Below are 144,179 nucleotides of genomic sequence, written 5' to 3' on the forward strand. Positions count from 1 at the left end.
CATGTGACTGAAACCCTAAGAGAGCAATAGAAATGGACCAAATATACTTGGGCCAAAATGTTTGAATTCATGAACATAAAGTCCTGCGCAAATGTCAAAGACTTCTTTTTATTTGTTTGATTTCTCTCATTTTTTCAGAGATATTTTAGAGGAGACAAGATATACGATGATCTACTTGCATAAGGGGTGAAATGGGAATTTCCAAAACTGGAGCCCAAAACAAGATTGAGAGATAATGAGAGGATGGCACTCCTAAGAACCACCTGTTAAACCACCAAAACAGTCACCATCAGATAAACAGTGCTCTACCTTTCAACATCAATCTCTTGCTCTGCAAAAAAAACCCACCAGTGTTTCTGTTTGAGAAGACACCAGTCTGAAAGGACGTGTATCTCTCGAGAAACTGTTACTGAGAAAAGGAAATAGACAAAATAAACAAAAAAACATTTGCAAATCAAATAAAGAAGGTGCTGGTGTTCTTGGATCATCAGGCAATGCAACCGACTTCTAAGATTGACCTTTTTAACTTCTTTGAAAAACTGAAATCAGGTTTCTTGAAGAGGACAGAAGCTGTCATAGAAACATGATATTATATTATCACAGAAATCTATGATGCTATGGCCTCCAGGTTTGACTGGCCTGGACTAGTCAAAAATCACATTTATATACTTGCTTGAATTATTTAGACCTCAGGGCATCCAGGTGGCATCAGACACTCTGATAAGACCAGAGTTGTTGAGTGAATCTGACACCTCCTTTCATTTCACACTTGGTCGCCTTAGACTTTCTCTGATACTGTAATCTTTGTCATCCACACAGAGGCTCCCGAATGACAATCCCCGGCCTGGCTGTTAGTTCAGAACAGCGCAGCTGCGCTTTGGACTGCCATTAGAGAAATGGCCTCACTCTCCACTTGTCTCCGTTCAGAAACACTTTCCTGACCCTGAATCTGGGGCCTTCCTCCCACCACTGTCAGAGACAGTGACCCCGGGCAGTGTGTCCAAACACGCCACACCCTGACCTGGTCTGGCCGCACTCGGGAGAGCGGCGCACTGACCCACTGGACGTGCCTGCCTGCAGGAAATCCACTGATTGTGACCCTCGTCATTCAGCCCCTCTTCCTCTTCCTCTTTATATGGTCATTTTCCTGAAGCTTTTTCCAAAGTGATTCAATGGAAGCTACGGGCAGCTGTCGCCAACGCAATAACTCGGAATAGCCCATTTAGGCAGCTTCCTTTACAAGCTTATTATCGCAAACACATGAGCTAATATAGTTCCATTCATTCTCTCACTCAGCTTTTACAGGTAATGTTGAATCACACATGCCTGTGGACAGTCAGTCTACAGTCCAGCCCAATACCTCAGAACAAAGAAGTGCCTTGGGGGTTAATATCACTTTAATAAACATGTTCAAACGTAGACTGAAGACTCATCTCTTTACACAGCACTTAAATGAGCACTGAATTAGAAGCTGCACTTATTTTATTGTACTGCACTCTGTATTGTAGTTTATTGTATTGTATCTTATTGTTATTGTATTGCATTGAATGGCACAGAGTTCTGCGTTCAACTCTGTTTCTTTTTCTCTTGGTGTCTGCAGTGACATTTTGTTTCTAGCAGTATCTGAGCTCAGGACTGTCTTTTTCTCTAAGCTATTGGTAACTAGCAAAGATACTTTCTCTAGATTGACAAAGCACTTCTTGTAAGTCGCTCTGGATAAGAGCGTCTGCTAAATGCTGTAAATGTAAATGTTTATTTGTTTGCTTAATTGTTTGTTTGGCTGCTTGTTTGTTCATTCATACTATGGATTCACTCCTTCATTTACTCATTCATTTGTCCATCCATCCATCCATCTGTTCATCCATCCATCCATCCATCCATCCATGCATCCGTCTGTCCATCCATCCATCCATCCATCCATCCATCCATCCATCCATCCATCCATCCATCCATTTGTTAATTCATGTATACATTCATTGTTTTGTTCATTCATCCACCTACTAATATATCTAAATATTTGTTTACAGCCCTCTATCTATCTATCTATCTATCTATCTATCTATCTATCTATCTATCTATCTATCTATCTATCTATCTATCTATCTATCTATCTATCTATTAATCCATCATTCCACCCATCCATATACAGGTATGTGTATATATATATATATATATATATATCCAGTGAGCGGCAGTTGTGTGGATGAAAATTAATCCGTCTATATTTAGTTGGCATTCATTTACCCATCCAGCTGTGTATTTATTTATTTATTTATTTATTTATTGTTTGCTTTTCCTCCGTCTGAATATGTATTTATCTACCCTTTCATGTATGTAATTATTTATTAGCAACCACTTATTACTAATTTGTTCATCTCTCCAATGATTTCTTCATCTATTCATCCGTTCATCCATCCATCCTTTCATTCATGCTTCAATCCGTTGATCTAATAACACTTTTACTATCTATGCTTTTATTTATTCACCCATTTACTCACCCATCCGCCAATCGATGGATCGATCCACCCTGTGAATATAGTTTTTTATTTCATTTGTTTATTCATTCTTCCATTTTTTTTCATTCATCGCTTTATTAATTCACTCGTCTTACTCATTTGTTTGTTTGTTTGTTTGTGTTTGTCTACTCGTCTGTTCGTGGATTCCAACGGCGACTATACAAAGGCAAAGTTTGGAGAACTGTTTTCAGGTCAGGTGCGAACATAAACCTGCCCCATCAGCCCAGTGGCCGTGACGTTTCCCTGCAGAGGGAGGACGCAGCTGGGAGAAGTAACGGCGCCTAAACGGGCTCGTATGTTTGTTGGTAGTGGACTCCGGTAAGTGTTGAGGGAGGGACCTGCTGCTCCTGCTTTATCCTCCATCCCGGACACGCGCAGCTCCCGCGAGCCTCAGGTACAGAGAGCTCCTGCACTCCCGGTAAGCTCCGCAACTTTCCCTCCTGTTAGAAACCCGCAGGAGACGCGCGATTAACGGAGACAGAGGAGCCAATAGCGCTGCGTTTGAAGTTGGGGAGCTGGACAGGGATGAATCGCGGAGTTTGTGCAGGATTTGGATGAGATTCCTTATTTCTGATGACTTTGCCTGCAATCAAACGCTTTTATGCTGCGGATTTCTGGCCGCAACATGTGAATGAGAGCAAGAGCTGAGAGCTTTGATCTTTCAGAGATTATTCTCTTTATTTTAAGTCAATTAAAGCTGAGTGGTTAAATTAAGGCTCCATGTGCCACCCTGCCTTTTATATACACTCTTGATACATATATGAGATGATTCTTTAAGGGTTCTTGAGTCAAGATAATGGTTCTGTGTAGAACCATGTGCACTCAAAGTACCGTTTGCAGGCTTAAATGGTTCTTTGCATGGTGAAATGATTCTTCAGATCGATGGAGAATGTGATGTTTGTGTTTATATACAGCACCAAACAGGGTTCTGCTGGTGCTATGATGTCATGCTGCTGGTATTGCACAGAATAAAGTTTTTTTTTTTTTTTAAAGGTTCTATATAGAACAACACAGCACATTCTCCCTATCAATCTGAAGAACCTTTTCTCCATGCGTAGAATCATTTAAGCCTGTGAAAGGTCATTTGAGCATCCATGGTTCTGTATAAAGAACCCTTGAAGTACCAGCTTTTTAATGGGTGTAGCAGCATTTTGTGCTTAAATGGTTCTTTGCGTGGTGAAAGTGTTCTTCAGACTGATGGAGAACATGTTGTATATGGTTCTATATAGCACCAAAAGGGCTCTGTTGTTGCTATGATGTCATGGTGGTATCAGTAGAAGGATACTTTTTGGTACTATATAGAACCACATGAAATGGTCTTTAAACAGATGGTTCTTCAAGGGCTCTTTAGTAAAGGTAATGGTTCTATGTAGAACCATGAGCACTCAAAGTACCGTTTGCAGGCTTAAATGGTTCTTTGCATGGTGAAATGGTTCTTCAGATCAATGGAGAATGTGATGTTTATGGTTATATACAGCACGAAACAGGGTTCTGCTGGTGCTATGATGTCATGCTTGTGTCAACATATATTTTGGTATTATGTAGAACCTTTTGGTGTGGAACCATTTCATGCTTAAATGGTTCTTTGCATGGTGGAATGGTTCTTTAGGTTGATGGAGGATGTGGTGTTTATGGTTATATACAGCACCAGAAAGGGTTCTGCTGTTGCTATGATGTCATGCTTGTATCAACACAGATATGTGTTGGTGTTTAAAAAAAGAGGTTCTATATAGAACAACACAGCACATTCTCTGTCAATCTGAAGAACCATTTCACCATGCAAAGAATCATTTAAGCCTGCAAATGGTACTTTATTCACAGTTCTATATAGAACCATGGTCTTTACTAAACAACTCTTGTAGTACCATCTTTTAAAAGAGCATGGAACCATTTATGCTTAAGTGTTTTTTTGCATGGTGACATGGTTCTTCACACTGATAGAGAACATGTTGTATATCGTTCCCAATAGCACCAAAAATGGTTCTGCCATTGTTGAAATGTCAAGCTTGTATCAATAAAAGTGTTCAACAGAAGGTACTACATAGAACCATTTTCAAAAAGGTTCCAAATAGAGTCATATAGGATACCCTATATCAATCTGAATAACAATTCCACCATGCAAAGAATCATTTAAGTGTTTCGGTTTTCATGGGTCTACATAGAACCATGGTCTTTACTTGTAGAACCATCCTTTTAAAGAGGGTAGAACCGTTTCATGCTTGAATGGTTCTTTGCATTGTGAAATAATCTTCAGATTGTTAGAGAATGTGCTGTATGGTTCTATGTAGGCCTTTTGTTAAATTTTGTTAAATTCTATATAGCAAAGGGTTCTGAGATTGTTACAATCTCAAGTTTGTAACAATAGAACCTATTTTGGCTCTATATTGAACCATGGAGAACATATTCTCCATCAACCTGAAGAACAATTCCACCATGCAAAGAATCATTTAAGCAAGCAGTTGGTACTTTGAGTGTTCATGGCTCTAAACAGATCCATGGTCTTTTCCAAAGAACCCTTGAAGAAACACCTTATTTAGCTAATATGAACCACCGCTCTTAAGAATCTTTTAATAGATGGTTCTTTATAAAATCTTCATTCTTTACACTCAGTTGAAAGGTTCTTTAGGGTACCTAAAGTGGTTCTTCAGTGGAATCAAGAAAAATAACCTCTTTTAGCACCTTTATTTCTAAGAGTGTAGGTCTGTTTTGACTAATGACAGCGTTTCATCCAGTGCTGGATGACTGAACGCTGAGATGATCCCTAGAAGACCTGGCCGTAATAGTCACCTCAAACCTTGTCAGGGAGAAACACAGCCTCACTGCTTAAGCACTTCAAGATGTGCTCTTATTCTCTCTGTCTCACACACACACACACACACACACACACACACACACACACACACAGTTTGAGGTGATTCCTCAGCCGCCGATCTGCCTGTCAGTGTGTGTGTGTGCATCCCAAACTTCCTCTGCAAACAGAATCCCTCACAGCTGGGTCCCAGCCCCCTCTGCTAATGCCTGCATTAGTAAACAGTGATAAAGAGATGGCAGTAGCAAAGGGATGGAGGGAGGGAGAAAGGGAAGGGATATAGTGCACTGCTGGCTTAGCCGTTAAACTTTTCAGGCTTTCCTGGGACATCTCCTGCTTTGCGGTTCATAGCTGCAGAGTAATAACACTTTATGAAGTAAAAATGTGAGACTGGCTGTAAAGTGAGGGGTGCAAGCAATTGCTCAAGAAGGCAGGAGCTATGAAGCTGATGTAGCTAATAAGTAGCTTATTTCTCTTCAATCTGCATATCTCTAAAGGCTTTTTAATAGCCATTTCTTTCCATGCCCTTGGATCCTGTTAAACCCCACTGAAAGTTACACCCCTAGAAGAACCACATTTGATTCCCCAAAGCAGGGGTCCTCAAAGCAGTCCTCAAGGACCACCAAGACAGTTCACATTTTTACTCCGTCCTGAGTCGTCCCTGAACGAACGACTACTAAAGAACTTGTCAGTGAACGTTTACTCCTCATGAATTGGCATTGTGTAGACTGCATACCTAAACACTCCTAAATCATCACATATCATTCTGGATGGGGGGGGGGGGGGGGGGGGGTTAAGGGGGCTTTCAACATGAAAAATTTCAACATTTTTCAACTTTTAAAGACCTGAACATAGCATAGCAAATGCCCTGCTGCTTGTTTGTGCTTTTATTTCAGATTTTATTATTGCATTTTAAAGAAAACTTCAATTGCTGTGCTGTTTAACCCCTTAAGGCTGACGCCAAAAGGTAGTCATATCTTCTCTTCTTTATTAACCACATGCTGCTGAAGGAGGGAAGGCTAGTGCATCTTTTACACAGTGATAGAAAACACAGTAGCTGTAAGAAAGGTCCAGTTCTACATGCTGAACTTGATGAAAAATGATGTCACTGTTGCTAATGGGTGTGTATACTTTGTGTAAGTCACCTGTTTGCAGCTTTCTTTTTTTGGGACTGATACCAGGCTCATCAAGTTCAAGGGATTAACACTGTACTTATGTTGCAGAGAGCCAAGTTGGTTCCCTCGCTAACTGTTGGCCACTTCTGGGCCATATCGTTAAAACACGAACAAGTTTAGAGTAAAAGTCTTTGCAAAGTTAGTCAATTCTGGGCGGCCTTGCATTGTTTTTAACCTTAAAAATGTAACAGTACAATAATGTCCCAAGTTTTGAATGCATAGGAATGTGACACAGTCGCTACACAACCTGGGCTCAGTTTCCCAACAGGACCTTAATGTTATTATTACTATGTGCTGTGCTGTGCTGTGAAGTCATTTCCCACTCCTGGTGACCAAATGGAGTGTGTTTCTCCAGAATGTTTTGTGTTTGGGTCTTCAGGTTTATCAGTGGCTGGCTCATGATTCCTCTGATTGTATCCATCCATCTTATATCTGGTCGTCCTCTTCCTCTTTTACAGTCAACTCTTCCGACCATAGCGGTCTTTTCCAATGAATTGGTTCTTCTCAGAATATGTCCAAAGTAAGAAAGCTTCAGTCCAGAGCTCAAAGTTCAGAGGCATCTATATTTTTTCCTGTCACGCTTGTTTATTGTCCGGCTTTCACATCCATAAAGAACCACAGAGAAACTCATAGTTTAGGTGGTTCTGATCTTTGTATGCAGACACAAATTGTTTGCATTTAAACATCTTTTCAAGCTGCTTCATCCTTGTTCTTCGGAGGGCCAATTTGGGTTGTATTTCTTGACTGCTGGATCCTCAGTTGTTAATAACTGAACAAAATCTGTCCACTGTTTCCACATTTTCTCCATCAATGGTAAAGTTAACGCTCTTTCCTTTTATCCTAACCTTAGTCTTCTTCATACTGAGATGAAGTCCAATCTTTTCATCTTAGTGTTAAGAGAAGTCTTAACTTGTAGAGAGAGTGTTCTGTGTGATACTCGCTCCACCATTGGAGCGTTTGATTTGACATGATACAGTGGGTTGCAAAAGTATTCAGCCCCCTTGAACTTTTCAACCTTTTGCCACATTTCAGGCTTCAAACATAAAGATATGAAATTGTAATTTTTTGTGAAGAATCAACAACAAGTGGGACACAATTGTGAAGTGGAACGAAATTTATTGGATATTTTAAACTTTTTTTAGAAATAAAAAACTGAAAAGTGGGGCGTGCAATATTATTCGGCCCCTTTACTTTCAGTGCAGCAAACTCACTCCAGAAGTTCAGTGAGGATCTCTGAATGATCCAATGTTGACCTAAATGACTGATGATGATAAATAGAATCCACCTGTGTGTAATCAAGTCTCCGTATAAATGCACCTGCTCTGTGATAGTCTCAGAGTTCTGTTTAAAGCGCAGAGAGCATCATGAAGACCAAGGAACACACCAGGCAGGTCCGAGATACTGTTGTGGAGAGGTTTAAAGCCGGATTTGGATAGAAAAAGATTTCCCAAGCTTTAAACATCTCAAGGAGCACTGTGCAAGCGATCATATTGAAATGGAAGGAGCATCAGACCACTGCAAATCTACCAAGACCCGGCCGTCCCTCTAAACTTTCAGCTCAAACAAGGAGAAGACTGATCATAGATGCAGCCAAGAGGCCCATGATCACTCTGGATGAACTGCAGAGATCTACAGCTGAGGTGGGAGACTTTGTCCATAGGACAACGATCAGTGGTACACTGCACAAATCTGGGCTTTATGGAAGAGTGGCAAGAAAAAGCCATTTCTCAAAGATATCCATAAAAAGTCTCATTTAATGTTTGCCACAAGCCACCTGGGAGACACACCAAACATGTGGAAGAAGGTGCTCTGGTCAGATGAAACCAAAATCGAACTTATGTTTGGCGTAAAAGCAATACAGCTCATCACCCTGAACACACCATCCCCACTGTCAAACATGGTGGTGGCAGCATCATGGTTTGGGCCTGCTTTTCTTCAGCAGGGACAGGGAAGATGGTTAATATTGATGGGAAGATGGATGGAGCCAAATACAGGACCATTCTGGAAGAAAACCTGTTGGAGTCTGCAAAAGACCTGAGACTGGGACGGAGATTTATCTTCCGACAAGACAATGATCCAAAACATAAAGCAACATCTACAATGGAATGGTTCACAAATAAACGTATCCAGGTGTTAGAATGGCCAAGTCAAAGTCCAGACCTGAATCCAATCGAGAATCTGTGGAAAGAGCTGAAAACTGCTGTTCACAAACGCTCTCCATCCAACTTCACTGAGCTCGAGCTGTTTTGCAAGGAAGAATGGGCAAAAATTTCAGTCTCTCGATGTGCAAGACTGACAGAGACGTACCCCAAGCCACTTGCAGCTGTAATCACAGCAAAAGGTGGCGCTACAAAGTATTAAAGCAAGGGGGCTGAATAATATTGCACGCCCCACTTTTCAGTTTTTTATTTCTAAAAAAAGTTTAAAATATCCAACAAATTTCGTTCCACTTCACGATTGTGTCCCACTTGTTGTTGACTCTTCACAAAAAATGTCAATTTCATATCTTTATGTTTGAAGCCTGAAATGTGGCAAAAGGTTGAAAAGTTCAAGGGGGCTGAATACTTTTGCAACCCACTGTATGTCGGTAACATGTGTGTATTGTCATCTCTTGCCACATTATAGTGTGTTATGACACATTCTGTTTGTTGTGAATCATATATTTACCCGACCAGGGCCTACCAGCAGGCTTGTAGTTTTAATATACACTTCTATAACCTAAGAATAGCTCAACCAGTTTGCATTGAAGTATGTGTAGCTACTGAACAAGAATCCTTGGCATGTAATAAGACTGAGATTTTAAGGGTTAAAATTTCAACACTGCCTAAAATGCCTTCCGGTATACTGGAGTGCATTGGACATTAGCTTCATAGCGGCAGTGCAAATGCATAAAGGGAAATGTGTGACTTAGTCTCGATCACACAGGTTTAATTCCTCTCTAAATTGTGCATTTGAGAAGTATGGTGATGCAATATTGCCCAATGTGCTTATCTGATACACTGTGCCGCCCTGCCCTGGTGAGTTATGCAAGCATTCATTGCAACAGATTCCTCGTGTTACTGCTTTATCAGCAAGCCATCAAGCCCTGCCCAGCTCCTCCTCCCAGTTTTGGGTCATCTTGTAGCTGCCCTGCGTTTGACTGGCAGGCGATTACTATTGCAAGTTAACTGCATGTCTTGGATAAATAGCAGCTGATTGATGGGGATGGGGCACCTCCAACAAGCTGCCGTGTCCACTTCAAAGAACATTGTTGTTACGGCGGGTCGCACAGCATTTTCCCATTATGTTCTTAGAATCCAAAAAAGGCTTCTTTGGAACGGCGCCATAGAAGAACCACTTGGGATCACTAAAAAACCTTCAGCTGTTGGTTCCATTATATGAATGGGTGTAAAGGACCATTTTAAAGCATTTAAAAATGTAAAGAGCCACAGTATAACGTAATGGTTCTATACTATTTAAAAGTAAGAGATGTAGTTAGAATTAAGTTCAATTTCTGTTTATTTCAATAGACATTTTTACTTCCAGGCTTGTAGTTACAAAACCATGTAGCTGGTCTCTACTGTCTAGGGTCAGTATGAGTCAATACAGTTCCTACAGTCACATGCAAGTTGTAACAGCCTTAGTCAAATTATATTTTGCTGATTTTGTAAGTGAAAGTACGTTAACACATCCTTCACATAGAATACATAAGTACTTAGAATTGAAATCTGTTAATAATTTAGTGTAGAAGTTCCAGAAGTTCTTATATCTAAATTTATCTATCCAAAGAAAATCAAATATATCCAAAATAGCAACTTTGCAGGAGAGGGCAATACATACATACATACATACACTCACTGGCCACTTTATTAGGTACATATACCATAACATAACATATAACATAACCTGTTCAGTTGCTTGTTAAAACAAATAGCTAATCAGCCAATCACATGGCTGCAACTCAATGCATTTAGGCATGTAGAGGTGATCAAGAAAACTTGCTGAAGTGCAGACCGAGCATCAGAACGGGGAAGAAAGGGGATTTAAGGGACTTTGAACGTGGCGTGGTTGTTGGTGCCAGACGGGCTGGTCTGAGTATTTCAGAAACTGCTGATCTACTGGGATTTTCACACACAACCATCTCTAGGGTTTACAGAGAACGGTCCGAAAAAGAGGAAATATCCAGTGAGCAGCAGTTGTGTGGACAAAAATGCCTTGTTGATGTGAGAGGTCAGAGGAGAATGGACAGACTGGTTCCAGATGATAGAAAGGCAACATTAACTCAAATAACCAACCAGAATCTCTGAGGAATGAAGAATTAAGGCAGTTCTGAAGGCAAAAGGGTCCTTTTACTAGCAAGTACCTAATAAAGTGGCCGATGAGTGTGTATATATGTGTGTGTGTATATATATATATATATATATATATATATATATATATCCACACTTGTCAGTGTTAGAAATTATAAGGAGTGTTTCAGCTTGGAGTGCTTTTTGAATGAAACACAATACATATTGTGCCTCAATATAATTTACATATATCAGTTTTAAGGGCATAATAAAACAGGCAGAAAGAGGCTGGAAAATGGTTATGTAGAATGAATGTTTTTGGTACACGAACTAACGCAATTGTCATAACTGGATCACAGAGAAAGAGAAAAAAAGGTAAAATGCAAGTAACATGTAAAATATAGGCCTTTTAACAAATGTCTTGAACCAAGGAAATAATCTGTTATCCTCTGTGTGGTGCTAAAGACCTTTTTCTCGTATGATGATTCAGATTCTACTATTCAATCTTTCCTAGACAAACTGCCTTTAGAATCATGCTTGTGCCAAGCATTTCAATTTTACAGATATTCAGTTCTTTTTTTCTCATTGTTTGCTCTTCCATTTCCAGGTCTCCAGTGCTGTTCCGCAGCCTGCCATGAGCTACTACATGCATCAGGTTTCGTCTTACCAGCCCCATCACCCGACTGACCGTCTGGGCACGATGGTAAGACAACACCACAAACAAGCTCCCAGACACACCATAAATTACTTTTAGGCCCGAGCTGCCCATAGCAGGAGGCACACATCTGGCAGTTTGTTAACACCCATTTTTTGAGTTCATTTTATCATCCGAGATGGATAGACACTTGTGGTCAGCAGTGGTGGACGAAGTACACAAATCCTGTGCTTGGGTTAAAGTAGAGATACCCAAGGTAAAATATTACTTACAGTAAAAGTAGAAGTTCCTCCCTTTAGACCTCCACTTGAGTAAAAGTACTAAAGTATTTGCCTTCAAATGTACTTAAGTATTAAAAGTAAAAGTGCTAAAAGATTAATTATGACTCTAATATCCTGTTATCATTACTGTAACAACACTCTTGCTTCAGTAACTCATTTAAGGTGAAAATACTCCAGTGTCGCTCTTGTTAAACCAGTCTTTTAATAGAACGTCATTAATTAGTGACGCTGACGTCTATTAAAATGATCATGAGCACAAAACACTGAAGGTACACAGTTTCCATCAGGGAGAACCGAGTGGCTCTGAAATCACTTTTTACAAACAAGCAAAGTTTCAGTTTAAGATTTATTTGCAACTTAGTTACAAGTTTAAGTTTAATAAAAACCTGCTTTAAACTCAGGATCACAGATGAGCTCCTTTACTATGTTGATCTGTAGGCGTCTGTTCATAAACATAAACTAGCCAAAACAAATTTACTATTAAATGAAATGGTGTTTGTATACAGTCAGAAATAGACACATCAGGCATGACTGCATATGTGTACATATTTCTATATTGTGGTCTATTTAGCCACAAAGTCAAGAGCAATATGTTCGATCTTTTCACTAATTCTTTGATGTGTGATAGCCAGAGTTTGCATTAACCTGTCCAGCATTACCTGCTAAATTGACCTAAGTATATACTTGCACTGGGTCAGTATGTCCAACAGGTCAAAACAAGCTCAAAACTAAGTGCGCGCCTTTGCCTTGATTGGTATGTTTACTTTGGATTTCTTTCATTTTGACGTGTTACATTTTTATGTGCACAAAAGCCAAAAGGAACGACAGATTTCACAACATGGTGTGAAGTAAAAAGTAAAAAGTCGCCCAAAATGGAAATACTTTGATAAAGTACAGATACAGGAAAAAACTACTTAAGTAAGTGATTTTTTTTTACTTTTTAAATCCCATAACTGGGGAAATTCCCCCTCCGCCTTTAACCTATCTGTGAAGTGTGTCGGTGCTGGGGATTGAACCGGCGACCTTACGGTCACAGGGCCAGCTCCCTAACCTCCAGCACACGACTGCCCCCTAGGACAGTAATGAATTACATTTACTTTGTTATTGTTCACCACTGGTGGTCAGATTACAGTTCTACTGAAAGGCTATATAAATTCTACTGGTCTGTACACTGGAATGGTTGGTGGCATATACACTCACCAAAGGAATGGTGTCCAAACATTGCTTTTTTAATTCTAAACTGGAGCTAAAAGGCTAACATTGCTAACAAACAATACAAGCCAATAGTCACCCAAATGTTTTCCATAAATACATCCTCAAAAGTTCTCTCAACTCACTCCAGTTGCACCCAGGTGTTCATTAAGGCCGTTTAAAACCATAATAAATGAAAATAACATCACCATATAGCTGAATCTGCAGAATTCCCTTTATGTTCACATATATCACCTGGAGATATGAACTCTAGATTACAAACTCTGTTGTTTCTGTGTACAAGACTATCAAACACTGCAGTGCTGCTGGAGATTTTAAACACTGTGTCCACTCACTGTCCACTCTATTAGACACTCCTACCTTGTCAGTCCACCTTGTAGATGTAAAGTCAGAGACGACAGCTCATCTGCTGCTGCACAGTTTGTGTTGGTCATCCTCTAGTCCATCATCAGTGGTCACAGGACGCTGCCCACAGGACTCTTTTGGCTGGATATTTTCGGTTGGTGGACTGTTCTTAGTCCTGCAGCGACACTGAGGTGTTTAAAAACTCCAGCAGCACTGCTGTGTCTGATCCACTCAGACCAGAGCAACACACATTAACACACCCCCACCACATCAGTGTTACTGCAGTCCTGAGAATGATCCACCACCCAAATAGTACCTGCTCTGTGAGGGTCCTGACCACTGAAGAACAGGTTAAAAGGGGGCTAGCAAGGTATGCAGATGGACTACAGAAATAAACAGATGGACTACAGTCTGTTACTGTAGAACTACAAAGTGCACCTGTATGGTAAGTGGAGTGTATCTTCAAATCAGTTCAAGATTGACAATCACTTAGAAAAAGAAACAACAGTATGATCATGAACATGATCTTCAGTGTCCATGTCTGCATGAGGTGTATGTCAAAAACCAGAATTCAGCGAAGAACGTATCTAAAATGGCTGCCTGCAGCATTCAGCTACATGACGTTTTAGTCATTTTAAAAGTGCGCAGTCAGTCATTCGGTGCCCTGAACCACATCCGCAAGTCTGCGCAACCTTAATAAACACCTTGATGTGGTTTGAGAGACGTTTTGGAGATGTGTTTACAGAAGATTTGGTTGACTGTTGACTTCTAGTTTTTCTTAGCAACATTTGGATTATAGCCTGAAACATGTTTGCTGTGAAATTTGGACCGCAAACATGTCTTAGTTGATCAACTACATCTGGAGAACGTGGAAACGAGAAAATGAGATGTTTCTGAGGTGGGGGGGGGTCTGGCTTTTCAAACTGTTTTTAATACTTGTGGGCCTTTTTTGCAAGGTGCATTTAAAGCAAGCAAGTTTATTTTGAGCAGTGGTGGACAGTAACTAAGTAAATGTAATTCGTTACTGTACTTAAGTAGTTTTTTTGTGCATTTGTACTTTACTGAAGTTTTTCCATTTTGAGCAACTTTTTACTTTCACTGCTCTACATTTTAAAGTCAGATATCTTACTTTTTTACTGTACGACAATTTGCTAAACCTGACATTCCTTTTGGTTTTTGTGTGTAGAAAAACATGTCAAAATGAAAGAAGCACAAAGCAAGAGCACCAATGAGGGCACAGGGTGTACTTTTTTACTTTGGTATACTTTTAATACTTTTACTCAAGTGGAGCTCCAAAGGGAGGAACATCTACTTTTACTGGAGTAATATTTTACCTCGGGTATCTCTACTTTAACTCAACTACATGGTTTATGTACTTTTTCCACCACTGATTTTGAGGAAAACATTATCCCACGCATATGCAAATATTAATGACAATGCCTTGGGAATGTTGCAGATGCTCACACATTTTGGGTTGTTAGCACTCAAACCTTTCAGGTTTTCAGCCACTTTTGGGCCAACAGTCATTCAAGGATATATGAAAGCTATCAAATCATTGGGTAGGCAGAGGCTTTTCTTCACACCAAGGAAAATGAAGATGAACATTAAGAAATGAAAATCAGTAATAGCAAATACATTTCAATGTTAGTAACATTACTAACAGGCAGGTCCAAAGTTTTAATACACACTTCTATAACCTATGAAGAGTTGATTCAGTTTGTATAGTCCCTGAAGTTCCTAAATAACATGCCTTTTTATGTAATAAGTGTGAGATTTTAAGGAGTTGGTGGAAAAGTAAGAGCAAAAAACGAACAAAGCATCAAAGGAAGGCAAGTTTTCCCAGAACTTTTAACAATCAATCTATTTGATTATGAATATTTATATGCATAACAGAGACAAGTCTTCTGCATGCACTGTTGTAACAATTACCCACATTCATCTTTAGTTTCTAACAATTTCTGACCATCTTATTCATGACCACGAAGGTCCGTTTCAGTCATGTAAGCCCACGCTCGCTCTTTCTTCAGCCACTCCCGAATCCAAACATAAACACAGTGTATGAATGCAAACGATTCATCTGCTTCGAGGTCCCCCGTCACTTACACAACGGAATATTTATCCAGGCCGCCGTTGCGCATGTGGTATTGTGTGATACAGCTTTATCTTCAGCAGAGTTTGCAAGTGAGAGAGAGAGAAAGACGGAGGTCGCCGCAGTGTCAGGGGCCCTAAATGAATGCGAAATCGCTGGCGACACGCAATCGGCCCTGCAAATAAAACAACTGCTGGAAAAAAGAGAGCAGTCTTCAAGTCTCATCAAAAGATCCGAAGCAGAAAAGGAAAAGGAGCACAAAAAAAAGATGTGCTCACCTCTGTGAGGTTAGCGGGGTTAAAGCAGTTTGTGAGCGCGCAAACACTGCCTGAAAAGCTTGGTGAAAAGCGACTATTCAGGAGGGTCTTGAAGTGAAGGTACATTGGAAGCTTGGGTGCAGGTGAGAGCTGAATGGAAGGTGTCTGATCAAGGCACGGGTCGGACATTCGGCCATCAGTATGCGCAGGCTCGACTCCAGAAGGCGCTCGGCTCGGAACCTGTCCGGGTCACATTCTAATCCTACAATGCTAATGCAAATGTGGGGGACAGGGCGCTCTGTTTGGTGCGCCCAGACCGCGCCCTCCCCTGGCTTTTGAAATTGAGATGAGTGCTCCTGGGTCTCCAGGCACAGACGGAGGTTGCGGCGAGGGTGCCTTCATGAATTTACATGGATCAGAGAAGAAAAAGGGGGTGGTGTCTGATCTCTCGTCTCTGTCTCCCTGCGCTCATGTTAAAAGAGACACTCTGAGGGGGACGGGAGAGCAGAGATCGAGTGAGGCAGCGGGTTTGGCTGTGTTGTCCAACAGAGACATTAGCACTACAGACCAAACATCAAGACTGCCTAGAAGTTGTTCCCCTTCAAGTGTATTTATTGACTAGGGTTTTAAAACAGGGATGTCTGATCTCAACATGGCTGTAGAAAATCTACATGGGCAAACTTTTCAGGCCTCCACTGCACTTCTGTCAGAGATTTCCTGGAGGCCTAGGCCCATTTACATACAGGTAGATCAGAATAACAGCCTAAATTAATAGTGGCAATATAAAAATGTATAAAAATGAATTACCCTGAATTACACTTTATAGCTATGATTATTATACATTATGAATTGTTAATTCGAAACATTATGAGCAGTGTTAAGTAAGTGTCAGGCTAACGGTGGTGTATATTAACAGTGGTGTATATTGACTTTCCCTGGTTACGTGAAACACTGATGGCAGCCCTAGTTTAAACTCTGATGTTTGAAGCCTGTAATGAGCTTTCTTGTGTGTGTTTTAGTGTTTCAGTAAATTCTTCAGTAAATACGTCAATTCGAAGCCTCACTCTTAACACTGGAGGAGGCTTATGTACAGTATGCTTTACTTTACTTAGAGCGGAAAAATACAACTTATGAGCTTTTATAGTTTGCTATGAACAGTACTTATAATGCATTATGTTAATAATTCATAATGCATAATAAATATGGCTATAATGTGTAATGCCTTTTTAGAAATTTTTATAGCCTTGTTTATGATGCTTTATGAATACATTCTAAAATGTTATAAATGTGTAGGTAGATGCTTACAGACATGACATTCATAGACAGTGTTACTCACAACTGTTATATTGTAACAACAAAGCTATGAAAACAACAGCAAGGCCAAGGAAAAGATGGCATCACTTTATTTGAGCACTGCTACACTAATGCTAACATTAACGTAACCATGCTATATAATTGGGATGCCATATGCTGTTATGAGACATGCTAGTGACATATTACATAATGACATATTAGTGACATATTTTGCTGAAATGGTGAATGCATGTTGCGATTGTTGATGTAATTTCCATGCAAACAAAGTAATCCAAAGGCAAACTTGCTTGCAACACATTGAATTAAATAGCCAAATTAACTCATATTTTTTTATATTGTATACTCTTTATATAAAGTCAACACAAGGTATAATTTAAATATTTATGCTTTATTTTTAAATTTTATGGTATCTTTTCCAGCTATGATTGCTATAAATTGCACTAACTGTATCAGCCTTTTCAGTATATATATATAGTTTTAGCTCAGGAGACTGACAGAATGAAAAACTACTAACCATGAATTAGTCCGGGGGAGTCTCCTTTTTAACTACCCCGTAAACCATCCTCTCTTTTATTTTCTTCTTCATTGATCTTGTAAAATTAGCTGTTATAAATATATGTTGTTTGAAGTGATCACATGACATGCTATTACCATTTTGATCGGAAGCTTGTTTCATAAATTTGGGACACTGGCAACTGTCGCAGCTGAGTTTCAAGAAAGTTGCAGAATGCTTTACTTTATGCAACTCAAGGGCAATTTAGTTTCAAACGCAGCACTCCAGTTCCTGAAGCTTCACTGTGTAAAGCCAGCCTAACAACGTCATATTGCTATTGGCTAAATAGAGAATATATATGGCATTTACTGTCATGACATCAAACATTATGACATCTGTCATAACAGTTACCAGTAATGGCATCGTAACACTGTCGTATTACTGAAATAAATCTGTCATGACAACACAATTTTGCCCCATTGTACACTGTTTACATCCCTGGCTTAGAAGGTAGAAAATGGGCATTAGCCACAACATGGCTTACAGCTGCTGGGGCTTACTTCCATGTCTACTACCATCAGTGATGACCTCGAGAAGATCTAGAGCAGAGGTCTTTTATAAAATTCAAAAAGGTCCAGTTAGAGAAACTTTCCACAAACAAAGGTCTGGAACATCATAATGTCTAACTTGCATCATGATTCAGAGCCATATACTGTAAACTGAAGTAGCTTAGTGGGTATATTAACATCTTGTGTAGTCAACGACTGAATGTCAGATCAAATAAAGTGAAATTCAGTGATATTTCAACAATATTTGTCAGTTTTCTCTTTTTAGAGCACATCATGTGAATAACTGTGTGACTGGCCAATATTCCACTATATGCTTGAAGAATTCTACCCTTTTGTTTCCATGCAAAACTGATCAATAAAACAAAGTGGCATTGTAGTACTTGTAGTGTATGAATACAAGCATGATTCAATGAATAAGTGTGAATTAAAAAGGAACTGAAATTTATAGACATGTATTTTCTTTTTAGCTCATAGAAATCATTAGGCCTTCTCTCAAGGCTCATAAGACCTTGAGGGTTCCCCTCTGACTGGGATTTTCTGGTTTCTAAAAGCAGCTTGCGTCTCTTGAAGAAAGCTTTATGCCATGTGGTCTTTTCTTAGAAATGTGTAAGTTCTATCATTTGCACTGAGGAAATAAAGAGCGAAGCCAGTGGATTGAAAAGAATGTTGGACTGCTGACTTTGTTGAGAACATTGCCTCCTTTTCAATTATCACTTGATCAGTGCTACTAATTTTACTGCTCACTTCTCAGCATCCTGTCTCCATGCTTTATCAAATCAGACGGAGAGCATGATGCCCTTTCTGGCACGAGGAAATGTGCCTGTACCCCATAAATCCTCCAGTCGACTTCACCTCCCTTTGGGTGTCTCAGTGCCCCCACCAAGCCCTCGCCATCCATTCGTCTCCTCTCCGCATGGGTTCAGTCTCAGACGGTTTCCTCCAGCCCCCCTGCCAGTGCCGTCGATACGGCCACTAGCACGGCTTCATAAAGCTACTGACAGGGCTTAGGCTGATAACGAAGGCTCTGCTTCAGCAGCAGGTCTTATCAGATGGGCGCTCGTTCAGGCAGCCTGCGCCTCCCTCGTCTCTCCGTGTAGACCTGGAGTCAGACGCTGGCTCAGATACCAGGCTTTCTGTCCCCACGATGACTTTTACATGGCTTGGGAAGGTATGATTGACACAAAATGGAATAAAAAGGGCCCTGGAAGTTTCTCTTTCTCTCTTCTCCACCTTAGTTGGTTTCAGCAGAGCCCCCTGTGCTCCTTAGAAGGCTTTCCCTTTGGACAGGAACATGCTGTACACAGAGGTCATGCAGAGTATTCAGATTTAGATCGACAGAGATTTTATGGAGACACACGGGCAGGGGTGCTCTAATGTACAGCAGCTGCGGCTACTGCTATTAGACAACTCTCAGAAAGCAAAAGGCATAAAGTATTTTAAACATGTTTACAGTGAGTGGCCACAGACAGGCCTTGTACAGCTGGAACGGACACTATGCATACTTCCATATTGAAATATTTCGAAATGTTCTCAATATGTAGTAACAGGCCACTTTGTTAGAAACCTGGTAGGTCCACCTTGCTGGTGTACCATGAGAGACTAAAGCTCATACAGTCTTTGTCATCTTCTAAACCTTGTTAATGGTCAGTTTATAGGCACAGAATCACTTTTGGCTGTATATTTTTGAATGGTTAGCCTCTACACTGATAATGGCCCTCCTTACAGAAACTGACCATTGATGAATGGACTAGAAGGTGGTTGACAAATCGAGCGATTGCAGGCTGTAATTGTCCACCTATTTTGTAGGTGGACTTCAGAAAATGGCCAATGATTGGAATTACAAAATAGGTGCTTCTAGAACACATTGTCATGTACATTCAATAAATTGTGAGCTTACACATATAAGATTCTGACATTATTTTTTTAAATTGTGTCATGTACATGGAGACATTACTCTTGAAAATAGCAAATAAGGGGCTGCTGTCTATGTCAGCCAATGATTATAGCTGAAAAATGTTGGAAACCCAACCAAAAGTCATGTTTTACCCTGTCTCCAAGCTCTGTAATAAGCTGTTCAAGGGCTTAGCTTGGCTATAAAGACAGATTTATTTAGATTTCTTGGTCCATTCCAGCTATTTTCCAAATATCCCAGGATCTTAATATTTGGTAGACAAAAGCATCTCAAGACAGCGGCTTTGCCAAGATATCAAAGCTAACTGTGATACATCAGAGTTTTGCTATTTCGAAAGTAAAATCTTTGATCCTCAATATATCTAAACTGCACTGAACACAAATAGAACTTTATAATCCTAAGCCACCAACATTAATGCTCAGTAAGAGCTAATACTGTCGTATTCATGTGTCAACATGTTTTAAGTTCTCAAATCAAATCTGTTCGATACAAAATTATTCACAGGAAGCCAAATCCACTCAAAACAGAAAATGACTATAGTCAAAGCATGCCAGGTTTCTGAATAAGGAACAGTGAACATATTTCATAAAAGTTGCCAAACTGCCGTTCACCTTACAAAGCAGCGGCAGTTTCGCATTGTGTCTGTGTTTTATAGCATTCTTCTACAAAAATTAACCAAGAATGTCAACAGAGCAAAAACAATACTTGTTTGCATTGTGCACACAATTCCTACTATGGCATGTGCTCGGGGCAAAGGAAGCTGGATTGGCTGTTTGAATGGACTTTTTATCCAGCAGATACACTGCTTGATACAGTTTTAGATGGTGGGACTTTCCCAGAGAACAGTGCTCTGAGCTGCTATTTTCTGGCTTCCACTAATCTTTGTAGCGATATATCTGTAGCGAATTTATACATATATATATATATATATATATATATATATATATATATATATATATATATATATATATATATATATATATATATATATATATATATGTAACCAGTGGAGTCAGCAGAGACCTGCACCTCTTTTCCCTCTCTCTCGCTCTGTCTCTCTCTGTGACTTCCCCTTCTTCTGGCCCTGACGTCAGTACCCCATTGAGATCAAAGGGATAAAAATGCTGCTCAAACGCAGAAGTTCAACAGAAATTCAAGCTCCTTCAGGCCACACAGGGGAATTCATAAGCAAAAAAAAAAAAAAAACCTAAAAGAGCTTTTACTGTTTGCTGGCACTACATGGTTGTGAATGAAAGTCCCATACCAACAGAATGCCTCGTACACAATGACTCATTCAGACCTTTACTTTCTTAATGGTTCACCGGCTAAGAAGCTTCATTAAAATGGATTTGAATGTTGACAACTATTCAGCAGTCAAATGCAGAAGGCCTGGCTCGGTAAATGCTTGGTAGATGCTCGGCCGTGTCATTGTCGATGACGGCGGGCACGTGATATTTACTGTATGTTTGTCTTTCTGTGCTCTTGCGGAGACAGGCTGGTGGGGTGGCAGTTTCCATGGTAACACCGACTCATCTCCCAGGGATGGGCCACCTCCAGCACACACCCCCTGCCAGACCCACATACGCCCATGACATCACACTGCAGGAGGTGCCCAATGGCCCAGAGCTCGGCCCCAATGGTAAGATCCTGAGGAGTGATGGAATGGATGGATGGATGGATGGATGGATGGATGGATGGATGGATGGATGGATGGACTGATGACTTAGGGAAAAGAAAGTGTTCAAAGTGATAGTTGGTGAAAAATCAAATGAACTTAATTTCACAGCTTAACACAAGTTCAGTCTATCTATCTATCTATCTATCTATCTATCTATCTATCTATCTATCTATCTATCTATCTATCTATCTATCTATCTATCTATCTATCTATCTATTTATCTATCTATCTATCTATCTATCTATCTATCTATCTATCTATCTATCTATCTGTTGACTATTTTCAATAGCCATATGGTGTCAAAAACTTATAAACATGTCTTTTTGAGATTACATAACAACTTCACCCATTTCAAGATGGTGCAATGACATAGAAATTAAGTTTGCATGATGTGAATTAGAGGGTATAAGCTTCCATTACTTCTGTTCTAAACATGCTTACTTGCATCCTACAGCAGTCTACAATCTCTAGAGCGAGATTTTGTGGTATAACATCGACGAAAACCCCCTTCTGATGATGTGTCTTGAAGGATTTGAAAACTACAACTGCTTTGTGGTGGATTTTTAGGGGGGAGGTGGATGCCGAAGGATGCCAGATAGCAACATAACTGTTAGGAGGTCAATTATCTAATTGCAGCCGTTTAACTGTAGTAACTGGCCAGAGTGGAGAGGCTGAATTACTCAGATGACAGAAATGACTCATCAGATGAGGAGGACAACAAGATGAAGTTAACATTAGACGCAAGATAGCAAGGCTTTCTAGATATCTTACCTTGGTTTGGCTTCTACAATTGAATTATATCTTTGATAAAGAAAAAAACGTATGTTGTTAAATGGCCACGGTGAGATGTACACTAATGAGCGCTTTGTTGTATCTATTCACCCATAGATCAGTGACTAGGCTACCTGTCAGAATTTATGTATTGCCATCGAGGGATATATAATGTTTGTATGATGTGCGTGATGCATGATGGTTATTGGACTGAGACAACGTCATGAATTCTGTCAAACCAATGAGGCCAAAATATGCACGGCTGTGCTTCAGAATACTACATAACATGGCAAGTGACATCCAGTCCAGTTTTGGGGCAGAACACTCCATTAAATCCAGTGTAAAACTAAAGAAGTAGACCACAGACACTAAACATGCACTAATCATTGGACATCTTGGTTCAAAATGGGACACATTTTCACAAACCGTGGTTTCGTCATTAATAACTGAATGATTCAGTGTCACTGACTGGTCATGTTACCCTTATCTTATTATTCTTTCCTTACTTTTGGCCTTCTTATTACCCCCTTTGGGCCATATAACATGTTTTAAGTGGTTAATGTGCAATAAACTAGCCCTTCAGCGTCCTTTGAACTGCTACATAGCTGAAGTCCATGTTCGCTATGAGGTCATTCTTGTCGTTATAAAACATAGAGTAGTAGATTGTTCATAGCTAACAGAGGCCTTTGTGTGGGCGTATGAAATGGGTGCACATACACACACACACACACACACACACACACACACATGACTCTTGAGTAGGAGACAAGAAGGCATCTGGAAAAGGCATCGCTTTGGGGTCAATGTCCGTGCCGGCCCCCCAGAGAACAACGCTCTATCTGCCACATTGAGTGTATGTGTGTATGGGGGTTGGGGGGGTGGGGGTGGCCACATGCCCAGCATTTTTTAGGCCATGACTTTTTTTTCTGCTGTCGTTTATTTAAAACTGGAACATTCCTCCCAGTGCGTTTGCCTCCGTTTGACATCAGCCTCCCTTGCTTTTCACATTGATGTATGGTAGGGACTGTGACACATGCCATGTTTGCGTGTGTGTGTGTGAGGGTGTGCGTGCATTGGGGGGGAGTTGCGTTTCGGGCACAGGCTCTCCTTCGTCACCTCCCGGACGGGACGCGGGGGCACAGGGGTGCAGCAGCGGCCGTCCTGTTCCCAAGCCTCGAGCCCCTGGGGCCCCTGCTTGGGGATGATGGGATTTGCTGTTTGTTGCTGGGGAAGCACACATACACACACACTCACACAGCCTCTAGCACTCCCAGCGAATGGACGCAAACAGTATCAAGTGGAAAGAAAGAAATGACCGCTTGAACTCTTCTCTCCAAAGGGGTGCGTGAGAGCACCCTGTTTTCCCTGAAGAGTTTCATTAGATTAGATTTCTGAAAGCCTGTGTTTTCCAACAAACACCAACAAATCCCAATTCTACCCACTTGTCTTTTGAACACTGAAACCAGTTTATTGGGCTTGCCAGTCTTATTTCTTGGCATTTGAAAGTTCCCAATGTTTAAACTCTCAGTATAAATACTGTAGCATGTTGTAATACACCATTTAATCTTTTTCAAAGTAGCCATAAATTGCAATTTCCACCTGTTTTGTTTGTTCATCTTTGCATTTAGCATACGGGGGCAGTCGTGGGCTTGAGGTTAGGGAACGAGCCCTGTGACAGGAAGGTTGCTGGTTTGAGCCTCTTAGCTGACAGTACATGACTAAAGTGCTCTTGAACAAGGCACCTAACCCCCAACTGCTCCCTGGGTGCTGTGGATAGGGCTGCCCACTGCCCCCTAGTGTGTGTGTTTACTAGTGTGTTTGTGGTGTTTCACTACATGGATGAGTTAAATGCAGAGGTGAAATTTCCTTGTTGAGGGACTAATAAGAGTCACTCAATTCAATTTCTGTGCCGAAAAAACTACATTTATTGTGTCTGTTGTACATATACATATATTCATATATATTTTAATATCAAATATGCTGCCTGTTTTATCTCAATGAAGTTGTTTTTGTGGTGCAGTTTCAGTTGTTTTCACAGCAGGGGGTTCTCAACCATCATTGCTCTCTAGCAGCTCAACACAGAGTCAGTTCACACACAGAGAGCCAACACTGTCTTGGATAATCTGATAAGAGTTGAGGGGTAAAATCTTTCATGGATTTATAATAATCAGATAATTAATAATTAAGGGAATAAGACTACTTGGTAGATAGCTTTGGGTCTGAATTCTCAGAGTCTGGCTTCTAGTTTTAGAGTATTTGCACAGTTTTCAAAAGTTTTTTTAGAAAAGTTTTTTGTTTGTTTTTATTAGTGCACAGCACACTTTGTCTGTAGTCAGTGTTAGAATTTTGTTTTTCCCATTTAGAGAATTAGCTTATGTTACAATAACTATATTTACATGCAAATCAATGTTATTAGTCTAACTAGCTAATCGATATTAGGCTAACTACACAATCGTGAAAACAGCTTTTCAGAGCTTGTAAAACATGAAGAGCAGGCAGATATTATTAGGATTAGTCACGATTTAGAAATATAAACACTTTGACAACTGAACTGAATTTCACATGGAGCTTTGATGACTTTTCTGTAGCTTTCTCTGCAGTTCCTCCCATGGGATCACACTTTTAGAAAGAGGACGAGACGTCCCTCATGTTAAACATCTTGTCTGAAAAAAATATCATTAGAAATTTAAACTGAATACAAAAAAAGAAATCTGGGTATTTTTAAACAGTGGGAAACTCATACATGGATAAATTAGGTGCATAATGAAGGGGGTGGTTTACCTTATAAAGCCTATGCTGGCGTGCTTGTAAACAGAACTATGAATGGACTAATCTTTTATACAGCTCCTGTAAATGTTTCTGTTTGATCCAATATCTTAGACTTACTAAGAACTACCAGAATAGGAGCACTGGGACTGTTGCATCTGTTGAGTCAGAGTGTATTGTGCCATCAACTTCTGGAGAATTTGGTTATAAAGTCATTTTGTTCTGTTTTCCTGTTTATTTTAGTCAGTCCATGGCAAACTTTGCCTGTACTCAGTCTCAGCAAGTCCTAAGGCCCATTTTTTCCTTGTTTTTTTTTCTTGACAAGTACAATGAGATGTTGACTGACTGCTGAGAAAATCAGAAAACAGAACAAAACAGCTGTGCAACTCAAGCCTCTAAAGCAAACCTAAGCCATACATGATGTGAGTATCTTTTGGATGCTCTCTAGAATCACACTTGCCCATCAGGCTTCATTGCCTTATTTCTGAATGATCAGAGGCAAAGTACCTGCATTATAACATCCATATTTATTACACAGCTCATATACAGTTAGTAGAAGCACAATTTATCTGCAGTCAGTCCTGCCCCCTCCCCTAACTCACAAAACCTCAAAAGGCATAGAACAGAAGAAAAGAAAAGCAACAAATGGGCCTGGGCCCCACATCTTGTGTGCTTCTGGTTCAGTTGAGTCTTCAAGTAGCTGACGAGGCGCGGCTTAGTAAAGCCAAAACCATTAAATGAATGGATGTAAGAAGCTATGTAAGACGGTAACCTCAAAACAGGTTCACGTACTCTCGGCCAGACCACCAAAACCAGAGACCGTTGGGCTGCTGCTGGAGCTGTTAGTCAAACTGAAACGGGACGACCTCGGCTGTCACAGTGCAACCACCAGCACTACCGAGGGCAGCCGCTCTCTGTTACTCACAGCGTCCTCAGCAGCCAGACTCTGAGTTAAAATGTAACTTCTGAGCTGACGGTTCAAACTTAACAGGCTGTGAGGAATCTGAAGCTGATTTGCTGTTTTGGAGGCTTAGAATGGCAGATTTAGACTGCAGGGATAAGAAATGAGCCTACAGTTCAACCCCTTACTTTCATAGCTACATACCTTACATATAAGTTTCAAAGTTGCCAAATACTTAATGGGAATTGCTGAATAAGCCTGTAGTTAAACCCTTTGAAGTCATTATTGATATTTTAATGCATATTAATATGTAATTCATAGGGCTGTCAAATTATTTAAACACTGGACCAACAGGTTTGAGCCTGCACTGACTTTCAGTTGTTTCACTGTTGAAAATGACAAAAATATGGCAAAAAAGGACATTTTGCACATAACAATGAACTAAAATCATCTCTTCCATTTATATACGTGCGGAAATGATTGAAAGTTCAGAATCCACACTTTTGATAGAACTTGAATGAGCCACAAATGAGAAATGATTTAATAATAGTTAAATATTCAGCACATACTCTTACGATTTGACTAAAGAATAAGCATTGTAATCCATGTAGTTACTGAATAATAAGGATATTATAAGCCTGGGATTTTAAAGGCTTGGAGATAAATCAGCCCAGCTGCTGCTGCTGTATAGTGAGTTTTCACACTGCATGTTTACACCAGGATGAAATAAGTCATCTGTCTTTTTTTTCTTTTGTAACATGCTTTTCATCGAAAAATCCAACTAAATGTTGTTTCTGCTTTACTGTACTTTCCTACAAGGAGACGCGGGTTCTCCATGCGTTCTCCTGCCGCTTTCGATATGGCCTTTGACGGAATTGTGCTTAGATCATTTCTTCCTTTCCCGCTTTTCCTTTGAACGTGCCGGCGTGAGGGAGCAGCTTTCATATTTCTGCAGGTAGGCTGACATGCTGCGTATAATTAATCAGTGCCACGTTTTCTGAGAAGGAAAGGCAAAAATATTTTTCCGTGTCTAATTAGAGAAGGCAAAGTGGCCCATGGCAGCTATAACGGTGCGGCCTGCTGGAAAACGGCTGCCCTTTTGCTTTCCAGGTGTGTCGTGAAACACATGCTCACTTTATGTGTGTATGTGTGTGCATGAGCACGGTGTGAGGCTGATGGTTGCCCGCTGTTGCTGCAGGTGCAGGCAGTTAAACCAGATCATGGACTATAAACTGCTCTGCTGTTACATATGAGAGCTACAGGGGACACATGAAACGCTCCAGTTTGGTCTGCAGACTGTCACACTTTTTCACCACGTTTCACTTCATCAAGAGCAGGTAGCTCCATTGCGCTTGGCGTGGGGGGTGTTGGAGAGTGAAAGTGTAAGTAGACTTTCTTTAGATTGCAGTATGTAGTAATGTGCTCCAGCATGTTGTGGAGAAAACTAATGCACAAGCCACGAACCTGCAGCTGTAGGACCACGCACATTTCTTTCCGTCATGCGCATGTGTTTTAGGGAGGATCTCGCCAAACATGAGAGGATCAGGCATAACATTATGACCACCTCCTTGTTTCTATGCTCATTGTCCATTTTGTCAGCTCCACAGGACACTGTTGGCTGGATATTTTTGGTTGGTGGACTATTCTCAGTCCAGCAGTGACACTGAGGTGTTTAAAACTCCAGCAGCACTGCTGTGTCTGATCCACTCAGACCAGCTCAGCACACACTAACACACCACCACCACCACATCAGTGTTACTGCAATGCTGAGAATGATCCACCACCCAAACAGTACCTGCTCTGTGAGGGTCCATGGGGGTCCTGACTACTGAAGAACAGGATAAAAGGGGGCTAACAAAGTATGCAGAGATGGTTCTAAGCCCAGTTTGTGGTCCTGTGCAGTCACATGCTGAGTTTGTGGTCCCATGCACAGCCTTAATGTAGATGCATTGTGGTTTATTGGGACTGCAAGGTGCACTGGATATTCTCCATTGTGCGTTCAGACACCATGAAAAATAGCCCTCACACTATATAGTGAATAGAGCTTCGGCCTGTGTGTGTATGAGTCTTCTCTGTCCAGGCCAGATGTAAATGCTATGTATTAGTGGGCATGCTTGGCTGAAAGCCCACTGTCACACACTTTACTTCCTGACATGCTCCATGCCTCTTTCATGTTTACACCAAGCTTCTTGTCCATTCCACACACACACACACACACACACACTTACAGATGCATCATTCACATTCAGAACTGTGTATTATCTCACATCAGGCTCATGTGTCACACATAGATTAACACACACTTTTATATGATGTTCACACAGTATAAATCAATGCTTGCATGTCCTACATATGTGCAGATGTACACAAGGCAGTGGTGGACGGTGACTGTTAGAGCAAGACCTTCAGTTTAGGCCATAAATGTCAAAGAATGAGAATAAACCCACCTGTGCTATAAAGCTCACTTTGCTAGCACACCTAAAGGTGTTTAATGGTATGTTAGCAGTAACGTAACACTAGTACACATGAACAGTCTTTATTTGCTTTAGATTTAACAGAAAAGACTATCTAAATGTTTTATTTTTAAGCATTTCAAAGCCACTGACCTCTCATTTTTCTTGTACATTGCAGTTTTATAGTGAGACCTGGCGTAGAGCTGCTGCCACTGCCTGTCATTTCTAACAAGTGCCTGGAGTCTGGTTAGATTACTGCGGTCAGTGACATACCTAGTACTTCCAGAACACTTACAGTGACATTCATCCTCATAAAATCGATCCCACTAATTGTCCACTAAAGCATGACTGGTTGATTCCTCTGATTCTGATCATAGTGATGGTTAATGTAACATTTAAGGCCCTCAGTTCAGCTCCTGAAGGCCTAACCAATGGGAGAGCCCACTGTATCTAATAGGATATGACAGAGAAAAACATAACCTGATTGGCTAATTTGGGTTAAGATTTTAACCTTTTTATTTCCATCTAAACTCTATGATAAAATAAAAGTATCACTACAATTTTAGCAGAGCTTATACACCAGTTTGATGATACTATTAAATGGAATATATAGAGACGTAATTGAAGCTGTGAGGATTCTGCACTGATATGTGCATGTGTGTGTGCGTGTGTGTGTGTGTGTGTGTGTGTGTGTGTGTGTGTGTGTGAATGTGTGTGTGGGTGTTTAGCGCATGCACAGTTATTGATGAGTGTGAAACCATCATCTATTAAAATAACACATATAGAGCAGACCCTCGTGTCAGGAGTGTGAGTGTGAAAGCACCGTCTCTCCTCAGTGTGTGTATACGTTTGGAAGCGGGGGCTAACAGCTGTGTTTTGGTGCTCGGGGTCCACTGGTCAGGGTTTACGAGATGTGATTTGACAGCTGGACAGAAAGAGAGAAGACAAGTTACAAGTCACAGGACTGATACGGAGGAGTGTGTTTGTGTGTGTCCATGTGTGCACGTGGGCTTGTGTATGTGTGTATATATGAGTTTGTGTGCATGTGATTTTATATATTATGTCTGTGTGCATGGTGTTATATTTACACACATATATCATTGCTGTTATAATAAAACCTCAAAACCCTTTTTACACTATTTAAAAACATCAGCTGACCAATAGAAATAACTCTGAATTATGTTTTTTATTACAGTTAGCAGCACTTGAAGTTTGCATTTTTAAGAGAGAGAGAAAATCAAGCTCTACTCTTGCTTTACAATATGTGATACAACTCAACGCTATCAGTCTGAAAAGATGTGTTTCTGTCAAGATGGTGTGATACTAAGAAAAGGAAATTAAAGGAGCTGATCAATAAACAATAAAGCTGATGATTTTCTCAGAACAGTGGACTGACCACCCCAGAGCCCAGATCTCAAAGTCACTGAATGTGTGTTGGAAAATGGGATCATGAGAAGCATAAAATACAACCAACTTATAAAACTGAACTTTTACAGTACTACAGCTAGGCCTAGCTCATTTTTGCTAGCACCCCTATTGTGTTTCTAATGATCTGTTAGTGATAAAGTACTACTAGTGCACATAAAAAGTTTTGGTCTGCTCCAGATCCGTATGTTTCATTTTAAACCACATAAAGATACTAATGTTTACTTACCCTTGTGACTCTTTCAGTAGTTTGCTCTTTCTAATAATCACTGAAGTCTAAAATGCAATTAACTTCTAAGACTGAACTTGGGATGCGTGGAAAAATATACTTTCAGATTTCTCTTGAAAAGTGTCTTAAAAATGGAAGCCAAAATAAAGGCAAAGTATGTTTGTGTGAATTTATACAGTAAACATGTGTGTGTGTGTGTGTGTGTGTGTGTGTGTTTAGGCGAGTGGGGCGTAGGTTGTGCTGATGAAGGGCACGTCCTCCTGAATGAAGGCCCATTTTTTAGGCTTAAAGTAAACAGACGGCCGGCGGGGGTCTGGGGGGTTATGGGAAAGAAGGAAACAGCGATGCTAATCAGCCTCGCACACACTTCCCCCAACTGTACACCAACAGAGAGAGAGAGAGAGAGAGAGAGAGAGAGAGACAGAGAGACAGAGAGAGAGAGACACAGAGAGAGAGAGGTAAAAGAGTGAGGTATAGAGAGAGAGAGAAAGAAGGGAAGAGAGAGAGAGAAGGAGAGACAGAAAGAGAGAGGTAAGACAAAGTGAGAGAGACAGAGAGAGAGAGAGAGGAGGGGAGAGAGAGACAGAGAGAGAGAGGTAAGACAAAGTGAGAGAGACAGAGAGAGAGAGAGGAGTGGAGAGAGACAGAGAGAGAGAGAGAGAAAAAGAGAGAGAGAAAGGAGAGAGAGAGAAAGCAAGGTAATGAAATAAAAAGAAAAAGTGAGAGAAAAATACAGAAAGTGAGAGAAAGGAAAAGGCAGAAAGAGAGATAAAAAAACAAAAGAGTGAGCAAGGGACCGAGAGAAAGAAAGAGAAAGGGTGAGGGAGAAATGTTAGGGGGAGTGAGATTAATAGAGAGAGAGAGGGAGGGAAGAGAAGGAGAGAGAGAGAGAGAAAGAAAGGGAAGTGAGAGAGGGAGAGACACATTGAGAGAGGTAAGACAAAGTGAGAAAGTCAGAGAGAGACAGAGAGAGAGAGACAGAGAAAGGGGAGAGAGAGCGAGAGAGAGAGACAGAGAGAGAGAGGTAAAAGAGAGAGGTAGAGAGAGAGAAAGAAAGGGAAGAGAGAGAGAAGGAGAGACAGAGAGAGAGAGAGGTAAGACAAAGTGAGAGAGACAGAGAGAGAGAGAGGAGGGGAGAGAGAGACAGAGAGAGAGAAAGGAGAGAGAGCGAGAAAGGAGAGAGAGAGAAAGAGAGCAAGGTAATGAAATAAAGAGAAAAAGCGAGAGAAAGATACAAAAAGTGAGAGAAAGGAAAAGGCGGAAAGAGAGATAAAAAAGAAAGAGTGAGCAAGGGACCGAGAGAAAGAAAGAGAAAAGGCAAGGGAGAGAAAGTATGAGAGGGATTGAGATTAAGAGAGAGAGAATGAGAGAAAAGATGAGGAAAGACAGAAAGAGAGAGAAAGTAAGAGGCAAAAGAAAGTGATAAAAAAGAAAGAGTGAGCAAGGGAGTGAGTGAAAGAGAGAGGCAGAAAATGAGAGAAAGGAAGAGATGGAAAGAGAGGGATAAAAAGAGTGAGCGGAGAGACTAGGAAAGAATGAGGGAGAGAGAGATTGAAAGAGGGACAAAAAGTAAGAGAAACAGAAAGAGATCAAAAAGGATAGAGAGGAAAAAGTGAGAGAGGGATAAAAAGTGAGAGAGGGAGGGAGAGGAAAGGGAAGAGAAAAGAACAGAAAGAACAGGAATAGAGAAAGAATAAAAGGAAAAAAAGCAGAAAAGGGGGAAAGAGAATGACACGTGAGAACAGAACGAGTGAGAGAGTGATGTAAAAGGCAGGTAGATGGAGTTTAATGGCTCAGGCTCTGTAACCGTATTAGAACCGTATTAGAGCTTATTTAGCTTTATTAACTGTATGAGTGCAAATGGCACCACAGCCAAACCTCAGATGACGAAATAACACTCCACTTCCTCTTCCAGCTAATTTATGACTTCATTCCTGATCTTGCTATTTATTCATTTATGGAGAAATGGTGATATTTCATAATACTGTTGCATATACAGGCGTTACAGAAGTGCAGGGACACTTTAAAACATTTTAAATAACAGCATATTTTTATCTATTTGCAATAATCTAATGAACTGCAAGAGTGAAGCTCATTAAAGCTCTACCTTGTGAATAGTTTGTGTATTTTATCCCCATGTTATGATGTCAGCACTCATTAGTACTCTAGTCCCATACTTGGGCCCGATCCTATTTCTTCTTTTTACCCCTACCCCATGTTTTCAAGTGTCACCCTAGCCCCTTGGAGCTGAGTTACAAGGGGCAGTGGTTGAATTCTTCTCCTACAAAATAGGACCCGCTGCTCTGCAGGCGACCCTGCCCATCTTCAGTGATAGCAGAGGACAGTAAAGTTCAGCTCCTCACGGCTTGGCTTTAGTTACATTTAGGGCATCATATGTTTTCAAAGAGGGGACAATTATTTATTATCGCCCACCGCTTCTTTGGTGATACGAAGCTGAAGTCAGATATTCACCAGCTTCTTGTTTGAATTTTCCCGTTCCACCTTAAATGGCGCAGCAGTTACATTCAGGTGCTTCAGGCGTCAGAACTGCTGGACTATTTAAGGTGGAATGGGAAAGTTAGTTAGCTAGTTACAGAGACATTAGCATGGTATTAGTGATTTTTATGCTTGTTATGAAGAAAATGAGCATAATACACAAACAACATTAAACTAAGATAATATGATGGTTGTCATATTTAAAAAAAAAAAATTCATATGTGTGGATTTCTTTGGTCTCAAGTGCTCCATCTTGCCTTTTTTACCTTTTTTCTCATAACACTCTGTTTGGAGTCTCTGAAAAATCTCCGTTTGGAGGGCCATGCAGCCCTAACACTTCACCCTACCCCTCTATCTCAACAAACACTGGGACACCCTGCCCCGGGATGTGAACGTGGAAAACAGAGGCCTACGGGCTAAGCGGTAGGGTGATGGGTGAAACGAGATCGGGCCTTGGTATCAGTATTGGGCTGATCATTAGATATCAGATTGTTCCAGGCCTTAAAATGGAAAAGAATTGCTTGTAGAGCCATAAAAAATAAATCAAAGTAATGTTATGTTACTACTTCAGTAAGCCCATATTAACATCCCCCGATAACACTATCAGTATAACATCAAAAAAATGATATCAACTTTCACATGGTTGACCATTTAAGATTAACATAACAAAACATTTATTTCTATGGTTCAATATACACTTCTCTGTTAATAACAGGATTTCTCAGGGCTGTGCACTGGACCTGCCTTGAAACTCACTCACTCATGTTTAACAGGCTGAAGATTGTCCATAAGGGGGTGCTGTTAGCACTGAAATAGCTTGAGGTGCTTAATATCATTGACAATGTATGTACCTTTGATCTAGGAAAGCTGAAAAGTATCAGATTTTTATTTGTTTTCGGTCACAAATATTCTTTGCATTCAATAAGTCATGTGAATAGGAATATATTTGATAGGTAAAAAGTTAACTATTTTTTTTTTAGTTATGTCAGAATTTTGATGAACAAATCAGTGGAAATTATTATTTGTGAATATATATATATATATATATATATATATATATATATATATATATATATATTCACAAATATAAATATGTATATATAACTTTGTGTCAGGTTATTTATATTGATATTTTCATCAGAAATGCTGATATACTATAAACAGCTGCATGTTAAAACAGTAAAATGTCAAAGAATGAACTTCTTGTGCTGACAGGAACAAAATAAAGAACCCTGCAAAAAAGGCCTGAGAAAATTAGATTTAAAAGGTATTTGTAATGTTTGTAATTTTTGTATCTTTGCCTGTTTATTTAACTATTTTCAAACTTTGCCCACTGTTACTTTTGACTACTTCTGGCTAATAAATGCTTCGTTATGTTAAACCTAGTTTGCTGGTGATAGAACTGAACAATTGGCTGTCCAGGAAATATCTGGAACTAAACTTTGTTCTTCAAACTAGCTAATGAAATATCATTGATCAAAATGTAAAATTCGTGTTACTTTTTATTGTATTTGTATTTATTTGCATTGATCCTAAAAAATATAAGGTGCTTTTTACAAGTAGAACTGTACTCACTGCAAAGATAAATGGTTTTAAACAATGTGCCTAGGTGTAGAGCACTGTATACCTGTATATACTGTGCCTAACATGACACATGACACAGTAAAATAAAAGTTAAAGTAGACAGAGTTGGTCAAAAGTACAACCCCATTTCCAAAAAAGTTGGGATGCTGTGTAAAACATAAATAAAAACAAAATGTAATGATGTGTAAATCATTGAAACCCTATATTTAATTCAAAATGATACAAAGACAACAAGTCAAATGACATTTTATAGTTTTTTGAAAAAACATAGAATTTAATCCAATTAGTCATTTAAAATATGGTCTACATGATTTGCATATCATTGCATTCTATTTTGTATATATATTCTGCACAGCATCCCAACATTTTTGGAAATTGGAAAGAGTTGCAGTTAAAAGTTACAGTATAGCCTGTAAGACATTTTATAATAATTAAACTGTTTTATTTTAATTGAAGAGTAAAGTAGCCAGAAAGTAGCCAGAGCATTCCCATACTTTTGATGGGTGGTATATACTGTAGTGGGAACAATACCACTCTCATGTTGAAATGCCAGTAATCCCAGGCATGAGTCATCTGTAGCTGATACAGAACAGGGAGATGCATGAGAAATAAGATATTCTCAGCTCTGGTGAGGTTTCATCTGTTGTGTCAGTGAGTGGAGGGGCTTGTGTGAGTATGTGTGTGTGTGTGTGTGTGTGTGTGTGTGTGTGTGTGTGTGTGCGAATGCATTCCTACATTATATGAAATATTCATAATGTTCTTAGCCCTGTGACTTCTCGGTCAGATCAATGGCCTGGATAGTTGCAAGTACAGTGTGAGCTAATGAAGTACACCAGGGGTGTGTGTGTGGTGGTGGTGGTTTTAAAAACACTGGCTTCAAGAAATTATTTTTTTAAAGAATTATATATATGTATAGATAGATAGATAGATAGATAGATAGATAGATAGATAGATAGATAGATAGATAGATAGATATAGATATATAGATATATAGCTGCTGTAAGAAGGAAACATATCTCCATTTATGGCATTTTTTACAGAATTTAAAAATGACAGTGGACTTTTACAATGTGCCAAAATTTCATGATGAACGGACCACCAGAAATGCTCCAAAAGTGCTTGGAAAAACTATTCCATAACTCCCATACACACACACACACACACACACACACACACACACACACATATATAGTGAAACATCTATAGAGATAAAGAGAGGGCATGTGTAACACATGAGTAAGTAAGAGAGAGAGGAAGTGAGATTGAGAGAGAGAGACAGATTAAGAAACAGAAACATAGCAGATGCCCAGAGGGTGGAGGAGAGAAGAGGAGAGGAGAGGAGGAGAGGGAGGGGGGCAGGAGCAATGTAATTTAATTAGTTCCACAATAGGGTGAATGGACAGACACGTGGTTGAGCTAATGGACAAGTGAGATGTGCTTTTTGGTGGCAATAATTGTTCTGAAAGAGCCCGGCATTTGTTCAGGCAGCCTGCTCCTCTGAGATGGTGGACAGCAGGGGGGCGGCCCCAGTAGAATCCCAGCCCTACCCACACCTCCATCACCAACCCCCTCCTGAAATGCCCCCCAGCCCCCATGGTCCTCATGACTCTAAGCAGGACGAGACTGACTGCTGCCGCACACCAGTGCAAAACACTCTCCGATGGACCAGACTAGTGTTTACAGATATATTACACTTAAAAAAAACATGTTAAAGTTACAATGTATTTACATTTTAAAAAATGCAATGTTATTTTAATAATTACACCTTCTTTAGTCTCAATTTAGCAATATTGTTTTTTAAATCAATCATATAGAATTCCAAGCACCCCACAGTCATGTGTAAAGGCTGAAGCCATCATTTGAAAAAAATAAAACATATTTTGTAATTTTAACTACAATAATCTATCCATGACTATGGAATATATGAATTACCTGACATAAAGAGAACAAATGCCAAATAAATATAAAACGAAAGTTCCCAGGAGTCGTGTCACTGGTGTTATCGCGTAACAAAAATGTCTTATTTTGAAATAAAGATCACACTGATGACATTACTTGACTTGCTTTAACCTGTTTTCTGAAGATCTATCATGATTTAATATGATGGTTTTAGTTGAAGTCACTGGTGTGATCTACTTTATTCTTAGGTAATTGTGAAAAAATAGAATACAAATGGGTTAAATTACATATTTTAGTGGATATTCCATGACTGACAACATAGCAGCCACTTTTCCTTAAAACCGTCTCTGGTGTTACCTTTATTACGTGTAACTCCAACGAGGATCAGTAACACCAGTGACTCCAATGGATAGACAGGAAAGTATATATATATATATGCAAATGGTCCGTATTTTGTCCCCACGTTTTTTAATCCCTTCTTGACTGAACAAGCTGTGATGATATGATGAATGTGATTGCGTTTGGCCCCTGACTCTCAGTGCTGACATTTTTATGTGCTTGTGCAGATTGGCCAGCTCGCTTGCTACTGTTGCTGCACCTCCACCTTTCGCTCCTGATTTCATATCTCGTAACTGCTGAAACCATGACAACAGCACTCCTTAGGATGAGAAAGGTAGACATCAAAGCCATGCAGTTACGCGCGTCCGGCCTCAGCTTTGCTAGCTCAGAAAGCGGCCTGAACTAACCTCTCCATGTTGAGCCTAAATGAGTTCTTTTACAGCTGTTGCACTTACTGGGATGTTGAAAATCGTGCTAACACTATAACGAGCGTCAGAACACAGGCTAAGGCTGAATTCACGTGACGTGTTGTATCGGCTGACCACAGCAGCCTATTTTAAAGATGGAAGAAATCAAATACATTGAAAGCAAAATTATTTGGTGTTGTCGTTTCAAATGATCCCATTTGTGGTTGATGTCATTTAAACAGCGGGTAGATCATTTGGAAAACTAGAGCCAATCGCTCTCCAACATTTTAGCACACACTAAAACTTTTGCTTCTTAGAAATATATGAAGCTATAACTTATTATTATGTTCACTGGGATTTTTGCAAACATGATAAAGCTCATTATTACAACTAGTAGCGGACGGTATACTGGTTCATCTAAAGGAATGGCTGATCTTTTAGCTTTAGCCTTAACCTAACATGAACCCCAGAGCAATTGTCACGCTACCTCTCCTAGCCCCGAGAAGCTGCCTGACTTGGTCAGCTACATCAGTCTGAAGTGTCCAGTTTTTTTTTTTTGTTCCACCTTAAATTATGTAGAAATTGAAGGTGGACCATGAAATTCAAAAAGCTGCAGAACAAGAGACCTTGTAGAAATTCAGACGTGATGCAACATTTTTGCAGGGTAAGCAATACTGACAAAGGGTTATGTACATGTTGTTTGCTTTTACTGTTTCACACACACACATAAAAAACTTGAGATTTACTGTGGTTGTTAAAAATGGTTGAAATATGATGGTACATCCCAGAATGATAATCTTCTGTTAACCTACAAAAAATGATTAATTATATATGATGTAATTAAAAAATTAAGTAATATGTGATATATCGCTGACGTGGGAAGAAAACCTTGTATCTCCAAAATGGTAACTTTGCAGGAGATAGAAAAATCCTACTTTACTTTTATGTAAGTCAATGGAACCAGAGTTTATTCCAAGTCATTTCTGGACATTTCTTTTGGTCTACTTATCATGAAATTCACACCAGTGTAAAGGATAAAAGGTACTTTTAAATTATGACAAAAACTGAAAAATGTCAAAGGTGGAGATGCAAGGTTTTCTTCTAGCAACAGTGAAATACTGAAATCATCAGAACCTTTAACTACTAGATACAGTCTACCTACAAAATAGCCATATTAGATGTCAATTCATAGGAGTTACAGGACTCTAGCATGGGGATTTATGTGATTAGTGACTGCCAAACAGGCTGCTGTGCGATGCTTGCTGTCTTTAGGGCTCATTTCCCACAGCGTTAAGGGCTGCTCAGAAGCAAAGCGCATGCTTCCCATAATGCAGATGGGCCAACAAGAAAGAGAGAGAATGCTTTTTCCACAGCTGTATCCCAGCGACAGCTTTGTTTTGGGGAGTCAACAACTTCAGGAGTTGGAGTCACAGTCCGGCTTGGAGACTGAATGAATTTCGGATTCGTGAATCAAGCCCAGCATTCCCTCGTGTTTGCAGGCGAGCGCATCACGAGGTTCGGAAGCTCTCTCACGTCAGAGCAGAGGGTTTTCCCAGATCCTTCCAGAGTCAGACTTCTCAAAAAACAAATTAGGAGTCAAAAAGCATGTGCGGTTGTGTGTAAAAGATGATGATGATGATGATGATGATGAGGATGATGATGATGATGATGATGATGATGATATGATCATTATGATGATGGAGAGCTTGCCTTTTTTCCATTGTGGAGGTGTTTCTGGAATCATGGAGTTTTATTTTTCCATCCCATCAGAGACAACCCACTTCAAAAAATACCAGCCCTTTCTTTTTTTTTGACAAGCCTCTGCTGTGAACGCCCCGAATATTTATCAGTGTTTAGGTGACGCCAGATTAGACATAACACATAAATGACCAGCAGCCCCTTCCCAATTAAAACTAACTCGGTTAACCCCATGGACTCCATCTATAGAATCCCACTAACAGGCATTTACAGCATTGATGTCCAATCGCTCAATAAGCGCTTCCATTGCTGCATCAAAGCAGCATGAAGAAATGACAGGCTTCAAGTACCCCGCTGACTCCCCCACCTCCTCCACCTCCGTCTCCTCCTATAAAGAGAAAAATGCCACTCAGCAAGCCCTGTCTATGATATTAGTCAGCAACCCCATTAGTCTTAATGGCTGCCTCTGGGCACTGAGGAGCCTAGCTTGTCCTTTTAAAGACTATACAAGGAGCTCATTAAGGCTAAAACAAAGAGGGCTAGTGAGAGAAGGAGGGAGAGAACCAGTGAATGAACAAGTGACTAAAAGGGGTGGTGGGGGAGTGGGAGATCGCCTCCCACTTTTATTGCCCTCCTCCAGCCCTCTGGCTTGAAGGGCCTTCGAGACCGAGGCTCTGACCGCAGGAGCCCCCTTAAGATCTGAGCATTTTGCGCCATCGCTCATATCTGTCGGCTGAAACGTTATCCAGACGGGCTAATGGCTAGCATGCGAGGGATCCCTGTTTAAAAAATCCATAGCTGATCAATAACACTGGCTCCCTGCTCTCTCGGATCCATTTGAAGATGGGTGGCATCATGGCCAGACTTGCTGCTGAGCAAGACCAGCCAGTATTGACCAGGCTAACAGGGTTATTTAGCCTGGTGGGGTTGAAATGCAACATGCGGTTTTTGCTGCTAAGAAAGGATCTTTGATTAAGACTAGCAAAAAGGCTGGTTTTCATTTTCGGAAACGCCATAGCTTGCCGTTTGCTCCCGACGTGGATGAATGGTTTTTGACAGCCTCTTCTCACAGTTGTCAAAAGCGTTGAGTTCCACTTGGGAAATGAGCCGATCAGCACAATGACAATCGTGATGGCGATCCGTTACCATGGCAGCTAATTAACTTAATGCGGGCACAGACGTACCCCCCCAAACAACACCAATCCTCTCTTCTCCATCTCCCTCTACTTCAGTCATGGACTATAATGGACCATAATGTCTCACCCAAAACCATTAAGGACAGGTTTAATTTAGCTCACCCCGATTAGTTATCTCTTTCTAACCGAGGCTGCCTCTGTGAAGATAATCTTAATATAGACCATGGACAAAGAGAGCTTGCAATTACAGGCTGTGATGGTGAAAGGACAAGTTGAGTAAGTTGTAAGCAGCCACAATGGTCAGTTCTCAGCTAATTTCAGCAATCTCTGAAGAGGAACCAAGAGGTTTCCAATCCAGTTTGATCTCCCAACCTCTTCGAAACCTCCGCCGCTGGCCTTTCCCAAACGCTTGTCTAGGACGGCCCTGTAGATGCGGTGAGAAGATCCTCTGTAAAATGGCAGGTTTGGGTTTTTATAGGCCCAGTCAAGGTGGGCAGGAAATACTCTGAGGTGTTTATGAGGTTTGGGCCAGCGTTACGAGGGCACTTGCTCCCTTCACAACAGTCCCACGCCAACAGTCTTGGCCAGGTGGCCGGCCCATTGAACATTATTCCTGATTTGCTTTGATTGGACTTCTATCCTCCAGTAAGGGCAAGCAAAGAGGAACGTTGGAGCTTGTGAGTTTTGGAAAGAGGCGCAGTGTCAAGATCCAATGTGGTCAATTTATCAGAGCTTTTAAACAGACTGACAAATTGTTTCCCATCGCAGTGAGGTCAGGAGATGAGACATAGGATATTCGACATTTGGAGGTCAGCGTTAGTTTGGCACTGGACATCACTAAACAAGCAAATAATGATTCATGGATATTTATGCACCATGTGGTGTTACAAATGAAGCAACCAGTTGCATCACTGTAGCTGGGTATTCTCATTTCTTTTGAGAGAGATTGCTCAACTCTGCTCACAGTGAGTATGTACAAGACGTGACTTCTGCTCCTGTGTGAAATCGCCCTTTTCCAACATCTGCCTCTCTTTGCTGAAGTAGCCCGTATAAGAAGCCATAGAAGTTCCCAGAACTAATCAAGAGCAGGAGTGTGTCCAAAAAAATGAATAAAAAAAAATAGAAATAACATAAATAAATCAATAAAGAGCCTTTTTCAGGCCAAATGTGATAGTAAGACGGAGCTCCCTCGGGACCCACCAGAAAACGTGACGATATTCTCATGGAGGGAGAGCTGAAAGGAATGTAATTGAATTGTGAATCACTGTCGGCGCCGCCCCCATTCATAGCGTCGTGTTTTCCCCACCCGTTTTCCGACAATAACCGCCCACCTTCGCTAGGATTGGTTATTAGGTTGTACTCACAAACCGTCCCTCAAGAGCATACATGTGTAAACGGCTAACCAATCGTAGCGCACAGCACGGATTACTCCCACCCAATCGCAGCGCACGAGGGCGGGGTTTGTCTGTAAACGGGCGTGGAAAAAAAGAAAAACGAACACGAGAGGCTAGACCCCACAGCAACGCCCTGACTGAGGTAGAGAGACGGAGGGAGGGAGAGAGAGAGAGAGAGAGAGAGAGAGTGAGTGAGTGAAGGAGGGAGAGAGAGAAAGAGAGGGAGAACGAAAGAGAACTTTGTATGTGAGAAACAGGGTATCATTTTGGGGACCATTAGTAGAAAAAGGAGGAAAACCCGTCAGTGTTTCTTCCCCCCTCAGTAGGCTACCTTGAGCCGTTACCGGAGCTGAAGGAGAAGCACGTGAACTGTAACAGTGTGTTTTGGAACTACAGTAGAGAAGAAACACATTGAATGCGAGACCATGACGGCAGCTGTCGATATGAAACCGACGCTAACTATAATAAAATCTGAAAAAGTGGACGGTGAGTAAAAGCGAAACGCTTTTTTTCCCCCTCTCTGCTTGAAATACTGGATGTTTGGCGCTGGCGCTCGAGCGTCTTTTTTTGTGAGGCGTTTTATGGCGCCTAACTTTTTTGACTGACTTGAGCAGTTAGCTTGTTGGACGGGGTTCATACAGCACGGGGTCTGAGGTAAACCCTGTTTAGGTGGGTGTTTCGTGTTTTCGGGTCGTGACAGTTTCAATGCTGTGAGGCAAAAATGCTGCGCAGCCAAAGAACAAGACAATGCGTTTCCACGAAGAGCTCCAGATGTGCCCATCAATTATTTATCGCCTTTCAGCGCGCTGGAGCTGCACACAGCCTGACTGCGAGAGAGATATCAGTTATCAGACGGAGAGGAGGGAATCCATGGCTAATAACCCTGCTGACTCTTGAGTGGCGCACATATACCTGTTGGTTGTGGAGTGGAGGAGTGGGAGGTGGTGGTGAGCTGTACAGATGTTAACTTCTGCCTAGATCAGTATTATTGACTGTATGAGGCAAGCAGGGATGAAACAACACACCAGTGAACATCCACGCAGGTTACTTGTTTCCCTTTTTATGTCCAGCAAAGTGCTGGAGAACGGTGGGGTCACCCATTCATGTTTCCTTTTCAAAGGATAAAAGTGATGCGTTAACTTTCCTTGATTCAAAAATGATGGCTGTGTTATTTCTAGAGATGCCACCGATCCGATATCAGGTATCGGGATCAGCGATATCCGACTGAATCCCGTCTCAAATCTAGCTGCTGTGGGGTTTGAGAAGTTTGAGCATCATAGCCTACATTGGGATGAGTGAAGTGCTTCATTTGAAAATGTTTGTTGTGTGAAAAAAAAGTGTGTAAATCCAAGGCATCACTTTTATTTCAGATGTACAGCAGATGTCTCTCGTTTTCTGTCTATGTCTGTATCTGTCGCTCTCTCACCCCCCACCTTGTTGAACGTTGAATCTTGCCTATGCCTCGGTTGCCAAGTGCCGGCGGAACGTTACTTGTCATGATGCTGTTTCACTGCCCATTCATACCACATCATTGCAGCGTCCCAGGACGGCCAAAGGGCGGAGGGAGGGCGCATGCCATGCGGCTTTAAGCAGTCAGCATTATCGTCCTCCCCCTCACTGTCCTGACAAGACACTCCTTAGGCACGGCCTGAGGTGATGAGTGTGCAGGCTAGTTAATGCTTACAGAGAGTGTGCGAAGGGGTGTCTGCGAGGGTGAATATAGCCTTAGACTTGCTGTTCACTCGTCCAATGCACTTTTTCGAACGTGACCTTGTTCGTGCTCGGTCAGCGGGGCAGCGGGAGTTCAGTGGCCGCTGGTTTTCCTGAGCGAAAAAAGCTGACATCTCTGAACGATACTCCCTCTTTCTCTCTCTCTCTCTCTCTCTCTCTCGCTCTCTCTCTCTCTCTCTCTCTCTCTCACACTATCTCTCGGGCTCTCTCGCTCAATCTCTCTCAAACGCACACACCGCACCAGCTGTAGATACATCATGGAAACGTGTTAGTCCCCACAAGCGTGTCATGCTGAAAGCTGACCGCTGTCTGAGGTGTAAGATGTGAATCGCATGCACACATGAATATGCACATAAACACAAGTGCGCACACACACATACACACACACAGACGACCCTCTCTCGCACGCTCACACATTTTTATCAGGCGCATGGAAAAACACTTGTGTGCTATTTAAGAAAAAAAAAAAAAAAAAGTTGCTGATAGTTGCACTGCACTTGCCAAAACTTTGCGCTATCTTGCAAAACCATTTCACAACACAGGCTCCCTCTTGCCTGGTCAGTCGGGAAAGCCCTGGGTTAGCAATCTTCACTGCCAAAGAACGAACTATCAGCATAGGGCTTGCTTTAATCTGGCCTGCTCCTCCACTCTTTGTACATGTTACACGGGGAAACAAACTACAGCATGTGTGCATCCTTGGTGGGCTGCGGATGTAGCAACAGGTTGGAGGCTGTGGGATTGAAAGAGAAGAAGGAAAGAGGGACGAAGGTGCAGAAAAGCAGAAAGCAACCAACCAAGCGCGAGGGGTGGGAGAAATGATAATATGATATTGTTTTCATGAACTTAAGGATAAGCTTTTGGGAACATGTTGTGGACATCTTTAGTACTTAACTCATTAAAATCCCTTATTACATTCTAAGGCTTAATATTCAGAAAGTACTTGGTCTTGATTGCAAACAGGTTGAGCTATTCTTAGGTTATAGAAGTGTGTATTAAAACTTTGGGCATTCGAGTGCTTAAAGAATATTGGCGGATTCCATTCTAAGATATTTAGAGTGTCCAAGTGGTGGAGATTGTTTGAGTCCCGGCAATGTCGACATTGTAGTGCAGCCCAAAACATGAAGTGGTGTATACGAAAAATAAAGATTGCACTCATAGTTTGTGATAGAATTGCTTAAATATGGCATTACTGGTGCATTATTTTCCAACCTACCAAACCTGGGGGTGGGGGGGTATGTATCATGTGTCTTGACAGTGGCTTTAAGTATTGTAACATCATATTTTTGCCATATTTCCCATTCATACCATGCAGTCCTACCCCAAATCCAACCATGCAGTGTGCTCCATTAGCTCTGCTGTTGTCCACTGACACTATGGAACTGTTTGACAGGCGTTATTAGGTGAAAACAACCATTAACATGGACTTCTGACCTCTTGGCTAGTTTTATTTTGTCAATGCATGCTTGAATTCTCTCAGCTTCTCGGTGTCCTTTCCTCTGTCTCTTTTCTTTTCTCTCTCTTCCTTCTGTTTACACAAAGGTGATGAATTGTCAAGCTAAATGAATCAAGTCAAGAGCCACACAGAAGTAGTTTAGAGTTCATCGGAGATGATCTGATTTACTATAAAGACAAATAGAGGAAGAACAGACAATGGAGGCTCCAGTAGGACGATGGCCTCAGCGAGAGCCCTTAGGTTCACAAATTGAACTGCCTGAATACGACTGGGTTTGCACACTCATGTGTTTTAGCCCAAGCAACGCAGCCCCTGAGGCAAATGTTCCTCAGGACCGGCGCTCATGAAGGTTGCAGCCATGACTTATACATTCTGAACCAGATGCAGATGCAAACCACACGCTAGTGCAGCCTCAAAGGGCACCATAAGCCAAACTAGCTAGCATTTTCACCAGCATAAAGACCCAGCAAACAAAACAGTATCAAACGTCTGAGCCTGCAGGATGAGCTAAGATGTGCACTCGTGATGGTTCGTGTCAAAGCGCTTGACGACAGGGCTGCTTCTTTCATGTCTGACCAAAGAGTACTTAGCACGGCCAAGTGGGTCAGCAACAACATGAGAGAAAGCCAGAGGTCACCTCCCACCCACTTGTTTCAGGCTGCAGAAAGAAGTAGCTGTTGATGAGGGTGCTTCCTTCTTTCTCTTTCTCTTTCTCTCTCTCTCTCGCTCCCTCTCTCTGTTGGAAGCCAGGGTTCAGCGAGTGACAGGAATGTGTAAGGGCTGGGTGGGCTGCCTGTTGCCCTCTTTTATCTGATTAAGACGTTGCGCTTGATCGTCTCACACACACACTTCATAGATACGCACTATCAACAATGGACCACATTATCAGCATTCATCAGTTACATTGTGCAGCCTTGAGACACAGTGACCTCACAAGCCTTGCAATCCTTGCTAATGGCCTGCTAGCATATACCCTCTCACTAAGAGCATCGTATAGCGCTGAATCCACTATAAAAAATAGTCTGAGGCCTTTTTAGCTTTTGACAGAATGATTGTGCATGCCTACCTAATGGCAGCACTACAACACTATATCTATAATGTTTTGGCTTCTAATTGTTTTTGTTTTTTTTTAATGCTAAAGTTAGTCAAAAACTGACCCCTGCTAATCAGCTGCCAGTCAGGAATTTGCAAAGATCAGCCTTTTTCCCCATGTTGCATAAGAAGTTCCAGCCTGAGGGTTTTCACAGTTCCCTGCCCGTTGCCCTAGCAAGAGCCCAGCCCAGGCTCTCTTTGCCAGACTGCGGGCATGCTGGGCACCCTGGCAGCTGTGCAAACATTAAGCTAGGTGATGCACACTCATCTGATGTGGGTGGCTGGCAAAGCAAAACAAATGACTAGGTCCCAGCTCGTTTTTAATAGGTCTCTGAACACTTTACGAGTCAGGCCAAAAGTATTTTTTATTTTTTTTAATGAGAGATGTGAGGCATGCCAAAGAGTGGAGGACCTGAGCAAGCTCACTTACCACATTCTTGCACCTTCTTTATTGCACCTCCCTCATTTGTAATCATAAGGCAGAATATGTTTTACAGTTGAGGATTTAATATATACAGATCACTTTATACTCAAGGAATATGGGCATTGTTGTCAAAGCAGAGTTTTTGAGCTCTGGCCAAACACTCTTAGATGAAACAAGTCTTGCTTCTTAGTGACGTGCACTGGTGAAATGACTCCCCTTTGGCAGAATGTGCGTTGGCTAAATGACTCGCCTTTGAGAATGCCTGACTTGTGACCACACATATTTATTGTTCCCTTTAACATGTAGTCATCAAATGGGGGTGGGGAGCATTTACCTTCAGACACAACTGGCTTCTAAATAGTGAGCATGTGCTAGACAGAGTAGAGACTTTTGACAGTCCAGACTGTTCAAGACGTAGCTGACATGTTAACCTGTGTCTCTTAACACCTATGGATCGGTGATGGGACAGGAGAACATTCTTTCGGATGTGTTGCAGCAGACTTGACCCATTTTTATAACGGAGTCGACTTCTTGACAGCCAACCCTGGCTGCCGTCTCCAAAGCTTCATGCAAAAACCAAAACAAAAACAAAAGAAACAGTGTGTCCCCAAGCGGGGGAGAAAAAACAAGCTGGATTGTTTTCTTTTCAACTCTTTACAGCATCTCATTCCTCCTTTCCATCTATGTCTTGCCCCCCACTCTTCTTTTTTTCCTAGCCTCATTCCCTCCCTCTGCAGCACACATGCGCCTTTTTTGTCGCGTCTCACCCTGATGTGGTGTCTGTCTGCTTCTTCATTGTCTCGTCCCAGCTGCCTGTTACAGGCTAATTACTGAGTCACAGCCTCTGATGGGCAATGCCACCCCTCCCACCCCCTCGAGCCCTCAGCGCTCGCCCAGCAAGGACTCACGAGGACCTGCTGATGGGCTCCAGACAGCCTCCTGGGTGGCAGGCGGCTCTGAAGATGAGTAAGCCAGCCCTAGCGGTGCCTCTCTCGCAGTGCCACCTTCTGGCATTGCTGCTATGGCTGTTTTATTACCGTCTCCGTGGTCCCATATGTGCTGTGAATCAATTGAAAATATGTGGCTATGGTTTGGAGACAGTGCTGAGTGTCTCACTTTACCTGCATGTTTGACGAGAGTTGCAGGAGGCCTTGTCCTTACTAGAGGTCGCTTAGACCAGTTTGATTATTTGACTGGTTTGCTGATATATCCACTAGGTGGTATTGTGGGTGGCTTTTGACTAACTAAACCATGATTTAGTAAAGAAATATGATGGTGGCAGCAACAGAAGCTGGGAAGGAGGTCCAAAAAGTTCTTATACATATATATATATATATATATATATATATATATATATATATATATATATATATATATACATATACATATATATATATATATATATATATATATATATATATATATATATATATATATATATATCTGTGTGTGTGTGTGTGTGTGTGTGTAAGCATATGTAAGCTTTATACTTTATACAAAATGAATAGCTAAGCATACACAGTGGAAGCTGGTCCCAACTCCTGGACCTTCACTCAGTGTCTTGTCTTTCACCAAACCACCTGTTTTTGGACTCACAGGCCATGAGCTGCTTTTACAATTATGCTATTTCTGCATTCACCCTTGCAAACGGGAGCTCCTCGCAGAGGTACTGTGTTGAAAGAGCACGTCTGGCTACAGTTTCCGCTACATATGGTATCATCCTGTACGGGGTTTGGATCCTCTGCAGCATACAGTGACCGCACTCTGCTGTCCAGGTGTTTGGCTGGAGTGAGTCCCTCGGCCTTTACGATTCTCTTTAGGTTAGTTTGAGCCATGTGACGTGCAATTGAATGGAAGATGCATGTTTTCTGGCCATCTCAGGCAGCCATCGCAGCTGGGCCTCCTTCTCTTCACCTTCTGTAGCATGTCTCAGACAGAAAAGGCTTACTCACAGGGTTCACGGCTGAGAGCAGCAACAGCAATCGACGTAGGCATCTGGACTGGTTCCCAGGGGCGGCCATAATGGGCAGTAGTCTTTGACGCTGTTCACATACACTAGCAAAGCTCAGCAGGACCCAGCAACTCAGTCTTTCTCATAAAACAGCAGAGCAGGGCTAGCCTGCTTTATTAGCAGAGACCCAGAGAGTATGCTTTAAAATATGTGATTTTTTTCCCAGTGTGTGAACATATGTAGTGTTCCTGCATTCTTGGAACTTTGCTAACGGGAAACTGGAAAAATAACAATGGCAGAATTGCATGGTTTGGATTTAAGTCGGTTCTTTAACCCCTTTTGCTCAATTGCAGGTGTCACGTTAAAGACGAAGGCAGGTATGTCTGCTTGACATTCAAGTTCATTACTATAGAAAGACTTTGCTTCTGTGCTGTAAGTGGTGGGTTGTTAGGTGTCACTTTGATGATACCAAAAGAAACCCACCGATGCAGATGTCATCTCCAGTAAGCCGTTTGTGTCAGATGGCTTCATCTCTTTCATACCGCCTGCCACTAATTCCAGGCGTCTATTTTTGGCATGTCAGTGACATTCAGTGGTGCTTTTACTCTTTATATAGATAATTTGGTAATTGGAATTTGTCGCCTCAGAATAAAAGCACAGTACTTTGGTTTGAGGATCACAATTTAAGAAGATGCATGCAGACAGACGCACATAAATGCAAACACAAAACCTGCATTAACGATAGTAAAACAACGCCAGAATGTGTGGCATGCTACATGAAAACATTGTGGTCTGCAGGGAATTCATTTAGTGAGTATGTGCCCGTTGGCCCTCGGCTGGCCCCACAGTACACAGAAACCATTAGCCACCCCACTGCTAATTACACACAGAGCTTTTTCCTTACTCAATCACTCCAGCATTACAAAGGCTGCTTGATCGTAATCGTAGCTCAGGCACAACTGAACATCCACATATAATAGTTCTGCCTTTTGAGTCTTTCAGCAGTGCATTACTGCCCCATCTTCCAGCGTTGCATCCTCTTAACAGAGGTTTGTGCTTTAGGATGGGTGGGAGGATGTTGCTGAGAAAGTAAACTGTTTGTCGTGTTTGGCGTTTGTTTGTTTCACAGGTCTAAACAGTTCATGCAACGTCTCCTGAACCGAGTGCACGCGCGTGCATGTGGACGCAACTGCAAACTCTGCAGTGCAGACCTGCCACTGCAAAGCTTACAGTTAATCACACCTGCAGATGCACCTTAATCACTGTTAGCATCTTGAGATCAGGACCCCATAATACCGCATTGTGATCCATTTGTTAGATACCGCTATTGCAATTTTCCTTGAAGTTTATCGAAAAACCTTGGTAAACTTTGCTGAAAACTTCACCAATCTTCTTTATTCTTATTGGATCATGCACACCTGTGCATAGGCCGCTATCTAGGACTGTATTGCTCTGTCCGATTGCCTAGAGAGTTGCACGTTAGGATGGTCTGCAATTTGTCAGCACAATAAAATTCAGTGATGTGTCAAAGGCCTCGTTTGCATAAAGCAGTAATATCAGTATCAGAAAGGCCACAATTGTCATAGTGATTAACATATATGTCTTTTTGCCCTACTTACCACAGAGTTGAAGGCTGCCAGTTGTGCATGAGTAAGAAGTGCATTGATGTCTTTGTAACCTGCTAAAAAATTAGCATCTTGTGCCTTTTGGGTCTTTGTCATTACTGACGATTCATTTCCTAACACATAAGCAGAAGGTGAAACATCTTTGTTCTTTGGGTACCACTTTAAAATAAGACTACCCTTATGAAGTGCTTATGAATGGTGTTTATGAATGGAGTTAATGGTTATTAGTTAGGTCATAAACACTTTAAAATCATTGATAAGCAGTTATAACACATTAATGAACAGTTAGCTGTAATATCTAGCTGAACAGCATTTGTGATGAGCTCGACAGGTTTAATGCTGACTGATGGAGAAGACAAAATAAGACCAGTAAACATCAAAATGTAAGGTCTAAATGTCTAAATGCATGTTACTATTAGACAAACAACAAGTCACTGTTGTCCTTATTATTCATGAGTTGTAACTGCTTATTAATGATTTTAAGGTCTTTATAACCTTATTAATAACCATTCATACACTAATTTTAAACAATACATGAACACTTTATAAGGGAAGTCTTATTTTAAAGTGGTACTGTTCTTTGCAACTCACTGGTATATGAAGAGTGGTGATAATAATGTGAATCCCCTGCTTGATTCATGTGTATGTGTGTATGTGTGTGTTAGGGCATCCTCCGTCTGTGCTTCCAAGAATAGCCACATTGTTCCGGGGCGGGAGAACCCCCTGCTCATGATCCCAGCCATCCGGCCGGCCGTCCAGCCTTGGCACTGCCTCTGGGGGAGCCGCTGCTATTCCTGTCGCAGGCCTGGCCCAGCCATTGCTTCTAATTGAGATGGAAATCCAAATAGTGGGCAGAACAAGCACCTCTCTCAGTGTTGAGCCCCACCCATTGCCCTCTGTGCCCCCCCCTTCCCCACTCCCTCTGCTTGGGTGAATGACCCTCCTTCATCCTAGCCTGGGTTTACAGCTTGCCCCTAACATGCTTTTGGAGAAAGCTGAAGATAAAGATCTACAACAAAGTGGTTCTGATAACACCGTCACGTCCGGCTGGCCAAGAGAAGGGCTCTCGGACCCCTGCAGAGGCACTTAAAGGCAGGGGGCAGTAAGGCATCCTGCTGAGAGAAGGATAGCTCACTGTCTCACACAGTCTCTGCTAGCATTTATGCCTTTCTCCCTTTCTGTGGGCCTGATACCACATTTTCTTTAATGTTCTAAACTTAGACGGATGTTAAGATAATATCGATCCATTTCTACTGGCCCATTCATCATTAAATGTCTAACATCTAGCTGTTAATTCAAATCGGAAACGAGGTTTTGATATGACGTTGTGTGAGCAGTTTTATTTTGACTAAATATTTAAACTGTTTACATTACGATACGCACCACTGGAAGTGCATCACCACTCAGATTGTACCATTAATGCACCAATTTCCTAAAGCTGTGGCTTTCTTGTATGTGTGCAAAGAAGCCCTTCATTTAACAATGCTTCTTGTTTCTCCATTGCAGAGAGTACTTCAAATTGAGGAAAATCTCTTTAACTTAACAAAGTGCATCTATCTTCCTCGCATCTCTCTCAGCTTGCACCCTCTCGCTCACCTCTGGTCAGACACTGGTGCAGACAAGGTCACATCAAAACAATAACACCCACGCAAACCCGCAAAGACAGAGAAACAAAGAGAGAGACGCACAGAGAAAGAGAGATAGAGAGAGAGGGTTGCATTGTAAGACCCAATATGCTAATCTGATCATATAGACTCAAATAAATCAGACACAAGAAAAGCATTCAAGCTGCTTAAATATCTTCCAGGGTTTTAGAAAGACTCAAATGAGCCTGTGTGGCTTTTTTATTGCACGCCCACTTGCTTTCTCTCACGCACTGCTGGGAGGACACACATAAACACACACTCTTTTAAATCTGGGGCCTGGACCTATTTATAAGCCCAGCCAAAGGGTCTGCCACCTTTTAATGTCTGTAGATAGAGGCCTGCCTGCTCTGTGCTTGTCACTGGACCCCTGAATCAATAGCATCACTGCTCATTCTTTATGAATGAGCGCTCTCAGACCGAATGGGACAGGGCCTTGGCCTCCATGCCATTGGTGAGGTCATCCCTCTGAGGAGCTCCATTCATGTACTCTTGTCTTGTGATGGGACTCGCATTACAGTCGAGTGAATCACTCGCACCCCTCCCCACCACGCCCCGCTCCCCGAGACCACCACGGCCCCGCCACAATAATCGCAATTTCACGGCCCCCGGCCTGGGCACAGAGCCGAGAAAGCCTGCTAATTTGGTCCACGTGGCCATGCGCTCTGGACGCGCACACACAGACACACACTGTAGGTGCACACCTGCACTGTCACAGTCTACAATGAAGTTATCGGGCAGATTGCTAAGAACATTAGCAGGGAAGGGACAATATGTAAAATGTGAAATAAAAAAAAAATACTGCAGGTTTAAAAATATTGTTCATTAACTGATCTATTCCATGTAAACCATAGCAAGATTCCCACACGTGAATACAATTTAAGTTTTAAACGTAGGGTGATGTGATGTCCTATGTTAACATTTATTGCAATTAGAAAGATGAAATTGTTTTAGAAATGCAGCTGTTGAGCTCAGCTGGTTGAACACGCTCAGTGCTAGAAGAATGCTGTGTGGTACAATGTAAATTTGTAAAAAGACTACATTGTCAGGTTTTACACATTAAAGTGGCCTATGGTCTCTATAAAAACGTAAGACATAAGACGTCAGGCTAATATAATCGACAACAGAGGCCATTGGTAAGTAAACTTTGTGACTTTCATAGTTCCATTCCTTTTCAGTGCCAAGTTAAAAATGACATACAACATACAATAGCCACAACTGTTACTGAACTTTTGACATTTGACAAAGATTAAGCTTCAGCTCACACACTATCACCGTCTGCTCCTGTGTCCACTTCAGAGCTAGGGGCCGTCTAACAATTACCGGAAAAAAAACACAGCTATTATTATTAATAGTAGTGATAATGAGGGGTGTCCCTGGAGACATCAGCAGATGTATTTACAGAGATAATAATATTACCACCATTTTTTTCTTGTGGTAATTTATAAACGGTTCCTAACTCTAAAGGGCAGCAAACACAGATAGCGTATAAGTTGTCAAAGGAAGGACAGTAAAGTGGAAAAAATACACTCCCACTCTGTCAAAACAAGGTTAACTGTTTACTGTAGTTGTTTTCCTCAATGTTATTATAACGAATATTTCTTCACAGACCTAAAGATTTGGTCTCACTTTCACCCTATACTGTGTTTTTTCATGCACACTCTCTTTTTATGCTCTCTTTGTAGGGATCGAGATTTAAAATCTGGTCCTGGAATCGCTCTGCATGCTTTGGTGATTTTTCTGTTCATTGATAGTTTTAAGAGAAAGTAGTTTGAATGCGGTTTGTTTGAGAAGGGAAATCGCCAAACTGTGCTGGCCCTCCAAATTAATGTACAATCAAATTTAGATTCTTGATCTTTGCAAATGTCCCCAGTGACAAATGTGGCAACACATTTTATGTGTATCTCCCAGATGCGCACCATTATAGAGGAGCATAACGTTCATGGCCTGTTTCACTGATGCGCCACTGCATGATAGCTTGGCTCAATCACATGGCATCCCATCAATGTTAGACATCAAAGCTTTGAGATTTGTCTGTTCCTTCTGTCAGTCATGATGATGGATGGACCACACCACTGACCTGCTCATCACCCACTGCGACAGGCGACATGATGGAGATATATATAGTTTTAGAATGAGGAAATAGCAGAGAAGAGCATCAGAGAGGCGTTGCAGTGTCCAGCTGGGACTACGCCATTGTAAGCTTTGGAAGGTCTGAGTAAACTTCTATAACCAGTTCGCTCATTAGATCTGAATTACAGGGTGCAGTGAACTTCTAAGCCATTGGATAGGGCAACAACGTTTAACCCCACACCTGCACTGTCACAGTCTACAGTGATGTTATGGGGCGGATTGCTAAGAAAGTAAGTAGGGATGGGACAATTCGTAAAATGTGAAATCAAAAATATACGGCAGGTTTAAAAATATTGTTCATTAATTGATTTATTTCATGCCAACCATAGCAAGATTCCCACATGTGAATACAGTTTAATTTTCAAACATGTAGGGTGATGTGATGTCCTACATTAACACCACATGTAACTAGAAAGATGAAATGCAGCTGTTGAGCTGAGCTGGTTGAACGCTAGACAGTGCTAGACAAATGCTGTGTGGTAAATTTTAAGACTACATTGTTAGGTTTTACACATCAAAGTGGCTTTAAGCCTGTGTAAAAATGTAAAAAGTCAGGCTAAATTTATCAGCTATATTGTGTTTATCTAGCTGGGACTACGCCATTGTAAGTTTTGGAAGGTCTGAGTAAACTTCTATGACCAGTTTGCTCATTAGGCCTGAATTAGAGGGTGCTGTGAACTTCTAAGCCATTGGATATGGCAACAACATTTAACCCCTTAAAAGTTAGCCATATTTTAATTGATTGGATTCCATCTCTGATGGAAGTGTAGTGACTTTGACAAACCTTGAAATGCCTTCTGAGGTATGGTTATGTCACTGTACACCAGTGGATGTGGAAACATCATGTTAAATCAATAATATCATGTTTCACCTCATTCTACTACCACCCCAACTTATCATCCAGGGAAAATGCTCAGTTAGCTCTGGGACTGTGTCTCACTATGCATGACGTGGAAGGAAAATGCTTATATTGATTCACACTGACTAAAATCCTGGCTTATTATTCATTCATTATCTAGTAACCAGTACGAATTATTCAGTATTATGTTAGACATGTAGTTGTAAAAGTGATGACACTTGGGCCTACATATTTTTTCTTTTTGTTTCCTTTCAGTGAGAGCTAGATAAGAGGGAACTTAATGTACTGCGACATTTCACAGCTTTTTTGTCCTCTGAAACCTCAGCTTTCTGACTGTTAGAGATGGCTTCAGTAGAGGCAGAGCTGTCTGGGACAGGGCCCCTCCATTAAACACACACAGGACTGCGTGGGTGAGAAGAGCGAGAGATGGCAAAAAAAGGGCAAACAAGAAAGAGCGAGACTTGAGCGCCAGACAGAAAAAGACAGCAAGAGAGAAAAGAGAAAGCGCAAGAGAGAAAAAGCGGGAGAGAGACGGAGAAAGAGTGTGAGAGACTGTTTTTTCGAGAGTGCAGACAAACTCTGAACCATCCATCTCAAGTAAACAGACAGTCACTTCAAAGCCTGGCACTGGGCTCGGACGGCCATGTCTCCTTGATGCTTTTGTCTGTGTGAGAGAAACAGTGACTTTTGTCTGTTTGCGCTTCAGCGGTGGGTTCTTGGAGGCCGCTATCCTTAATCGCAATGTGCTTGACATCCTTGATAGCGCCCACTATGGGTGTGTGTCATCCTAAAGTTTTGATTTGACTTTGTTTCCTTAGGAAATGATCAAGCGCATCATGAAATCTCAAATTTCTGCATAGTTTGATTCAGTCAGCTCATTTTGGTTTGAATCCGAATATCGATATTGTCGGAAGAAAACCCGGCATCTCCAAAATGGTAACTTTACGGGAGAAGGATAAACCTACTTTACTTTTAATGTAAGTCAATGGAACCACATTTTTTTCCAAGCCAAATTCTGTCAAAAACTGAAAAACATCAAAAATGGAGATCTGAAGTTTTGTGCTGACAGCAGCGATGTTTAAAAAAAAAAAAAGAATATCGTCCTCTACACTGATAATGAATGGACCAATAGAAATGCTCCAAAAGGCTTGGAATACAATCACTTTACATTACGTTACATTAAAAGAAACGTTTTTACCTTCTTTTATAAAGTTGCCAGTTTGGGATACTTGGACAGCGATGATACGCAAATAGAGACGGCAGAAACAACAAACCAAGTATTTTGGAAATTTACATTGAAAACAACCCAAGCATTTGGCCAAAACTTGAGCTCATACTTTATTGAATGCAAGTATAACTCAGCAAAGTCAACTCAAACATTCCATTTTAGATGTAGTTCAATGCATCTATACATTTGCACACCTCCGCTGGTTCGCTACATGGACAAGAGGGTTTGTTATCTGCAGAAAATAAACAGCGGAGATGGTCAACCCTCGGCTTGCATCTGCATGCTCGCCACTAATGAACAGGCTTCTGCTACGTCTTGTTAAACCTGCCATGCGATCTGCTCTCCAAACAAAACATTTATCTTCACCCCAAACCTGCTCCCTTTGAGGGGGAAAAAGGAAATAAAAAGCAAAAGAAGAAAAGGAGGAGAAGAATAACGCTCATTAAACATTTGCACTCCGCAAACAGGCTTTTGTGTGGCTTTTTGAATGGGGCTGAAGGGGCTGCTCAGCCACGCTCGTTTCGGCTAATGTGCAAATAGGGCTCTTTCCTAGCGCGTGTGAATGCGGCGACGCAGGGGAACGGCTTCTCTAATGTGCAATTAAGAGCCGAAAATGGAGAGAGAGCCGCAGCTCATCCCGATCGAATCGCACATTGTTCTCCTCCATTTAGACGCCCTGTTTAATGTAACGCTGTTGGAAATGTGCAGAGAGGGTCGTTGCAGAGAGTGGAGGGAGACGGGAGAGAGGGAGAGGGAGAGAGAGAGCGAGGGAGGGAAGGAGGGACAGCTGTTGCGCATTCCTGACTCGGCTGTATTGCGTCGTGGAGCCGAGATAGAGAGAGAGAGAGAGAGAGAGAGAGAATGAGAAAGAGACACGTCATTTGATAGGTAAAATTTCCTTTATTGATGTATTAGGATAAGTTGTTGGTGCAATGCTTTGACAAGACAAATGAAAAGTCATCATGCCAATGAAGGAAATGTTGAATAGACTTTAACTGAAAGATGGAGAGAAAACTAACAAACTCATGAGGCGCCCAGAGCTGGCAATTCAAAACCATGTGGAGATGCCAGAACATCTGGGTGTCGGGAAAAGTTCGGTTGAAGAAAAAAAGAAGCCACGATGCACCGAGTCTTCTGTCCCGGCTCTACACGTCTTTACCTTGTGTAACATCAGTTCAGGCACTATGTGCTAAAGTCTTACACTGTATCGCTGGTGTTGGGACAAAACCTCCAAACCTCCAATCTCCAAAATGGTAACTGTACTGGAGAAGGAAAAAACACACTTTACTTTTAATGGAAGACAATGGAACCAGACTTTTTTTCCAGGTCATTTTTGGCTGTTTGTTTTGGTCCATTCAAAATGAAATTTGCAAACAATGCAAAGGCAACAGGCATTTTCAGATTATGCCAAAACCTGAGAAACAAGTAATTTTTTCTGACAGCCGCGATATGCTATGCCTCCAACACCATGTACTGTGCTATGAGGTACTATACATAATCTTCATACCTTACTAATGAATGTACAACAAATGATGGTGCACTATTTTATACGATTCACAAAATTCATGATACGTTTCGATATGGTACCATTGTGATCTGATACATTTTTAGATATATCAAAAATAAGCAGTGCCTGACAGTTCATAAGACCAGATTATAAAGTGTAAAATTTTATAATAAGTGCTTGTTACAATCTCTAATAGGTATATTTATCCTAATATACGTTTACAAGGTTCATGCTGTACCTCCTTCCTCATGATTTTGAGATATGGATGAAGTGATATTTTCATACTGTGGGTTTGCTTGTTTGATTTTTATTGTTTCATACAATCAATTTCAAACCAGTCTGTTGATGGTTTGTTCAATGCCTTTGCATATTTAATTGAGAGGTTGACATTGGACATACAGTTGTATTGCCACACCCCTACTGATCTCACATACTACGTAGTACAGTAGAGCCTGGATTTTGTAGAGCAGCATCATTTACCTGAGAAGTTAACCAACATTAGCTATTACATTTCCAGTTAGCAAAGGTGGGCAAACAGTCTATGTTTTTTAATGGTTCTCCAGATTTTTTGATGGTTTTATCATCCAGGTGTTAACAGTACCTGTTACATTTCCCATTATGAATGCCTTACTTGCACAGAGAGAGTCTTGTAGCATTCTTTAAACGAGTAGAATATAAATAAAGGGCTTAGGCCCTAATTCCTTTAGCCTAAACAAAGTTTCATTGTCATTGTTCTCTCTTTGTAATTCATATTTTCAGATGTCGTAGGCTGTTCTTTTAACTTTCAGATGGATTCCCCAGTGTCTAGTTCACAATACTACCCACAATGTGGTCATTAATGGTCTCTGAATGGTGTGGGATTCTGCAAATGAAGTCACATAATATCAATCAAGGCCTAAGTTCCTTTACCCTACCTCCATGATATATCATGTCATCATTACTCTTTGCATTCTATATACCCAGAAATCATAGCTTTAAGTGCAGTCGGTGGATTTTTTTTTTAGCCCTGAGCCTTAAGGGGGTTTCCCCAGGTCCCCTCCTCAGTCACCCTGGGCTGTTCTAATTGGATTAGTGCTAGTCATCGGGCACTGTTTATTTCATCAAAGGGCCCTCTGTGTCCTGCTGGGGACCTGAAGGCTGTGAAGGCGATCTACCCAAACACTGACGCCACTGTTCAGGCTGGACATGACCCTGCTGCCATGATCTCTCACCCTGCCGACTGACCCCTGGCGACAGAAGGCAGCCTGTAGATGGACAGTTTGGGGAATTAGGTTATGGAGAGGCATTAGAGGCAGATGTGCCCTCAGGTTCTGCAGGATCTTTAAGCCTTAGGGCAGTATGTAGGCAGGAGGTCCACAGTGGTCAGTTTGGTGCATCATGTGGCCAAACCAGCCTGTGCCATTTCTAATTCATATTGCAGATTTAGTTAAATGTGAGTGTATAATTACTTAATGAATTACATAGTTGTATAAATGATGACATTTACATTTATATCGATTCTAACTTTGTCAATGCAACATCAAATTATTAAATATGAACAGAAATATATACAATGAATAACACACTTTTATCATGTCAGTGTCTTCAAACACTACAGGACCTCATTCTATAATTAAACCCTTACATAGCCATGAATCCGCCAGTGGGCCCAGTGTTTTATTATACACTTCTATAACCTAAGAATATCTCAATCCATTTGCATTGAAGACCCTGTAGTTTAGCTGTTTTAAGCCAAATAGTACAATGCTAGTGGTTGTCTTTGGATTAGACAGTATAATTAGGGTTGGGTATGAATTTGTGAGTGTCATATCAAAGGATGTGACCACCAACAGGCCAGTGTTGTTGAATGAACTCTTTAGGCTCAGTGTTACGCCGAAATGTACAAAACACACATTGTGAGAGCTCAAACAGTTCATGCTGTACTCGGCTTTCTGGCTGTGAAATTTGACCATGTTTTCTTCTGTCTTTTTTTGGGACAGATCTGGAATGTGGGGATGTTCCCCTGCTGACTCCGGGGAGCAAAGAAATGATGTCACAGGCTCTGAAGGCCACCTTCAGCGGCTTCACCAAGGAGCAGCAGAGACTCGGCATCCCCAAAGGTACTGCGCTCCTTCTACAGTAATGTACACTGAGATGTCCTCTATCTTGGCAAATAAGTGACTTAATTATATCTACTATTTCTCATTATGATACCGTTATTAAGAATATTATCAAATTCAACCTATTTCTAGACTTTTTACCTTATCCTAAGTAATTTTATTAACACTTTACTGTAGGGTGCTAGTCATAAGGCTTTATGACACATACATAAGCTTGTTATGACAACTGACATAATCCTACAGAAATGTTTATTAATGCTTATTCCAATAGGCGTCATTTGCTGTAAAGGTTACATTTGCCAGTTTTGATTAAAACTTGCTAAAGTAGCCTTAATGACAGATGATACCTATGCACATAAGCATTTATAAGCATTTATGTAGGATTATGTCAGTTGTCATGACAAGCTTATGTAGATGTCATGTAGCCTCATAAACAGCACCCTATAGTATAATTTACTGTTATTTCAATAAGTGAAATGATCTTACTGGTCTAGCAGGCAATTGTTTTTGTTTCTAAATGTAATGCTAATGCCAACAACACCTTAAAATCCCAGGCTTATTATATACTAACTCCTGTTATTCAGTAACTACAGAGACTTCAGTGCAGAAGTTGAGCTTTGGGCCTGCCAGTAAGCCCTGGCCGTTTAAGGGGATAACAATGCCAATGATAGCTTGCTAGAGATCAGATATGTTGTCTATATTTAAGATATTTTCACTTGCCAGGGTATCATTTTTTGCAGTGCAAACCCTGCAGGGACATGAGCAACTCCACACTTCAGTTCAGTTCTGTAACTGCATAACTTCAAAATTAGAAACGTAACACTTCTTTGTAATTCATAACAGCTACTGAATTAGATTAACTGAATGTTAAGCCCAGAGTCCAAAGGGGTTAAGTTCTCTCCTCACTTTCACTCTTATTTTTTTTCCTCTGTAGCTTCACAAACAGATATCATGTTCATATATCTCATTTTAGCAAGTCTCTCTCTCTCTCTCTCTCTCTCTCTCTTTTGCAGCCTTTTTGTGTGTCTCATTCAATTAAATGTAAAGAAACACACTCTAGCCTACTTAAAACAGGGCACAATGTGTACTTCTGTTCTCTGTTAATTATTAGTTTGAGTGTGTTATTGGCAGTTTCTCGTGAGTGTCGGGGCCAACAGCATAGATTGTGTTTTGTTTAGGTGATCGACCTCAAAATTCTTGAGAACTGAGTTCAAGAAATCAGCAATGAAGGGTGACTGGCGGTCGTCACTTAAGTGTGTCTTAAAAACACAGGAAAAAAGTAGCATAAACAAAGAGCAACAGTGTCACTGATGCAAAGCATGGCTCATATGAAGCACCAAAAGATCCTAAAGTAGTAAGAGCACCCACCTGTGGAGGGCTGTCCACCTGCCAAACGTGAGTGAGTGAGTGAGTGAGTGAGTGAGTGAGTGAGTGAGTGTGAGTGAGTGAGTGAGTGAGTGAGTGAGTGAGTGAGTGAGTGAGTGAGTGAGTTACAACGCAGGTCCATGAAGAGTCTTTCTCCTATACCGATAGATTTAGAGCTGTTATTGAGAGCCCAGAAACAACAACAAAATCAATGTTGACTAGATGGCCCATTATGTTACTATTTTTTCCATTCCAAAACTTTTTTTTTTTTGCGAGTTTTTTTTGCAAAGTTTTGCGAGGTTGAGTTTCAGGCAAGGTGGTCGGCTCAAGTAACAATGGGGGATAAGGTGAGGGTTTGGTGGTACCGCTTGACATATTAGTCTTTTAATCAGTATTTTATTGCGTCTAGCAAATTTGTCTGTAGCAGTTATCAAAGACGTGATTAAATTAGCTTAGCAATTCTACTACTCTGGAGACACAGTTTTGCTTTCATCTCTCTCTGGTTAGTGCTGGTTTTTAAAGATAGTCCACATCTAGTCTGTTGTGTGTATTTTTAGTGTTCTCTATGGTAGGCAGGGTTGCCAAGTCTAGCAAAAAATCTCCAGCCCAAAGTTTTCTTAAAAGCCACCCACCAGAAGCTGAAACTGTCATCTTCTACTGCATTATTAAACAAGCCCAATATGGCAGGAGAACTAGGATCGTGACAGCCCTAAAGGCGAGTGCACCCTGTACCAAACACTCCATACATAACCAATAACAAGTATGCAGTTCTACATAACCAACTCTTCAAAGGTGTGCTTTGCACCCTGATTATATACCTGTGTATTTTACATGAAAAACTTCTAGAGTATGTAAATCTCACATATGGGTAGACTGCAAATATGGATAATAGATAATGGGTAGAATGCAAATATTGATAATAGACGTCTTAAGTGAATCTTAAGGAATATCAGATTAATCCAAAAAGGTTGGAAAGGGGATAGTTTTTGTCTTGTCGTTGAATTGTCCACCCTTAGCCCAGGCTTGTGCATTACAGTGTTGTCTTGGAATGTCCAAAGTAGATTGCCTATAAGGGGATCTTGCAAGATAAGCACATGGCAGCCCCATGCTACTTATGAATTATGTTCCCCAAACTGAGGCAGACCACAGGGTGGCTTCGCTTTGCTGCATCTCGGGAGGCTCAGTCTGTGTTGGGTCTTTGCTGTCTGTCTGGAAATGAAAATAGCCACATGTTATATATATACATGTGTGTGTGTGTGTTTGTGTGCGCAGTTGTTTTCATACATTATCAGGACCAAACGTGTTCTGACTGTGCCTTAAAACCAGGGAGAATGGAGTCCTGACTTCGTAAAGTGCTTTTTTACAAAAGTGACATGTTGAGTATTTTAAAACTAAAACCATTTCTGTTCCGTTACAGGGATTAGGATTAGGATTAGCCTTAGGAAATTCACATGATATAGCAGTGATTTTATACATATACGGGTAGTTTTACATATATGGGTACACATATGTATGACCTCTTGTCCTGAGATGGCATAAAAACAAGCTTTGTGTGTGTGCATGCGAGCACGTAGACCTGTGGGCTACAATTACAGCTGTGTCAGTTCCGAGCACCCACATCACGACTGCTTAAAACATACCGTATATAACTACCTGATAGCACCCTGTTGGTCAGAAAAAGAGGAACCTAATTATTTTGGATTTATTTTTGGCCTAATTCTTTATTCATGCATTACATGTTACATGCAGGGTCTATACTTTTCAGATGTAACGCTAATTAAATCAAGGGCAATATCATGATATTTTATCATTATTGTGATAAATGATACCACAATTGGCTTTTCTGTGTGGATATCCTCAGTACTTAAAGAACTCTAACTGCATGTTTTATTGCAAAATTTTTAATGCAGTAGATTTAATGCAGTGCAGTTTTGGATTTAATGCAGTGCTGTTTGTAAATTGTTCAGAATTATGCAATATATCATATTTTCTCAATGATATAATGTATAATGTAATCTTTTCGCCCTTATTCTGACATCACACAGCATTGTGGCATGTCTAGAACTTTTAAAATTTGCAATCTGCAAAAGATTTATAGCCCATTTTTTCATCTCTATCCTCCTGTCTCTCTTTGTTTTTCGACCTCCTTCTCTCCCTGTCTGGAGTGCATTCCGTGTGCACCGTGTTTTCCATGTAACTTTATTGAATCCTACTTACCAGCTAAGCTGGAATGGCAATTTGAATTAGACGTTTGAATGGGTTAATTAGGTTTCTAATGCATCAGCCAAATTTGGAACCATAATAGAATCTGCCTGCCCGGTGCTGAGTGTCATCTTTTCATCTGACCCACCCCGCCCCCCCTCACTCCCCACAGACCCCAGGCAGTGGACAGAGGGCCACGTGCGAGAATGGCTGACATGGACGGTAAATGAGTTCAGCCTGAAGAATGTGGACTTCCACAAGTTCTGCATGAACGGAGCCAGCCTTTGCGGACTGGGCAAGGACCGCTTTCTGGACCTGGCACCTGACTTTGTGGGGGATATCCTATGGGAACATTTAGAGATGCTGCAGAAAGGTAAGCCTGATAGGCTTGATAACACCTGAATTTGATGGTCCTTAGAGAACATCAGTAACCCACTCCTGAGCTAAAGAGACATTTGTGAAAGATGATGTCAACAGCCACAGGCATAATATAGTTTGTGGTTTTTATATATATATATATATATATATAAACCACAAACTATATTATGTCTATTATTACTCTGTTATATATATATATATATATATATATATATATATATACTCCCTTGAAGAAATTTCTTGAAGACATTGTGCCACATTTTTACCATGCATACCTGCATAAGTCTTAAGCCTAAATGTAATCTTATTTAATTTGTAATAAGTCTTATAACTGAATAATAAGCTTCAAAATTCAAACTACAGACATTTTACAATGTTATTACTCTTAAAGGGGCATCATGGAAGATGTCCTCCCGTATTTTTAAAATAATACAATATGTAAACACTGTTTGACTGTTTTTATGATGTAAGGCATTTAGATATATCCACCTATTCAGCCTCCTCTGGCTTAGCAACTCCCATTCAGGCTGAAGATATATGGAGTGGTGTGGCCTGCACTGCTTTGAGAATCTGGGCAGCCAATCAGAACAGAGGTCATTTACATATATCAATCTTAGAGGCACAATGATAAAGACTGTTTAATTCTAAGGTATGAAAAGAGGTATTAAAATGGTCATGTGACGGTGAATTATAACTATTTTTGCTACATAAAATCACACAAATATCATCAGTTGTCCTTAGGAAAACTAAAGTAGAATATAACGACTATAAACTTAGGATTTAGGCCCTTTAACAGTATGGTTATTAAGTGTGTTCAAAAGTCCCTGTATGCGTGTATGCAGTGCTGGTGAATTCTAATTCATCTCCATTTTGATTGAGATAAGTCCGGTTATCAAGCAAATCGTCAGTTGAAACGCACAAAGCTAGCGCATGCTATCTGCTTTCTAAATCTGCGGTATACGAATAACACGCTTATGGGCGTCAGAGCAGATCATCTCTAGCTTTCCCCACCCTTTCCTTTTGAATGATGACTCTTTGCAGCTCTTTATCACACACAGTGCTGAATCCGTGTTACTCTGTTTGAGAATAAAGATTACCAAACCATTTACTTCTTATCTTCACTTAATGAACATATGACGTTTATGAGAAACTGTCAGTTCCAGGGTAGAAGCAGCAAAGATGTCAGAGCATTACTGTAACTGTGCGGCCCCAGCGAGGCCGCTGGGTTAAAAAAAATGCTAAAAATGGATTCGAAGAAGCGTTTCATAACCTAATGTATGATTCTGATCATGTGGTAATAAAGATGGTTCACTCACTGATATGTGTTGTATCGTTTTTCCTTCACACAGAAGACCCCAAGCATTTCCCTGTCAACGGCCTGACCTCTAGTTTCCAGGAATCTCGCTATACCTCAGACTACTTTGTCAGTGAGTACCCCACTGCTTCCATTAGAACACACAAACACACACACACACACACATATATGCACTCTCACTTTCACAGCCACCGCAGAGACTGCAATATGAGATGTGAATTGATTTGTCTGAGGAAAGTGTTGGCAGATTTAAAAGAGACTTACATGTAGGGTTTTTCAGTCTGTAACATCAGGTTGGATGTGCACCAACTAGATGTTCAATGAGAGACAAGATTTTTAGCCATTTTTGCTATTGAAACACATTTAAATAAACATCCCAGCATGAATATTATGAATAAAAGAATCAGAATCAGAATCAAGCTTTATTGGCCAGGTATGCGACGCATACAAAGGATTTTGTTTTGGTTACAGGAGCTCACAGTGCACAGTATCAGACAGACATTCACATGTAGAGGATAAGATAAAATAAATATAAAATATTACAAAATAAAATTAAACGAAACCTGCATTCCTACCATCACTCTCTCAGACACACACACACACACACACACAGTCATACCTGTAAACCTTACAATGTGCAAAGTATGGGTCAAAAGTTAAAGTGCTGAGGGCAGCAGCAGTTAAAGGGTGTATAGTAGCAGACACAGGAATCAATGAGGTGACAGTCAGATAAGTGGTGTAATATGACTGGTGAGTAAGATGCAAAGAACAAACACTGGATGGAGGATGGAGTTGAACTTGATACCATATACCAGTATTTTTGAAGTGCAGTATGAAGCTGGAATATTGTTCATGATTGACTCTGATGTATCATCTATTCATTGTATCCATCTAGAACTAGAACTAGCATGTCAAATTCTTTGGATGATTTACTGATTTTGGCTTATAATATAAAACAGTTGACCTGCATAATGATAATTCACAGAACTTACTGCACAATGGCGTGAGATCTGTTTCCCTGCATTCCCTGCAGCGCTGCATTGTATATTCAGTCAAAAGTGAATTTACATGATCTTAAATTATAACGTACGTATCTTTTATTCCAAAGTACACATGCTTTATATATCTAGTTAAGTTACTGATTGCTTTAGATATCCATACATACCAGTAACCCATCCCGAACTGAGTTGCAAGGGGTAGTGGTTGAAATCTTGCCTTACGAAATATGACCTTCAAATGAAATAAAATAAAATAAAAAACATATTATTTCATTAACAGCTATTAGCTGTAGGCAACCCGGCCCGTCTTCAGTGATAGCAGAGCGGGGTAAAGTTTAGTTCTGCTGGGCCATAATATACTGAAATGACATCAAACTAAGATAATACAATACAGTGGTTATTACAGTTTTTAATGGAGAAAATTCTCATATTTGTGGGGTTTTTTGGTCCCTTGTTCAGCCATTGTGCTGGTTTTTGTTCACATAACAGTCTGTTTGGAATGACCTTCTGAAAAACCTCCGTTTGGAGGGTCATGTAGCCCTGTCACTTTGCCCTACCCCTCTATCTCAACAAACATTGGGAACCCTATACCTAGGCGTGAACACTCAAAACAAATGGCTCTAAACGCTAAGTGGTAGATAAGATAAGATAAGATAAGTTAAGATAAGATAAGATAAGATAAGATAAGATAAGATAATCCTTTATTAGTCCCACAGCGGGGAAATTCACAAATAGAAGCCAAGGCTGGTAGAGGCAAGGTGTGAAATGGGATTGGGCCTTAGTGGTGGATACTTGAGCTAGTAGGTGAATGCTGTTATTGCTGTGAAGCCAAATATTATGTTTTTAAAATATGTATCCTGACTGCTAGCATATTGTCTCATTAGGGTGTCCTCAATGGTTGCATGCTGAGTGCTGTAGTGAGAGAACATTAACGTAATAAAACATAAAAAGGATACAAAACTGAATTCGGTCAAATCACTGAGGCTGAGAGATGCTGCAGGATATTACATCACACAGTTTCAGGTGTGAAGGTAGTCAGTAATTGTATAAAAGGTAAACAAAACAACGCACAGACCCTGACTCAACGCACTGTCCTGTTTTAACCCTCCCTCTAGGTTATGGCATTGAACATGCCCAGTGCGTGCCCCCCTCAGAGTACTCAGAGCCTGGCTTCATCACAGAGTCCTACCAGACCCTTCACCCAATCAGCTCAGAAGACCTGCTGTCACTCAAATACGAGAGCGAGTACTCCAATGTGATTCTGCGGGACACACCCCTCAACCCGCTGCAGGGGGATTACTTCTCGATGAAACAGGAAGTCGTGTCGCCTGACAACATGTGTGTAGGGCGCATCAGCAGAGGTGAGGCCTAGGAATGAGGGGGTAGAGCAGGTGGTTGCATGCGTGGGCTGGTGGGTGGTGAATTTATACGTGTGGGTGGTTGGATGTGTGTAAAAGAAGGATGTAAATGGTCACATGTATGCATATATAGGTGATACATGCGGTACTAAGGCTACCAGTATTTGCTCTGTGATTAAAGAGAAGTGTTACTAACCTTTCCTTTTACTATTCACTTCTTAAGGGCTTGCAACTAGAGGCTTTTTTTGTCCCGTCTATGTTCATTGATGTTCACTCTTAACATTAAACCTGCATTTGATTTGTCATCAGGTAGATCTCATAAAGAGCTTTAATTTGATATTGTTTTGCACAAAATGGCATTCATGCTTCTGTGGTTCCAAGCAAAGAACTAATAGCTGAACTGCAAGCAAAAATAAAACATTTCTGAACAACTTTTTCTATTATGAAACTTCTTCTGTACAAAAAAAACAACAACAAATCTTTATGTTCGGACCATGCTTTCAATGTATGGTGGCTGTAATGGGTGATTCTGCTTGGAACTAGAATGCTGCCCCTGCTTTATACCTGGTAGGACTGAGGAACAGGGAGGAGAGTGCGAAAACTTCATCATAAGAAACAGATGGTAGGGCATTAGAATGGAAGGGGAAGGGGTTTCAGGCATAGTCCTACCCCAAATTTATTGTTCCATAAGTGCATTACATGTCTATAAAAAACAAGTATATTATTTATTATAGAGTTCCTTATGGTGATGCAGGTTTGTTGTGACAGTACCCATTATCACTTGTCACACAGTTGTTGAGCTGTGCATGGCCCTGTTTTGTAGATGGCAGTTTAGCTCAGTGTTAAGTTACTCACTACCTGCGAGATTCAAGGCTGCAATGAAGCACATGCTGTTGCACTACATTCCCACCTATCGAATTACATCAAATCGGTGCTATACGTGGGGGAATTCAATCTGTTCTGTCATCACAGCCCTTTAAAACATGTGATTTATTATGTACCAGTCAAACCTTTAGACATTTGATTGAATAGCTGCTCCAGAAGCTTCGTGAGACGGTGCAGAGAGGGCACAACACTGCATTTGACTTTGTTGGTCACTGCATAAGTCACAGTGTTGATGTCTTCACTTCTTTCACTTTTATAAAAAAAGTGTAGAAAATAGTAAAAATAAAAAGTCGATGTATCCAGACTTTTTAGTGATACTGTATATTTTTGACCACTGGCACAAAATAAGGGCCTGTCCCTGTCATCAAATTTCCATAAGAGGCAAAAAACCTCCTTTTGTGCTCGTTTCTCACTGAACAGACAACTGTCCCCAATTCTGTCCGTCATCCCCATGACTGAAGCGGTCGGTGGTGTGTGTGGTCCGCATAGCTTTGGTTTCTGCAAGATTTTTTCTTCGTGTGTGTTTTACTGTGTCGCAAGTGTGCATGTGCAGAATGAAGGGGACCGTTGGGTTTTATTTGTGGTTCATGCAGTGTACAGAGAAGAAAAAAAAATGAGATAGGGAAGAAGAAAAAACAAAGCTGTTTGCATCAAAGTGAGCGAAGTGCTAAGCCGCAGAGAGCGTCAAGATCTCCAGCCTTGTGCTTTTTTGTGTAAAAGGTTTCAGGGCGAGTGATGGTAATGGGGACGCTGTTTTTCGAGTGCCTTTGTCTTCTCGTAAGGTGCCAGAGGTGTCAAGAGACAAACGAAGCGCAACGCGATTTTCTCATGAAGCTATTGTTGTGTCCCCCCATCCCCCATACCTGGGTCCACCAAAACACTGCTCATTTTACAGAAGGTGTAATGCAATGATAGTCAAATAGACAAATTTATAGTTTTCTTTTAAATGCGGTCCATGTTTAGCCACGTTTGCTTCTTTAATTTTGTATTGGACGCATTAGGGCTAAGGTAGCTAAAGTTATGGAAGCTTAGAGCTACATGTTTATCCTAAATTATTACACATTTGCCTCAAAATGAGTCAATTTGTTAAGGAATCTCAAACATATTTGCTGTATTTCAAAGAAATTGGACAAAAATATAAACAAAATTTAGGCTTCATGAGAGCTTCAACTGCTATTAGCTGTATACTTTTTCAATAACATTAAGTCATATTGTGCTGGAAACCACATCAGCAAGTCTATTTCAAATTACTTAATAACTTGATGTGGTTTGAGGCAAGTGTGCAATAATTTAGACTAATTTAGACATGAGAAGCTAGTGGCTATAAGCTTTCTTTACTTGTTAGCTACGTTAGCATCTCAGCTCTACTACAAAACATAAGAAGCAAGTATCAGGCGCTAAGCATGTCTTGACTGATTGACCACAATTGGGGTATAAGGATGATGTAGGCTAGAGTTTTTAGCCAAACAGTTGCTGTAACAGCCAGCATCATGCTGGATGCCTGGGGACTTGGGATCTCTGTGTGAGATCTTAGCATGATGCAGAACGTCATCAAGACTTGCGCATTTGCCCCCTAGGTATGACCAAGCCTCACACGCTGTAAATTCTTGTTTTGGCCTGCACACCACATTTTTCTTCCAACGTGGGAAAGTATTTGTGGCACCACCAAACCCCACATGTGGCTTCAATTTTGCAGTCAAAGATTTTGGGATCGGCCTCTCTGCTGTATTAGCTTTCATTTCTTAAGTGGCGTTCAATTGGCACAGCTCTTTTTTTTATCTCTGCCTTGGCTTAAAATAGAGAAGCAATTTGTTTCCATTTTCTATAAATTACAAAAAAAAGAGTCAAAGATGGATGCTTGACAGTTATATAAGAGAAAATTTAACTGAGTGATGCTGGCTGGTTCTAGGTCTTTTCTTGTCTTTTGGTCCAAAGTCTCTCTTAGCTATTTTCCCACATCAAACCTCCCCTGGCTAGATTAGCTCCCAAAGGTTGCACCTTATAAAGCTGTAAGAGTTTGGCCTGCGTTTACTAAGCGGAGGCCAGGGTTCGACTTGTTATGAAGTGAACGTTGAATGCTGGGCTTTTGAGAGCTGGATTTTTTACAGATTTGGGTTGGTTTGCTTACCATTTCTTTCTCTTCTTCTCTCTCTCTGTCTCTCAGGTAAGCTGGGAGGCCAGGATTCATTTGAGAGCACAGAAAGCTTTGAAAGTTGTGACCGTCTGACGCAGTCGTGGAGCAGCCAGTCATCATTCAACAGTCTGCAGCGCGTGCCTTCCTATGACAGCTTCGACTCAGAGGACTATCCCACAGCCCTGCATGGCCACAAGCACAAGGGCACCTTCAAAGACTACGTCCGAGAGCGCTCTGACCTCAGCAAGGACAAGCCAGTCATCCCCGCCGCCGCCCTCGCTGGCTACACGGGTCAGTTCCTGCCTGAGATAGTCTCAACCCCCAGATGCTCACACCGATACTCACTGATTCAGCCGTTAGTCAGTCCCATACAATAAAAAGTCACTGAATCACACAAGTCCAACTGATTAGTCACAGAAGATCTTTACTGCCGTTCAGAAATGCAACTTCAGATTCCTTTGTGAAGGTACAGAAGATAAGTTGAGGTTTAAACTCTTGTTGAGTTAGAGGTTTCCCAGTGATTGAGCTCGAAATCACAATTTAAAAAAGGATAGTTTTCAAATCGCAAGAACTGCATGTTATCAATAGAGTTGCAGATGAGTTAGACCAATCAGAGACACCCAGTTTAGCTCACCACGTACAGTGTTCAAGCCTCAAGCTGGAAAGAGTGGATATGCTGATGTTTTTGGCAAAAAAATAAGAATTTATAGAAAATAATTCAGTTGTAATATCCGTATCACAATTAAGTCTTTTCCCCAAATCATTCAGCACTAACCACTGGCAGTTGCACTAAGATCCTCTTGATACACATACATGTACATTAGAGGGTAAGGTCCTTTGAGTTAGACCCAGATATTGGCAACATCAATATTTTGATGCATTGTGATAGAGTATAATGTATCACACTGAATCAAGATAATCTAATTCAATCAGAATAGTAGAAAATCTGATATAGTTGCATCATGTTGGATAGCAAACAGTATGTCAGGGCTGGAAAAAGCTGTACATGATTTTCTGGCCTTTCGCAGCCACTGACATATTGAGGTGTTAAGCAAGTGACTCATCTACATTAAATGCAATTGGTATGAATTAGGCCTGTTACAATTATTACATAATTACATAATTATATACACATTTATTGAGCCACATCATGTGTCATACAAAGACAACAACAGTTTTAACTTAACGCTGGTGCTGTAACATCTTTAAAGATCAGTATTGAGTAACATTTCTCTATTTGAGCTTCAACTGTGTTGACAGCTTGGAATCAACCAATTTGGCCACTTTAAGCTCGTAGTTTATCAGCCGCATCCAATAAACCAATTCAGTTGTTAATTCTATGGCAATATAACTATATGACAACTCATTTTCAGCTAAAATGTCATGATTGTGACAGGCCTAGTAAGAATAGTTTCTTTCAGTACGAGGATGCTTATCTTTTCTAAAATCGCGAGGAAGCAGGGAATGAGGCAGTGAAACGAGAAAGCTCCGATCCAAATCTACAAGCGACCGCACTTAGTAGGACACGGCCATCTCTGGATCCGGAGGAGCAGCATCTTGCACCAGTTTCGTAACCACAAAGGCACCTTTGTGAAATGGTTGCAAGCTCTACATTTTTTTTTTCTCAGCATCGCTGGCATTGTTGCTTCTGTCAGCCCGCATGTGAGTGTGCTATTTGCCCAACCAATTTGCAGCACCCAAAAGCAACAAAGCAGACATGACTATCTCTCTCTCACTCTCTCTCTCTATCTCTCTCTCCCTCCATGCACCTTACTCTCCGTCTCCTCATTTTTCATGTGCGCAGGCTTATCTGCGGCCCGCATCTCAACCCATTTCCCGGGTCGTCTTGGCAACAGAGGGTGCAGCACAAAATGATAGCGGCTCCGTGCACTTAACCTGAGAGTCTCTTTATCGCTCGATCTCTGGGAGGCTTTCTGAACTGGCGCTACAAAACATGCACAAAGACACGGCTTTTAAACCTACAGACAAGCCTGTCACAACACACGCGTCAGAGTTTTCGGGCTTTCTTAATGCTATTTTAAGTCACGTAAGTCATTTTTAGCAAGCGTGAGTCCGCTAAACAAGAGCAAACAAAGCCGTGTTGTCATTATGTGTCTTGAGACAGCAAGTAAAGCTTTTCCGGGTTAAGGCATGTAGGTGCTGCACGTGTAGCCTAGGATAGAACACAGATTGTAAATGCGTTTAATTATCGCATGCATAAAAACTCTAAAGCACAAAAATGCTAAAAAGTGTCGCTTTTCACCTACTTGCTCTAGCATTGGGATCAAAGTGGAAAGAGGATATGGAATCTATAGCTTGATTTCACAGCAGATTATGACAGCCCATGGAAACACAGTGAAAAGAAGCAAAGAAAAGAAGAAAAACACCTGCATGAATGGACTTGACCATTAGTGCTAGTCTTAAATACAAACTCTCAGCTAAACTAGGGAATGCTTGCATCATTAGCCCCTATAAACTTATGTCTGTATATAATGGAAAAGAATGTCTGAGCATTCATTTATTGAGGGAGAGAGAGGCAGAGAAAGAAAGAGAGGGAGAGAAGGAGAGAGAGAGGGCTGCAGACTCGTCTAATAGGCATTTATGTAATGGTCTGAAATGGCTGTTTATAGCACTGGAAGCCACAGTGCTTGCTGGGCGCGCTCAGTCCTGGCGTGTGGAGATGAGGGGGTTGATAAGGCGAGGGAGCGATAAAAACAGCCTTTTGCCTGAGCTTTGAGGTTTTTCGCATTTCACATTTCCAAATCACAAACACGAGTACAGATGCACCGCGTCTTTGAAGAGAACGACATGACCACAGTACCGCAGCACAAAGTCATCAACATAACCTGATTATGTTTTTTTTTCTTCTGTTTTTACGTTCTCCTTTTCCTTTTTTAACCTTTAACACTGCTGCCCACGGTCTAAGGTTGCGTCTAACCGTTCTGAAATATTCCGTAGACTTTGGTTAAAAGACATGGGTGCAGGGGACTAGGTGTGGCCTGACTGAGTGCGTACTTGAGAGCAGAAAACAGTAGAGAATGAGCAAGTCATTAGCAACACTGGGGTGCATGATGCAACCAAAATCCGTTCCCCTAAAAGCTTTTTACGCTAACTTAGCTGCAGTCGAAAAAAAATCAAACTCGGGCATCTACGAGCATATTCTGATGTACGATCAGCGAATATATTTTTAGCCGAATGTACACACAGTCTCTCTCTCATCAGGAAGATGTTTCTTCTGAGTGCTGTTGACTGTCAGAGACTCTCTTCTCCACCCTCTCTGTCTCTCTCCTCGGTTGCCGCTTGTTGGCTTTGAAGCAGGTGTGATGTGAAGTGTTGGTTCATCTTAATGCACAAACCGCAAAGATGAAAGGAGGCTCACTGAGCTGGGTGCAGAAGCAGAGGCCTCCTCAACCTACACACTCTGAGCACGCCACAGCACAAACGTGGCACGAGAGAACACGTCTCATTTGGCCGGACACGTCTCATTTGGCCGGACAGCAAGTGCTCAGGACGAGCTTTCAATTAGGAAGCGTGGTGTTCCGTATACTAACTTTAAGATTTGGCCAGATCGTTTTTAGTCGTTTTTACGACTATTGAATGCTTCCTTATTGTTGCAGTTTACTTTTGGAGCTGTGCAGCTAAATCATTACACCTTTGCCTCAAACTGTGAGTTGTTACATAAATTCAAACAAACACGGTTATGAGGTTTGTGATACAGTATGACAAGCTATGAACTATACAAGTGGACAAAAATGAGGAAAAAATTCAGCTTGCTTTAATATTGATGCTAATTCTGTTTATCTAGTAATCTGTGACCTCGTTTACCCACCCTACTTTTATTGTTGTTTCAAATTAGTGACAAACCAAATAGCAAAATCAGATGCTTTGGGCTTTATGCTTTGACACTTTGCTTTTCGCTGTTGTCAGAGCAAAACCTTTATGTCCATTTTTTGTTGTTTTTCAGTTTTTGACATAATTTGAAAATGCCTGTTGTTCTTTACGTTGTGTGTAAATTTCATGACGAAGGGACCAAAAGAAATGGCCTAAAATCACTTGGAAAATCGTATGGTTTCATTGACTTACATAAAAAGTTCATTATGTTTTTCCTTCTCCTGTAAAGTTACCATTTTGCAGATACAAGGTTTTGTTCCCGACAACGATATAAGTGTGATACATCCAAACAACAGACGCAACATTAGTGATAAAAGTAGGCAGTATACATCAAATGATGAAAGATCTGAAAGCAAGCTGTGTAACAAGCTGTGGCATGCATGCTTGTATCCATCTGAGCCCCACTTGAAACCCGCAGTGGATCAATCACGGAACAAACTATGCAGAGATTAGCAGTTGAGCGTGCTGACTGTACGAGCTCGAAGCACCACGTCATTTTGGCCAAAAAGACTGCATTTGCTTTGACACGTAGTTGGAGATTGGCTACACTTACAGCTTTAAAATGCACGCCAAACACAGCACTCAAAAAAAGAAAAACAAAAGTGGAAAAAAAACACTTGCAAATGAGGCCCCACTTTTGCCTTGCAATGCGGCCCCACTGATGTAACGACACAAAAGTTGTTGAGAAAGTCGGAAAAGTTGGCCCCTCACTGCAATGGGCCATCAACTGCTGTGCTTTCTCACACCCACACACTCACACTGCCCTGTGCGCACACACTCGTCTACACAGCACAGACACACACACACGTACACAGTAGTCCTACGGTAATACACTCGTTCATACACTCTCATCCCTCATATTTTTAGTCCATGGTGATGTCAGTGGAGTGGAATTCATATTGAGAGTCAAAATCTTGACAAGCCACAGGACATGTACAGTGAGACAGTGTGAATAGTGGGGGCTTTGTGTCATTCCAAGCTTTCCATAGCACTTAAGACAGAGAAATTCCTATACACAAGTGCACTGTATCAGTACAATACACAGCATCATTATGAATTTCATAGTAGACACGGGTTGCTTTGGTGTCACTATATGATTATTGTGTACTAATTTGCTATTTTTGTGTCTGTGTCTCTGTGTGCAGGTAGTGGACCCATCCAGCTGTGGCAGTTTTTGCTGGAGCTCCTTACAGACAAATCCTGCCAGTCGTTCATCAGCTGGACAGGAGACGGCTGGGAGTTTAAACTCTCTGACCCCGATGAGGTGAGAGGTCACAAGGGCAGCACCCAGCACTGTCCTCACGCAAGCTAGACGGGGGGTCAGGCTGCAGAAAAGACATCAGCCCACACTCACAATGGAGCTGTTGTTTGCTTAAGGATCTAGACACAGATTAAGTGCAGAACTACACAAAATTGGCCTCTCAATGGAGACCATTATCAGTGCACACTGCCAGCGCAGTTATTCGGTGCCCGCTGCTGGTTTAATTTAGCATAAAACTCGAACACTATGCTGCTCGCTTAGAACTTTTTACTTGGTAAATATCCATTTGCATATGATTTATTTAGTTAACATGACCTGTAATGTGTATATCTATTAGCATTTATCTGGGAAAAGGAGTGTCTTGTTTTCTCATTTAGTGGAGATTTAGTTTTAGACGCAGATTTATGTATTAATTAAGAGAGATTACAATTAGAATCACTTTATTGGCCAAAGAATTTGTCTTGGTTGAGTTGACGCACACATAAATGGACAATAGTATATGGATAGTAAACAAATGGCCACGAAAGGTGCATCACACATGCAAAGGGTTTGTCTATATGTTTACATGCTATCAAAATGGACATTGTGATCTAAAAGGCTTGTTACTACAATTTATTTTATTAGCATAACAATCAAAGTGAATTACATGAATTTCGGAACTTCGGGCTGTCAGAACAAAACCTTCTATCTCCATTTTTTGTCATTTTTCATTTTTTGGCATCATTTGAAATTGCCAATTGTTGTTTATATTCTTTATAAATTTCATGATGAATGGACCAAAAGAAATGGCCTAAAATTACTTGGGAAAAGGTCTGGTTCCATTGACCTACACTGAAATTAAGGTATGTTTTTTCCTTCTCCTGTAAAGTTACCATTTTGGACATACGAGGTTTCGTTCCGACAGCAGCGATTTGCTTTACTGGCATAATGCACTTGACTCTGCAACCTTATTCCATAAGCTTCTGATAAGTAAATCAAAACCACTTGAGAGTTGTCTGAACATGTATTTGATTAGAAGGGATAAGGCTAAAAATCATAAAAAATTAAAGGCCTTAATGTGGTCAATAAATTTCAGTTGTCAGATGCCAGTTTTTCAATGTGGTCTCAGACTTCTGGACCTCACTATACACGCTGAGATACCACTGTCCTTGTGCCATTCATATCCATCATTAACACCATCTCCCTGTCCTGCAGGTGGCACGAAGATGGGGCAAGAGAAAGAACAAGCCCAAGATGAACTATGAAAAGCTGAGCCGCGGCCTGCGCTACTACTACGACAAAAACATCATCCACAAGACGTCCGGCAAGCGCTACGTGTACCGCTTTGTGTGCGACTTGAAAAGCCTGCTGGGCTACACACCTGAAGAGCTCCACGCCATGCTGGACGTCAAGCCCGACACGGACGAGTGAAAAACTAAGAAACAACAACAAGAAAAAAACTAACTGGGCGGATTTGGGGCACAAGAGACTTTTTTTAAAAATTCCTCTGACGTCCTGGTAACCGTTGGGTGTCCAGTTTGGGTCCAGTCACATCCTGTCTTAATACCTAGTCGTGGTCCAGTTTTTTTTTTTTTTTTGTATTTGAGCTCATGACTGCAGCCGCCGCAAAAAGGACGCATTCCAAAACAAAACTTTTACCAAAGTTCCTTAGTCTGTAGTGTGAATGTCTATTGTATCCATATGCAGCTCAGAACGGGAAGAAAAGAAAAAAAAACTGGGAGTTTTGAGTAGAACCGCTGTTTTTTTTTTGACCCAGCAGCACCAACAACAGACTGCTAGAGAGGGGGAGGGACCAGGGAAAGAATGAAGGACTCGTTCCTGAAAGGGACATTGGATGGATGGGAAGTTCCTGTTATTAAATAATGTTGCCAAAATTAGAGAGAAAAGGAACTTCGCAGAAATATTTACTATTAAGTTACTCACTGTCACTGTCCCCCCTTGCGTAAGGCACGGACAGAGTTCTCAGATGGACCGCAGAATTTAACAGCAACAAAAAAAAAAAAAAGTATTTTATTTTTTTATTTCTTTTTTTCTGATAACACGTTTGTGCCAGTATTATTTCTTGAGTTTCACGGCTCATGTGTGTAAGATGAAGGGTTGATAATGCCAAACCGATTCAAATAACCCCCACCCTACTTTGGTAAAGTAAAAGATGGTTGTTTTCTCTCTTTGCACATAACTCTCAACTGAAATCTCTGACTCGGTCAGCAGACGATACTAGACTGTTTTTTTTTTTTTTTTTTACTCATGCAGTTCGTTTAGAAGGGCTGCTTCGCACTCAAACCGAGAATGGGTGACAGACACAACCGAAAGTAGCCGTTTTCTGCTCAACGGTGGCAGGCTTGCGAACACACCCCGCCTTCGGCTTATGAGCAGAAGTGTTTCGGTTCTAACCGAGCGCGACACAGGCAGCTGTCGAGCACTGCCCGCCTCACAACTGCTTTTTTTTCTAACCTCTTATGTTCGGACAAAGGACTTCAAGCATCTCTTGCCTTAGTTTAAGTCTGTTGCGACACTTCCGCCGACTTTCTTTGTTCTTTGTTGTTATTTTTGTGATAGTTCCCTTAGATCTTTCCCTTTAGAGCGGCAAATGGTATAAAAGCATGTCTGTAGTCTCACTGTCTATCACGTGTAGAGCGAAGAGCACGTAAAGTCTAGCACATTGGAATTGTCATTTAACTGGGGGATTCTCCTGCGCCTTGGAGACAGACTGTTGTGACTGAATCTGCATTCGTTTGTGGAGAAAAGACTAAAGATGTCACCACGTGTAGTCAGGCTGACATGCTCGGAGCAGGAGCGATTGACCACTGGAACGAACTTTGCACGATATACTTTGAGGAGCATGATCAGGGGAAAGTCTGAAGAGTTGAATTTGAACGAATCATCATTATTCTAGATGGCTCAAGAAAGTAGGGGGTGGCTTTTGACTGTTTTCAGGACAACGTGGCGTTGCGTTAAAGAAAGTAGCAGATGATATTGTTGCTGTTGCTTTAGCTTTGTATGCGAGTGGTATAGTCTTAGCATTAGCAAGGAGCTATAGGTCATAAGCAGAGATTTTAATGTGCAAGAACTGAAGATAAAGCGACAGTGAGAGGCGATGATGCTTAGCTTTTGTCTTTTATTCCAGCTTCTTTGGCGGTTTTAGGCATCTGGTTCACGTTGCCGTCTTTGTTTTTTAAGCCGCAGCAGTCGCGTTCCTGTGTGGGAAGAGCTCAGTACACCAGGGCCTTGTGGGAAAAGCCAAAGTCAAGAAGTATCATCTAGGAAAAAAAACAAATGTTATTGTTTACAGTGGTGGAACGTTATGCCGTCTTAACAGGGCAGTTTCTGAACTGTCTATTTGTACAGATTGCATTTCATAACTCTTTATTAAAAGACCTAGATTGAACAAATAAGCCACGGTCAAAGCAGTAATAACATTCAAACTCATGTGAGGTCCCGGAGCCCAAAGCTCCGGAGCTCGTCCCTCCTGCTGAAGGACTGGGCGGACATCATTAACTTCATCCCTTTTTGTCTGCTGTCTGTTATCTGTTATCGTGAACTGGATAAATGTGTTCAGTGCGGATGGAGTCGGGTACCAACACAATAACAGGTCGGGCATTGCAGAGTATGCATGAGCTTCGTCTAAAGACAGATCTAGAAAAGCAGAGTGTTTGACGAGATATCGCCAAGGATCTTCTGGGCAAGTTTCGTTATGGTTACTCCATCTGGAAGAGATGTTACATAGCAAGAAATTCACCCATGTTCGTACTTCTTTCCTTAAATCATTCTTCATAACATAACATACTGCCTTTTTCTTTATCTTACTCAACAGAGATCACGTTAAATATCACGTCTATCTTTGGTATCAAGAGATTTCAGATTCACACACGCATAAACTTTGTAATGAGGGCATATCACGAAACCATTAATGAGGAAACCTTTTTTTTCTTTCCTTTCCTGTCCTTCTTCTTCTGTTTTTTTTTTTGTACAATTTATAATGTTTGTTTTTTTATCCTTTGTTAAATGAGAATTTTAATGTATTTAGTTCACAAACATTTGAATATTTTTCAATAATTTATATTTTATAAACTTTGAAATATGAGATGCAGACAGCTGGTGCTTTCATGGGAAAACTGAGGTAGCGCAGGACCAAATGTAGCGAGTTTTCTTTGTTTTTTTTTAGTTTTGTTTGTTTTTTTGTTTGTTTTTTTTATACGGAAAAAAAGTTGATATGAAATTTAAAGACCTGTCTGCTTATACGGTTATATAAAGAAAAGGCTGATGCTGGCCCATCATTAAGTTCTGCTGGAGAGTTTTATAAACGGTAGCTTCTATTTCTTATTGTACTTCAAATTGTTACGTTATAAAATGTACGTGAAAGAAAAATTCCCATGGTTGTGTCTTTTATTTCTTTGCCTTTTAGATGCAAATAGCAATAAACAAGCTTGGCATGCAGATGTGCGTGCAAACACGTGGACACATAAGCCAGCACTCGTTTGCACATGCACACTCACATAAACACAAATACGCACAAACAGCTTAGATTTTGCTTACACATGCACTTGTCACCTCGCCGTTTGTGTGCACGGCTCTGCAGACTCTGCGGCAGATCTGTGGTTTAGTTTATTATAAACCGGAGTTTAAATGTGACACTGGTGTCTTCTTGTTGCTAATCATCAGCCACAACACAGCCTTCCAACTATATTTAGTTGTAAAATATTTGAAACAGTATTTCAGACAAAGTGTCACCTTAGTAACATCACTTTTCTGTTCCTTGACAGAGCATATGAGCAGAGCTGAGGTTAGCTTTCCATAAACAGAAGTAGTATAGATCTTGATCTTAGCTCCATTCTAACCAAATTCAGCACTTAGGTAAAGACACCATACCTGAAAATGAACTAAATAAAACCTTAAGTCACTTATTAAGACCCTTGAAGGAAACAAACAACATCTGCTTTTAGATATACTTGAGTATCATAAGTAGAACAGGGCTAAATCAAGATATTAAGCAAAACTTCAGTTAAAACTGATTCTCAGAAATATACTTTAAAAACATGCGTGAAAGTGCATGATTTGTACAAACGTCACTGCTGTCGGGAGAAATCCTCATATCTCCACTTTTCACATCTTTCAGTTTTTGACATTATTTTAAAAAGCTTCTTGTACTTAACATGTTATGTAAATTTCATGAAGATTGGACAAAAAGAAACCACCGAAAACTCCATTTCCATTGATTTCCATTAAAAGTAAAGTAGGTCATTTTTTTGATGGCCAGAATCTTGTGTTGCATCATTAATGAGTAGAAATCCTCTTTCATTGCAATAAATCTGAACACTTCCTTCACGTATGTCTATGGATGGTCAGGGTCGGTAAGGTCAGTGGTTGCCTCCTCCATTTTTCGTTTTAACTGGCAAACTAGTAGATGCTGGATAAATGAAGTGCCCACCAGATGCATTGGTTATGAGCATGAACATTACTCTATGCTATCTACACATTTAAAAAAGCCTGCTCTTCAAAGGTTCCTTAGTAAAGGCGATTAGATTAGATTAGATTAAGTGACCATTATTAGTCCCCCGATGGGGACATTTCACTTCCGCATTTAACCCATTCGTGCAGTGAAATAACACATACACACTAGTGAGCACACACACAAGGGGGCTCTGAGTGGTGGGCAGCCCTATCCGCAGCACCCGGGAAGCAGTTAGGGGTTAGGTGTCTTGCTCAAGGGCGCTTTGAGCTGTTGCTGTTGGTTCAGGGTCACACTAACCTCCAGCCCATGACTGCCCCATAAAGAGATGCATCCACCAAACATGGGGCAGTTGCTCTACTAAGAACCTTGCATTCTATGTGGAACCACTTTATGGTTCTTCAGAATGATATGTTGTATATGTGTTGAAAATGGTTCAATATAGCACCAAAAAAGGTTGCACCACTGTTATGATGTCCAGCTTAAAACACCCTTTTTGGTGCTGTATAGAAACAGCACCATATATATATATATATATATATATATATATATATATCCTTTTCACCATGCAAAGAGCTATTTGAGCATGAAATGGTTCTATATAGAACTCTTAAGTAGATCATTCTAACTGTTCCCTTACTAAAGAACCTTTGGAGAACCATCTTTTTTAAAGTGTGCACTTGGAAAATCTTCACATGGCCTTTAGAGGAACTGACTTAAATGTTAAACAAGTAATAGGGAGTCTCAGGGGGGACGTCTTGGAATAAATAGAGATTTCATTTGCTTATTTATTTGCACTTTGTAAAAGTAGTGAAGTAAAAGTGGAAAAATCCTCCCTGAGTGCTAAAGTACTGTCTTGCCTGTATCTGCTTCTCCCTCCAGGCTCCAGCAATCAGCTTCATCGTCCTCCTGATTACTGGCCCCACCCTATTCCTCCCTTCATTATTTTCACCTGTTTTCACTCAGATTCAGACTTCATAAGCAAAGGCAAGCTTCCTCGGAGTTTGTGAAGTCTCTTGCATGTCAGTCGAGGCTCTGTAACCATCTCAGTGTGTATGTCGTCTTGCTAGTTTCTCTTTTGTTTTTTGACTGTGTCTCTGGCCTGTTCCCTAGTAGCCGGGTTGCCTGTTTTGATTAACTTTTTTTATACTGGCCTTGTTTTCACCTTGCACTTGAAAGTGTGTGCATTGCACTTTGTTTACACCTCTGCGAGATCGCAGTGTGCAGCTCCATTAATGGAGAACCTTAAGTCCAGCCCTACACTTGATTCGGTTCAGCGGTTACTTACAAGATTTTAGGGCTGACCGTTCCTCCCAAAAGGAATTTATTCCTTGATTCCAGACCACTGAGAGTTGAGAGTTGACTCCAAAGCTTTGGACTTAATTCCACACAAAGGCCTTCAAAATATTCTGTTGTTATTGTCTACCCAGCCTGTCTGAAAAAAAGCACACTTCCATAACAGATATGTCTGAAAAATCCAGCTGTTACTTTTAATAAAGTGGAAAACAAAGTTACGATTTGGAAATACAAGGTTTTGAAAAGACAATGACAATACGTGACTATACAATTCTGCTCTTAGCGGCGCAGTGCGATTGGTCTCCAATAGCGAGACGAGCTGCTTCAGAACTGTCCCCATGGTCAGAGACATGGGACAGGACCTAAGGGACTGGCCATGCTCATTTGTGGCCCTTCATTAACAACCGTGTCATCCTGGTGATCCCTGATGATGTCAGTGGTCTAAAACAGGCACACTGAGCCCATTCATGTGCTCATAACCCCAGGCTCCAATGAATTCCTCATGTCTAAATAAAAACACACAAGGCCTATCTTCTCACTGTAGCTACGCTCTGCCTCTCTTTTTGTTTAGTCCTCTCTGAAGCAGTGCAGCTGGCTGGCCAACATGCTGCTTTTCCTCCAAAACAAGAAACCAGAAATCCTCATCTTTTTTAGAGAAGTGTAGAGCTGATTGTCATCAGTGTGGTCGTCATATGTGTGGCTCAGAAATCCACTCCCATAAGATACTGGCAAAATGTCAGTTTGTTAAAAGTTTTAGCAGACACTGAAGCTTTCCTCTTCGGCTACTACTGACCAGGATACCATTCAAATTTTCTTCAAGTTCTCTGTGCAGTCAGTGGATTCATCATTTGGCTGGGCAGGTGGTTCTTGTCCTGTCCCCACTTTCCTGACCTTCAGTTTCATCACACGCACACACCAAGAGCAGGCTTTCAGCCCACACTCGTCTCACAGAAAGTACGATAATGACTATATTCTTCGAGTAGCAGAGTACTGCCTTGACCCGCCTGTAATGATAACAGAACCTCCTGAAGTACGTTTCCAACTCATTCTTTTAAATTCTTTAAGCTGCATTTGTAGATTTGGTATCTGCATTTGATCTTAAAGGTTTCAATAGGAAGCAAAACTCTGTCTGGTACATCTCTCTGCTGTAAAAATGCACCCTCATATCTCCAAAACTTTACAGCAGAAGGAAAAAACTTTTAATGCAAGTCAGTGAAACCAGACTTTTTTTTCACGTAGCCATGGGTCGTTCCTTTTAGACCATTCATCATGAAATTTATGTGCAATGTAAAGGCCAATAGGCATTTTCAGAGTGTCAAAAACTGAAAAATGAAGAAAAGGGAGATACAAGGTTTTTCCCTTACAGCAGCGATATACACATGGGTATATGGCTACCGTAATTTTTCCCAACACTACAGCACATACATCAAAACTATTAATAACATATCAGTAATTTTTATGTTCATGTTAAAAAATGTATCCAACTTAGTCTATTAAACCTCGTGCATATATGCCACTGTAAAGTATATCTGATATGACATTATATGAATGTCAGTGGCTGAAGCTTCATGTTTTCAAATACATTTGCCTGCATATTTAGGCTGATGTGTGCTGTGTAGCGAAAGTGTGTTAAGGAGTTAAGCTGCTGTAAATGCTCGAGCAGAAGGCTTATATGAACTCGGTGTACCTGCGGCTTTGTTGGTACCAACAGACGGGGATTTCAAAGGGTAATTTACATATCTTGCTGAGGAAAGTTTCCATTGCATTTGGGTGCAGAAAAAAGAACAACAACGACAAAAAAAAGTGCAAGAGCGCGAAGGCGTGTCACACCTGCTGGAGTTAGATGCTTTTACTTTGACTAACACACACACACACACACACACACATGCACATATACACATATACGCACATATATATTTACCTGAAATACATACTTATATATGCATGATAGATAGATACATAGATGCAAAACACTTTAGACCTTCTATGTTTATACACTGATCAGGCATGACATTATGAGCACCTCCTTGTTTCTATGCTCATTGTCCATTTTATCAGCCCCACTTACTGTATAGGTGCACTTTGTAGTTCTACAGTTACAGTGTAGAACAATTAAACACTGTCCACTCACTGTCCACTCTATTAGACACCACTACCTTGTCAGTCCAAAGTGTAGATGGAAAGTCAGAGAAGATTGCGCAGCAGCAGATTAGCTGTTTGTGTTGGTCATCCTCTAGTTCTTCATCAGTGGTCACAGGATGCTGCCTACAGGACGCTGTTGGCTGGATATTTTTGGTCAGTGGACTATTCTCAGTCCAGACCTGTACAACACACTAACACACCACCACCACAACAGTGTTACTGCAGTGCCAAGAATGATCCACCGCCCAAATAGTCCCTGCTTTGTGAGGGTCTATGGGGGTCTTGACCACTGAAGAACAGGGTAAAAGGGGACTAACAAAGTATGAGAGAAACAGATGGACTACAGTCTGTAACTGTAGAACTACAAAGTTCACCTATATAGTAAGTGGAGCTGATAAAATGGACAATGAGCATAGAAACAAGGAGGTGGTCATAATGTTATGCCTGATCTGTGTATATATCCCCTAAATTTCAACATGGGCGGAGCCTTATTTTAACCACACCTCTGCATTTTAGACCAGGAAGTGAGACTGCATCCCTGTCCCTCATGGCCACCTGGTGAGCAGTTAGATCCCATTGTTTTCAAGTAAATGTGTCCCAAACACTAAAAACCAGGGCGTAACATTAAGAATTGTCACTACCAAAACAACATTTTTGGAATTAAGCACAATTTTCCAGTTTTGCCTGTAAATTTTTTTTAAGTGTATAGTTGTTCAAATCATGTTTGCTAATCCTGTATTGGCTAGCATTTTTCGAGTTCTGCACAAAATTAGCTAAAATTGTCCCTAATGAAACAAACAATGCTGAAACATTTGGAGAAGTGTAGTGATTCTTTCAGGAACTACAAAATGAAATGTTTAATCACATGTTTTCATAAAAGAATCATAATTAAGGAACAGGGTCAATAAAGCAAAGTGATTTTAGTCTAAATCCCAGTAAAAGTCTTTACTTGTTTTTGATGTTTTTTGTTGATTTAATAAGTGAAAGTAAGTTAACACATCCTCTACAGATTTCACACTTAAAATTGAAAATGTTCTGCAAATGTCAGTGCACAATTACTATGTACGTTTATTTTAATATATAAAAGGTAAACTTTTTCACAGGCTACTTTGTTTTTTTTTCCCAATCAGTGTGTGTACATTTTATGAAGAAAGGACCAAAAGTCTGGGTCTATTGACTTACATTAAAAGTAAAGTTTTTTCCCTTCTGCTGTACTTCTAAGTTACCATTTTGGAGATAGAAGGTTTTCTTCCAAACACAGTGATATGCGGAAGTGTGTTCTTTGTAGAGGATGTGAACACATTTTCTCTTAGAAAACAAACAAAAACATATCATTTGACCAGCGGCCTCCAAACCTTTAGAGATGATGGTACCCACCATCACCAGTATCAGGGTAGTTACTCAAAAACTTACTGTATTGATACTTTTCAAAAAAGTAATCTCACAACTCACTACTCCTAAAGCACTCTCTAAAATGTGCAAAGTACAAGGGGAATATTCAGTAGTATTGTCAGCTTTAGGTGTTTGGGGGCCCTCGGCAGGATTTTTTTTGGGGGTCCCCTTCTTGACAGGTGATATACTGTAAAACATACCAAAGAAAGACTACCAATGAATGAAGTTCTCCAAATCATAGACATTTATGACTGGATAACTCTGTATTGCTGATGATTGAATGCTTGTTTGAAACTCTACTAAGTAACAGTATAAATTGCCGATGACCTTCTCAGCTTCCTTGATCCAGGGCTCTGTCTCACCACACAGTATTTCTGGCTCATCTAGTCTAGTTGGATCTAACCCTGATGGCAGTGGCCTCACTGTAGTGTTTACCGTCATATCGCTGTTGTCGGAAAAAAAAACTTGTGTCTCCAAATTGGTAACTTTACAGCAGAAGGAAAAAACTACTTTATTTTCATTAGAAGTGAATGGAACCAGAATTTTTTCCAAGTCATTTTGGGCTGTTTCTCTTAGTCCATTCGTCATGAAATGTACACACAATGTAAAGAGTAACAAGGATTTTCAAATGATGTCAAAAACTGAAAAATGACAAAAATGGAGATACAAGGTTTTCTTCCGGCACTAGCACTATATACTTTACCTTCAACATATTTACGTAGTATAATTTCTTTTTCCCTTCTTTAGAGATGTTTCACCTGATTGATGATTCATCATAAACAGTAAGCTTCTATATGCACAAGGGTTAATCACAGCCGGAGTATCTTAACCTGGTTTAACAGAGAAAGTCACTAACCACTATTATAAAACAAGTGAACCACAGCTGTGTTTGTAGAGGCTTAGTCAGAAATTCCTGTCTAAGTTGAACCTGCTTCATCAGACAGAGCCCAAAGCTTTTTCTTCTCATTTTTCAGATGTATATATTCTTTTTCGAGACATGATTAAGAGTTCCCGCTATCACTCAAGCATTTTAGGCAACGTAATAGTGCAGTAATAATGCCAAAGTTGTTAGGGGGCTCCCTAACAGCCGTGAGTACCCAGCTGAGCCTGCTTATTAAGTCAGTAACTGTAATGCCATTACAAGATTTTAAACTCTAACACGTTACACTTTATTTTGGCATTACTGCAACATGTTATTTTGTACCATTACACCCAATATTGCTAATCACACACAGACCCATGCAGGCATGCATCTATATATATATATATATATATATATATATATATATATACACACACACATGCTTGAAGCATCCTGTAGTAGAGTGCCTGGTGTGTTGAGTCTCAGCCCAAATATTTATGCTAAAGACTGGCGAGTCCCAGCTGCCTCATGTCCTGTCCGCCAGAGCAGGCTGAATCCACCCAAAATGCCTGAAAATCTTTACTTCAAGTGCAGCAGAGCCAAGTTCATCTCTGGAATGCTGAGAAAGGAACACTTCTAGGACAGGGTTGCACTGAAAAGGCCCTAAAAAGTTTCCTTATACATTTCACTGACCTCTCAAAACTCCAGTGTTCACTAGTCCACAAACATTTCTGACAACCTAGCTTTTTTCATACTTTGGGTGTGTATGGAATGGGAAGGAATGGGGTAACAGCCAATGCTACCAATATGCTAATTCTGGGCTACACTCTGAAAAAAAGGTCCTGTTTTGGATGTAAAAGCTGTCACTGTGGTGGTGCCCTCAAGGCTCATTACATTTAGCTAAAGTATACAGTTGTATCCGAGTTTTGCATTGATATACTGTACATTGCATTACCTTGAAACACCCCATCTTAACTCAAGGCTGTTTATTTTTCCATATAAACTGGTAAAACTATGAAAGATAGAAATATGTTTCTTTCATCTGACAAAGTAAACAGTGTAGTGTTAAAACATATCAAACTTTCAGGGCCTTGTTGTGCCTTTTGAGGCTACTTTTACATTGTTTGTGCCTTGTTCCTATTCCTATTTATGATCTAAGCATATTATTTGGTTAATAATTTGAATTGGAAACCATAATGAGTTTTCGCACGGTGCAATGACTTATTTCAGAGATAAACATGGTACTGGGGTCTCTGAATCAGTGGAGGTTTCTCACATGGTGAGATGACTGGTGGGGTGGTAAAGAAACAATAAGTCCATCAAAGATTCAAGAAAAGCAAGAACTTTGTCTTTTAAGTTGTGTGCTTTAAGGGATCATGCTTAACATGACCAGGACAAGCAAACTTCAAAAACATTTGAATTCAGGTGAGCTTTCATTTTAGGGCTCTTTCCTCTCCCACAAATTGCTCTGCTCTTTGCAGCTACCACGTAAGGAATCTAGTCATAAGACTGAAGTTGAGAAGTGTGTTCCTTTTGAGGTTTTTGTTTGAGGTTAATTCGCTTTGAGATATTACGTTTAGATGTAGCCTATATGTTTACAAATTTTCCGTAGGTTACCTACAATGAGATGTCCATTCAAGGAACCACTGGACATTAAGATTGGTGGTGATACGAGGTTTTTTCTGAAAACAGCGATATGTAATTGATAACAACTCCCAGTAAGACTATATTTGGTTGGTCCACTTTAGATACTTTCAAGTAAATATCTGCTAAATTGACCATAATTTTCCTCATCTCTAAAACCGGCTGGAATTCTAACTCTAAACTTAACCTCAATCCAAAGCCTTGAGTTCCAACAGACAGTTTGATAACAACTTGACTATCTTTAGATAATCTATAGGGGACTATAGTGGACTCTCCAATAAAGTGAGACGCAACTTATGTATTAGGATCAACACTAGAAACTATTTTTTTACTTTACTGTGATTACTGTGTAAAGGTTTCTACATGCCTGATCTAAAAATGGCTATGTACATGATAAAGTGACCTTCTAAAGTCCGTGCTGAGCTTGCAGCTCTGTGCATGAGCCTGAGCAAAGACTCAAAGAGAGCGATCGGCCTCATGACGCACATTAAGCTCCGCGCCATGGTTCCATTACGCTGCAGCTTATGAAATATGACCTGACCCACCCCCCCCGGTTCTGCACACTCAGTCTCCTTATGGCTTGAAGTCTATTCTAGGCTCATTGTCCAGAAAGCTGGAATATGGTTTTGGTCAATAGAAGCCAGAGATCAGAGGTTTCTTTCGACTTCATTAAACCTTCTGTGACTACGCTCGAGGATCAGGCATTGTAATGTCTTTGCATGGTTCATAGTAAAACCTTAGATATACACTACTTAACTTTAAAAATTGAAATTGATAAGTGAGGAAAATCTGTTGGTGCACTGCAATACAACAAACTAAACATATGAAACTTGCACAAAAGCACACCTGTTATGCACCTGTCAAAACACACTCCTGTTATGGTCAGTTTGCTGTTGATGGGATGTATTCTGATCTAGGTTGTTGACCAGCATACACTACTAGAATACATCCAAATTATCAAGACAGTAAGTCTGAAATTAGAATGGGAGGCAAGAAGTTAGAGCCTTTACCTTACTTTCCATTCTCTCTGACTCCAACTTCTCAAAAAAAATATGCTGACTACCACCAGCTTGATTGTTAAATGAGGTGTGATGTTCATCATTGAGATGTGTAATGTTAGGGGAACTGTCTAAGGCTGAGGTGTCTAACTGTCTGAGCTACACAACTCTGGCCTTAGGAGGCCAGATTCTGTCACAGTTTGGTGATTTTGCTATTTAAATAATCTTTTTACTGCCATGTTTAGTGGGTATATTTGAGTAAGCAAAGTGCCAGACGATGCTGGACAATGGCCTTCAGGACTGGAGTGTTCTACTCTTTGTCTGATGGCCATGACACTAAAGGCCAATGTCAAAAACTACTGCCAGTCAAGGTTGACTGATCATTGTTCCATTACCTTCCATTGTTTTGCTTGAAACCCTACAAAATGTTTTATTTGCAATAAAAAAATAAACATAAATCAAAGATTGATAAGTTTTCTTGTTTTGCTTAATGTGTATGTGTTAATGTGTAATGATATTTATTTTAATGTGCCCCATTTAGCTAGAACAGAGTGCTGGTCCCAGATGCTGAATCAGCAAGTGCCAGTGGTGTGGGACACACTGTTAATAGTTGGCCACAGGTGGTCAATCCTGATGCCTGAGAGCTGGCTTGATGTGTAAGGGCCCTAAGATTTCTTCCAGTTGTTGGTGGCAAATTTGAATCCCACTGTAGCGACTGCTGCTCTGGAAGAATGGATCGATTCCCTCTTCCACTATTCCTCATTAGGATTTTGGGTCTCTGTTAGCTCACCTAACAGAATTGGGCAATGCCCTCCTCGAAGCATGTTCATATGTCTAGTAATATAACATGAGTGGAAGCTTGTAAAACTGCAGTTGCTGCTTTAAATGTCTCAGAGGAGGCACCTTTTAGCCCCAAACGTCCAAGAGTGGAAGTATGATGCAACAGAATGAGACCTAGCTAGCGGGTGGGAACTGGCAATGACTATTCTAGAGAAAAATGGGACAGAATCCACAAGAACAACTCACGCGACCCGGGCTTAACATCTCCTGTCTACAGCCTGAGGAGCCCTTAAGAACTTTGAAACGTCAAAAAGCAACAAAAGCCTGACCTTTATGAGCTCTTCTCATCCTTTTTTTTAAGGAAAAGAGATGAACATAAATCAGCAGACGCTTCAAAAATGACATTTTCACCCTTCCCCAAACACACTACAATGAGATTCTACTCAAGTCTCTCTCTTTTCTTCTCTCTGTGACTCCGAGATGGAGCAAAGACATTCTGGCCCAGATCCGGCCACAGGTGGGAAGTGTATTACAGAGGTTTATAGGGGTCGGGCTTGGAGGCGGGGGCTCTTTCGGCGTTAGCTTCTATTTGCATTTTTATTACACTCTTTCAGGCTGCCGGTAATGTGCTGCTGAACCTGGGAGGAAACCCCCAGAACCTCCTCCAGAGCAGCCTTTGCTGTATTCATGAGGGGCCAGGAACTGGAGACCTGGCATTCTGGGATGCGAGATGAACCAGCTTCAGATGGTAATGCAAGCTTTCCATTAGGAATGCTGATTGATTTTTTGTTTTGTTTTGTTTTTACCAGGACAACAGTTCTTGTGGTGACAGGGGAGACGGATGCAATGAAAGACAAAATGAAATGGCTCACCATTGACAGGGTTGGTAGAGCCAGGCTGAGGGTCAGTAGGACAGAGAGGGCCTCTACTGTATTTATTATTTGACAGCAGTCAGTGTGGAGTGCCTGCTGAATGAACTGATTATCCTACTATTGTCACACAGAGACACCAGCTATGCCTCTATCAATAACACAATTCTTGATATTTTTACAAGGGCACTGTGTTTGTGTAGGCACTTCTACTTTTTTCTTTGCCTTTCATGCACTGTGTGCCAAAAGTTTGATAACGCCTTGCCTTCTTTTGAAGGTTTTAGGCTGATTGTCGCTGACACTTTACAATTAACCCTTTAAGACCGACACAATAATGTGGCTATTTCTGCCTTTCGTCTGCTCTGAGTTTCTCAGTGCTGTTGCTCCATTTATATCACAGGTGATATAACCAACCACATTTTAAACAACAAACACATGAATAAAAATAATAACATATATTGAGTTTTACTTGTCCAGGGTGTATCCTGCCTTGTGCCCAATGACTGCTGGGATAGGCTCCAGCAACCCCCAGCGACCCTGACGGAGAAGCGGCTTAGAAAATGGATGGATGGATGGATAGTTACTCTAATCAATCAGATTAATAACCATTTCTCCCGGTCACCATGCATCCAACAATAAATACGCCTTGATGCCTTGTGCATCATTTATGAGGTGATAAAAAAAACATTTGTAGCACTTGAAAAGCTCCAATTCTAGATACTGACACGTTTTACTTTTGTCAAGGTGGATGTGCATGTACTGTAACTATTCTGAGGGACATTTTCATAATGGAATGCTGGCAAGTTGATCGGTTCATTAGATTTAGATAAAAAATACCTGCAAAGGTTTCGCTGGCTTAGATCAGCAATTTATATGAACTATTTTAGCTAATACTTTAGCAATCTCTTGAAATACAACCCTTCTTTGGTATGAAGAGTAAGATTTGCTTCTTTAGTTTTTCAGTTTTTGTAAAGATCTGAAAAAAACTCTAGATCTATGCCTATCTCTATTTCTCTATTTTGCGATATAAGTGACTAGGTAGGATCATTCCAATCAAATTGAATTGAAAGTTGGTCCAGTGGTACTGAATCTGGGTCCAGCACCCCTCAGAAAAAAAAGATCACTGGGGTGGTACTCCTCATGTCGTTGGGGTAGAGTCCCCAAAGGTGCTTCTTCTTTACCTATGGTTTGAGAGCATATTTTAAATCTTTAGGTAATGAAAAAGGTATAAATACTCATTTGAGGTATACAATTATACATTAAAAGCATCATATTTGACCGTCATCTTTGACATGAATGGTGAACAAAAATGCACCTTACAATTATCCTCTTTTATGAGAGTGGAGTACATTTGTTTGTACTTTTACTTTTGTTTGTACTTTTGTTGGATTTTACTGTTGTAATTTCTCTAACTCAAACAGTTCTTGTTCATGAGCTTATCATTTGGATCAGGATTGTCTGAGCAGGTAAAGGGGACCACCGAGCAAGGTGTCTAAAAACTGGAACAAGGCTGGGACAGTGTCAAGTCCTGGAGTATTTCAGCTGTCCAGTAATTGCAATTCCAGGCATATGCTTGCTCTGTTTGTACAAGTGCACGTCTAAGTGTGTGTGCGTGTGTATGTGCAGCTGGATTAGTCCAGAATCTGGTCCATGTCCAGTTGCTGCTCGGAGTGTTTTCACTTCTCTTTTACAGCGCGCCGGCTGGGAGTCAGCGCCCTTTTCCCAGGACCATCTGCTCCCTGCACCCACGTAAGGCTTCTTGTCCAATCGTGACGCTTCAAACACCCTTCCAGTGAGCCGGCACTGGGCCCTGATTGGCTGAGAGAGACAGGGCCCAGAAAGTAAAGGCTGAGGCCTGAGAATTTTCCGAAACCCCTCAGAACCCCCCCATCCCGCCTCCGCTCTACCTCCACCCTCACTGGCCAACATCTGCTTCCAATCTTAGTCGCTCCTAAGAGAGCCCCGCTCCCCAATCCTAACAGCCCACTCCTCAAGGGTCCTCATCAGAGAACTCGGTCTGGGATTCGCCCAGTGTTCTTTCTGATCCCCAGCTTGCCTGTAACTGCAATTCTCATCCCCTCTATGAAGGTTTATAGAAAACAGCGTAACGTATCGCATCTGCGGTGACGTAAAACTCGGCCTAATGTGATTCAAATGTTGTTGAGTGCTGCGCGTTGTGGAAAAAGATGGTAGGCTAAGTGGTGTGAGAAGCAGCTTAGCTGTGGGAAATTCATGAACAAGGGTTTGAGCCAATTGACAATGGCAAAAAAGGCAAGCAGCAAATCAAGACAGGTCATTATTCAGCCATATTTTGGATGGATATTTCAAAGTTGACAAGTTGAAGTAGTTCTGGACTGTCCATAAAATATTTGGAGATGACCAGCTTTTCAAACACAAACGTCCTTTTTTGTTCAGTTCCCAAACCAAGTTCAATATGAGAGAATAAAAATCATATGTGTAAACATTAAGGCTGTTGCAAACTAAAATAATGTGATTTTCCTTATTTGCTCAAATTTGACCCAAAATGGTAGGGGCTCTCTGTATCATCATGTGTCAGCTGAATGTTTTTATTACTTTCAATAAACCAGTGACATTAATAAGTGATGAAATAAGTTTTTGGCACGAATGCAGCGGTAACATCAATCTGAGCATGAAAATCACAGAAAAATTATCTGTGGATTTTTTTTTTTCGATAATTCATAGTCCAAGCACTCAGTGTATATATCATATATATCATAAGTACTATGGTTACAAGTAGTCTGCATTGATAGCCTTTAGCTGTTGTTCACACAACTCATACTTGTTATAGTGGAGGCTCTGGAGAGGACCTGGAGCTCCACTTTGCTGTTGCCTTTGTTAGTTTGCTGCTTATTGATTTATCCATAATTCTCCCTCAACACTGTTCTGTGTAATAAGTCGAAGATATTGCTTTAAAAGCTATTTAAAGGCTGCATTTAAATTATAGGGCAACAGAATCTGTCATAACAATCCACAGCGATCGACTGGATGGGCTTCTGCCTTCACTTCTACAGACGACTCAAAGAGACAAAGAAAGAAAATGTTAATGCTGTCAAAAAATGTAGTACTCCCACTACAATGGGATTAATGCCCGCACATTTGATCTCATTACGGTAAAGGGACCAGCCCATAAATGAGACTAAACTAAACTTGGGTGGGGAGGGAGGGCCCCATGTCATTTCCTTGAAAAATATTTGAATTTTCTGACAAAATGTATGTCGTCACATTTTCTTTGACATCGTTTTCAACATTAGAGTCCTGCCCATGGAGAAATTCTAAACTTTCCCGGCCCAAATTCACAATGTAACCATATAACTTAGAGATAAATGTTAAAGTTCATGTTAAACTGCCAAAAAACCCCCCAAAAAACACCATGCCAACAAATATGTGCATATAATTTTGTTAACAGTTATAGTACTAGAAATAATCATTTTCATGCAATGAATAATGTTTATATTAGCCTTTATATCATGCAACAATAAAATCTATTATGCTCATACAGATACGATGCTAAATGGGTTACCTCATAGTCAGACTTTTCCAAGGATCACCACCCCAACACCCCTGCCACAACTCAAAGCCCACTTTATTTTAAGTGCATTTAATAGCTATGTACTTATACATTAACAATACATGCAAAAACAATGTTACTACAGGTGCTTGTCACTATTCATTAATGGATTACAGTAGTACAGTCTAGGCAAATAAATGTGTTCATTTTGTTTTTTTTGTTTTTTTTTACACAAGTGTACCATGATAGGTTAACACATTTTCTCTTATGTAATTATACATGTATAAAAAACCGAACAAGGTCTTTCCAATAAGACTTATGTGATTGTAACAGGAGGCATTGCACTACATAATGCTTTAATGTTCAAACTTTGCTAGAATTACAGTCTTATTAAAATAAACAGCAGATGTAACTACTCTCACTCTATTACACATGCATAATTACATAGTAGAAAATATGCTATTACAAGATATATGTAGGTAATTAATTGAGCAAAAGCTGCATCTGATACATGTGCGTTTTCATAAGTTTTACTACTGTGTAATCAATGTGCAATAGTCAATAGAGTACCAGTAGTTACATTGTTACATTGTTATTAATGTGTAACTACACAGTTATTAGAGACACTTATAAAGTGGGATGAAAGAAAATGGTCGAAGATAAAATCTACTCTTTATATCAAGGAAGACACTCCAAAATTGAAAATCAGAAGGGTGTGTCCACATTTGTGAAGAACACTTTGGACAGTGGACACCTACCCAGCATAGATGTAATGTGAGAATGAAGGGATGGATGGGACAAGTCCCATAAGAAACGGGTAGGTTAAGTGGATAAAGAGGCTTCTGGGTAAGATGTAAATGTTTAAAGTGGATTGCGAGGGAGATGGGAGGGGCCAGAAACACACACTCACAGCAAGACCACCAAACTGCTGCTGTAAGCACGCTCTCCCACGCCATCTCCGAGCCATCAGGGCTAGGGTCATCTCTCTCTGTATCTCTTTCTCTCTTTCTCTCTCTCCCATCACCTCAGCTCCATTCAAACCCCAGCTCGAAACCACTTTCTCTTGTGTGGCTTCACTTTGCATGACTTTCAACCGTGCCGAGCAAACAAACAGCGATGCTGGCTAATAATAACAGGTACTTTCCGTAAATATTCACAGCTAAAGCCCCGCTGAATCACCATGGGCTTAGACAAACACACAAGGGCTAGAGCTGCCATGGGGATTCTTCTCTGAAGTTGTTGCTGTGTTTCTTTTTCGCCTGTTTTGAGACGCTTTGAGGATCCGATGCTGGCATGTGGAAAAGCCGCTCTTGTTTTGGTGTGTGAGAGGGTATCTAGGACAATAAACTCACCCCCCCCCACTCTTAAAAAATGAGTCGCTGCATGTTTCCACTGTTTGGAGAGGTAATTGGGTAGAAGTTAAATCTCACAAGGAGAACATACATGAAAATGGTAGAATGATAAAGAAAGTGTGGCTGACTCCCAAAGCCGTGATAGGTTTGGATCAGGCTTTAAATCTTGATTGTGGAGACTATGATGTCAATTTTTACTTTTGGATAGTATTGCTGGTCATAGAGACAATGTTTCGTGACCTTAAACCTGTATATCGCTGCTGTCGGAAAGAAAAGCTTATATCTCAATTTCATTTTTACATCATTTGAAAATACTTGTTGCTTTTTATGTTGTCTTCAAACTTTATGATGAACGGACTAAAAGACATGCCTCAAAATGGCTTGGAATAGTGTCTGGTTCCTTTGACACATTAAAAGTAAAGAAGGTTTTTTTCCTTCTAATGTAAAGTTATCTTTTTGGAGATTTGGAGAGAGTTTTTCTTCCGACAGCATGGATATGTTGATGTTGGAACAAAACCTGGCAACTTTACAGGAAAAGGACCCTACATTTTTCCAACTTACTGCATAATTAATTGCTCAAAGCCAATCAGAGTGGTTTGACATGAAATACTCCACTCTGGAAGAAATTTACCAATCAGAATTGTTCACAGTGGAAGTGGTGCCCAGCTCTAAAAGCTCCCTCACAGAAAGTTATTACATGAAATGTCCTAAACATCCATCCATCCATCCTCCATCCATCCATCCATCCATCCATCAATCATCTTCCGCTTCTCCAGGGTTCGGGTCGCGGGGGCAGCATCTTAAGCAATGAGGCCCAGACCTCCCTTTCCCCAACCACTTCCACTAGCTCTCCGGGGGGGATTCCGAGGTGCTCCCAGGCCAGCTGGGCAATATAGTCACGCCAGTGTGTCCTGGGTCTTCCCTGGGGTCTCCTCCCTGGTGGACTTGCCTGTGACACCTCACGAGGGAGGCGTCCAGGAGGCATCTTAACCAGATGCCCGTACCACCTCAATTGGCTCCTCTCGACGTGAAGAAGCAGCGGCTCTACTCCGAGTCCCTCCCGGGTGACTGAACTTCTCACCCTATCTCTAAGGGAGAGTCCGGACACCCTTTCGGCCGCTTGTATTCGCGATCTTATTCTTTCGGTCATTACCCAAAGCCCATAACCATAGGTGAGGGTGGGAACGTAGATCGACCGGTAAATCAAGAGCTTTGCCTTGTGGCTCAGCTCTTTCTTTACCACAACAGACTGGTAAAGAGCCCGCATCACTGCTGACCCAGCACCAATCTGTCTGTCAATCTCCCGCTCCCTTGTACCATCACTTGTGAACAAGACCCCGAGATACTTAAACTCCTCCACTAAAACATATTTGAAAAATAATTTTAAAAAAAAATAGTTCTCATTGTTTTACCACTATCAACATAACATGCAAAAGACATGTGTAGGTTCACCGGTGGTTTTGGATTATAGATTAAATGGCTATATTTCCATTGGTGACCTTGTGGCCACTGTTTTCTATTACCACCATTGTAAGGAAATATGAGTCTGTCAGTTTCTCTACAATGAATCATTACACGTCAAACCACTCAATGACTTTACACCTAAACCATTAAATTAATACATGTAGAAGTGGAAACCCCCTTTAGGTTTCAATATAAGTTGATTTAATGATATTATTCAAAGACATTTTAAATAGTTTGATGTTAAAGTTTGACGCTGCTGATATTCTCAAATTATTTTAAAAAAATGAAAAATGGAAGGACAATATGGGAATTCCAATTCCTCCTTTTATTACTACATATAAGTTTCATAGTATTTGTGGTGGTAACTGATCAAGATAAATAACTGAATAATAAGCCTGCATAATGAGGTCTACTGAGAATTGCAGCCTGTGTGCCAGATTACAGTGGGTTTCCATATTAGTAAGATACCCAGAGCAGAGCAGTGATGACAGATAGTGATATTAATGTTTGAAGATCTTGTGCTGATAATGACAGATAACACACAAGCATTGCCTGAGTAGAACCACAGCCAACCAACCCTTATATCATTAGTGCTAACAAGTAGCCTATTTAACTAACTGTACATCTTTGATTCATAGATAGATAGATAGACTGCATGGACAAAAGTATGTGGACACCTCTCCTAATTACTTGGTTCATTTGTTTTGACCACAACCCTTGTTAAAAGGTATCTAAAATCAAGTACATAGCCATGCAGTTTCCATAGACAAACACTGGCTGAAAATCTTTGACTGCTTTAGGCAAGGAAAATTAGAATTAGCCAATAATACCATGTTTCACCTCCCATTTCCCATTTCCACCACCCCCACTAATCATTGAGTGAGAAAATACAAACACCCTCTGTGATGATTTTTTTTTTTCCTGTTTGCATTGACTTTCTATTCTCCTGAGACCCAGAAAAAGTTTGAAAATTTCAGTCATTTTAATATAAAATAAGTCTATTGGTTGATTAAAAAAAAAAGTCACAGTGATTTTTTTTAAATGTATTATTTATATTTTATTTGATGTCCTTCATAGTGGACAACAGGACGTTGGATACCTATGATGTCAAATGTATCATTTTTCTTGTTTTCTATATAGCATCAGACCAAAACCCTGCTGGAACATCAGCAACAACTTCAAAACCTTTGTCACTACTCTTCAAAGTCCTTATCAACAATGACCTTTTGAAAGTAACTCCAGGTCACACAGTCAGTATGACTGTTGGTGTTGTCAAACTGTTCCATGGTAGAGATTAATCTTAGGTACAAATGGAGGGGGATGAGAAAGAATTTATTTTTGATGTTTCAATTCCTAAATGTACAATTGTGTCAAAGGAGATTTTCTAATGAATTAAGAAATTAGATAAGGCTCCGATTGCTATCTTAAATGCCTGCCTACACTTATCCCAGTCCATTTAGCAATAAGAGTAATACTTAAAATACTGAGGACTAAAGAGAAAAAAAAACAGATACAGTAACATCACAGTAATGCATTTAACTGATAAGATTTTATGTTGCTGTTCTAACCCAAACTGGATCAAGAAGTTGTGTGATCATCCCCCAACTTTCTCTGCCTCAGCCAATTTTCTGTCACTTGTGATACCAAGAATTTCATTAAAAAAAAAACAGATTTAGTAAGTTCTAGTGTCCACCACAAAGGACATCCAAACTATACTGTTAAGTGGTTAAACTTTTATCACATATTTTACTACATGTTAATAAAAAATTGCTCTGAAAATGAGCTACAATTTTTTTTCTACTAAAAACAAACCAACTTTGAAGTTTTGGGGACATCATACATGCATATTTTTTCAACTACTTACTTCTCTTGCACCTATAAATGTGGTTGCTGAGCTGGCATTTTGAAAAGGCAGAATTCCTGTTGTAAATGACACATCCCAAAATGATATATATCATTGGAAAATCCCAGAATGTCCTCTAGGTGTTGCACCAGATCTCACAAGGCTATTCAGATGGAGCCCAGGTTTATATACAAGTTAGGTAACTATTAATGCCTTAAACTGCTGGATTACATTTCATTTATTCAATGAAATACTTATTGTTCTGTAACGACCACTCATTTTTCAGTAACTACTATTCATCTAACATGTAACATGTCGTTATCGTGGAAAGGATGTAGTCCTTTGAGGTTTAAGTGCATTGTATTACGGTGTAATGTGTAATTTACTGGTGTACCATTTATTTACTTACTAGATCAATGCAGCTCAGTCAGTTGTAAGATAACCAGTTATAAAACCAACCACAGAAAGTATTGACTCTGTTTAGCCAGCACTGCGTGCTGAGGATGAAGCAGGATTTGACGAACCCAGCAAACTGTTTATAAGTAGTGCAGTGTGCTGTGTATAGTTCTGTAAAAAGAAAATAGTTGGGTTGTATGGGTTTACCTAGAACAAGCTTGTGGTCTTAGCTAGAAACAATATAGTGATGTAAGCAATCACAAAGAGCTTGTGGTTTCTGGTCTTTTTCAGGAGCTTCCTTAACACTGAAGGTGATGCCTGCCTGTTGAACGGTGGTTATGAAAGCAAACATACTTCCAGTTGACATTTGAACCTGATCTAATAGTACTACTGAAGTACCTTCTACTATCTCCATCCATTCAAGTATCAAATGTGATCAGTACATTACAGTGGTTTTCCAAACAGAAAGAAGCTGCTGAGCTGTCATCTTCTCTACGTTCCATCACTGTAGGAAGATAATAATAAAAATAATATACTGCAGTCATTTGATTGCTGTGATTTTGTGAATGGATCCTTAAAAACCATCAGTGGAAAAAAAAAATCATCAGAACTGTTGATGTCATGCATTTATTACCTATTATTCATATGAGTTGTGTAAATTGTGTCTTCAAATACTACACTCTAACCAGGGACAACACAGCTAGACTTTGAAACAGGTCTTCTGATATTCAAAATCATCTAGTTATCAATCTAATAGAGCTAATATTTAGCTGCCTACCAAATTTCAGTGAGTTCACTGGCTAACACTGGCTAGCAAATTGCAAATTGCTGGCTAGCAGTGAGGATTGTTCTACTGTATTATTATTAGACATGTTGTTAAATAACTGATTAATGTAATAATGGAATAACTAATGGATCAAAATAACTAACAAAATATGTAAATAAACAGTGCTAATTCATTCATTCTAGTGCCTCTTTGCTCAATCAGTTGGGGAAAATTCTCACGTTGTTATATACATTTCATTAAAGATAAAAACAGGATGTATATTCTTTGAAGAAAACCCCCAAACCCAATACGAGTCATTTGATTCATTTGTGTAGTTAGTCTGGGTCATGGGTTTGATGGTTAATAGTTCATTTAAAAATATTTTTGAATTGCATTCCATGTTTTTCAAAAACCTAAAAACTTGAGTAAAATCGGATGAATAGCTTTACATTGCTTTGCCATTTTTGCCACGACATCATGAACCATGAGTCGGGGTCAAAGCATCCAGTTCTGTTCATATCTCTCAGTGTGCTGCAGTCATTTTAGCTGACGCCACCACTGTGGGTGCCCACGGTTTACCATTTATAGCTGAAACGGGTGACTGGCCTAAAATTCAAACACCGTCAGGACCTTAAAAAAGACCAGGCTGTACCACTTGTGGCAAAAGAAAGATAAAGAACTAAGGAGAAAATATGAACGAGCCTCCTTTCCACAGTGACTCATGAAGGCTTGAAGGCTTGAAAGGTGTTTTACATCTTGTCAGGATTTTTTTTTTCCATTTTGAGTGACTGAGGATTTTTTTTTCTACAGATAAATGACACCCATTGATTTTTATCAAACTGGGAACCAAAGATCAAGCCAAACCATTTCATACATTTCCTCTTCATCTTTTTCCATTTCCTGGAAGCATCAGGCATTGCGGCCACCACATTAAAACACCAAGCAAATATCTATCAGTTTTTAACTGATTTTCGCTGTAGTTGATTGATGTTGGGCCTCCGGGGCTTTGGTTCAAAATTGAGACAGTATTTAGTTATTTATTAACACAGCTACTTTCATTTTTTTCAACTAACTCTAAATATCTTGGATGTTAGTTGGGGGTTCATGGAACGCATGCAGCAGCTCTACTTTGGAGTAGGGCTGCCCCAGTTGACCTGGGAGGATATATGATTTAACCACCCCTTCACTCGATGAAAAAAACAATTTTATATAATTACTTTTTACATTATTTTATGCTTTAAAGACTTTTTTTTCCAAGTATGGTAGTGACAAATGTTCTGCTGTAAAAACGTTTTCATAAAAATCAAAATGAGATCTTCTTTATTTCTATATAGTTTTGTCTTATTGGCCTTTAAATTGGAAAGAATGTGTACAGCCAATGGATAACATTGTTTTTTTATGATGCCATCTTGTAAAATTGGAAATTGTCATTGGAAAGACAATTTTTCATGCTTTCTTAAAATAAAAGACTTTGATGTAGCATGCAAACATTGTCTCAATTCATTCAAGTATTATGAAAAATTAAGTATATAAAAGTAAGCTGCGAAAACAAGTTTTGTATCCATTCTTTTTTGTGATGTCATGGAAATAAAAGTATTTCATTTGCATATATCTATTCAAACTACAGCAGTTTAGATCTGCTTATTCAGACTGAAATTCTAAGTTGTGTTTCAGTCCAGACTGGTGTTGAATAAGGAAAAATGCTAACTAGACGTCATGTTCATATATCAGTCTTAAAGGCACAGTAAATAAAAAAAACGCTTGTTGAATTTTAAGAGATAAAAATGGTCATTTGCATAAAGGCCTTCCCCAAACTGTTGAAACAATGTTGGAGCCATATAATTGTCTAAAATGTCTTTGCATATTGTAGCGTTAACATTTTCCTTGAGAGTAAGTAAAGAGTTGAGCACAAACTCTGAAAAATTATCCCTCCTCCACCAAACTTCTTTGTTTTCTGTCAGGTAATGTTCTCTTGGCATCCACCTAAACCAGATTTGTCCATTGGACTGCCAGATAGTGAAGCCTGATTCTGTGAGTCTTCCACTTTGTAGCTATGCTGCTTCTAGAGATTTCATAACAATAGCACTTAGAGTTGTCTGGGGCAGATTTAACAAGGCAGAAATTTCAGAAATTGACTTGTGGCAGGGGTGACATCCTATAACAGTGACACGACTAAAGTCAGAGAGCTCTTCAGTATGTGCTCACTGCCAATGTTTGTCTATTGAAATGTGCTTAATTTTGTCCACCTGTTAACAAAAGGTGTGGTTGAAATTAGGGTGTCTACATACTTTTGGCTTTGTAGTATAGCTGTATAGCATTCATAGGCAAGAATATCAAAACAAGAAAAGTTGGAATATGAGCCCTTCAAAGGTGAAATACATTTTAATATATTAAAATTCTCATTTTACCAGCTGCACATTAATACTTTCCAGATGTCAAGCCAAGAAAAACTCAGGTTCTGAGGTTTGTAGCCAGCTAACCAACTAGCACACAGCTGTCTTACTGAAAATGTCTTACTAAAAGATGTAAAAAAAAAAGTATTAAATTGCAAATCAAGGTAAATAAAAAGGTGATTTACCTGATGTACTTGCATCATAACAGTTTAGAATTTTGAGATTTGAAGTGTTTATTCAAGTTGTAGCTCCATACGACATGTTCCACTGTAGCCTCCTTAGCAACCTAGACCAGCTGTTGCTAAATACAGACTCAGTTATTCAAATAAGTGACTGGGGTGGTCAACATTACGCCATTACACAGAGAAATATACCTGTTAAAATAACAAATGTCTCTTTTAGAATTGTACTTTTGAACTCTTTACATCATCAAGAATAATACTAACATAAAATCAACTAATTTTAGACTTTAGAAGTTGCCTGCCTGTTCCTGGAAGGACAAAAATGGTGTAGTAACACATCAGTCTAAAAACATGAACTGGCCAATACCAGTGGGTTGGCTTGAGGTTATACTGAGACAACACGGACTTGACAGCTCAGAGGCTCTCACACATGTTGAAAGTTTTTCTTCCTCAAAAGAAAAAGGAAGATGGGCATTTTCAGAATTTGAACAAATCCCAGATGTTTCATGTAATAGTAGCAGGGAATTTAAAGGAGCTGATTGATTGAGCATGTAATGAAACCTTGGTTTCCATCATTGTTATTGGCAACTGAAACTGAACTTATATGAAATACTGGCATCTGCATACAAGAAAACTGGCTAACTAGCTGAAAAGCTGAAAAGCTAATAAGCTACACCAGCACTTTTGTTAATGATACTTACACCTATCAGGTATAACATTATGACCACCTCCTTGTTTCTGCACTCATTGTCCATGTTATCAGCTCCACTTACTGTATAGGTGCACTTTGTAGTTCTACAGTTACAGACTGTAGTCCATCTGTTTCTCTGATACTTTGTTAGCCCCCTTTTACCCTGTTCTTCAGTGCTCAGGACCCCCATGGACCCTCACAGAGCAAGCACTATTTGGGTGGTGGGTCCTTCTCAGCACTGCAGTAGCATTGACGTGGGGGTGGCGTGTTAGTGTGTGTTGTGCTGGTATGTGTGGATCAGACACAGCAGTGCTGCTGGAGATTTTAAACACCACAGTGTCACTGCTGGACTGAGAATAGTCCACCACCAAAAATATCCAGTCAGTACCGTCCCGTGGGCAACATCCTGTGACCACTGACAAAGTACTAGAGAATGACCAATGATGAGCTATCTTCTCTGACTTTCCATCTACAAGGTGGACTGACAAGGTAGGAGTGTCTAATAAAGTGGACAGTGAGCGGACACAGTGTTTGAAAACTATATAGTAAGCTGATAAATTGGACAATGAGCATAGGAATAAGGCGGTGATCATAATGTTATGCCTGATCAGTGGATTTGAATACTTTTAGTGAATTACACTATGATCTTCTAATCTTTTAAGATTCTAATAATCATTAACCTCACAGGATCCTAAATGAACAAACAGAAATCAACAAACAACAACAACGACAAACCCTCAGATGGTGTGCTTGTCTGTGTGAGAGGACATGGAGATGTCAGGAAAGTCCTTCGACGTCCCACTATGCTTAAAGGCCAAAAAATATTTTACATGAAGCTGTTCCTTTAAGATGCAGTCTGTTTACTCAGGCCAGACTCACGGGTCATTCCAGGCAAACCATTAGAGTGTAAGAGTCATGGGTGAGTTGGCCTGTAGAGAATGATCATTATTTATGAGAAGCGGACAGGAGCGTAGACAGTTCCTGAGAAAACGTGACAGTTTCAATTAGTGAAAATGCTCTATGTACTTATAAATCTTTTTATGGCCTCTAAGTATATAAACACACACACACACACACACACACACACACACATATGTATGTATATATATATATATATATATACAGTATCTCACAAAAGTGAGTACACTTCTCACATGTCTGCAAATATTTTGTTATATCTTTTCATGGGACAACACTTTAGAAATGACACTTAGATATAACTTGAAGTCATCAGTGTACAGCTTGTATAGCAGTACAGATTTACTGTCCTCTCAAAATAACTCAACACACAGCCATTCATGTCTAAATAGTTGGCAACACAAGTAAGCACACCTCACAGTAAACATGTCCAAATTGTGCCCAATTGTGTTGTTGTTCCTCCCTGGTGTCATGTGACTTGTTAGAGGTTCAGGAGTGAATGGGGAGCAGGGCTGTTAAATTTGATGTTTTGGGTACAATTCACCCATTCTGGCCATGGGACATTCAACATAGCACCTCATGGCAAAGAACTCTCTGAGGATGTGAGAAATAGAATTGTTGCTCTCCACAAAGATGGTCTAGGCTATAAGAGATTGCTAACACCCTGAAACTGAGTTATATCACGGTGGCCAAGGTCATACAGCGGTTTTCCAGGACAGGTTTCACTCAGAACAGGCCTCTCCAGGGTCAACCAAAGAAGTTGAATCCACATGTTCAGCATCATGTCCAGAGGTTGGCTTCAAAAAATACATGCATGAGTGCTGCCAGATTTGCTGCAAAGGTTGAAGAAGTGGGAGGTCAGCATGTCAGTGCTCAGACCATACTCTACACAATGCATCAACTTGTTTTGCAAGACCATCGTCCATGAAGGAAGGAAGCCTCTTCTGAAGTTGATGGATAAGAAAGCGAGCAAACAGTTTACTGAAGACAAGCAGTCCAAGAATATAGAATGCTGAAACTATGTTCTGTGTTCTGATGAGACCAAGATAAACATGTTTGGCTCAGATGGTGTCCAACATGTGCGGTGGCGCCCTGGTGAGGAGTACCAAGACAACTGTCTCTTGTCTATAATCAAGCATGGTGCTGTTAGCATCATGCTCTGGAGCTGCATGAGCGCTGCCGTCACTGGGAGATGCGATTAATTGAAGGAAATATGAATTCCAACATGTACTGTGACATTCTGAAGCAGAACATGATCCCCTCCCTTCAGAAACTGTTTTCCCACTCGATAATGACCCCAAACACACCTCCAAGATGACAACTGCCTTTCTGAAGTTAGAAAACCTCGTGGTAATGGTAACTTCACAGAAGGGAAAAAACCTACTTTACTTTTAATGTAAGTCAAAGGAACCAGACTTTTTTCCAAGTAATTTTGGGTTGTTTCTTTTGGGGCATTCATCAGGAAATTTGCAAATTTATAATATAAAGGGCAACAGGTATTTTCAAATTATATAAAAAAACAGAAATATATTACATATGCATAATTTTAGCTTCTATTGGCTTATCAGGAATTGCTTCCATTTGGTATCTAGGTAGACATACATTTTATGGAAAAAAGTATATGGACACCTATTTATCACACCTTGTTATTTATCATTTAAGTTTCAATTCATCCCAAAGGTGCTCAGTGGCATAGAGGTCAGGCTCTGTGCAGGCCACTGGAGATCATTCACACCAAACTCATCAAACCATGAATTTATGGACCTTGCTTTGTGCACAAGGGGAACAGTTGTGCTGGAACAGAAAAGGACCTCCTTCAAATTGTTGCCATGAACATAAAAGCATATAATTCTTTAAATGTATTTGTATGTTGTGGCATTAACAGTTTTCTTTGGAACTATGTCAAAAGTATGTGGACACCCCTTGTATTATTGATTTCAAGCCACACTCATTGCTTAAAGGTATAAAAAAAAGTCTCCATAGACAAACACTGGCGGTAGAATGGGTCATACTGAAAAGCGCAGTGACTCTAAGCATGGCGCTGTCATAAGATGCCACCTTTGCCACAAGTCACTTTGTGAAATTTCCGCCCTTATATATCTGTGAACTGAAAGCATCTAGGAACAACAGTAGCTATGACCCACAGACCATGTGGGGCCAGAGAATGCTGAAACAGTTAGCACATAAAAATGGCCTGTTCCATCACTCACTGCAGAGTTGCATACTGCCTTTGTTCATCAACATCAGAGCCGTGCATCACGAGTCCCATGGCATATGTAGCTTCATATTAATGTCCGTGGTTTTGGAAAGGGATGTCCAACAAAGTCATGTAGATGTGATGGTGGTGTTCACATACTTCTGGCTATATATTGTGTATGTATTTCACAGGGATTAGGATGTATGCATTACACATATTGACAGCAAAACAGAACAGTGCAACAGAAACAGCCTGTGTTTATTTCACTTCAAGTACAAACGGCCTTGAAGTGCAAGTTCTGCATTTTTCAGTGCCAAAGAAAAAGTCAGAAAGCACATGAAGGGTTTCCAAAAGGATTCCAAAATGCCCTGAAGATCAATTTCAAAAAAGTTTTATTTATTTATTTATTTATTTATTTATTCATTCATTTATTTATTTACCTATTTATTGTTTAAAGAGTGGGCTTTGTCAATAGAAGAATATCAGTTCTATTGTATGATTAAGACCACCTTAATTTAAAGTGTGTTTTCCTTTATATACCAGCTGTTGTACTTTATATATACACACACACACACATATATATATATATATATATATATATATATAGACATCTGGTTCCACTTACATTGAAAGTATTTTTTTCTGTTTCCTGTAAAGTTATTATTTTGGAGATATGTATGTCCATTTATATATATGACATGTTTTTTTTGTTTTTCTCTGATTAAATCAAATTTATTGTAATAGGCTGCACTTACTTACAACTGTGCTCATGCCTTCTCAGTAGTGACCGCTGTGACCACTTGGAAACTGTTTTAAGCTCATTGCTTGCATGACTAGGCAGAGTGGATGCATCATCCAGCCTGTACGGCATGAGAAAGGCTGAGGTCATGAGCTGAGGACTCTCAGGACCACACAGTCTCTCTCTCTCTCTCTCTCTCTCTCTCTCTCTCTCTCTCTCTGTCTCTCTCTCTCTCTCTCTCACACACACACTCATACACACACACACACACACACACACATGAGTATACAATTACACATATTTACACACACTATATAAAATTAGACCAATTTTGTTGAAGGTACATGTATAAAATAATTGTTGTAATATGATGCTGCTGCTATACCACTTTGCAGGTTTCAACTAGTTTCTATGTAGCTGTAATAACTGAAATGTCCAGAACAATGAAAAGAGCTGTAGATGATGCTATAAAGACTAATAAGTTGTACAACATTGGAGTGGAGCTCTAATAAAATATCCACACCTACTTTCTTTTTTAAACAGTGATGATCCAATCTCAAGGCAGAGAACTTATAAAGTCAATTTACTGTAAATGGATGCGTAAGTTCTGTTAGTAGTTAATCATTTTATATACGAACTTATATAAATTCCTAGTAAGATCTCCAACCTTCATCTGATGCTGAATCATTGATCCACTCTCATGTGTAAACTCTGTGGGAAGAGAAAAATATTAAAAGACAAAAAACAATTAGAAAAAAGTGCCTGGGACCAATTTCCAAGCTTGCCCAACTGAGGCAGAGTAAACAGGAGCTCGAGAATGACTCAAGGATGAAATAAACCAGAGGGCAAGGGCACCATGCCAACCGGGTACCACCCTACTGAGTCAATGGCATGCTCAGAGACACAGAGTAAAACAAGGATATGCTGCATAATAACAATAACGTGTGTGCATGTGTGGTGGACAGGGCCAGAGGGTTTGTTCGCATGCAGCTGTGAAGGCCAAAACCATTCTAGGTCAGAAAGTTTCCCATCCGCTGATCCAGTCACATATGGATATTGAGTTAGCGCCGAAGAACAAATGGTACAGCACCACCAGTGTGTGCGCGTGTGTGATTTGTGCTTTTGGAATGTGTGTTTTACTTCTTTATCTTCCTTTTATATTGGCCAATAGCCATGTGGTAGCTCCTGGAAAGGGTCTCTCAGGGATGTTTTTTTTGCATGGGTGGCCCATGACAGTGCCAAAATGAAGGGATGTCTAGCCCAGCCATCAGAAAGTAGCCAGACCTGTGACTTTATCAGTACAATAAGGAGCCTGGTGATTAGCATTATCAACAGCAGCCTTTAACAACAGACTGGTTGTGTAATACTCAGTGAGACTGAAAGTCTGAGGCATTATTACTGGCTTTGGGACTAATAGTTGGAAAGATGGATGCAATCAGAACTGCATATTAAGTAGGCCTGTACCAGAGAAGATAACAAGTTAGCGTGGGTGCTTACAAACCACACTCCAAAAAATGTAATAAAAATAAATAAATAAATAAATAAATAAATAATTATTTTTTTAAAAACCCAAAAAACTATTTTAACCCTCTAATGCATGAAGTTGCCTCAGGCTAACAAACCCACATTCTTCAAATAAATAAAATGTTTTTACTTGGTAAATATATAATGGCCACTAAATAGTAGGGTGACCAAGTAAAGCCATTTTATTGGATTAATAAAACTTGTACACTCCATATAACCCTTTTATTTTTCAGTAAACATGTATCATGCCATTGTAAGCTGAGGAATGTGGGTTTGTTGCCCTGAGGCAACATTATGCAGTAAAGGGTTAATTACATGTCAAATTTCCATTCAATTTAAATACATAAAGCCAATGTAAAAAAAAAAGTCATTATAATTTATGTTTCTCCATCATGTTCAATAAACCTGAAAGAATTAAATAATGTTTAAATTAGGGTTAGGGTTAGTACTTGTAGGATTTATGCAATTATTTTACAAAACATTTATGGATTTCTAAAGCATTAATCATACAACTCTAATTCCAATGAAGATGGGATGTTGTGTAAAACATAAATAAAAACAGAACATGATGATTTGAAAATCCTTTTCAAGCTATATTCAATTGAATACACTACAAAGACAAGATATTTATTGTCCAAACGGATAAACTTTATTTATTTTTTTTTCAAATATTCACTCATTTTGAATTTGATGCATGGAACATGTTCCAAAGAAGTTGGGACAGGGGCAAAAAAAGACGGGGAAAGTTGAGGAATGCTCAAAAAACACCTGTTTGGAACATTCCACAGGTGAACAGGTTAATTGGAAACAGGTGAGTGTCATGATTGGGTATAAAGGGAGCATCCCTGAAGGGCTCAGTCGTTCACAAGTAAGGATGGGGTGAGGTTCACCACTTTGTGAACAACTGTGTGACCAAATAGTCCAACAGTTTAAGAACAACGTTTCTCAATATGCAATTGCAAGGAATTTAGGGATTTCATCATCTACAGTAGATAATATCATCAAAAGATTCACAGAATATGGAGAAATCTCAGCAAGTAAGCGGCAAGGCAGAAAACCAACATTGCATGACTGAGGTGCCCTTGAGCAAGACACCTAACCCCCAATTGCTCCCCAGGTGCTGTGGATAGGGCTGCCCACCGCTCCGGGCAAGTGTGCTCACTGCCCCGTAGTGTGTGTGTCTATTCACTAGTGTGTATGTGGTGTTTTACTTCACGGATGGGTTAAATGCGGAGGTGTTTGTGGGATTTCTGTTTGTGGGATTAAAAAAGTATCACTTAACATGCATTTTGCCTCTTAATATGATTTAGTGGTACAATCTAACAGGTCTTACACAAATCAATTAAATCAGTTCTGGATTTATCCAAATTGGGTTGAATCTTATAAACATTAATAAGCAAAATATATTTATTTATTCATGTTTTATGTAAAATATTAATGTTTATGATGGCCATAAATCCTTTTTTGAGTGCAGGCTGTTGATTTTGTACATTTTATTATGATCTACTAAGATAATCTGTTGTAATCTTTAATAATCTCTTGTAAAAGAAAGTAAAGAAGTCCTCTTTGCATGCTTGAAACTAATTCCCAGCTCCACCTACGCTACTAAAACAAAACATACAGTTTTCAGAGCCTCGATTTGTGGAGGTTTGAATTTAAAAAAAGGTTCTTCGCTCTTTTCTACAAAATAGTTCTTCAAAGAATCATCTTCTGGAAGGTTCTTTGTCATGACATGTAGCATCACTCAAACAAACACTTCTTGGTACGTTTATTTGGTCCTGCTTTATAATAAGTGTCTATAATAACTGTTTAGTTTCACGTGAACAACATTGTAACTATTATTGATTTAGTCACTGTTACAGGTGCATTACAGAAGTACACCTTAGGTAATTACACATGTGTATGAGCATCAGTTTGACCTCAAGTGTACCGTAATAGTAGTAACTTTCATGTAATTATGCAAGGATACTAACATAAATGTAATTACACTTGTAATCAGATTGAAACAGCATTTTTTTCAGTGTTATTTTTCCCAGCAGTAAAAGGAAGTATGTAATAACGTACATGAAGACATTACTTACACTGTATCTGCCAGCTTTCCTAACATTTAGCTGGCATTTATGTTGCTAGTGCTGTGACACTGTAATACTAGTATTACACAGCACGGCATAGCAACTACACAGGAACTGTCCACTTTATTTAAAGTGTAACTTTAACACTACACTACAGGGAAGCTCCCGTATAAGATATACACTTATGTAATTACATAGGTTACAGTACAGTAGTCCATCTGTAACATTGACTAAATCATCAGTAGCTACAGTGTCATTGCATTCTTTATTCATGTGTAACTACACAGTTATTACAGGTATTAGAGACATTATAAAGTAGGACCATTCATTCTTAAGGCTGCAAACTTTGTTATCTGCCAACCTTTGCTAAACAACTTTTTGCTACCAACAATTCCACAGATATTTAAATTAAGCAAATGCAAGTCATGTACCAAACGTACCCTTTTCCAACATAATTAAGAGTAGAGCCACCAGCAGAGCTCTGGACAGGACCCAGGTTGCTTTCCATGCCCAGTGACAGGCTTAGCTGGCTGGGCTCACCTCCTGATCGCCTCCCAGGCTATTCCCACAGTATCCATGCTGCTCTGTAGGGTTCTGTAGGAACCAAGGGGGTGGGAAAGGCAGGGGCTTGACGTTCTCACATTCTGCTGTGGCTTGCTGCACACAGTCCAGATGTGTTTCTGAAAGAACTGACCACCACAGGGGCTCAGCCTAGACTGCTGCAGTAACGGCAAGACTGTGTCAAGCACCAGCAAAAATCAAGACTGAATGCAGGCTCTGTAGATTTTGCATGCCTGCATTACTTAGCAGCTAGCACTGCTTACCAAAAGACCAATGCCAAACAAGAAGAAGTAGATGGTGTTGGAGATTAGCTTGCCAACTGCATGCATTAACAACGCCATTTAGAGCGTTTTGGAAGTGCCGAGATGTGTTTGTTCAGGAGCAGTGAAAGATTTGTTGACAGCCAGCCAAAATGAAGCTGTTTTCAGAGATTATTCTTGTTGTCTTAAGACTTTAGTGATCATAATCAAATTTACTCGAATCAAAATTACAAACCACTGTTTAGGTTATCTCAAACCATCACGGCTTTTGCAAAACAGTGCCCATATCTTGTGCCAAACCACTGTGAGACACTCAACTGAAAGGGAAGTACTAGATGGCTCAATTATTAACTAACTGTTAGCTCATTTCTTCTACACTCTGAATTTTTCACAATTGAAACAAACTTCTAAATGAAATCTTCTGTATTCGTATTTTCTCATAAGAAATGAAGGTGCTCCGATGAAAAAAAAGAAAGCTCGACAATCTGCCGACTTGCAAACCACAGCTCAAACTGCTGTCTTAGAACACCTTCGTTTTCCTTCGCACCACAAATAAGTGCAAGAAGTGGGCGTCAGTGCATTGAGATAAGGAGAGAGAGAGAGAGAGAGAGAGAGAGAGAGAGAGACTACAAGAGAGACCGTCGAGATGTTTACTTTTAGGTCAATGACCTGGCAGACATTAGCAGCAGCGTGCCCTGAGGTCTTGAGTAAAGGCCACTTCTGCACTGGCCTCTTTGGGCTGACCAGAGGAAGCCAGCCTGCTGATGCTGCTTTGTTTCGGCACCTTCCCCATTTAGCTGTGATAGCACTTTCGCAATCTCCACATGCAAAGTGGAACATCGACAGGAAACCACCTTTATCAGGAGAACAGAGACGCAGCCTAGAAGACAACTTGATATATGTCACACGCCGTCTCGCTGGATGCAAATGAAAATAACATGCACTCGCTGTAGAAGCCGAGGGCAGCTGGGGATAGATCTTTTCAAACAAGAACACCTGAAAAGTACCTTCTCAGACAGAAGTCGCTCAAGTTAAGATGTTTTCACGACAGCTTTGATTTCCTTTGATTTTTGCTTTTGCTTAGTCACATCAAGACATGGAGCTACAACTACGTATTCAAACCTCATAATAGCTGAAAACCTAGGTTGTTGATTGAATCACCATGGGAGCAGCAACAAATAGCAGTGGTGTAATTATAGGTAGTGTGGTTCACTCAGGCCTGTAAGAAAAGCAGAGACCATCCGTCATTTAATTTCCCCTTTATTGCATTCCAGTCGAAGTAGCATTGAAGTGCAAATTGTTTTTCAGGAGATATTTTGAAGGGGGTAATCCACACGGAGGGCAAAGATCAAAGGAAAGTGACTGACTAAAAACAGACCTTTCCAAAACTTACGAAATAGATGTACAGAAACTGGGACTCCTACTAACTGCGCAAGCCCTGGTAGACCACCGAAACTGGTCACCTTCAGATCAATGGTATTTAAAGCTTTCACCTCCACTTTTGCTTCAGATCTGAAAAAAAAAAAAAACCTATAGGTGCTTCTGCCCATCCTTCTACTGGGAGGGGATAAGTCAACACTATGGGTCTGAGAGGATGTGTCGCTGTCAAGAAATCCTCAATAGAAAAGGAAAAAAGACATAAAAGTTGAACTCAACATCACTGAATGTGCTTGGATCATGAGCAGAAAATGCAACCAACTTCTAAGACTGAACTTTGGAGGTCTAGAAAAATATCCATGCAAATTTCTTTGAAAAAATGCAACCAAGTGACCCTAAAATACAGGAAGAGCAGACACACTAAATAATGACATAAATATATTTTTAGTTGTTGAGGATGTAATTTTCTATTAAATGCATGCTTGTTGTTTTTTCCTGACCCTGAAAAATTAACAGCTTGTACTTAAAGGCTGTTTTGACTGGAAATTGCATAAGTGAAGGGTGGTCTCTGAGTTTTGCACAGTACTATATATCAACAATTGCCTACTTTTACATTCTTGACACATTTATAGTGTCTACAAGCTCATATATGCTTCAACCATTAGCTTCAACTTGTTAAGGCATAGCAATAGTTAGTAAACAAACAATTTATACTGTCCTTTGTAGCTTTGAAGGTAATTTTCCTTTTTCTTTTTTTTTGCGCTGGAACACTTAAGATCCTAATTGCCCCACTGAACACCATCATTAATGCTCTTCTCCAACAGTCATAGCCACAAATCTTTAAAAATGGTACTGAAACGCCTTAACGACACAGCATTTTTAATAATAAAGGTTCAGTTGGACAGTTCCATAAAATTTCAATAGAAACTTTTCCATTATGTGGGCATTTTTTAAGCTTAAAAGGCTTTTCAAAGTTGCATATGTGATTGGTTGTAAACATTCAAAGCTTCTTTAGGGAGCCAGAAAGCATGCTCTTTGACAGCACACCTGTTTGGCACTTTTTTTGAGACTGTACTTGTAATTTGCTGCTTTGGTACATCTGTATGGATGTTTACTATCAAGGTAGAGGAGCTAAACATCTCTTAACAGCTTTAGATCTGAAGTGCATTTGCTCTAAACTGATCTTAACTAGCAGCAGCATGAGAGCAACACTACAGCTCAAAACCTGCAACCGAAAAATGATACTAATGCTCAACCACAAACATTTCTCAGATAGTGCTTAATGAATTCCTAGATTTTTTTTTTCTTTTTAGCACAGAATATATTCCTTTTCAATCAAACAGACTTTTAAACTACTTATAAAGCAGCCATAAAAAACACAATAGTTTCACATCACATAGCAAGAAAACCATAGCAGATGTGTGAAATCTGGTGAAACCCGCAAGTCATTCTCAGCTGTTTTATCATTAGAGTTAAGATTTGGGACAGGGTGAGGGTTAACTTTAGGTTTTGAATTGAGGTTGAAGTTATTGTTAGGACCAGGTTTAGGGTGAGTAGAGGATTTGGAGTCCTCTCTGGTGGAAATTTGCAACTGCATGCAATGTGTGGAAGAACATCTTGTGCTCTGGAACCCCCTCCAAAGCTGATGAATCTGACAATTGCAAGCATTTTGGAAGAGAATTCAAAGATAACTCAACCAAAATGTGGTAAAAGACATCAATTTTGAGCTTTTGAGTGATTTGATGTGAGTGAATGATCTACTATTGTCATCATATCGTCATCAGTATGATGTAGATTTCACATTTGAGAGCCAGACCTGCTTTTTAAGTCTGTGAGTGTGACATAATACGTAGACATATGATATGGCATAAAAATGCCAAGGCCTCTACCAAGTCTCTACCAAAATGATTATTTCTGGCTTTATAGGGAGAATTAAAGCAACACATTACCGTCATATTTTAATGTGTTATTTCTCAGTAATGCTACTTCTTTCAAAGTTTTTTTTCACTTTTTTTCTACTTTTGTTAACAACAAGCTTTACTTTAAAGCTTTACAGGTGAGTTCTACTTTAAGTTCAATGACACTTTCAAGATTCTTAGATTCATAGATTCTTCTAACTCTTAGAAACCTAAAATTTCTGGGAATTTTGTTTGGTCAATAACAATTACAATTATAATGTATTTACACGTGACAGTCACATATGCCATAGGTTGTTATTTTCAGGAGACCCTGGGCTACTCAGATATGTCATTATTTGACATGTAAATGCTGACAGAAATTCTGTATTTCTATGAATTTGGGTCATTTCCAATCAAAAATGTACTTAGTGCTTGCTAAATGTGTATTTTTTTATTTAAGAGATCTTGAAAACAGTAGTAGTTATCTTTTCAGAAATTGTTAATCAATCATTTTGATGGCAATTCATTTTAGTTGTTATTATTAACCATGTTTTTTCTATTGATTTTCTGTCCTCTTGGATTCATGCTGAGTGCCAAAACTCTGATACACAGCAAGACAGTCTTTATTTTTAATTACAAATTGATTTGCATAATTAATATCTGATTTTTAATACTCAAAATCAATGTAAACTGAAAGCCCTTTGTTTATAATATAAAGCCTAAAAGCAGAGATGTAATATAACAGTAGTCAGTGGGGTTTGGTGGTTTTGGAGCTGGACTGTTGGCTGTTGGACAGTCACAGGTGAATGAAATCACTCTGGGTGGTGCGTCAGAGTCTGATGATGATGTGATTTGTGAATCATATCGCTGTTTTAACCCTTTGTTGGAATACGAAGGCCAAACTCCAGAGCAGTAATATCAAGATTTTAGGTGATTTTCCAAGCTAAAATACTCACTGATGCTGATGTTACAGCTTGATGACATCATGCTTGCTAGTTAGGGGTTAGTGGTGAATGTCCTGATATGTGGCTCATGTTTGTATCTTAAACCATTATGAAGGCTAGAATGACCTATCATTTTGCCCTCAAATTGTGGTCTCTGGGTCTGCAAAAGGCCACTAAAACCCTTTCAAAACATTATTTTTAATGGAGGTACACACAACAGCACCAACACTAAAGGCAAGTAGGTCCCCCATGACTCCAAACACTGTTTATTACTCATTTACATCATGTCACACAGCATTTTACCATTACTGGATTACATTAAAGCCATAATGAGACCACAGAAAGCCACAATAGATCACATCACTTAAAATATACACAGAGAAATACAGTCTTTTACCTCAGCTAAAGTTACTAGCCGAGTTTTCTCCAGCTATTATCTTTCAGCATGAAAACAGCCTGATGGTAAAGAGGTAGTTACACTGATGTCAAGTGTGATTAGTGATGCTAAATGTTTTATCTCATTTACTTTACGTGAATAGGGAGCAAAAATGAACTTGAACCTAATTTTTAGCAGTTCTTGCTGCTGACGTTATATAGCAGCAGTCTGTTAAGTGATGCTATGCTATGCAATGCTGTACTGCATGTCCGGTGCAGTGGCCTTAAGTGTCTTCAGATCTAAGACTATTAGATTATTAGATAGTATTATTGCAGCAGATAACGTTCCCAAAAGGAAATGCGGTGAAGTCTGGAAATAGAATATTAGAGCTGATCCACTAGACTGAAATAGTGTTCTACATAGTGCCAAAACAAGGTTCTGAGATCGTAGAACAACAGTAGAATACTTTTTAGTGCTATATAAACACCCCTTTTCATTGTTAATGGCTCTGTATATCTGTGGTTCTCAAAGTAGTCCTAAGGGACCCCAGATGGTCCACATTTTTGCTCTATTCCTATGCAAAAAATTGACATCGTCTGGGGGTCCTTGAGGACTGGCTTGAGGACCAGTGCTATATATAAGCATAGGCTTTACTTAAAGCCTTTGAAGAACTGTTTTTCAAGTGGTGTTCATAAGCATGTTAACAAACAAAGCTAAGACAACAGCAGTATATATGTTATTATTAAAGAACAACCACGTAAAGTGTCAGCTTGTATGAATGAAAGGCCTGTGGTGTAATTATTACCAAATGAAACACAAAACATCTTTGCCACTTTTGGAAGACTTTAATGCAAAAAGCATGTTGTGGAAAGAGAGTGGCCGACACTGGCGTGCCATGGGTCATTCCTCAGCATCCCACACATCCCACAGCAATGCACGGCTCTGCAGTGCCAACATCTGCTAGCCATCGGGCACAATGAGTACACAGGTGCAGAATGAGAACTCTGGACTCCTCATAAGAGAACCATTCCAAGAGCCTTTAATGTCAATGACAGACTACAGGTAGGTCTGAGTATCTGGAGCTTGTTGAGGGAAAATAAACGCTTAGTATTTTCTTGATCACGTGTTCTGTAAGTGTATATCTACCATCTCTCCAAACCCCTTGGAACAATACATTACACACTTGTACTCATAAGTAGAAACAGAGTTATTATCGTTCAAATTTGATGAAAAGTTCTTGCTTTCTGTCTTGTTTTGCAGAAAGAACAAAAGGTTATTCACAGGTTTGCCATGTTTTTGTCTTGTGTTGACATTAAAACTCAAAAAAATTGGATTGCAGGATGTGTTGATACACTGTGGTTAGTACATATGTAATTACATGATTATTAAAATGTTATTACATGATTTGTATCAACAGGTAAATATAACTCTTGACTCAAAGGGTTTATCTAAAGATTAGTAATAATTCTGAAAAAATGGAATGCGGAACCTCTTAGTATGTTGTGGTTTGTACATAATTACAGGAGTAAGTGTTTAAATGTTATTACATGATTTGAAATCAACCTATAGCAGAATGATAACAATAACTGTTGAATCAAAGTGTTCATCTAAACAGTAGTAATAATCTTCCACAAAGTTGGAATGCAGAACTTCCTTATACGAAGTGTGATTATAGCATGTGTAATTACATAATTATTCAAATGTAATAAAACAATTTGAACCCATTGTACAGCAAAATGACTATAATAGCTCTTGACTTCAAATAATCCATCTGATCATTAGTAACAGCTTTCAGTCAGGCCTAAACTGACTTTTCAGTATCTGTAGGTAGAGGTAGAAGGCCACAGTCTGTAGGAGTAGACATGCGTGGTCTGTACGGAATATGAATCTTAAGACAATTTGCTCAGAAATGGAATATAAGTATATAAAATGTTATCATGCTAGAATATAAAGTTTAGTAAAGGTTCTTAAACTGTCATTATCTCGAATGTAGTGTTCTACGAAAAACCTTTAATCGCCGAAGAACCTTTGCATTTGAACATTACACTTATTTCTAAAAACGATTCTTTGAAGACGCATCTATAGAACCTAAAGTGGTTATTTTTAAGAGCGCATTGTAAATGTCACTGTGGTAGACACAAGAGACGTGTATGCTGATACTGAGACACAAAGAGAGGAAGAGAGAGAGATGGAGACAGAGAGAGATAGAGAGAAGAGCAAATGAAAGAGTTTCTAAAAGCAACCTCCCCCAGTTCAGGAAGGCATTAATGTGAAGCATCTGTGTGCGGCTGTGCTGGAGTGGATCTCTGTATTTTTAGCCACGGACGTGCTTCTCATTTACCTGCAGACACATAAAAACAATGATTTATTGATCTCAGCATTTGGCTGCCTGCTCTAAAGCTGAATTAATCAGGTGTGATACACATGGGGCCAACGGAGGGAGGGCGAGAGAGCCAGGGAGACAGATAGAGAGAGAGAGCGCAGACAGGGGAGGAGTAGTGGCACAAGTGAAATTGGAAACATATTCTCTTAACGTGTCCAATCTGGGATGAGCATATCTTATCTCTAGGTAAGGGTGGGAGAGGATGACCCCCATGGATCGCTTGGCTTGGAGACAGCCAGTTTTGGCAGGTGCTGTAGCCCCTTTTGGGATGTCTTGGGGTCTACGCCTCCTCCCTCCTGTTCCTCTCTAACTCTTATGGCTTTGATGTGTGACAGTGGTGCTTTAGCCATGCTTTGTCACCAAGGCACTGTATTTGTGCCGCTCTAAGGTGGGATTTGGTCCAGATGGGCCACCCAATTAAGCTCCCGTGTAGACATTTCTCACTTGTTAGGTTAAGCCTTAGAAGACTAGAGTTATTCTTGTTGTTTGGCTATATTGAAGTACTGTTTGGGATATATTTTCCTGACATGTTTCAGAAGTAATGTAATGTGTATGATCAGTTTCTATGAGATAGAAGATGGAGCTTTTTATTACATTCACAAATGCCAAAAAAAGTTCTATGCGTGAAAGCGTCTACTGCGTTTGTTATAAATAGAAATCTTTGGAATGTTCTCTCCTTGCTCCCTAGCAGCTTAACACAAAGACAGGGAAAAAAAATTGATTAAAAATATCTGGGTCAACTTGCATTCAACCAGTGAAATACACAATAAGAGGCCTATAGAAAAAGGCTATGTCAACTCTTCTGGCCTGCACGTATTTTCATTCAAAGAAGAGGGAAAGAAGACACTTTCTTTTTTGAAAGTTTTTTTGCATGCTGACCAACCTTCATGATAAATGTAGTTCTTACCTTTATCGCATGCTCGTTTTTCCCTTCTCCAGTAAAGTTACTACACTGTTTTCTACAACAGCAAAACCCTAAGCATCAATATTTGTCCCAACTCCTCACAAAGCTACATGCCTTTTACAGATTCGTTCAATAATAGTTACTGCATACTTCATATAAGCTACTGTAAAATACATTTCAAGATTAATAGCTGAATAATAAGCCTCAGGTTCAAGGGGTTCACTGAGGGGATCGAATGTGGCCTGGGTCGGTCGAAACTGGGTGTGCTGTGACCTGGCTTAGCTTTACAGGAAGTGTGCAGGATGCCCTTTATAAGGCCTCCACATCCCTTCAACTTTGAAGTGTGTGGAGCTTATGCATAAGGGGCATGGTGCCATGCTATGATCTGACGGATTTCCTCTTTCCTCAAGGACTCGTGAATCTCCTCTTTTTTTATGAGGGAAAAAAGCAACAGAGAGAGATAGAGAGAGAAAGCCAGGGCAAGAGAATGAGAAATGGAGTACATGAAAAGTATATTAGACAGAGCATCTGCCGGGCATTGACCGAAGTCAGAGCCAAAATCTGTCTGCAGAGAATCTGGTCTTGGTAGCGCCGTAAATATCCACTTATCCATGTATCTCATATGAAAAGCAGGAGGATATGAAACGAATCCGGCACCTTCAAATGCTCATAAATCTAACTCGAGATAGCAGCCATTTATAACATGAAATACAGCACAGTTTACAATGCCAGCAGCTTATCTTTCTTCAGATTATTTTGCGATATTTCCTTTCGTGAAAATCTGACAATATAAACAACAAATCTTGACAATGCACAGCAATACATGGGCAGCTTGTACCTTGCATGCGTTACGGTAAGCTTGAGTGGTTGTGTGGAGAACGGTAGCTCTTAAGAAATTGCAATTATTGCCAGTGATATTAAAGGCATGATGAAAAGAAGTATAGAAATTACATTGAAAGTGCACATTGTAATCAATCCATTCCTCATATGGTTGTAAGTAGAGGAGGAGATATTTTGTTTTGAACTTTTTTTTTTGAGCTTTTGCAGAAGGAGAGACCATCTTTCCCATTTTTGCCACGGTTTTGTTACTTGGCACCTGTTACATAACATGGACATAACCGTGCCATCAGCATATCATAGCAGATGTCATAAGCTGTGATGATTTTTCAGGACAGATGTTGTACATGAACTGTATGAGAGAATCTTTATATCTTTTTATCTCAAGATTTGAGAGGTCAAGATAAACTTTGGCACAAATTTGCATTATAGAAGCAAATCTTACTGAATGGTATCTGAAGTAAGGAAGTCTTAACCTGCTCGATTGAAGTCGACAATCAACTGTTCTTTCTGTTACCAAGCAACCAACAATCTGCGTAGCTCAAACATAGACGGTGAATCAAAGTAACTGTAATATTTGGTAAATATTTGGAGCCCACACACACACACTAGGGGGTAGTGAGAACATTTGTCCGGAGCAGTGGGCAGCCCTATCCGCAGCAGTTGGAGGTTAGGTGTCTTGCTCAAGGACACCCCAGTCATGTACTGGCATCTCTGGGGATTGAACGTTGCAGTCACAGGGCTGGTTCCCTAACCTCCAGCCCATGACTGCCCAAGGTGTCATGGTAACTAAAAAGATGTTTCTGTAGTATGGCTTCAGTAATATAGTAGAGTCATGATGCACCTTTACTGGTAATTCTCATGATGGATGCCATAATAATTGCACCATAATGACATCGTGACAGCCTCTATGACATTTTTATGTTATATAGCAAGGCTCAAGTACTGTGTTGTCATTGAAAAAGAAAAAGCTGTCAATACAGAATGTCAATTGAATATAAGTGTCAAATGAATCTGAGTTACAAAATTAGCCATGTAATTAATGGTATAATCATGTAATCACATTTAGATAAACAGTTACATTGAATGTATAGCAAAATAACAGTAGCATCACCAGGCTTCTTAGGGTTAATAGAAACTTTGCTAGAATGTGCAGCAGGTGTGCCTTCAACATCCAAAATTACCACCCAGGCAAATCTACACCAGAGTTGCATATTTGCATGGGGCATTTCTGCTTGTGCCCTTAAAAAAAAACCAAAAAAAAAAAAAACCCATGATGCCCAAGAAAAACGGTCAGCTTGACTTCTTCAATGTTTTGAAAACAAGTGAGAAACCAGTATCAGTTTCTAACAGTGTATACATAGACAGTCACATGGTGTCACACGAGTACGCCGAGACCCCTTTTTCAAGGGTGTGTAGGCGTGAATGTGAAAAGACGTGTGGGTGGCATTTAACCACACACACACATACACACACACACACACACTCACACACATACATGCTTTTCTCAAGTGTCAAAGAACATACCGCAAGGTACACTATGAGAAGATAGGTGAGGGAGTTAGAGTAGTAAAAATATGAAATCCAATCAAAAACTGCTTTACTGCCTATAATATGATGTGTGTTGTTACAGTTACACTGTATACACTGGACACTTTGTTAGAAACTCTTGCTTTGTAGCTCCACCTTGCTGGTTTTCAGGTAGAGATATCAGCCCATCTAACCATTTCCAGCCCTTCATTAATGTTCTGACTACAGAGCCGCTCTTACTGGAAATTTTTTTGTGGTGGAGCACGCTTGACCTAGCACTGACAGTGACCCCTGCAACACTCTCCCCCAGCAACACTGTTTGTAGAACCACACATACTAACATGATGTTAGTGTCGTATATTTGCTGAGAATGAGTTACCACCTAAAAAAGTATTATGTAAACAGTTACCTTGAGGTCAAAAACTGACCAATTAGGAATGGGGTAGAGGTTGGCAAATTGTTCATGTCATTAGATGGTCTACAGACTGTAATTGTTAAAATATGTAGAAAACCTATCAAGTGGGAGTTTCTGATAAAGTATCCAGTGATTGGAGGTATAAGTTAGGGTATCCACTAAAGTGGCCAGTGAATAGAAGCACAAGGAAGCATTTCTAAAATGTCTTTGTTTTATGAACTAACATTATTTTTATCTTTATTATATTCACATATTGTACTTCAACAATGCAACAGAGGTCTTCATTAGGAGATGAGACTGGACTGCAGGAATCTTAACTCAGTCATGCAGCTGTAATATGTGCAGAATGATGCTTGAAATGAGCATGGTTGTTCTTGAAAAAGACGGCTTTTAGAAGGCAGCAGATGTTGCTTAAAATTTTGTAGATATGTTTCAGCAATAATTGTACACATATGCACCGGTTACCAATGCTATAGACACCAATAAACCTCCCCATAGCAGACCCTGGCTTTTGAATTTTACCCTGAGAACAACCCAATCTGCTTTTTCTTGCTTAACCAAGAGAACACAACAGGCCTCATACATCTATATTTTATTGTTTTTTTTTTTCTTCTTAAATTCCTCCCAAAAAGGTCTACGTCAGACTGATCACATGTTTGTAGATTGCAAAACTGTTTGCAGTGGTGTGAAGCTGTGTGAAGATTCTGTTTTTATACCTAAGAACAAATCACGAATAAGAAAACATCAGTCAATGTCAGTATCTACGAAAAACTGAGTTTTAAAAAGACATTTCTACTTAAGAATGGTTGGTGAATGAGCCGCAATGTCTATTTTTTTCCATAAACAGTCTGAAAAGTTGACTCATCAAACCACAATTCACATCCCCACTGTGCATCAGGCCACTTCAGATGAGCTCAAGCTCAGAAAAGCTACCAATTCTGTTGTCAAATTGTTTCCATTGTGCATAGAACAGACTTCACTTGCTTGCATGTATGCAGTCACGAATGGTGTTTATTGACAAAGATTTGCGTAAAACCTTTCCAAGTCCATGTAGTGACATCCATCAGAGAAGTACGAGGTCCAGCTGATCCAGTTGTGGTTTTCAGCCTTTTCCTTTATGCACCAAGATCTCTCCAGATTCTCTCTTTTTATGGTCTTATGCACCAAGTGAAATACTTAATGCTTTTTGTAGTGAGCTTTAACCCATCCTTGCTCTCAGTGGTGGGCCTTTCCTTAATGCTCCTTTTATGCCCAAACATGATTGCATCACTTGTTGATGGTGTTCATTTCACCGCATTCGCTATTCTTAAATTGCTCCAGTCACAGTGCTAGTGGAATGTGTTGCAAGCATCGGTTTCAGAATGGGTGAACATGAACACAACAACATTTAAGTTGAAAAGAGAAAAACATTAAATATCTTTTTTTTGCCATGTTTTTACTGGGTTTTTTATGTAAACACAGGTTATTGTGGATTTACTAATATTTATAGCTACAAAGCATTGCATCTTAGAAACGGTAGCTTCACAAGAGCTAGAGAATCTTTACTGTACATAAACATAAACAAACCTTCAGTTATTTTGGACCATTTCTTTTGGTCCTTTCATCATGAACATTTTTATAAATGTGAAAGTTTTCAAAGGGTGTTAAAGTATGACTACCAGAAAAGAAGGTTTTGATAAGAGAACAATGATCAGTTCAGTCACGAATAACACAGATGACCGCGTCTTCAACCTGCTGGACAATGATCTACCTTCCAGTCCAGTTTGACGTGGACATGAATAGAAGTTCACTTGGCCTTTCTCCAAGTTCTCCGTTAAGTAAAACAAAGCCTTTAAAACAAAAGCAGAAAGAGAAGGAGCTGCAGGCAGTCACGTAGAGCAGCGCACCATAGACTAATCACTTCTATGTCTTTGTATAAATCATAATTAAACAATGCACACACTCACTGTAAGACAAGTGCACTGTTTTGGCCTGGGAACATAACTATTTTGTAAAACACACAAACGCTGCCTTACATGTTCACAATAACATAGAAACAGGTTTTGTACTCTTTGTTTCGATTACGCAGTTCAACCTGAGCTATAAATCATTGCAAAAATAGCTGTCTGTGTCCGTATTCCCAGCTGTGAAGTGTATTTGTGTATGGGGTGGGTTGTTTAGTCTGGTTGCTTGGCTACCCTGCTGTGATAAGAGCCAAGGGGAACCAGAGCTGATTCAGGCCCATGTGGGGAATGGCCAGGACGGAATGGAGAGGCAGGTGAGTCCGCGGCCCGCGGCCTTCTCCCTCATGGCCGGCCGGACAGGAAACATCTGGGCTTGCGAGAGCAACAGATGTCCTGGCTTGATAAGAATGTGTAAAGTGTGTAAAAACACTCTGCATCACCGCCGCAACACCCTGTCCAACAAGGACGCAGGGAAAAGTTGAATATTGGGAGGTGATTGTAATCAACAACGACAAAATATTAGGAAGTGTATCAGAAGGTTACAGTAATGTGCTTTTTTTCTTTTACATTGTGTGTACATTTCATAATGAATGGGCCAATGAAAATGCACAAAATTAGGAATAAAACTTCACCATGTGAATATGTGCAAATATGGTTTTGATGCTACAGCCACGAATGGTTGTGACGGATCATAGCAACACTGATTATGAAGCTTGTCATGGAGTCATGGTAACATAGTGGTTAAATGTGTTGTCCTAAAGTTTTAAATACAGATTTTATTGATTTTCTGACTGAAAGTTATTTCACACGCCATCCACTAATCCTGCAAATTTTAGAGCATGAATTTGGCTTATTTGTAAAGGGTTAAATTTTGGAAAGCTATATATAAAACATATGTGTCAAGCTCCAGTCGTGGTGGGCCAAAGCCCTGCAGACTTCAGCACGCTTCCTCATTCAGCAGACCTGATTCAGCTCATCAGCTAATCAGTCAAGACTTCATGAACTGAACTCAGAGCTTTAGATGAGGGTGAAAGTTAATCTCCACAGCACTTTGGCCCAGAAGCTGCCCAGTTTATTTGCAAAATGGTATATATATATATGTATATATATCATGCTATCACACTAGGCAATCGAGTTTAACCCCTTAAATGGCCAGGGTCGGCGAAGAAGGCCCAAACTTTTATTACACACTTCTATAACCTAAGCATAGCTCAACCTGTTTGCACTGAAGTTCCTGTAGTTACTGGATAATACGTCTTAGAATGTAATAAGCCTGGGATTTTAACGGGTTTAAAGACCAGGAAGACCCATTTCTGATGATGTGGAAACTACAACTGTTTTAGAATTGATTGGCTATGATTCACTGCAACTGAATGGCCTACTCGAATGGCAGAAATGACTCATTAGATGAGGAGGGCAACCAGCTACAAGCTAAAGTTAGTAAGACTTGCCTATCTAGACATCTTACCTCAGTTTGGCTTCGTTTCTCTCATTTAAAAAGCAAAAAACCCTATGCTGAAAAAAGAGTTGTGTTAAGAGTTAAGAGTTATGCAAATTCTAGCATGGTTGTATTTCTTAGCTTGAAGCTAACGAGGCTCTCAGTCAGGATTGGCTGATACCACAGATATTTGCCATCTTACCCCACTGTATGCAAAAAAGATGGTTCTTCAATGATTCTTTAGTAAAGGCAATGTTTCTATTTAAGACCACAAGCTCTATATAGATGCATTTCATGCTTAGATGAGTCTTTATCTGGTAAAATATTTCTGAAGATTGATGGAGAATATGTTGAAAAGGGGTTCTTCTGTTGTTACAAGCTTGACATTGTAACAAACGGAGAAACCTTTTTGTTGCTATGTAGAGCCATTATGAAAAAGGCTTCTATGTAGAACATGTATCTGCATACAACACATTCTTCATCAATCTGAAGAATGATTTCACCATGCAAAAACACATTTAAGCATGCAAATGGTTCTTTGAATCTTCATGGTTCTAAACAGAACCATTCCCTTTACTGAAGAACTCTTGATGAATCATCTTTTTATAGTGTAGTTAGAGTACCATTCACCCTCAAAAGTACATCTTTTATTAAAATGGTTATAATTGTATTAAATGATGGCAATGCCTTTGTGATATTAATTTGGTTTTAATTATTGAATAGGCTGTCTCTATTGTCAAATGAGACCCCACATGTTTTTAGTTGGTGAAATGAATTCAAATCTGAAAGGGCTGTTTTATTTGGGGGACATATAACCATGTGCCCTCCGATTTGTGTGTCCCCATTGTCCTCTCTCTCTCATGATCAGATGGACAATGTAGCCTTCCTATGACCACTGTGGGCTTGAAAACAAACAAATAAGTGATTGTTTCCACTGACAGGTCGGCCACCTGGCTGAGTGGACGAGTTACAGCTGAGCTCTATTGTTCAGCCTTTGGGTTTGATCCATTGTTGCGGACTTCTCTCTGGAGGGTCCCACTCGAAGTGATTTGGGTCCTGCAGGCCCTTGGTCTGCGTCATTTCCCGCCATGCTTGGATGGTCTTTAGCTACAAAGTCCAAAACATGAATCAGTGGAAGGCCATTCATGCATGGCTCTGGTCACAGGAGTTAAGGAACAGCTTGAAATGTATTTTCCTCACAGTGCAGACCTCGATTCTCACTGCAGTGGATTATCGCATGATTCTTGCATGGTCCAAAGTTTAGACACATCTAGTCTGGTCAAACTTTAAAGCAACACATTTATAGTCACCCAACAGAGTATTAAAGAAGCCATCATCTATTTTAGTTTTGTCAAAGTAGCCACTTTTAGTCATGATGGAGACTCACATTTTCTTAAGCAGCTCTCATGAAAAGCCAAACTTAAAGACGATCTATGCTGAGATCATGTTGTCTGCCACATTTTTGGGGCATATTTTGGAAATGTGTATGTGTTTTTTTAAACACTGTGTGAGTTCATTCATCCAAAGTCATCAGCTTTACTACTTCAATTCAAACTTTAAACTAAATTCAATCATTTAAGCAATTATATAATTTAATATTAATATATTAATAATTTAACATAATAAAAAACGTGTTCAATAAGGTTTGTCCATAATTCTGCCTGGGAATTTACTTCACAGACAAAAGCATTCTCACACTCCAAATCAAATTTTGCAATTTCCATATCAGTAACTAGTCACAGACATGTAACAATGTGAGGCGAAGACAATGAGCAGAAAGACAAAATCTACGGAAACTATGTCATGCATACAGACACTGGCGTCCCTCAGGGGCCTCTACATGTGTTCCTGTATGACTCAAAGAGAAGTCCCCTGGGATTTGACATCAAAACCAAAGATGAGTGCATGTATTATGAGGAGTGAGAATGAGGGTTTTTTTTTTTCCAGATTCTAAATAATATTAGCTCTCCAGAAAGGTTGTTTTATGGCCTGTGCAATGTGTGAATATAAATATAAATAAGTGTACTTAAATCACAGTAGAAGTATATAAAATATTAAGCAACAGAAAGGAGAGAGTATTTCACTCTAACCATTAACCATTAGACATCTGGCAGTTTTTATTAAAGTAGAATTTTAACATTAACTGAGCCTAATAGCTATGAACAAATCATTAGTCAATCAGAATTTTAAAATGTACAAATGGTAGTTCATGTATTTGTTAATATGGGTTTTATTTATTTATTTATTTATGTATTTATTTATTTATTTATTTATTTATTTATTTATTTATTTATTTTCAATACTGTCTATCATGTCTTGTTTGGTACAACAAAGCCTTTACTAAATAATGAGTTACAATATTATGAATTACCAAAGTGCATAGCTTTCTAAAAATGATGTTTTACATTTTGTCCAATGTGCACACCACCTTCTGTTCTCCAAACAGTCCTTAAAGATTTTAAACAATATTGTGCTATTCAAACGATGATTTATTGGTATTTATTGGTATGTAATGGGCTCAAAATGTGCTTAGTAAATATTCCCCACACTTTTACACTCAACCAGCCTAGACTGTTGCCAAAAGACAGGTTGCGCCCATGGATTCATGCTGAAAGAGCCATTTTCTGACCCTACCATCTGTGAGTCTCAGCAGAAATCAATATTCATCAGACCAGACTAAACTTTTCATCATCAACTGTCCAGTTTCGGTGAGCCTGTGCCCATTGCAGCCTCAACTTCCTGTCCCTGGCTAACGGCAGTAGAACCTGATGTGATCTTCTGCTGCTGTAGCCCATTCACCCCAAGGTCTGACGTGTTGTGCATTCTGAGATGTTTGTCTGCTCACCAGAACTGTACTGAGCGGTTATCTGAGTCTGGTAATTCTCTGCTGATCTTTCTCATCAACAAGACATTTCTGTCCACAGAACTGCCACTCAGCAGATTTTTTTCTTTATTGCACCATCCTGAGTAAACTCTAGAGACTGTTGTACATGAAAATCCTAGGAGATCAGCACTCATAGAATTACTCAAACCAGCCTGTCTGGTAGCAACAGTCATATTTTTGTGGTAGGTAAAGTGGAAACCATATACAACACAGTTTAATTAGTCTCTTTACCTTGTATAGCACTGAACTGCTCCACATGAGGCAATATCGCTTAGACTAAGTGTTTGAAATCTCAGAATTGCTACAATCCGATAACTTCTTGACCTTACATAGTCCAGCAGAAACAAGGGTCACCTCCTTCATGCAAACCTGAAAACATTGGGCAATTTAAAAGAAGAAATGAAATATTCAAATGTACACAAACTTTCACATCGAGGGCTCTCTTTTTACTATAGTATAGAGTGCTTGCCCAGGTGGGGGATTGAACGCCAGTCTACAGCATAGAAGGCAGAGGTGTATCCCACTACACTACACCAACCACTATATCAGTCAAAGCAATGCAATATACACTGCTCTGCACTTTAACTCTGCTACGGAAAGCCAAACTCTTCATTTTCTTAATGATTAGGGCTACAAAAAACAAGGATTTAAAATGGCACAAGGAAGAAAAAACGAAAGGAAGAACATTTTTCACTGAATGTTGTGGAAAATAGCATGAAGCTGAAGTTAGCCTCTTATTCAATTTTTCAATGGTAGTTACATTCATGCACCTGTACGTCATTTAGGGTAACAGCTGCATCTGTCACGATTGGCCCCTCCAAGTCCTGTCCATGTGTTCGTGTTTTGGGTGACTCCGCCCCTGATTGTGTTCACCTGTCCCTCGTTGCCCTTTGTTATTTAAGCCCTGTGTTTACCTTAGTGTTTGCCAGTCATTGTATGAATGTATCCGTCTATGTTGTATGTCCTTGCCCTGTTTGAATCTCTGTGTTTGATATCTCGGTCCCTGTTTGTTGTTTGATTCTCTGTCTGCTGTGTTTATTCTGGTTTATGTCATGTCTGCCCCCGATCTGTCCATGTTGGCTCTGTGACCCTGGACTGTCTTGACCATGACCCTGGATTTGCCCCTAATAAATCTCACTTATCTCAGCATATGCGTCCGCCTCATTGTTCCGTGTTACAGCATCATTTAAGGTGGAATGGAAAATACACATAAGAAACTGAGGAATATGAATCTATCTTCAGATAACATTCAACTGCTCTGGAATAAAAACTTTTCTTTAAACCTGGTTAGCTGTCTAATGATGGTATGAGTATATTGCTTTAAGTTTCCTGTTGAAGCTCGAGCTCCCTTCGGCAGGTACATTCAGTGAAAGATAAAAAACCTTGTATCTCCATTTTTGGCATTTTTCAGTTTTTGACATAATTTGAAAATGCCTGTTACTCTTTATATTGTGTATGAATTTCATTATAAATGGACAAAAAGAAACGACCCAAAATGACTTGGATGAAAAAGTCTGGTTCCACCAACTTCCATTAAAAGTAAAGTAGGTTTTCTTTTCCTGTAAAAGTACCATTTTGGAGATACAAGGTTTCCTTCTGACACCAGAAATATAATAGACATTCTATGATTTTGGATGGTTTAATATCTGCTATATTCCTTCATCACTGGCACTGTCTTGGCTAAATTTAAGCAGAGTCAAATCAAAGAGCTGACTCTAGTTCCAGCAACACCAAAAAATGACAAGAATATAAAATGACATCATGTTTTTGGGTTTTAACCCCTTGCTTACTACATGCTAAGGCTTATTATTTGGTAAGTGATTCTTTGTGAACTGGCTGAGCTACTCTACTGTAAACGCTTGTAATAAAACCTTGGGCCCAGGCTACGTAAGGTGTTAATTTGCTTTTCCTCTATGGACAAATATATTTACTCAAAGTCAGATGAAATTATTGAACATACAAAGTTAAACCCAGTGTTGTTTCTTGGTTCATGTTTTCCTGAAACAATGAACGCACAGGCCAGCGGATGTGGAGTAAGTCATATGTCCTGTCCACAGCCTCTGTTTTATCTGTTCCTCAGTACGATAAGTCAACTATTGTAGAGATATTCCAGACATGACTCGGTGAACCACACCTTGCTAGACAAAACACAAGCACACACGCACCCCCCATCCCCATCACTGGCTGGGGTAATTAGCTAAGCAGCCGACTTAGCAGTCCCCTGTGGGCCATTTAGATGGCCTGCACAAACAGGAAGTAGAGGAAGCAGCAGCGAATGCAGGAGGAAAGTGGGATGTAAAGGAGTGTGCAACCACCACAATGGTAAAGGAGGAAATGGAGGGTATAAATAGATGTAGTCTTCCCCTTGCTGCGTGCCGGGTCACGGTCGGGGGTTCAGACAATGGAGAAGCCCTCCTGGAGGTCAGTGCCGAATGTGGGGGGCTTCTGGGCTGGGACAGGCCAGAGCAGGCTGGGAATGGATGGACAATAAGACACGATGGGCAAGAGTGTTGTGAGTCAGTACGATCACAGTTGTAGTCATTGTAAAATTCTCCTCACCCTGAATCGTTACAGCTCTTTCTTACCAACTGATAGTACCTGTCTACTCATAGGGTTGAACATTATCTCTAATATTTGTGGTGCTCAAACTTCAGGTTCAGGGCTCTCATAGCCTTTTGGCCTGTATTTACTCTTGCTAAGGCCCTTCAAGGTCCATGAAGCCAGCATGACAACTATCCATCATCTAATTTATGGAGACTAAAAACATCTCATGAATCATACATTCTAATGCATTTGTCTCCTTTGAGAGATTTCTGAGTGAAACACGGTACTACTGAGGGTCTCTGAGTCATTTTTGCTTGATGGTAGTTGGGGGTGGTGAGACTGTGGGGGTAAAACATTATATTACTGGTTAATATTGTTTACCACCAAACAAAATGAACAAAAGCCTTTACATTTTGCAGAAAGACTACAGAGCAGCAAGAAATTAGCCTTTTAACCCCCTAACACCCCAAGTGTATACATACTGCAGCTTAATATTCAGTAACTACAGGGACTTCAATGCAAACTGGCTTAGCTATTCTTCAGTTATATAATTGTATAGAGAAACTGTGAGTCTGCTGGTGGGCCCAAGTCATTTATGGGGTTGACTGATACAAAATGATGTGTATTCTAGAATCTAAATCTATAATAATTAGCATAAATATACATAAATAATCTCTAGATATGTATCTATAGCTGTGCATTAACATATATATTTCTAGATGGCATCATACAGCCTAAAGCAGGGTTGGCACCCCAAATGTAAATAATAATAATTTTTTAAAAATATAATAAAAGAGCCATTTTGTCCTTTCAGCGAAAACCAAACCACCTTGGGAGTCCCAACATTTTATGTCTGGTTTATCATCTTGGCTGCAAATATGTCTCTGTATGTGCTAATGTACTAGTATAGGCTAAAAAAGTGTTATTTAAATGAAAATGCAACTTACTTTGCTCTGCTTTAAGCTTCAGGTCAACTAACTAACTAACAAATAACCACTTCTCTTGCATCTCTGGCAGGGAACTGTTCTGCAAAAGTAGAACCATTTCTTGTAAAATGTCTCGTACATTTGATTTGATGCCAACTTGTTGTTTGAATTTTCCCATTCCACCTTCCGCCTGGTGCAGCACATAAGGTGAAATGGGAAAATCTGAACAAAAAGCCAGCAAATGAGAAGCTGAATTTTAGTCACTTTTTAGTGTTTGACAGTTGCAGACCAATATTTGAGGCCTGGCTGAAGCTCTACTGACCATATAAATACATCAAATTCATGGTTTTGTTAAATGGCATTACACAACAAAAGGAGATGCAGTACCACTTCCTATTAATCCTACATTCATAATGCATTATAAACCCATTTATGAAGGCATACGTCACACTCTGTAATACTGGGTATAAGCTTGTATAATTGCTCTTAAGTAGTCATAATTACATGCATAACACTTTGTAAAGGAAAAGTATGTGACTTTACAAGAGCCAGGTTTCATGTCTTCTGTAGCTGTTGGGGGCAGAAGTGATTATACCCAAAAACAATATTTACATGTATGCCTGAGTCTGTTGTGCTGCAGCATATCGCTGCTGTCAGACTTTTGCCCATTTTTCAGTTTTTGACATAATCTAAAAAGGCCTGTTGTCCTTTACATTATGTGTAAATTTAATGATAATTGGACCAAAAGAAACAGCCAGAAATGATTTAGAAAAAAGTCTGGCTCCATTGACTTACATTCAAATTAAACTAGGTTTTTCCTTCTCCTGTAAAGTTACCATTTTGGAGATACAAGGTTTTCTTCTGACCACAGCTATATATACCTTGTTATAGCTTGTTATTAATAAGCATTCTCTGTAGTATGGTATGAATCATGACACTATGAAGCTACATACCGTCAAAAGTCTGAACTATACTTATACATGTAATTGTGTAAGTGTGCAACAGTATAAGTGTGTGGCTATGTGCAATTACTCAAGCTTATGCCAGGCATTATATGTATCATTTATGCCAGATACCACCTTGTAAATGCATTTATAAAGCATGAAGGATACAACATTCCTTGGAAGTGTTACTGAAGATGCACATTGTTGCTGTTGTAATAAAACCTCTAAAACATACATTTGAATTGGCAAATATATAGTAGATAGAAAACCTTTAGATCTGTTAAAATAACAAATAGCAAATAGGGGTGTGGTCTAGCATGGGTTGGCACTCCGAATGAGTGGTCTGGGGGCTGTGGCTGATGCAGCACACTTGAAACTTGTTTCCGCTGACCTTATTTTTGTGTCCTCTCTCCCTGCAGTGACGTCTTTTTCTCATGAAAGATTGGAGAACTGAAAAGCTGCCACTTCTTGTCTGCTTTATTTTCATTTGATTGCATTCAGTTTCTAAAGCGCAAATAAGCTCCAATGCAAACCTAACCCTGGGCCTGTTATTTTCTTGAAGAGCACTTCTGGATCCCTCAAGAACCTGTTTTCAATGGATGGCTTTTGACCTTTGGAAATTAGATGTGGTCGCACAGAAATGTTAAAGAACCTCTGCATGATGTTTAACTGTACACCCAGTTTAGGAACCGTTATTTTGACGAATGAGAGATAAAATCTTTTCAGGCATCATTGCAATTCCGAGTCGAGAGTCTACAGTCAAAACAAAAATAAAAGGTTGGAGGAGCGAGAAGCTGCTGCTTATTGTCTTTATTTTATTTATTTTTTTTGTCTTTATATTCGGTTTTTAAAGTGCAAATCAGCTCCTATGCAACCCTAAGTCTGGGCTTGTTGTGTAAGGAGAGAACTCTTTTGGTTCCCTACAGAATCTTTCAACTGATAGAACTTTTAAAATGAGCTATGATTGCTTATAAACATTAAAGAAGCTCTGCATAGTGTGTGCTATTTTTTATTTATTAATTTTTCCCTAGAACTCTATGGTCAAGAGAGGAAAGTGTGAGCAACCTATGTTTTGCTGAGTGCAAGATAAAACCTCTTCGGTTGTCAATGCTGTCCTGAGAAAAGAGTCTACAGTCAAAACAATCAAAAAGTAAAAAGGAACAGCAACAAAATCGGAAGCATTTACTTACAGATAACTATCCACCTGTCTTTAGATGCAAAAAGGTATAGCAAAAATGGACAGAAACGGACATTATTTGCATGAAGTGATCTTTAAATGACTGTTTCAATTCCACAAAATATAGCTAGAAATGTAAGGCTGGTGAAAGAGTGCTAACTTTAGGCTGTTCACACATTTGAAATGTAAATCTGTAGTATCTAGATCCTCTTTGATGAAGGAAGTGAATCTGGCTCTTGTAGACTATGCAAACTGCTACTATACTGAGCTCTTCATCACTGGGGATACCTGATGGAAAGCATTCTTGCAGAGTGATCTCATCTTCAACAGGTTACAAGCTTGAATATTCAGAAATCTACATCTGTGCATGTATATGAGATGAATTGGAACATCTAATGTGATGAAAATATAAATTACAATTAGCAAAGAGCCCACCTGTCCGGGCACGATTAGCCGAAAATGGACGGCTGTACTGTTAAACCCACGAAAGGAGCCTGAGGTTGAGCCATTTCCTCTTGTGGTGAAATGATTAGAATCCCATTTTGAGGGGCTGTGAACTTTGATCACCGAAGGTGACGCAACACGCCATTTCCTACGCACAATTTGAATCCGTTAGCTTGAGCGGCATCTCCGCCGATGGGACATGACAGGTATGAATTTGAAAGAATAGATCAACAGTTACTGGTTTATGCTCCATATCAAGCATCAATTACCAACTGGCTATTGACTCTGACAAGCCGAAGCTCAGAACACAAAGACATAATAGTTAGCGAAATAATGTACCTCTGAACCGCCACGGCTAGTACCATTACAGCATCAGTTTGATGAATGGCCAGGTCACACTGCTTAGTAAACCTACCACAGAAACATAACATTGCACTGGAAGAACATTTCCTAGAACAAATATTGCATTTGCTAGAACATACTTGCTACATTTCCTTATGAATAGTCTCACAAGTGTGAAATACATTAATACTATATGGTGAACAAGTGCATAGTAAGCCATAGTAGGCCTTCAACTGGGCCAAAATGAAGAAAAGACTCATGTAAACAATTTCAATGCCTGAAAATCTACTTAATGTAAAATATGATTAAAGCACAGCATATTCATAGATCCACAGGTATCTCTAAAAACAACCAAAGCATATTGCGATTTAAAATGAATTTCTCGCTCAAATTAGAACTTTTCAGAACTTTAGCAGAACTTTGTCAGAATTGAAATGACGTTCCTCTGAAATCCTGAAACGTTTTGCATTCTAAGCTTTCAGTCGTTGCCACATTTGTGTACAAGATGGTTCTTCAAGGGTGCTTTAGTAATAAAATGGTTCTATATAAAGTCATGAACACTCAAAGAACCCTTTGCATGTTTAAAGGGTTCTTTGCGTCGTCAAAGGGCATCGTCATCGTTCAGAAGATGGCGACTGTGCTGTAGGTGGTTCTATATGGCACCTTTTTGAAAAGGGTTCTATATAACACCAAACATTTTTCTCTATTACTGCAATAAAATAACATTTTCTTAACTATTTACACAGAGTGTAAATGTAATTATGTAATTATATGATTGCATTTAATATGAATGTGAACTGCATATCATCATATTTTCATTCTGCACTTTGATAAATGGCTCACCTGCAATTATTTCTTATTCTTTTTTTTTCTCTCTAGGCTCTATTTGGGCCTACATGTTAGCTATTAATGCTCAAATGCTAAATCATCGTTAGTAGTTACTAAACAACCAGTCTTAAGACAAAGATCTCGTGAATACATCTGCAGCTTAAAGGCTCAATGGCCCCCTAACCTGTAACAAGACCTGCGCTGTGTCTGAACATCAAAGTGATTGTGAGAAAATGTTTGTAAAGCATGTTATCCGAGCTAAAGTCATTTATATCTGACTCTTTTCCACATTTTGAACAGATATTTGAGTGTTCATGAAGGTTGATACCATCAGGTAAACAAATCTACTGTAGAAAGAAAGCATGGATGCTCTTCCAAGGCTGCAAAAGACTATGTGGTGGGTTCTGGATCCTTCTTTCAGGAGTAAAGCCTCTACATGACACCATGACTCTGCAACATAGAGATCAGGTCAATGTGAGAAGAGAAAAAGATGGACAGTCTTTGCCTAGTAGCTGTTAACAGCCTAGGTCATGAACCCGAGCCCTGTTAAAGACCCCCTTGGGTTTGGGCCCGTAACCGGATATTTGGAATAACATTGGAGAAGGCCAGCACTGTGTGGGGAGGCAGCTTGGGCTGGACATCAACTCTGAAAGGTGACAAGGTCAGCAGGGGTCAGGACACCAGGCAACATAAATCACCCAGCAACCAAGGAGACTGAGAGAGCATGGAAGAGAAAGACCATAGCAGAAGAAAGAGTGAAGAAGACAAAGCAACAGAGAGAGAGAGAGAGAGAGAGAGAGAGAGAGTTTGCTTGTACAACAATGAGGTAAACTAGTGGTCAAAAGTTTGGAACCAATGGTTTCAGTATGGATCAATTAAACCACAGATACATACATAGAAAGGTTCTAACATAAGCCAATCCATGTGAATGATTGGTATGCTATGAAGCTAAAAAGCAAAGAAAATACATTTTGGTGTGTCCAGAATGGTGACCAGAGCTGTAGATTATCCTAATATGTTGTGTAACATCAAGAATAAAGGCCCCCCAGTGGACATTTCACCAACAGAAAGGAAATCGACTTGGAACTTTTTAATTAATACCGTTGAATAAAATATTTTCCCTGTAATTCTGTAATCAGATTTTCTCAGACTCTGTTAGTTCTTTGTTGAGCTGCTAGTGCTAGTTAGCAAAATAATGCACTAATAAGGAGTGAAAGGGGAGAGGTGAGAACTCCCTGCTGTGAAATCAATTCACACCTCCCCACAAAGACTGCCACAGGTAAGACATATTGTTTACATACAATAAAAATACTTGTATAAATGCTGACTTGCTTGCTGGCTCAACTATAAAAAGGAAAATCTAAAATCTCCAAAAAGAAGATTCTCTAAGGGTTATTTAGTAAAGACAATGTTTCTATATAGGAAGTTATGTTCTATATAGAACCATTTGCATGCTTAAATGGTTCTTTGTGTGGTGAAACGGTTCTTCAGATTCATAGAGAACGTGTTGTATATGGTCTTGTGTTGCGCTAAAAAGTGTTCTATTGTTGAAAGCTTGACGTGATATCAATAGAAGATCCCTTTTTCGATGACATACAGAATCATTTTCCAAAAGATTGTTTTATTTAAGATTTAGTACCATGTACAACATTTTCTTCATCAGTCTGAAGAATTATTTTACCATGCAAAGAACCATTTAAGCATGCAATTGTTAAAACTCATTCCCTTTACTAAAGAACCCTTTGAAGGACCATATTTTTAAGAGTATAGTTCACTTCTAAAATCATATTTTTGATTCATCAAAATATTTTCTATCAATATCATTGAAATGAAAATGCATTTTAGGGCTACTGTGACAAAGGGTTTAACCCTAAGGGTCAGCAAGTGGGTACACACTTCAACTCATCACTCACACAGCTACACATCCAACACAGTAGTTTCACAAAATAATTTTTTATTATACTTTTTTGATCCCACAACTGGGGAAATTCCACCTCCGCATTTAACCCATCCGTGAAGTGAAACACCACATACACACTAACGAACACACACACTAGGGGGCAGTGAGCACACTTACCCGGAGCGGTGGGCAGCCCTATCCACGGCCTGGGGAACAGTTGGGGGTTAGGTGTCTTGCTCAAGGACACCTCAGTCATGGACTGTCGGCCCTGGGGATTGAACCGGCAACCTTCCGGTCACAGGGCCCCACGACTGCCCCAAAAAACGTATAACCCAAAAAAAATCTGTTACAGCAGAACGAGGATGAAGGAACTCGGAAATATTTTCAAGTGCAGTTTATCTCTACAAAGAAACAATCAGAATTGCCAGGCTCTAGTTTTTTGTGGTTCTTTGTGGATATGAAAGCTGGACAAAAAGCAAGCCAGACATGAAAAATATTGATGCCTTTGAACTTTGGTGTTGATGTAGACTTTTGAGAGTACCATAGACAGCAAAGAAAACAAAAAGATCCTAGACCAATCAAGCCTCACCTCTCAATTGAAGCACATTGAGAAGAATGACAAGGACTAGGTTGTTAGAGAATAACTTCACTGGACATGGACACGGGACACTGGACTGGACACAGGACTTCACCATGGACATGAATAACAGCTGCGTTTTCGATTCGACATTGACCGGACAAGTTTCTGGATGTAGTCGATATCAGTGTTCAGCCAGTCTTGAATCCAACTTGCACACAATCCTTACTGAAAGCTTTCTCAGGTCTGCAATGAGCATGACAACCAGCATCATTCACATACAGACAGAACTGACCAGATAACACGTGTTCAGTTATGAACAGCCAATTTTATTTATGTCTCTTCACTCACTGTTACCGGGCAACTTTGGGATTAAAAGTGAGCAAAGGCCTTTTGCTCCATATGTTCATGGTATGCAGTTCCTTGCGGAGAGGTCTTTCAGATATTGGTTGTGAAGAACCTGCGTTTACTTCTATAAGCAATTCTTGCCTTGAAGTGAAGTCTTCCCTGTTAGTCAGTTTTGTCTTTTGACCATAATTCTGATAAGAATTTCCGAAAGACTGGGGTTTTTGCCACTATTGGTAGACCCATATGACGATATGCTTCAATACACCTGCACATTCAGCTACTGTGGCCGCAGTCACTCCTTTTTGGCAATCATTAACTCCATCTCCCTTGTGACTCAATTTCCACACACTGAACAAGATATTCATGGCACTGTACCACCTTTTCTCAATCTATGAATCCTGTCGCACACCCTGTAGGTATTTATAGCCTGGTCATCTTTACTGCCACCTTAAACACACAAGGAGACTATTTTGTTTGTCTGGGGAGCTTACTATTATATATTATTGTTAGGAATAATTGAGAGGATAACCAGCAAGACGGTTAGATACAGTCAGATGAATCATGAATTCAAAGGAATCAGCCATTCAGAAGCTTACAGACCCAAACAGAAGACAGAACATTGTTGAGGAACACTATCCATAAGTTTGCCAGGAGTCATAAACAATAAATTATTGTTTAGGACAAATAACTGAACAATTTGCCTTCAGTTTAAGGTGATGAAGTATACAATTTATCATTCAGTAATTTGGCTTTCTCATATCCACAATCCATGGAATATTGAATAAAACATCTAAAATATATACTTTGTTTAAAGCTACTGTTCCACCTAACATAACATAAAGGCCTTAATTTGACAAGTGATTCCATGCTGTTGAACAGTAGTGCAATTGGCTCTTTAGATTACAGCTGGGTTCCATGTTAGGGCTAAGGAGGCATCCATAGGGGTCAAAGGTGGACACACCGTTTGCCACACAGAAAGCAAGGTGAAGGAGAAGGCAGGCAGGGCAGTAAATATCTCCCCATCCACACTACACACTCCCCTCGACTATCCAGCTGACACGCAGGGCTCTAACTCATGTCTGCTGTGTGGGCTCCAGCGGCTAGCCTCCCGGGGCCACACTCCCACAGAGACGGCCAGAGGTGAGAGAGAGCTGCTACCAGAGATGCACCCTGAGATGAATGCCACATGTGCTGGAAAAATAACACTTGAGGTCATTATCTCAGCCGGAACAATGCTACATGTGTGCAGCATCCTTTTACACATTTTTCAAAAGATTTCATTAACGACAACCATGAGCAAGTATTTGCTTGCATTGGTTAAAGCAGAGCAAATTTACATAATCTTCTTTCTTCAAACATGGTCCACCAGCCAAATCATGTTGGGTTTCTGACATGTAAAAACAGGCTCACCACTGGTGGGCTGGAGGTTAGGGAGCTGGCCCTGTGACTGGAAGGTTGCCAGTTTGATCCCCAGGGCCGACAGTCCATGACTGAGGTGTCCTTGAGCAAGACACCTAACCCCCAACTGCTCCCCGGGCACCGTGGATAGGGCTGCCACCGCTCTGGGCAAGTGTGCTCACTGCCCCCCAGTGTGTGTGTGTTCATTAGTGTGTATGTGGTGTTTCACTTCACAGATGGGTTAAATGCAGAGATGGAATTTCCCCAGTTGTGGGATCAAAAAAGTATCACTTAAAAAAGGAGCCTCCTCAGCTCCTGGCCTCCACTTTCTCACTAGAGTAGATCTCTTCTGAATTGTAGATCAGTGGAAGAACTGATGATCAAACCCGTGCAGCAAACGCCCCAACCCATGCTGACACTTTTGTACTGCCACCCTGCTGAAACTCCATGCTACTGCCTTTGCCACCCTTGGTAAACTTTTCTGGAACTGCCACTATAGAGTTAAATTCCTATATGAAATTTCCATTCCACCTTAAATGTACCACCTTAAATGCATAGCACAATTCTATTAATTAAAAGTTAATTATGAATTACAGACATGCAGTTTTTAGTTTCCAGAAATCATTAGGCCTAAAAGACCTTGAGGGTTCCCCACTGGTACTTTGCCATAATAACAGTAACAACCAATAAAACAAATGCAAATGTCTGTGAAATAAAGGTAATAATTTGCTTTTGTATAACTGCAGGCTTATCATTCAGTAACTACAGGGATGTCAATGCAAACAAATAGAGTTATTCTTAGGTTATAGAAGTGCGTGATAAAACTTTGGGTATGCTGGTGGGTCTATGGCTTGTTAAAGGGATTGCGTATGGTATATGTATGGTTTATTTAAATTAATCGCCATGCATTTAATTAAAAAAATAAGACCAATGAATTTTACAGCACTTTGTCAGTAAAAATTTTTTTACAGTGTAGTTTTGCACAGTAATAGAGCAAACTACACAATTAATTGTATAACTGCACCAGTTAGCCTTGTGGAACAAATGATCAACATTTTCATCAAATTCAGTTGTTCAATTCTTCAACTGGCTACATGCCAACTGCATAATCATCACACATTATCTAAGTCTGTGATAAGCTTTTATTTTAAGCTTTCATTATCTGTTAGCTACATTAGCTATTAGTTACATTAGCTAACTTTGGTCTTGGCTGATATTTTACTGTTGTGGGAAATTGTGTGTTAATTATTAGGTTCTCCCAATATATGTACATGAACTGCAGTTGTATAAGCCCTATAATACTGGCATGAGATGCACATTCATGCACAATGTAAATGACTTCAGTCTATTTCTCTTAATTTCCATGAAACCGTAAGCTGCGACGGTCTGTGAGATTGACTTACAGTTATTTTTACAGGGCTTTACGCGAAACCATTAGCACCTTTTTATGCCATATATACCTTTAGCGCAACATGATGCTGTAAGTGAGAGAAAGTTGAGCTTCGTGTTGCTCATATCGTTGCATGCTCGGTGCAGTTTTCTGCAATTTGTCTTGAATGGAAACTAACTGAAAGGTCAGGGAAGACAGCGGTTAGCTGACTCTTCAGAAAGGTGAAGAGAAGTGAGAAAAGAGTACTGGTAAAGAGAAAGAAAAATATGTGTGTGTATGTGATGTATGTAGCCATACATTACAGCCCTTGAAGGGAAAAACAAGAAGATTTTGACAGTGTGGAGGCATTTGGCTGGCAGAAAAATATGACTTATTTATCTAATTGCTTGTTTTTACAGAAAAAAACAAGCTAATTTAAAAAAAAACTGTTATCTGAAAAAGTAAAAGAGGTGAACGATTTCCTTTTGGTTCCTGAGGTTAAGGTCGGGGTTGGGTTAGGTGTTGCACAGCGGCAGTTTGCTTACTGCTGGAATTAAAGTATTGATGTCAAATGAATGTTCATGTGCAAATGATGCAGTAAAGTACTGGATCACATACATTCTGTATTTTTTAACACAATGGTAATAGGAAAGAAAAAGAGAAAAAATAATAAGAAGAAAACAATGATGATAGTGATGATGAAGAAAAAAGAAAAAGGATATGATGATGATGATGAAGAAGTAAAAAAAAAGGACATGATGATGAAGAAGAAAAAAGACAAAGAAGCAGGATATGATTATGGTGATGATGATATTGATGAACTGCACAAAGAAAAATGGGAAAAATTCCACACACACTTTTACAGGGATGATGATGATGATGATGATGATGATGATGATGATGATGATGATGATGAAATAGATGAAGAGGAAGAAAGAATCAGAAGAAAAAGAAAACGATGAAGAAGAGGTGAACATGCCATAAACTTTTACAGGGAAGATTATGAAGAAGAAGAAGAAGAAGAAGAAGAAGAAGACAATTAAGAAAATTAATAAGATAAAAAAAGAAGACAAAGTAATACACATTTTTAGAGGGATGATGATGATGATGATGATGATGATGGTGATGATGATGATATTGATGAAGTAAATGAAGAAATATGAGAAAAATTCCACACTCCTTTACAGGGATGAGGATGAGGAGGAGGAGGATGAGGATGAAATAGATGAAGAGGAAGAAAAGGAGATAATGCCATACACTTCAGAAGAATCATGAAGAAAAAGAAAAAAGATGAAGAAGAGGAGAACATGCTACAAACTTTTACAAGTTTACTCAGAAGAAGAAGGAGAAGCAGAGGAGGAAGAAGAAGAAGACAAGAAAATGAAAAAGACAAAACAGACAAAAGACAAAGTACTACACACGTTTAGAGAGATGATGATGGTGAGGAGGCGAAGGAGGAGAAAGAGGAGGAGAAAGTACTACACACGTTTAGAGAGATGATGAGGAGGAGGAGAAGGAGGAGGAGAAAGTACTACACACGTTTAGAGAGATGATGATGAGGAGGAGGAGAAGGAGGAGGAGAAAGTACTACACACGTTTAGAGAGATGATGATGAGGAGGAGGAGAAGGAGGAGGAGAAAGTACTACACACGTTTAGAGAGATGATGATGATGAGGAGGAGAAAGTACTACACACGTTTAGAGAAAGGATGATGAAGAGGAGGTGAAGGAGGAGAAGGAGGAGGAGAAAGTACTACACACATTTAGAAGAAGAAGAAGAAGAAAAAAACAAAGTAATACACACTTTTAGAGGGATGATGATGATGATGATGATGATGATGGTGATGGTGATGATGATGATATTGATGAAGTAAATGAAAAAATATGAGAAAAATTCCACACTCTTTTACAGGGATGATGATGATGATGATGATGATGATGAGGAGGAGGAGGAGGAGGAGGAGGAGGAATAAATAGATGAAGAGGAAGAAAAGGAGATAATGCCATACACCTCAGAAGAATCATGAAGAAAAAGAAAAAAGATGAAGAAGAGGAGAACATGCTACAAACTTTTACAAAGACTATTACTCAGAAGAAGAAGAAGAAGAAGAAGAAGAAGCAGAAGAGAAGTGCTGCACACCTTTAGAGGGAGGAGGAGGTTAAGAACAGATCTAGTGGACCCTTTGGGTTTGTGTGAATTATGGAGCAGTGTTCTGTTCTCCCTCTGCACACCAGCTTATTAATAGCACCTTCTGAAGGTGCAAAGACAGAGAACCACAATAGCGACTCACACACTCACGCACACACACACACACACACACACACACACACACACACACACACACACACACACACACACACACACACACACACACACACACACACCCCAAAATGAAAGGCACCTGTTGCACAAACCGCAATGTTTACTCTGAGGCCAAATTAGAGTGTCGTCTTGGCAACAGCAGATTGAATCGCCACCCACAGCTCTGGCCTAGAAAAAAAAAAAAAACATGGGGAATTGTACGTGATGTAGTCTGACATGAAGATGTAAGTTATTTGTTGTGAATTTGTTACTATAGTGCACTGAACTATTAGCACTGAAAAAATCCAAGGTTTTGAGTGGAGATTAATTTTAAGTACATGTCCAGTCATTTCCATTTAGTTAACCATGCAAATGAAACCTACTTCACTATTGACAAACTCCAGAACGTCAATAGCAAATTCAACATTACTTTCAAACACAGGGCAGCAGGAATAGGAGCTGTCTGACTGTCCCATACTTTGCCTCATTCAAAAAGCATATATTGCTGCCATCAGAAGAAAACCTTGTATATCCACTTTTGTTGTTTACATTGTGTGTAAATTTCATGATGAAGGGACCAAAAGAAACGACCCAAAATTACTTGGAAAAAAGCCAGCAGTGACTTAGGAGAACTTCATATATATATATATATATATATATATATATATATATATATATATATATACACCAATCACAACTATCTTTAAGTTCTCCTTTGTCCATCAAATAAATCAAAGAAAGCCAAAAAGCTTTAAAGTGAGGCACAGGAGACATTAATGAAGCATGTCCACGTTTTTTTTTATTGCAATAAACCTCAGTGAAAAACAAATGAGCAAAGACTTCAAATAGTCAACACTATGGACTACACTACTTCCAGTGGCTTCAAATTTGTACCACAATGCACCACTACTCTGTCCATTTGCAGCCTAGTGAATGCTTGGTGGTTATTCTTACTTTTATGGGGACATTAAGACCTGGAGACCATTTGCCCTGCAGTGATGAGTTTAAAGCCAAACAGTTAAAGCCAAACAGAAAATCGTATTTCTGAAACTGTGTTGAACACAACACCTACAGCAGTAATCATCTCACTGAAGCCAGGCCTTATTTTTAGCATCTGCGCCCACGTTCAGACCAAGTCAATTCAGACGTGGCCGCACAGCCCACCCAGGCCTGTGACCTGACCCAGCCTCAAATGTCCATTTACCACAATAACCACTTTGATGCGACCTC

General features: G+C 40.0%; 1 protein-coding gene across 2 annotated transcripts; it reads left to right on the forward strand.

Annotated features, from left to right (window-relative positions):
- The first annotated feature begins 2,829 nt into the window (after positions 1–2,829).
- ets1 (v-ets avian erythroblastosis virus E26 oncogene homolog 1) lies at positions 2,830–78,971 on the forward strand. Of its 2 annotated transcripts, XM_017709095.2 has the most exons (10): positions 2,830–2,934; positions 11,376–11,471; positions 21,390–21,534; positions 58,697–58,816; positions 62,556–62,756; positions 64,111–64,188; positions 66,190–66,435; positions 69,482–69,742; positions 74,488–74,606; positions 75,798–78,971. In XM_017709095.2, the coding sequence occupies exons 2-10, from the start codon at positions 11,403–11,405 to the stop codon at positions 76,011–76,013; spliced, it is 1,455 nt and encodes a 484-aa protein (XP_017564584.1). In that variant the 5' UTR covers positions 2,830–2,934; positions 11,376–11,402; the 3' UTR covers positions 76,014–78,971. The 2 variants fall into 2 exon arrangements, with proteins under 2 accessions (XP_017564584.1, XP_017564585.1); XM_017709096.2 differs by lacking the exons at positions 2,830–2,934; positions 11,376–11,471; positions 21,390–21,534 and adding an exon at positions 41,219–41,557.
- Positions 78,972–144,179: the final 65,208 nt, after the last annotated feature.

This window comes from Pygocentrus nattereri, chromosome 7, assembly GCF_015220715.1.
Source record: "Pygocentrus nattereri isolate fPygNat1 chromosome 7, fPygNat1.pri, whole genome shotgun sequence".
NCBI classification, from domain to species: domain Eukaryota; kingdom Metazoa; phylum Chordata; class Actinopteri; order Characiformes; family Serrasalmidae; genus Pygocentrus; species Pygocentrus nattereri.

Excerpts from the sequence above, each read along its gene's own strand:
- ets1 (XM_017709095.2), top strand. The coding sequence starts at position 11,403 with ATGAGCTACTACATGCATCAGGTTTCGTCTTACCAGCCCCATCACCCG. Across the intron at positions 64,189-66,189 it reads TACCTCAGACTACTTTGTCA|GTTATGGCATTGAACATGCC; the intron begins GTGAGTACCCCA and ends CCCTCCCTCTAG. Across the intron at positions 69,743-74,487 it reads CGCCCTCGCTGGCTACACGG|GTAGTGGACCCATCCAGCTG; the intron begins GTCAGTTCCTGC and ends CTCTGTGTGCAG.